At 38.6% G+C, this 140,222-nt stretch overlaps 1 protein-coding gene across 2 annotated transcripts; it reads right to left on the reverse strand.

Annotated features, from left to right (window-relative positions):
* Positions 1–20,075: 20,075 nt before the first annotated feature.
* LOC114655533 (hepatocyte nuclear factor 1-beta-like) lies at positions 20,076–70,276 on the reverse strand. 2 transcript variants are annotated; one of them, XM_028806605.2, is made up of 10 exons: positions 69,747–70,276; positions 65,645–65,844; positions 59,372–59,648; positions 56,221–56,459; positions 34,455–34,615; positions 30,977–31,109; positions 30,520–30,711; positions 30,193–30,311; positions 27,586–27,630; positions 20,076–22,527 (listed from the first exon to the last, which is right to left on the reverse strand). In XM_028806605.2, the coding sequence occupies exons 1-10, from the start codon at positions 70,106–70,108 to the stop codon at positions 22,507–22,509; spliced, it is 1,749 nt and encodes a 582-aa protein (XP_028662438.1). In that variant the 5' UTR covers positions 70,109–70,276; the 3' UTR covers positions 20,076–22,506. The 2 variants fall into 2 exon arrangements, with proteins under 2 accessions (XP_028662438.1, XP_028662439.1); XM_028806606.2 differs by lacking the exon at positions 27,586–27,630.
* Positions 70,277–140,222: the final 69,946 nt, after the last annotated feature.

A 140,222-nucleotide genomic window follows, 5' to 3' on the forward strand; every position in this document is an offset into this window, starting at 1 on the left:
TTAAGCAGCATAGGATGGTGGTCTGCAGGATGACATTGGAGATCATGAAGAGGAGGAGAGTGATAGCAGAGCCAAGGATCAAATGGTGGAAGTTGAAAAATGAAGACTGCAAGGTTGAGTTTAGGGAGGAGGTGAGACAGACACTGGGTGGGAGTGAAAAGTTACCAGACAGTTGGGAAACTGCAACAGATGTAGTAAGGGTGACATAAGGGTGACAGCAAGAAGGGTGCTTGGCATGACATCTGGACAAAGGAAGGAGGAAAAGGAAACCTGATGGTGGAATGGGGGGAGTACAGGAGAGCATACAGAGGAAGAAGATGGCAAAGAAGAAGTGGGATAGTCAGAGAGATGAAGAAAGTAGACAAGAGTACAAGGAGATAAGGCACAAGGTGAAGAGAGAGGTGGCGAAGGCTAAAGAAAAGGCATATGATGAGTTGTATGAGAGGTTGGACACTAAGGAGGGAGAAAAGGACCTGTACCAATTAGTTAGACAGAGGGACAGAGCTGGGAAATATGTGCTGCAGGTTAGGGTAATAAAGGATAAAGATGGAAACGTACTCACAAGTGAGGAGAGTGTGTTGAGCAGATGGAAAGACTACTTTGAGAGGCTGATGAATGAAGAGAACGAGCGAGAGAAGAGGTTGGATGATGTGGAGATAGTGAATCAGGAAGTGCAACGGATAAGCAAGGTGGAGTAAGGACAGCGAAGAAAAGGATGAAGAATGGAAAAGCCGTTGGTCCAGATGACATACCTATGGAAGCATGGAGGTGTTTAGGAGAGATGGCAATGGAGTTTTTAACCAGATTGTTTAATGGAATCTTGGAAAGTGAGAGGATGCCTGAGGAGTGAAGAAGAAGTGTACTGGTGCCGATATTTAAGAATAAGGGGGATGTGCAGGACTGCAGTAACTACAGGGGGATAAAATTGATGAGCCACAGCATGAAGTTATAGGAAAGAGTAGTGGAAGGTAGGTTAAGAACTGAGGTGATGATTAGTGAGCAGCAGTATGGTTTCATGCCAAGAAAGAGCACCAAAGATGCAATGTTTGCTCTGAGGGTTTTGATGGAGAATTATAGAGAAGGCCAGAAGGAGTTGCATTGTATCTTTGTGGACCTGCAGAAAGCATATGACAGGGTGCCTCAAGAGGAGTTGTGGTATTATATGAGGAAGTCGGGAGGGGCAGAGAAGTATGTAAAAGTTGTACAGGATATGTACGAGGGAAGTATGACAGTGGTGAGGTCTGCGGTAGGAGTGACGGATGCATTCAAAGTGGAGGTGGGATTATATCAGGGATCAGCTCTGAGCCCTTTCTTATTTGCAATGGTGATGGACAGGTTGACAGACGAGATTAAACAGGAGTCCCCGTGGACTATGATGTTTGCTGATGACATTGTGATCTGTAGCGATAGTAGATAGTAGATAGTAGATATGCTCTAGAGAGGAGAGGAATGAAGGTCAGTGGGAACAAGACAGAATACATGTGTGTAAATGAGAGGGAGGAAAGTGGAATGGTGAGGATGCAAGGAGTAGAGCTGGTGAAGGTGGATGAGTTTAAATACTTGGGATCAACAGCACAGAGTAATGGGGATTGTGGAAGAGAGGTGAAAAACAGAGTGCAGGCAGGGTGGAATGGGTGGAGAAAAGTGTCAGGAGTAATTTGTGACAGGCAGATATCAGCAAGAGTGAAAGGGAAAGTCTACAGGACAGTAGTGAGACCAGCTATGTTATATAGGTTGGAGACAGTGGCACTGACCAGAAAGCAGGAAACAGAGCTGGAGGTAGCAGAGTTAAAGATGCTAAGATTTGTATTGGGTGTGGCAAGGATGGATAGGATTAGAAATGAAAACATTAGAGGGTCAGCTCAAGTTGGATGGTTGGGAGGCAAAGTCAGAGAGGTGAAATTGTGTTGATTTGGACATGTGCAGAGGAGAGATGCTGAGTATATAGGGAGAAGGATGTTAAGGATAGAGCTGCCAGGCAAGAGAAAAAGAGGAAGGCCTAAAAGAAGGTTTACGGATGTGGTGAGAGAGGACATGCAGGTGACGGTTGTAACAGAACAAGATGCAGAGGACAGAAAGATATGGAAGAAGATGATCCGCTGTGGCGACCCCTAACAGGAGCAGCCAAAAGAAGAAGATTACACCAAACAGTTCCCCATTCATCCACTGACTTTTCAGTGCTTCCCAATAACTGAAGAATCAGAGACTGGAAATCTTGCAATTGACAAAATGTCACATAGTTTGAGCAAAACTATAATTCTTTGCATTTATATAGCGCTTTTCTCACTACTCAAAGCGCTCAGCAATTGCAGGTTAAGGGCCTTGCTTAAGGGCCCAACAGAGCAGAGTCCCTTTTGGCATTTACGGGATTCGAACCGGCAACCTTCCGATTGCCAGTGCAGATAACTATAAAGAATTTGATACAACAAAAATTCCCAAGTCAGTCACTGATGCTCAGTGTGGCCCATGTGGTAAAGTGTTTGACATAAGCAGTTCCTGGGTTAACCAATGAAACCAAGTACACCCTAAATTTAAAGGGTTTGAATCCCAATTCACTCCTTGGTTGCCACTTCTACCAGTAAAGGGTCTGTTATGAGCTGTCGTCACCCAGTATGGTCCAGAATAAGAAATATTTAACTCTCAGTTAGCTCTCTTTTGGTCCCCAGTGTGGCCCAGAGGGTATAGAGCTTGATGCCATAAGGTTCCTAGTTTAGCCACTGATTCCCAGTTTGACTAGTAGGGTAATGGGTTTGATGGTATAAATTTCTGATTTCAGCCATTGACTTTGAGAACTTTACAGCAAGTAAAGAATCTGATATTGCAGACTCCCATTTTGGCCATTGAGTTCCTGTATTGTTTGCTTCCTGTTGTCACGAGTCCTTGCAATATGATGCAGTATGATTCACCTAAAACTTTGTATTTTGAGGTGGTGGGCTGATTCTTTCATAGCTGAAAATTGTGTCTAAATTTGTGCCATCTCTCTGAGATACTTTCTTTCCACCTGTTCCCTTGCTTTTTTATTTACATCTTTTACTTTCTTGGCTCTCAGTATTTAGGATGGGACACATTCAGGATGATGGCTTTGGGTCATGACCCTAGTCTTTGATGCCAATTCATGAGAAATCTACTGCCAATGGTTTGCACACCTTTATTGGCCTTTCACTCTGAAACCTATGATTGCTTTTATTCTTATTCTTCCCTGAGACAATTTCTTTGAAGAATGAAATAAACATTTTTTTGGTGCAGTCCAAGCTCAAAATCACTTCTGCTACAGTCACAAATACAGTTTGCCAAGAGCTGACAGCCATGAATGCTGATAAAGTGCTGGCCTTGTCGCTTAAGCCACTTGAGCTTTATTCAGGTTTCGTTTATAATCCTGATGTATCAGTTCCAAAGTAATGGCACATGAGGGACACCTGAAGAACTTTAGAGTGCCAAAGCAAGTTATATGCCACACACAAAGAAATGCACAAATAATTGGAATAGAGGTGACCAGGAAATGAAATTTGTAGAAACTAGCCAGATATTTTTTTAACAGAAGGTCCCTCTTATCTTTCACCAACCCAAAACACAACCCAAAAATTGTATATATTTACCGGAAACCTGAAGTCTAATAAAGGGAAATAAATCCTAAATTCTATTCACAACTGAAAGCAGTTTTTCTTTGTTAATGTCTGCAAACTTAGATGACCAAAAAGTTCTCAACGCCAACCTTATATTCTGCCAATGACCTCAGTGCTGCACACCTCTGGAAGACATTGCATAGCAACATTGCGAAAACTGCTAAAATTTTGGCACCCTGGGAAAACAAAGATGGCATTGTAAAAAACGTAAAATATTTTGAAATTTAAGACAGAACGTTAGCTAAAAAGTAATAAAAGATATAACTTATGTGACCCCAAAAACTATAGCAAGATATACTCAGGGAAAATGTGTGAAAAATTAATGATAAACACAAGTCATAACATCAAAGAACTGAGAAAATGTTAGTCAAACTTGGTTGTCACAGGGAGTCTGGTCAGGAGTGTGCACATTAAAGACTGTGAAAGGGCCTTCTGAACTGTAAGGTAGATCCTTGAGATAATGAAAATGCTCCATTAAGTGAAGAGTTTCATTTCAAAATGCCATAAGCAGCATATTTTTTTTTTTAAAACCAATTTGACTCTATTGAGAATCCCATGCTGTGCTGGAATCATATTTTAAGAAAAAGTAACACATCTAATGCCCAGCATGTTATGAGTAAAGGTTTTATTTCAGAATTGAATAAATGGCACTTCCATTTTAGCACAAATCTTTATATATTCTGTTTCTGATATTCCAAATATCTAACATGACAGTGTGGGTTTTGAACATTGGTGACATAAGCGGAATGCTTCATTTACTTTTACTGAGATATTTATCTGTTGTTATTCTTTGTAATCTGCTGCTTCTTGCCTATTGCGTTCCTGTGTCATCAAGATGGTTCAGAATTATGCCTGCTGCTAGAGTTGGGTGTGGACCCCCTAAGCAGGGGTTGAGGTTTCAAATAAGGTTGGTTGAAGCAGGTAAAGGGTCAGCTTATATGAAGTACTGCTTTAAATTTCAATCATTCTTAATATTTTCTGTACTGAAACACATATACTCTGTACTGAAAGACTTACATTGTGTAACATAACACACACACTATATTCAAATGCATATGCTATTGCGAACTGTAGGGGTCACCAGTGAGCTCCCAAACCCCCATCCATCCATCCATTTTCTAACCCGCTGAATCCGAACACAGGGTCACGGGGGTCTGCTGGAGCCAATCCCAGCCAACACAGGGCACAAGGCAGGGAACCAATCCTGGGCAGGGTGCCAACCCACCGCAGGATACACACAAACAAACACCATTTTCATAAATATGTCATGGAATATACACAAATATCTCACAAGCACAATTCCTCTTATATGCTCTGTCTCTTATCCTTTTGTCCTCTTCTTTTACTTCTTCAGCCAAGTTTCGTTCACATCGACCCAACTCTGGCTCAAATGAATGAGGATGGACAGCTTCTTTTATGTTGGACACAGGAGTACTTCCGGTGTGATGCTGCCACAAGTAGGAGGTAATTCTGGGTCAGGCAGAGGTTCCTTTAAGGGGGAATGATTCGTCCCTGCAACTCCCCTTGGCGGCACCCATGAAACACTGCAGGGCTGCACTAGATGACTACATTTTCCAGCCTGGCCCCTATTGTGTCAATGGAGGAAATAGTCCATACAATTGGTCTCCAACTGTCCTTCCAAAAAAGCCGGGCATGGGACCTTAAACCATCCCGACCTGAACAGCAGCCCATGCCTGATGACCATCACACTATATAGTCAAATGCATACACTGTATGCTGAGATTTAGTCTCATGCACTGTATGCACATGCATTTAAAAGTGAACTTTTATTGAACTGCCTGCAAGAGATTTATGATGTGCTTAAATTATTTAATTTGACATGTATTGGCAATTAAGTAACAATTGAAAACTCAAAGATTTTATGATTTCATGTGTAATGTGTTGAAAGTTTTATGAGCATCTCAGTACAGAGTGTATTTACTGTTAAAAATGATTAAGGCCCTAAATGGTCTTTGTGACATTCTTTGCTGTGTGTTTCAGAAGGTATTTCTGCTCTTACTTGTGCTTCCTGCTTGTCTTTTGCTTTTAGTTAGAATTTGTGTTTGTTATAACTATGCCCTTCTTAGTCTTTTTATTATTAAATTTATTTTATTTACTTTTATTTTTTATTGTAACATAACACAGTGTTAATATTCTCAAACCAGATTAATCTATTTCAAGGTTAAAGGCTGGAAGGGAGGAAAACACCAAATCCATCTCAGAGACCACTCACCAACATGCCCATTTTCATATCATATGGAGCCAATTTGGAATTATCAGTAAGCTGTTTTTTGGGGGGGTGGATGGTGAAGGAAAACCAGCATATCTGGAGAAAAACCCATACAGAAATGGAAACAGTACCAGGCATATAATTCAAACTCTATGAGACAGCAGCGCTACCCATTGCACTCCATGACACCATTATGTGTTCATTGTATGCAGCATATAATATAAAAAACATAAAATAGATGAACTTTAAAAAATATTTTGATTTATTTTTGAAAAAAAGAATGTTTCAATAGAGGTTTATTAAACTTGTTAAACTCTGAACTGTCATTTTTCTATATTGTATTTATTCACCAAAGCTTTAGTTAATTTTCTCAGTAGGGCAGAAGCATTTTGTGATTCAACCCTTCAAGTATTCCAACCTGAATGATACTTGAATTTTCAAGAGGTGTAGGGTGAGTGTGGGATAATAACAGTATGCAGGTGTTTAGTGAATACAACCTTCTTCTTCACCATCTATTAGATTTGAGGTCTAAGTAAATTGTGTGACCTGCCGAAAGCAGCCCTTTGTAAGATTACAAACCAAGGCCACTAATGTACAAAATTTGACACCAACCCTTCATACAATTAACACACATGAGTGTTATACCAGTCGTGAGTATCCAAAGTGGCTTAACTAGATGCAGCATGAATTGTCGATAGGCATTGGAGTTAGTGAGCACTCACGAATATTGTGTTAAATGTACCAAGAGATGCACATGTATTCAAGAAACTGTCAATGAGAGCAAATATGTGAAACATTGAAATTCTATCGTCTAAAACCACATAGCAAAACTGTGAAGTTTAAATGAGAACTGTCAATAACCATTAGCTAAAGGATGAATTGTCATCAGATCCAAGGTGATAAAACCATAAACTGAGCTGAGAAATTACATACTATGAGTTGTTAACCAGATTTTTTTAAACATTATGATCATAAGACTAAGATTATTTGATGATTTAATCCTTAATTTCGAACATTTCACTGCGTGTTACTGAAGGTTATATCATGTCGTAGCACACAGTGCTTCTTGGAGGCTGTTCCTAGCAATAGTGTCACAAATCCTAACAACCCAATAACTAAATACTATTGTACTGCCAACAAATTGTAATGAAAATAGTCAAAGACAGAAACAAGCCATTAACCAGGATCTAAATCTTTTGCCAATGCCACAACACTCAACAAGAAGCATGGACAAGAGAGAATATTAATAATTTTAAAACCGATTGAACTAGAAGTAACACATACAAAAACACTTGGTCATTATCCAAATCATAGATAATGAGAGATCCATCACAGTGGTATTTAAAGTGAAGTATCAATGACATCAAATGCTGTGAGCACTGAAAATGCACCCCCTGACAACCAGGAGTTGCATTTTGACGATGGGATTCTAAAAATGGGTGAGCCCACAAATAAAACAGATTGTTTTATGGCTGATCTCCAAAAGGGGTATGCAAATAAGACAATTTCCTCTTAGGGATTAATAAAGTGTATTAAAAATTTAAAAAAAATTGCAGTAGTGCTAAATAATAATCATTAAAAATATACTTTATTCCAGGGGTAATTAAAAGCCAAAAAACCTAGCTATAAATATTCTTTGATATTCAAAGCACCATAGTCTGTGCAGGACTTATTAGAAAATTGTATTAGCACTATAATCATTCTTTAGTATCATCTGACTCATAACATACAGCTTATAAATTGTAAAACAGGGCATTTTTCAAATACAAGCACCCATAGACAAACTAAGAATAAAGAGCGAACTTTGAATGTAAGGCATAAAATCATTCACATAGCCATGAACTTGCTGGAATATTCAAGTTACAGTAAGAAATGAAAAGAGTAAAGGGACAAGTAAGGAATGTGTATTATTTATTGGACTAATTCTTGTAAACATTGTTTGAATAAGATGATAAGGAACTGCTCATGGACTGTCTGTCTATCAAAATGTTTTTTTGTTTTTTTTTAATCATTCAGCCATACACTACCTGACTGGAAAGACAAGACCCAAGCCACAGACGAGGACTTGTACAAGAGAGTCTTTTCTGATGTTAATGAAAGGCTGCCATCACAACTGTTTGATTCAAGAAGTTACTTCTTCTTCTTCTTCTTTCGACTGCTCCCATTAGGGGTTGTCACAGTGGATCATCTTCTTCCATATCTTCCTGTCCTCTACATCTAGCTCTGTGACACTCAGCACCTGCATGTCCTCTCTCACCACATCCATAAACCTTAACCCAGGACTCGACTGATCCGGTATGGAAATTTGTATTGTTGTCCACATATTGATTTGGCAAAATTTTACACCGGATGCCCTTCATGATGTATCCCTCCCCATTTATCCGGGCTTGGGACTGGCATGAAGAAACACACTGGTTTGTGCATCCCCTGTGGCTGGGTTTGATTCAAGAAGTTACATCAGCATTAAAAGTGAAGCCAGAGTGCATACCATTTATCTGTCTTTTCAGGTACAGTATGTGTGTGTGTTTTTGGGCTAGTATTAGGCTGCAACATAAAAGGACCTAATTTTTAAGAGGCATGCCTGTTTCTAATATATATTGTATACATCTATATACCCCCTGTTTTTTCAGGGGTTTTCCCAGGAATGTCTGTATTCTCTGAGGGTGCGATCAGCCACCCAGCTCACAATATATACGTATATATACAGACTTTCTTACAAATACACAGGCATTTGGTAATTTGATCATATTCACATACACACACACAGACATGTGTTTATTCATCCATAAAAACGCACACATACACAAATGCAAGAATATTTATCACTGTGAAAACATAGGGGTATCTCACACCTCAAACACAGATCTCTATTATGACAAACACAAATATGGTCCAAAAAACATTTATTTTCATGAATTACCTCCATGAATTACCTCCGAAACGCTGCCATTTTTCTTCAATTCAATTGAAGCCCATATGAGCTTTGTCCCTACTCCACTCCCGACTCCGACTTACCCAGCAAATATGAGAGAATTCTTTTAAAGCCACAGACTTACCACAGACATAACTCAGAAGCACTTCCAGGTCAAATGAATGAGGGCAAGAAAGATGATCCCCAGTGACTCTTGGGACTCAAGTCCCCAAAAATAGCTGGCCACAACAACTCCAATTTTCAGGCAGCCCTGTAGGAATGTACCACCAACTGTTCCAGCCTGGACGCCCATCTTTCCACTCCCTCCTTTACATAATACACATATCAACTCAAATAAATTGAATGATAAATACATAGACAAAAAATATTTATTTAGTCAAACACTCATACATTTATAGAAACACATTTATTAACACAAGCAAAAACACAACCTTTCATTCCTGCACACATACTGTATGTACACAAATGGAATCTTACATGTGCAATGGGCAGATATCTAATTTATTACCTTTAACCAAGGTTAGAGAGCAGACTAGGGCAAGCAGGAGGAACAGATGCTATTACAAATAGCTTAGAATTGAAGTGTATTTTATTTATGTTCATCATCTCATTCACAAGTTGATAAACCACTACAAGCCAGACACAAAATTCGGGTTAATATACCGAAAAAGGTGTAAGACTGTCATGAACAGGAACTATAAAAAAAGGGGTTGCAGCCTCCTAAAAGTGTCACAACAGCAAGCTATGGGCTCTAATGATCTATCCAAAATAACTTCATCCTAAGCCAGCCATTCCCCAACTACTAGCTTTAGGCTTCATCCTAAACAGGCCTCAAAATAGGGAAACTGGCCTTTTTATTTCAAAATGCCATAAATGTCCAAAATATCCTTAGATGCTTCTTAAGTGAGAGATGCTATGAAAACTCTGGCTTAATGAGTCATATCAAAATGAAGAATCTATATAAATCAAATATGTATTGAAAAAGAGAAAATAAAAAAAATAGCTCAAAAGGAAAAAAGGTTATGCCTTAAAATCATTCCAAAAAAGCACAATCCATAAGCAAAATCCAGAAAAAGAGCCGAAATAAACAGAAAATCAAGCAAACCGTCATGAACTAGGAGTCTCAAACCACCTATGTTCCAAAACCAATTCTGCAAATGCCCACTAGAGGAGTGTATATTGCTAAACCCTGGCTAGAATAAAGGCAAACACGGGCTTCGTATAAATCCATCCATCCATCCATCCATCCTCTTCCGCTTATCCAAGGTCGGGTCGAGGGGGCAGCAGCTTGAGCAGTGATGCCCAGACTTCCCTCTCCCCGACAACTTCTTCTAGCTCTTCCGGGGGAATCCCAAGGCATTCCCAGGCCAGCCGGGAGACATAGTCCCTCCAGCGTGTCCTGGGTCTTCCCTGGGGCCTCCTCCTGGTTGGATGTGCCCGGAACACCTCACCAGGGAGGCGTCCAGGAGGCATCCTGATCAGATGCCCGAGCCACCTCATCTGACTCCTCTCGATGCGGAGGAGCAGCGGCTCTACCCTGAGCCCCTCCCGGATGATTGAGCTTCTCACCCTATCTTTAAGGGAGAGCCCAGACACCCTGCGGAGAAAACTCATTTCAGCCGCTTGTATTCACGATCTCGTTCTTTCGGTCACTACCCATAGCTCATGACCATAGGTGAGGGTAGGAACATAGATCGACTGGTAAATTGAAAGCTTTGCCTTATGGCTCAGCTTCGTATAAATAAAAAGTTTTATTCTCACAAAAGTGTGTGTTATACTGTAAAGCTCCAAAAAAACCACAAAAGCCATAAAGTAGTTGCCAGCAAAGGCAATTCAAGGTGAAGAAAGTTCCAAAACAGAATCCATTCCAAAATATGTAAAAGGCACAAGCACAGCAAAATGCAAGTAAATTCGCTGATTCCAGATCACATTCACAGTGAACCCCAAGGAACTGTGGGAGACCCTCTGGGTATATATGGCAGAGGGCAGTTCCTTATGATGATTGGCAGCTGACCCCGCCTCTTGTGGTAACACCTATTGAGCACAAGAGACACAGCAAAACAAGAAATTATGCATAAATGCTAAATAAAACAAAAACATAGCAATATTGACAAAAATTAAATAAGCATATAGCAAATACTAAAAATAAGCTAAAAAAGACAAATAAAAGGAACATTAAACTAAGCCACAGAAAGAAAACCCTGGCTAGGACATAACAAAGACAAAATTTTTGTTCCAATTCAGTCAAAGATCAAAAACAGCTATGTACACAAAATACAAGAAACATAAAGGGAACAAGAGTCTTCATAGAGGCAGGATGCACAATTCTAGGACAAAAAGCTTTTCCCCAACTCCCTCTTTAATTTGCCTTGCCCATCCAATCACATAACTACTGCCTGATAAATGTTAGTTTGCAACAGACACAGGTAGGAGAAACTAGGTGAAAGACTCAGGCAAAAGGAGGGACTAAGAGTGAAGTCCAAGCCCATTCCTGGCACACACTAAATGGAAGAATCACCAAGTTTTTCCATCTTTGCTACTTTGAAGACAACCATCTATCTACAGCTGCAACATATTGAAGGAACTGACTAATTTTGCTTCAAAACATATACATGAATATGCAGAAGATCAGAAGTGGGACTAATACAACACACACTGTATACAGTAGGAGTTCAAGCATTAGGAAGTGTGTATGTGGTGCCTCTTTCAAAGTTATTCTTGAGAGGAGGCAGTTCCTTACTAAACTAAACATAAGTGGCCTAAATGAATACTTTAGGCAGCTTTAATAAGAAAATACAGACAGACAGATAGTCAAAAGCGTGACCTAATCAAGATGGCTAGCTATCAGGAGCCCTGGACGCAATCATTTTTAGCTTCCAGTCGGCCTGTCCAGGGTTCTCATATAAATTATATGCCATGCTCAGCCAAGGAGATCATGAAGAAAGGGTCTGTCAAGAGAATTTGGGGGGGTTCTGCTTTTGGGTCATCACTTCCCTCTGCTAAAGCACACATTTCTCAGGCTTAACGTTTTGAAGTTTAATTCCAATAACAGGCCCTGGCATGAAGCATTTCTTCGGTGATAGCATTCCAGGAATGAGACTTTTACTGTCCGGTTAACGTCCTCATATTTATTTTGCACAAGGTGAAATCAAGGACAATTAATAGTCCTAACATTGTGTTATGGGTAAACAGTGCTGTGTAGGAAGGGAAAAATATTTATCTTAAAATATCTTTGTCGGAATGACCAACTGAGACCAACATCAAGCTAGAACTGACATATGCTTACAAAAAAAAAAAAGCTGCCAAGATTTATTATATGAAAAACAGAATAAAAAATAAGCGCTTCTCCGTGATTTAACCATTGAATACCAGAAGTATTTATTTAAGGTCTCCTGTGTCATCCAACACATTATTTATGAAATAGCGCTGATTAGTTATCATTTCTCACAAGCTCCTTGGCATTCATGATTAGTTATCCATTTCCTTAAACTTAAATAACGATTTAATGGTATCACTTTACTTCAGAAAATAAGGACTGATTGACATCTCACTGAAATGTCCTGCCTTGTAACTCATGGGTTAAAATCCCCACCTGTCCACTGACTACATGAAGTTAGGATATTCTCTGCTAATCAGTGATTTCCTCCAGGATTCTCCGCAGTCTCCTCAACATCCCAGATTTATGCATTTTAGGTGAACTGGTGCCACTAAATTGGCTCTGTGCATGAATGTGGGTGACCATACTTTGTGACAGACTGGCACCCTGTCCAGGCTTGTACCTGTCTTGTGCCCAGTTAAACTATAATAAGCTTTTGTCCCCACCATTACCTTCTTATGAAATAACTAGGTTTGGAAAATGAATGACTAAATTATTACAAAATCCTTGAATCATTTGGCATACTGCCTCAGGAGTTCCCACACACTTTTCCGTTATGATTTATATTTGTTTAAAATTAATTACTTTCCTCTTGGAGCTCTGGTTATTACAATATATATCTGACATAGGTTTTTTGGGTTTTATAACTCAATTTTGACATGATTATTTGGACGAGACATTGTTCTTTTACAGTTTTAAAGTTTTTATATGCTTTCCCAGAGCCATCGTTGTTTTCCCAGATGGTGGCATTTTGAGCAATAATTGATATGACATTGCAAAGCAACAACATTCAGTGGTGCATGGTGTTGATGTTACCACTGTAATAGGATAGAAGTCAGCACCGTGCACTTCCTAGTTTTCCAAGTTTATGGATAAATGAAAGGAGATCTCTGGGTGTGGTTGTTAATGTTCATTATTAATGTTAAAAAATACTTTTTTGGTTTTGACTTTAATTTTGGGTTTAACATTTTGGTTTAGACTAAAGATAAGACTGATTCTTGGTATCAACTCTTTTCCTGGTTTCCTGATGTTCCCCACCCCAGTCACCTCCATTATTTCTATTTTGCCGTAATTTCTTTTACGCAAACATTGCATTTTCATTTTATGGCCCATACTTCATCTGCACTGCTCTCATTTTTATTTTTATTTTTTTGATCTAGACTGGTGGAAGTTCAACAATGAGTCCAGGCTTAGGGTGAAACTTACTGCTGGACCCCGTTACGCAAGAGTTATTTTGGCCTTCATTGAAAAATCTCAGTGATTGAATGTTAAGATTTTGCATTCTTTTATATTCACACAGTAACACTTTTAAGCCTGCTTGCCTGTACACAAACATCAAGGATCTGAACTTGATACGCACTACTACAGAAAGCCATTGTAGTGATCTGAAGAGAGGAATAACATGGGCCAATCTCGGCTGCTTGAACACCAGACGTGCCTCTACATTTTTAATCATGCATCATCGGGGTGACAAATGTTGATACTCCTGCCATTAGAGGGTTGCAAAAGTCCAGATATGACAAGACCAAAGGAGTTATGCTGCATATTCTGTTAGGTACAATATGATCTTGCGGATATTGTACAAAGTGAATCTGCAAAACCCAGAAATCGTAGCAACATGGTCCCTGAAGCACAGATGGTCATCACTCACCACCCCAAGGTTGCTTATCAACTTGGCAGATGTTAGTAATCATGAGCCAAACTGAACAGAGATTTGATGGTGAATAGACAGACAAGCTAGGATAACAACAGGTCTGTCTTTGTCATGTTGAGCTGGAGATGGTATTCCTTCATCCAGGTTGCAATATTATTGAGATATGCAGAGATTCTATCTGATGCCATGTGGTCCTCTAGGGGGAACAACTGGCACAGCTTCTTATTATCAGCATAGCATTGATAGAAAAAAGCATGGGACATGATAGTAGGGCAGAGTGAGGAGTTATAGAGAGACAGATTAGAGGGCCCAGCACTGATCCTTGGGACATCTCTGTGCTTGCCTGTAGCACCCTTGACATCTCTAAATTCTAGGAGACACAGTAAAATTGGCCCCCTGACTCAAACCCAAATCAGGGCTGTTCCAGTAATTCCAAAGTCAGAGAGGGTGGCAAGAAGGACCTCATGGTTGACCATGTCAAAGGCAGAGGAGAGATCTGGCAGGATGAACACAGATGACTTGTTGCTAGCTCTGGTCTGCCATAATGTGTTGGCAACCATAAGTGGAGATGTCTTGGTGGATTGGCTCCTCTTGAATCCTGACTACTAATACTTTGCTTCCCTGTTTTTATTCATTTCTACAACTCTTTTCTGTGTTTTCTTTTGCAAAGTCCAAGTTAGCTGCATGAATAATCACATCACTGACAGATTTTTTATATTTATGCCAACTAAACAAATTTTAATAGGTTTTGTTTTTAACTTAGGCTGTTTGTGTGTGTGTGTGACTAAGTTCTCAAATGGACTGGCACACCACCTAAAGTTGGTTCTGTGAATTAGATTAAACACATTTAAGAATATTATGCCACATCGCTTTGACTTAATAATAATAATAGTAATTCTTTACATTTATATAGCACTTTTTCTTGCTACTCAAAGCACTTTACACAATGAGTGGGAATTCACTTCAAGTGGGGTGATGCGACCACAGTCATTTTGCATTAGTGCACTCATCACACATTATCTGTTAGGTGGTGAAAGGGTGAGAAATAGTTAGCCAATCAGAGACAGGGCATGATTATGGGGCCAGAATGACCAGGCCATAGTGGGCAATTTAGCCTGGACATCGGGAATACATCCTGCTCTTTAAGAAGGATACCCATGGATCTCTAGTGACCATACAGAGTCAGGTCCTTGGTTTTACTTCTCATCTGACGGATGGTGCCATTTTTACAGTAGAGTGTCCCCATCATTGCACTGGGGCATTGGGATCCACATTCAGACCACAGGGTAAGCACCCCCTACTGGTCTCACCAACACCTCTTCCAGCAGCAACCCAAGCTTTTATCCTTGTTGTTCTCCCATCCATGTACTGGCCGGGCCCAAACAGATTTAGCTTTAGGTGGATGACCTGTTCTGAAGTGCTTGTGGTATAGCTACTGACATGATATTCTAAACTATCCCTTAAACTCTATAATTCTATACTCTTGCTTCCAATCTTTCAACCAGGAAGCAGTTTTCTGCTTTGACTTTACTGTTCTGTTTGTTTTATATATCTTTTTTTTTTGACAAATCCTTCTAATGACTGGTGATGCATTGATGAATTTTGGTATTGCTCTATGCTTGTCCAGTGGAGGGTTCCTCAACTATTGTTTAGTCTATACAAGTTCTGATGTGCGGATTTTTTTAAGGTATTCACATAACACATCTCCACAAATGTGATTTCTATTTTCTATTACTGTCTTTTATTGCTACTTCCAGAAGAGTGCCTACCAGGTGTTTCATCCATAAGCTCTAACTGTCTCATTCCACTTCTTGGGAACAGAACTGAAAAATATTGTTTGAGTTTTAAGATGTTTAGCAAAAAAAAGACTAAAATTCTTGTAGGGAAGTAGGGAGAGACCAGAGACCTGAGACCTGAGACGCTGAGGTGCCCCGCTGTGCACTGACCTGTAGGTCAATACAAGCATTTTGCTCTGAATATTTGGTGTGGTTAGAAATCAGTGAAGAATGTGAAGGAAAGGAATATTTTAGGTAAAATCATGAAAAGAATATAGTACTTGGACAGCAGCATTTGGGAAGAGTTGAAGAGATAGGATAGCCGTCACCAGGAGCTGTCTTCCAAAAAGCTGAATTAGTCTAGAAATTACAAGATCCTGAATAAAAGTTATTAAATAAAAAAATAACACTTCAAAAAGTCATATGAGAAGCCAGAACATTAAAAAGTATTATGACACTAAGCTAAAAATGAGGAGTGTAACAAGGATTTGTGTGGAAATCAGGAGTGAAGCCATGAGGAAACAAAACCTAGCAAACGTGTAAGAACAACACAGAAGAAGAGAATTCTAAAAAAGAAACTCAAATGATGTCTTTACTTCACATGTTACTTTAAGTGGTTACTCCACCTAGAAATGTGAAATAATGCTGTTGAGGTTGTTATGAATTTCTAGGTTTATGTTTGATTTATTTACTTGAATTTTGCCTTTATATTTCATTTATCTGGACTTTCTAATTGTTTGGAATGTTCTGAATTCAGTCCTATTCTTATTTTGTGGCTATTGATTCATTTTAATGTAGCTGACATTTTGCTTTTTGTGGAATGCTGCCTTTTTGAGAGATACATTGTATTAAAATCAGGCACTAGTATAAATTTTTTGCAGCTTGCTCTGCATCAATTGTTTCACTCTGTATGTCAATTTAAGGGTTTTGGGAGCCAAATATTTTTTAATGTCTTGCCACGACACCATCTTTATTTTCTGCTAGCACGATTATTTTGTGATCCTGTCGTCAGGATGCGGGTCCTGGTTGCAAAGGGAGTGGTCACAAGGGTCATGACCTCAGACATCAGTTACGTGAAGGAGTTTAAAGGTTGCCTCTGGGGGCTATTAGTTTTACAGAGAAAACCTTCCCTTTGCAATATACCAAACCCTTTTATTTCTTGAGTTCTAGGTAACAAATTTCTTGCTTTGGCGACTGGCTCTTGAATTTCGGTTTCCTTTTTGCACCTGATGTAACATTCGGCTTATTTAACTCGGCTTATTTCTTTAACTAGCACATATCTCCCAGTCCTATTCATTTTTCCCTACTCTCTTTCATGATTTAGTATATGTTGTTATTATGCGAGTGACCCCTAGAATTTCTATCATATGTTATCATCTTTCGGAAGATATTAAAGATGGTAGCACTCTGCCCTCAGTATCCGAAATAGTGGATAAAAACAAACAAACTTTATAGTGTTTAGTAGATAATTTGAAACAGAATTGTTAGACAGAATCTGGGGTCATGTTAATTTCTAGTTTTGTATTTTACAATCAGACTTTCTGGTTTTGACTTTAGACTTTTTAATGCATTGCTTTTATTTTGCTCTTTTTGCTCACATCTCCTGGTCCACCTGTCCTGCGGTGGGTTGGCACCCTGCCCGGGATTGGTTCCTGCCTTGTGCCCTGTGTTGGCTGGGATTGGCTCCAGCAGACCCCCGTGACCCTGTGTTTGGATTCAGCGGGTTGGAAAATGGATGGATGGATGGTCCACCTTGCTAAAACTGGCCCTTGGGAAATGATTTATCATATCAAATCACATTACAGGTGATACATGGGAATGAGAGCACCATGTCATTTCAGATGAAGAGTTGTTCAAACAACTTTTCTTTTATATGGCACCTTTCTTCAGTGAGCATCACCCAAGTATGGAGTTACAATACAATAATGACATATAGGTAAGTGAAATAATGCAAAGTCAAGTCAGAGGTGAAGACTGAACCCCAAAACCAAAAATGAAACACACCAAAATACACCACAACTGGAGCTGACCTGCTTGATCCGGTGTAGGCCTGTATGTTAATTATTTTGGTGTTCCATCTCATAGGGAAGACATTGTCATACATGATCAATGGCATGTAGATCTGTTGACTCCGAGGAAGGGGCTCAGAATAGCGACATGAGGTGATAAGCAGCAATCGCTAAGATCAACTGACAAGACCTTTCACAGCAAACATGAGTACTAGGGTGTTGTACCATGTTAGCCATTATGGATGTGGTTAGAAGTCAAGCAAAATGACACCTTTTATTGGCTAACTAAAAAGATTACAATATGCAAGCTTTTGGGGCAACTCAGGGCCCTTCTCTCCAAAGCAAACATGACAAAGCATACACAAGAAAGTCACTTATCTTGATCGTATAACTAATGTGATATCTTGCATGCTTCTTAAAAGACAGCAGAGTATCTTCTTCAAAAGATTGGCTGGGCAGTTTGTCCTAAATTGTCAATATATTTCAGTGTGCCTGGATGTATTCTCTGTGCTGTTGGTGCACTTTTCAATAGGCCAAGTCAGGTTAAAGGCAAGGAGACCTGCAGGAATCTGTTTGGTCATTGTGACACAGCAAGCTAAAACAAAGAAGCTTAACTAGACTCAGTGGTTTGGCTAGCCAACATGTTTCATACAACCTTCATCTGTCCATATGGCACAAATGATTCAAAAATATTAAAAGAGACTCCACCTGGGCAGAGGCAATGAAAAGGTGAATGGATGGCAAGGGTGTTGTAGTATACTTTCCTTGGGATACAGCACCCAAAGTTTGCCATTATTAAAGGTGTAAAGATGATTAAACATATCTAATGATATAGGGTGAGGTGAGGAGCATTATCTGTGGAACTTGTTATAACAGAGTATAATTCTGAGCAGCAGTCAGTCACACTTTTTCTGGTGACATCAGTGCAAAAACAGATCTTCCTTATTACATATTGGACCTGTCACCTCTGTGCATGCAGTCGGGATGAGAATGAGCAACTAAAAATCCAAGCTCATTGCCCTATCTTACTGTACTTCAAGTGAGCCACTACTCATTTTTTAATGGGGGACTCAAAGCTTGTAGCTTCATGGAGGAAACCCGTTCTTTAATTGACTGTCACTGTATGGGAATGTCCTGACACCTTATCACAAATCTTCATGGGAATACCTCCCCCCCATCCCATTCTATGATCTATTGTTGATATATCATGGTGCTCAAAGTGCTCAAAGCTTCACAGGGGACAGGGAATTCACCCCACCCACCCCTCCACATCTTTAATAGAATGTCACTGAATCGCCATAGAAACAGTCATTTGGTTTCACTTCAAGCACTGCTCTCCTGTAAGAACAGCTATCCTATGTGCAAGTGTTCATTTACCACAGGATCTTGAAGTAGAGATGATCATCAGCGTGAGCCATACATTGGTAGAGTGGATGCTATACCAGGCTATGACAGTGAAGGGACCATCATCCAGATGGTATTGCTCCTGAGAACAAGCAAATTGGCTGCAGGTAAACAACGTGTCTTGAAGAAACAACTGTAATATTGTTCTAGCAACAAGAGAAATTTCATCATATCACATCCACCAAAGAGAAAACAGGAGTGAAGTCTTCTTTATTTATCTGTGAGTCTACATCAGTAGTGTCACCTAGGGGTCACAAGCTCAGAGCAGTAATCAAAAAAATGACCAGAAGTAACATGACACAGCAGTACTAGCCACTGTGATGCTATGCCACCTGCGCCTGGATGAATTTGTGCAGCAACCAAATATAAATAAAATAAATAAATAACAACAGCCTCCCACGTGGCTGAAAGGTCCAGAACCCATTGCCCTCCCTTAGCAATGGTGGCCAGCTAGCCATTCTAAAATAATTATCCATTGAGCTCTCTTCAGTCATTGTACCACGATGGCCAATGTCAATTAGCAAATTACCTTAATAAAGCAAGATGGAACCAAGAAAGATGGCTTGCCTTAAAGGAACAGAGCAGCAGGTTGAGGTTTATGCCTAGTATTGTGCTCTTAAAAAAGCAGCTTTTTAGAAGAACAGATGAAATTATCAACATCTAACAAAATCACGAGGTCAGCTTGAAATGGCTTAGGAAGGAGGTCTGTTACTGGAGAGTTCAGGATTCACTCTTGCAATGCTCTCAGCATATGAAGAAGGTGTGATTTATAAACTGCCAAAAAACAAATTAAATGAAACAAATCAGTTTAAGGAGTAAAACTTAACAAATCACCAAAGGGCATAGGATAGGGCACAGAAGAAGAATATTAAAAATGAAGTTTTTTCATCTGCTTCAAAACAAATGCATTTAAATTCCATCCATCTTAGGAAATGAAAATCTGCTCAGCCCATTAATTTTATAAAAGCTGTCAGTCGATGGGAGGTGTGCTCTGCCAACTGTTTAAAAATGTTTTGGAAAAAAGAAACTCATTTTAAAAGGCTAAAATAAACACAAGTAGTCAGTTGCTGGTTCATTTTGCAAAAGGAAAAAAAACAGTGTTTACTAGCAATATTCACTTTACAACATGTATAAATATGATTTTTAAAGACTGATTTCCATTTTTCTATACAAAAATATTACACAGAAGTAAAATTATAAGTAGTGAGGTTTAGCCCTCTAATGATAGTCAATCACAAGTCTTTGTCTGGCAGTGGACGTGTCTCTTTACAATGGCGGAGGTAACACAAATTCTGCAGTTTCTGTGACCTTTTGATGTGTGACTTGCAAATCATGAAAAACATTATGTAGGCGATGAAATAAACAAATCATTTTTAAGAAGGACTTTGAATTATACATATACCATACAAAAAAAACTGTATTTACAAATCTTTTGAATATTTTGTACTATATTTTATTGAACAGCAAAAGGTAAATTAATACTGCCTGCAGAAAGAAATGATAAAAAGAATTGTGTTAACATTTTTTGCTGTTCAAAATAGCCAGTGATTATTTTATATATTAACATATATTTTTTCCCATCGAGAAGTTTGAAACCACAAAACACAAATATATGAAGGGCATAGCTTGAGAGCTATTTGGATGTTTTCCAAATTAAAATGTAATAATTCTAGTGCTTCACAAAAAAAAAGTTCTGTAAACCAGTGGTTAACCTTTTCCCACCATTTCTGTCTGATAATAAGTATTGAGGTGTTTCTGCAGGAAGATGCCATCTACAGAATTGTGGTGTTTTTACTTTTCTCGAGTATTTTTGAAGATCTGTTTCTGAAATTCAATAAATGGCTTCTCCAATATGCTTTATTAATAGCAAGTCACAAGAAGTGAATGTGAGAAAAGTATCTAAAGAGTATTTAGAAAGTCGTTCATTCTCTTTTCTCACTGCTTTGGTATATCTAGAATCATCTCTCTCAAAGCCCCACTGATGAATATAAAAAATACAACAGACTAGGATATATCTAGTCCTGAGGTGTGAATAATGTGCAGAAAAGTCTAGGGGCCTAATCATAAAGCATAATGCATAATGGTCAGAAAACAGGCCAAACCAAAGAACCTTTAGTCAAGTCACATCTGTTCATATACATGGAAGACATTTTGCAGGCTGTTCTGGACTGTTGGAAGATTATGAAAGATGAAAGACCTCAACTCTAATGATCAGGCCTTGACTATTACTTTATTTCTTCTCTAGGCAGCTTAAAAGAAAAATATTGCGATTGCTTTTCGGTTTTTAGTCTGCTGAATCCATCTCTCCATTAACTCATCTTTCATATCACATGATCGCTATGGATGACACCAGTCCATCAAAGGGCATGCTGACTCACATCAGACCAACTGAGAGTTGCTAATTCATATAAGATGCATGTTTTGGGTGAGCATAGGGAGGACATTCAAAATTCATGGTGACCATCCTATAAATCAACCTCACGTTCTTGGCACCCTGTTTTTAAGTCAAATATAACATGACTGCCTTAAGGTTGATGGAAATTACCTGAAAAGATAAACATGCAGGCAATATGGCATGACAGCCATAATATTATTTGTCTTTATATGAAAGTGATTTGGATTTTCTAAATTGTAAATATATGTCTATAGACTGTGTTTAGGTGTATGCAAACCAAGGTATACAAAGTGGATACAAAATGTCAGCCTGCAAAACAGTTGCCTACATACACACATAAATCATTTTACAAACTCAGATACAATGTGAACACATATACTCTTTATCTACAATATTTAAAATGTGCATGTCCTCATGTCCCAGACCGTTTATCATCACGCCTTCTAACTTGTCACTGTAGCCATCTTGTATGAAGCGATTTCCTGTGATTGTCATTCCCTTGGCAACTGACAAGAAACGGTTGGCTGAAGTCTTTGGCTCAGGTGTCGTATTTTACATTGGACGTGGACGTATTCAACAGCCAGCTTTTCCAATCCAAATCAGTCAAATGTGTTCCTTCCCATCCCAGCTAGCATACAGCAGAGCTTGGTGTCCTAGTGACAGAGTGGCACTTGCTCAGTAGCAGATGCTCCAGATTGTCTTCCAAAAATGGTTGGTTTAATCACAGATTTGTCCATCCTGATGTCCTATAAGATTTTGTTCTGTTGGAAAACGCAGGCATAGCACATAAAAGTCTGGGTGTATTCAACAAATATAAAATAGAAATACTGTTTTTGGAGTTCAGTACAAAACAGTCAGTCAGTTTATTGTTCACCCTCTGCTTATAGATACAAAGTTCTATGTGGTTTTAAAAAATAAAACCAGTAATTTCTCTCCTGCAACCCTCTTTATCCTTGTTGTCCCCGAAGCTATTTCATTTTTTTCAATGCGGACAAACACATTGCATATTCCTCTGATTTCATCAATGAAGGGCTGTCCTATATTCCAGCGTGACAAACTAAGGAGAGGAAGTTTTCATCTGAGAGTCCAGGAAGTAAGGCGTATAGCATCACCAAGCTTGTAAAGGACACTGTTGAAAAAATGAACAGGCACAGTTAGCATTTTGACACAAACAAAGTAGAACTTCTAAAAAATGAACCGGCTTTTATTGTCACAGAGTTCTGAATCCTATCCTGCCAGTATTAGCCATAGGGCGGGAACCAGCCCTGGATTGGATGTCAGTTTAGAGGCAAATCTACACACACATCCACACAAGGCTGACATACTGTAGAGAATGTGGTACCTATTAAACTAACACGGAAGTCTTTTGAAGAAAATCCACATTAATACAAGGAAAACATGCAACTTACATATGAGTACAATGGAGCTTTAGGATAAAGGTATTTACTATAGCATCAGCTGGTTCTTGGCTGACAATATATATATATATATATATATATATATATATATATATATATATATATATATATATATATATACAGTATATGCCTCCATTACTTTCCAACTTTCCAGCAAAATAGCTGTTGATTATTTGTCGGAATGCAATATGCAATAAAATAATACACACATATACTTGTATATATAAAATAAGTTAAAAAATTATTATGAAAAAATTGGCAAAATGATGATGGCTTTCCAACAAAACTGCACACTTGTGAGCATTATAGGAAAACCATGGAGTAAATGAATCACTTTTAGTTTTTTTAAAAAAATAAATGGCAAAACATCTAGAAAACCAACAAAGCTTCTGTTTAAAACTGGCTGTGTAATGTGCCTTCATATTTTGCTCTGCGTGCCGATTACAGATGCAGTGACCATGGCTGATTTTCTGCAAAAGTTCATTTGGGACCCACTGCAGGACTGCTGAACCTGTCATGACCTGGTGACTTTCAAACACAACTACCCCCCCAACCCCCCATCCCAATTAGATAAGCAGGACGCCAGAACTAAAGGGGATATCATTAGACACAGGTTGCCAAGATGAAGTGAAAGACTCAGCAAACACACTCGGGCAATAAAAGCAAGGTAGGGTCTGACAGGGAATAGCAAACAGCGCAGGTAGTGGGGCTTGCAGAAGATGAAACTTCAGGGAACATGTCTCAAGCAAATCCTAGGTATTAATAAAATAACTCCACATTGACTTTCCTCTAAACAAATACATTTACTGTTTGTCAGCTTTGACTTGTATGGATTACTGCTTAGATTATTGATTTGAACATCTCCGATAGTGATAAATACAGGAATATGCATTCACTCACGTCTATTAACCTGCAGTTACATAATCGGACAATGAATGAAAAGCATTCTGCAACAATCCAACCATTTTCTGAACTTGCTCATTCCATTGCAGGACCCCAGCGAGCTGGAGCCTATGCCAGCAGTATTGGGCACAAGTGTAATCAGTTGAAAGACGTATACTTTCAATGAGAGTGGATGACCCCGGATCCAGCTGCACATCCAAAGCATGAAGTTTGAATGTTCTCCCCATGACTGTATGGTTTTTCACATGATAATCGTTTCCTGTGCTACATCTCAAATACATCCATAAGAAGTTTAACTAAATTAGCCCCGTGTGAGTGGTGTGTACCCTGTAATGGAATGACATGGCATCCCATCCAAGGTGGGTTCTTGTCTTGCTCTCAGTTATTATTATATTAGTTAGTCACCTTTTGCCAAGTTAACTTACAAGATCAGGATACAATACAATTTGTTATGCATCATTTTTATTTTTTTAACAGGGGTGGCACAGTGGCAGACAGGTTAATGCTGCCACCTTATGGATAAGTATCCGCAGTTCAAACTACTGACTTGGTTGCTGTCTTTGTTATCTTTCAAGTTCTCTATGTGTCTGTTGAGTTCTTCCCCTGCCAAATTTAGTACCCCCAACTTCCCAAAGATATAGATGTTAGGCTAATTAGCAATTACAGCCGCCCACACACCATCCCCTCAATATGTGGGGATGGTTCCTGCCTTGCTCTCAGTGGTGCCTGCCTGCCAAGACCATGAATTGGATTAAGCAGTTTAAAAAATGTTATGTTTGCTTTTTTACAATTGCAACCCAGAAAAGCTGAGTGACTCCTTAAGGGTCACAAAGTGAGTCAGAGGTGACAACTGCATTGTCATCCTTATGGTTTAAAGTCCAACTCTCAAATCACAACCGTACACTGCCCAGGAGTCAGGACAATCCCTACAAAGTAACTTGAACACAACTGGGATGTGTGAGGCTATGTGGTAAATTACGTTTAGCAGAATAAATGCAAAATATCTGAGCATGTCGCAGTGTAAAATACACTTGTACTGCCATATCAGATGACAGCTTTCAACAACCCTAAACTGGATTAAACAAGTTCAGTACAGGGATGGCTGTCTTACTTTCTTTAGTAGCCACCAAAATGGACAGGACCCCAGTTATGGGTTCATTCCTGCCTTGTGCCTAGAGCTATTAGAATAGGCTCCAGCTCTCTGCAACGCTGTAATGGACGAAATGAATTCAAAAAAATGAATGGATAGATGCTTATTATTATGTAATTATTAAATTGATGTAAACAAATGATAAACACCCTTCTATTTTAAATAAATTGTCATTTCTGATGCACATAATGAATGAAGAGATTTAATCAAGTAGTAAAGACTTGACAGGAACTTTATAACATTAAACGTAATACATTGTAAAAATAAAACTGTAATTTGATTGTAGCATTCTATTTTGTTCAAAGCTAAAAATGCCTCTGCGCCACAGCTTAGCTACCATTGTAGAGTCAGAATAAAACATCACGTTAACATTCACTTTGTGTAGAGTGTTACCGTAACTAATTGCACATTGCCTAAATAGCACAAAGTTTGTTTAGAGAACAGATGAACACAACAGGGACAGAGGCTCAGCACTGTGGGAAATTGGGCGTGTGAAACAAGTCGGCGTGGCACGCTTTACTGATACTTCAAGCAAGAGCAGTCACAGAGGAGATCAGGGCAGAGAAAGGAACAGGCCTTAATTACTGGAGCCTCCTCACCTCCTCCGTTAAGCTCTGGGCGGCTGGCTTGAGCTGGCCCCAGCGCAATGGAGTACAGTATTTTGATTAAGTTGAAAGCGCATTTCCTGTGCTTCCAGGGGCCTGTCTCAGCAAGGAAAGTTATCTGAGCATGAGAGGGCAAAGTAAAAAAAGAAAAAAGGCACAATTAATCATGCTCTGTTCGGGCTGAGCAGGTAGCAGATTGATTGATAGAGATTTTCAAAGGAAATAAGATTTTGAGGAGTAGCGGTCTGCCTGTTTGGTCAACTGATTAAGATTTGCGGGCCCAAAGTCAGAGCTCCTCTTGAACAGTGGGCCGTTTTGGAATATGTCAAGATACCGTAGAGTAGCTACTGGCATTATTTTGGTTTTTTTTTTCAAGATGACTTTAAAGACATGTTTTATTTACTAAATAAAGTAAATGCAGTTTGTGCAGCAGGGAAACCAACAGAACAGGGGGAAATAAATTGAAAACTACATCAAAATAATTTCCTGTGATAGACTGGCATGCTATCCACTACTGGCTCTTAACCTGCACTTAATGCTGCTGGGTTTGGGAACTGCCGTCTAACTGGATAGAAAATGGAGACTGATGGACAACCCTGTTCGATTTCCACTGTTTGTGTGCAGAGTACTTTAGTTCCCTCTATAAATCCAAAGACACAAACAAGATTAAGTAGTGATTTTTAATTTTCAATTAAACTGAGTGTGTATATGCACCAGAGTTCGGAATTGCTCACTTCTCTTTGCTTGATTTGATGCTACCAGGATAGAAAAGGTGAAGATGTATATATATACTGTGTACATGTACAGTATATAGTCATGCATAGGATGGCATAGTGGCGCAGTGGTAGTGCTGCTACCTTGCAGTAAGGAGACCTGTGTTCGCTTCCCGGGTCCTCCCTACGTGGAGTTTGCATGTATACAACAACAACAACAACATTTATTTATATAGCACATTCTCCTCGTGTCTTCGTGGGTTTCCTCCCACAGTCCAAAGACATGCAGGTTAGGTGCATTGGTGATCCTAAATTGTCCCTCATGTGTGCTTGGTGTGTGTGTGTGTGTGTGTGTGTGTGTGTGTGTGTGCCCTGCCCGGGGTTTGTTCCTGCCTTGTGCCCTGTGTTGGCTGGGATTGGCTCCAGCATACCCCCGTGACCCTGTGAAAGGATATAGAGGGTTGGAAAATGACAGACATGACTGACTAGTCATGCATACGTGTCAGAGGATCACCTTCTGGACTCATCAGAGATGTGTAATACCACTCTGGGACTAGAGGGGGCACTGTCACTAACGATATTGTCTCCTTCTGCTTCCATAGTGCTGAGAACATGCCCAGTGAAGACAACAAACCCCGCCGGTATGAACCCTATAAAACCCAGACATCCCCAGAGGCAGGCATCTCATTTAGCAAGCCGTGAGATGGAGCTCTTCCCAAGATAGACCTGAACAACCTAGCTACTCAAATCAAAAAAGGAAGGCTATAACATCCATTTATTTTCTGTTCTCTGCGCCATTGTGCACCTGCTTTGTTTTTCCACTCAGCTTAAATTAACTTAAATGAGCTTGACTTGACCACGCCCACTCCCTCTCTCTCTCGCTGTCCCTCTCTCTCTCTCTCTCTCTCTCTATATATATATATATATATATATACTGTACATGTCTCTATCCATCCACCCACTGTAACTACCTGTGACTCCTTAACTGTATAAAGCAAGTTCAGGAAACGCATACACCAATAGACAAAAGATATACACCAATAGACAAATTCATAGGTTTTCTGCTCTTGAAGAAGGCAACATTCTGAAAACAAGAATATGGAAGCAATGGTTGTTATTTTTCTTATTAGCATACAGTCTGAGAAAGGAGGTCAGGTGTCCAATAATACAAAAAAAAAAAAGAATGTCATCATAAGGTTAGTATGATTGGATTAATTTGTTGGATATTCATATTGCATGAACAATATGAAGAATATCATATTAGCCACACAAAACTGTTAGGAAAGGAATTATTAGGAATCGGCAACATAGCAGCTTGTGGCTAATAAAGCAGGCAATTTGTGAAAGTTAGACAAATGTGCATCGCTATAAAGAGGGATGTAGAAATATAGTATTTACCCAGGAAAGACTCCCGAGTTGCATCATCTTGTTAACTGTGGCATCCTAAGTGTGACAGCAAATGGACAAACAAACAAAGTCAGCAAACAAGAAGAATCATATCATGAGAAGCACAACACAATTGCTGAGATTGCTCAATTGCTTCTGCACCAGTCAGTTTCTGAAAGGTTCTTTGTATTTAAAAATAAACTTATATTGGCAGAACAAATTTTTATTGAATATGAAGAAAAGAATGGATATCCAGCTATATTTGGTAAAGATACACCATATGAATGTCAAACTATCAAACTAAATAAAACTTATGAGAAATGTAGGAAAGAGCAGAGTGAAGATGTTCACCTGAAGTGAGTGAGAAGTAAAAGAGAACAGCAGATGGAGAAAGAAAACATTGGCACTAAACAAAAAGATCAAGCCCTATAATGAAGTAAATAAATATAAAAGAAATGGCAAAATCATATGAAAATAAATAACATTAAGTAAAACATGTTTTTGACTATGCTTATTTTACATATTAATGATTACAATTTAATTTTCCTGATGAATCAGATTTTCCAGACATTATCTTTCTCCATATGGAAAACTGATTAAGAAAAATATCTAATTCAACGTGGCAAAATGGCCTAAGGATCTGGTCTTAAAACTATGGGTTGGAAGTTCAGGGCTCCCAGTGACACATGGTGTGACCTTGAAAGAGTTTGTTAACCTGCCAGTACTTGACTTGCATTTGAGTTTTATTCTTTATAAAAAAGACCTTGTTAGACTTTTTTGATTAAAGGTCTATGTACATTATATATATATACTGTATGTTTAGATTATTAGATGTAAAATAACATTCTCGAATCCTTTTAATTCAATTCAGGGTTTGCATATATAAACACATACTGTGTAAATTATATGTGTCTATATCTATATCTATATTTATAGATAGATAAATAAACACACACATATATATATACAGTATATGTGTGTGTATATATGTATATGTGTACAGTATATATATATATATATATATATATATATATATATATATATATATATATATATATATATATATATACATACATTTATGCAGTACCTTCAGAAAGTATTCAGGCCCCTTCTCTTTTTTCACATTTTGTTATGTTGCAGTCTTGTGCTAAAAACATTTCAATTCATTTTTTTACCTCATCAAGCAACACTCGATGCCCCAGAATGAGAAAGCAGAAACAGGATTTTAGAAATCTTTGCACGTTTATTAAAAATGAAACACTGAAATATCCCATTGACACCAGCATTCAGGCCCTTTCTTCAGTACTTTGTTGAAGCTCCATTGGCAGCGATTGCAGCCCGGAATCTTCTTGGGTTTTACACCACAAGCTCTGCATTTCTGAATTTGGGGATTCTCTGCCATTCCCCTCTGTCAAGCTCTGTCAGGCTGGATGAAGACCGTCAGTGGACAGCTATTTTCAGGTCTCTCCACAGATGTTCCATCGGGTACAAGTCTGGGCTCTGGCTGGGCTACTAAAGGACAGTCCCAGAGTTGTCCCTAAGCCACTCCTGTGTTGTCTTTGCTTTGTGCTTGGGGTCATTGTCCTGTTGGAAGGTGAACCTTTAGCCCAGGCAGAAGTGCAGAGCACTCTAGAGCAAGTTTTCATTAAGGATATCCCTGTACTTTGATCCATTCAGCCTTCCCTCGACTCCGTCTACTTTCCCAATCCCTGATGCTGAAAAACAACCCCATAGCATGATGCTGCCACTACCTTTCTTCACCGCAGGAATGATATTGTGGAGGTGATAAGTAGTGCCTGGTTTCCTCCAGACATGATGCTTAAAACTAAGGCCAAACAGTTTAGCCTTGATTTCATCAGAAATTAGGGTGAGGCTTAGAGTTAGGGTTTACAGTGAAGAGTCTTCTGTCTGGACACTCCACCATAAAGCCCAGATTAGTGGAGTGTTGCAGTCGATGGATGTGCCTCTGGAAGTTTCTCCAATCTCCACCCAGGTTATCTTTCCTATCCATGTCTAATGAATTGAATTACCCACAGGTGGACTTTAAACAAGGTGTACAAACATCTCAATGATGATCAATAGAATCAGATGCACCTGAGCCAGATTTCAAGCAAGGTTTTTTGATATTATTTTAATGAATTTGGAAAAAAAAGTCCTAAAACCCTGTTTACACATTTAGCATTCTGGGGTATTAAGTGTTGTTTATTGCGGGTAAAAATGAATTTAAAAATTTTGTAGAATAAGGCTGCAACATACCAAAATGTGAAAAAAGTTAAGGGGTCTGGGGCTGAAGACGACCATGTCAGTTTTAGGCACAAGACAAGACACAACACTGGGTAGGATAACAGTTCACCACAGGACAGAAGACATGTTCACGCTTTCTTGTAAAGGGCCAATTTATAATTACCAATTTATCCCAAAGTGCATATCTTTGAGATGTGGGAGGAGTGTGCAAACATAGGAGGGATATGCAGACTTTACAAATATAGTGGTGATATACAGTATAAAGTATCTTTGTATTAACCATAGCCATCATCCAGTCTCATGAAATGGTCACTCCTTTTCTCTGCCATTATAAGGAATGTGAATTTCAGCATTCAAATATAATTCTGCACTCACCTGTTTACTGGAGGACAAACTGGTAAGCGGGCTGATGCTGCTTGCGTCTGTAACCACCATTGCAGATGGGAATCTGGAGGCGTGGGAGTACTGCGTGGGCTCCTGTTTATGTGAGTACACTAAAAAGACAGAAACCATTTGCATTATTCCACATTTACTTTACTTTTTTTTCAACCAAAGCTTATTTGGTTCCTTTTATTCAGATATGAGACTCCCTAAATTCATTTTTTTTACTAGTAATGATTAAGATCAATTTAAATCAAGAGTTTCATTTAAAATTCATAGTAGAACCGACCAAGGTCAGCTCAAAAAACGCTCAACACTTACTGTGTGAATTTTGCAGCTGAGCAACTGTGGCCATGAAGGGTTGCTGGGACATGTGACTAGGGGACTGTTGCATGATGGTCTGCTGGTGGGGACTGTGCAGCTGCTGTGGGAACTGGACAGGTTGGAGTGCTGTGAGACTGCCAGCAACACTGTTAATAACTGGGACACTCTGAGCCTGCGATGTGTTTAAACCTATAAAACAATAAGAGACAGAGAAAACCTTTTAATAATCTCCTTTTTCATTCTTAGAAGATATTTAGAAGCATTTCTGTAAGCATGTTAACAACAGGGCTGTGCAAAACAGCAGTTTAACACCTCTCAAGATAACATTAGCTCTATCTCCATTGTACAATAGGCTGTAAATGAGAATGTAAATGCTTTTTCTGCATTAGCAGATAAAGGTACAGGCACAAGATAGGTTATGAGCACATATGCATTTATATTCACAGTGACTTACTCTGTGCAATAGCCATTACTCCAGTCAAGGGTGCCATGATGAGGTTTTGTGTCTGCGGATTGTGGTGTGAGTTCTGAGACAAACCATGGATATTCGTCAGTGTGCTGACAGGAGGCAGACCTCCTCCAGAAACCTGCAATACAGCCATTTTAATTAAAAGCTTTATAGTGCATGTTTTTTCCACTACAAGGATTACAAGAACACAGAAAAAACTGAAAACACAACAATGTTACTTGCCCATCTCAACATCTGGATAAAGTTTATTAAGAAGGACAAAGTTGACAGAAGGATTTCCAGTGACCCCCAGACTCTTTAGTTTGTTTATATTCAACATTTCCATAGTGAAATCAATCACATCTTTAATAACCTGTGAACTGCCCTTCTCTAATTCTCTCTGCCACCCAAACTACACCCGAATTGGTCCATAATCTTTATATCAAGTCCTTTTTATTTACGTGAATTAAGGCAGCTTGAAAAAAAAATTAAAGAAATGTTAAAATCTTTAACTTTCAACTTATTGAACATTACAGTTGACTCTTTTTAAAAGCATCCCATTCATGATGATATTTTTAGAAGGAAATCAAATTCATTGAAAAAAATACAAAAACAGGAATGTGGTTTATCTTATAACTGAATGTGAGCCATGCTCACCAGTACCTAAAAGGGCAGTTGTTTTCATTAACCCTTCTTTATACATGGCATACTGTACAGCATTTGTGCATGAATGCAAACAATTAGAAAGATTCTTAAAGTTAATACCAAGGTTGCAGGCCTAGCAACACCTGACCATGACGCCAGTGACTAAAATGCCCCTTATTTTTGGTTATGTTATATGAATGAAAATCATTAAAAGTAACTGGACAATGGGGTATACACCATTCTCATTGGGAGAACCTATGACAAGTACACTGTGACCCAAGGTGTAGGGTCAGATGACCAATAGTCAAGGGCAGATATATGGGTTTTAGTTTTCTTCTTTTCTTTACTTGGTGGTCTTCACTTAACATGTTCAATTGAATTACTATCTAGATACTTTAAGGGTATAATTTATTATTTTTCTGTATATCGGTGTAGGGCTGTACAGTGGTGAATTAGATAGCACTGCTGCTTGACAACTCCAGGAGACCAGGGATGAATCTTGGTTCAGTCACTTTCTTCCCATGTCTGCATTGGGTTTTTACAAGTATGTCCAGGAACTTTATTTTGCCTCCCACATCCTAAAGACATGTAAGTCATGCTGATCAGTAACTGTAAACTGGCCTAGTGCAACCACGTGCATGAATGTGCAATGTGATGAATGGGTGAACCATCCAGGTTTGGCTCCTTCCTTATGTCTGGTGCTGCTGGTATTGGCTCCAGCTCACCACAACTCTCAATTAGAAGAAGTGGTACAGGAAATGGGTGGATGTATAAATCAGATGAATAAACAGAACACCACAAGTCTGAGTAGTTTCCATCAAAGCACATCTGCAACGAATCCTAAATATCAGTGTAGCATATTGTATGTGGCTAAAACAAGCCATCTAGATAACAAACACTTTGACGTTAGCCCAGTTCTTTTTCCATCCAGCGAGTTTTCTAATCACAAGACCTCAGATTGGTTAGATCTTGGGTCTGTTTTGAATAAGACTGGTGTGACTGGCGATTAAGTGTATCCAGGTTTCATGTATAACATTCTGCAAAGTACAGAAACTATAGAAGGTATTGCATTGAGAAATTAGTCCAATATAAAATGTGGGACAAATAAAGATTTCTAAAAAAAATATTAAGAGTATATAAACTGGGAAAGACTGTACTAGGAAAATTCTTTGCATTCATTGTCAAACTAGTTTAGAAACAAACGTGTTCATCGTGCTGAGAAGTTTTAGATTAAAGTCGATGCAACATCTAGTTTTTCTATTTGTCATACTTGCTGACTGGAGTTGCTGATCTTATCATCAGACCATGCCAATTTAAATGACTGAACATCAGTGCCCATTTACTGACTGAGTGGCGACCTTGAAGCATAGTTGCGCTTGCTCTTTTTGTGACAGCCAATAATAAGCATCCCGACAGAGTCAGCGATGTACTAAAGTATACCAGTTGTCACGGAAAGTAAAACATGAGACATCATACAGACAAACTTCTCTTCTGTTTGTGAGGTCCAAAATACCCACATTCTTTATTCTTCGTTGCTGCATTGTATGCATTGTGCTTCCAAATGAACATTCATTGGTTTGCTCTCATGCACACGGCGCCCACACTATGACTAAAGACAAAATCAAACCTGTTTGATTACCAGAGTGAGTCGCAGACTAGTTGGTGTGAGTCACTAGGTATGTCACACTAGGCGACAAGCTGTCACAGAAGTGCGATGTTGACTGCCTCTAGCTTGTTAAGACTATATAAATGAAGGCTATGACTGAAAATCGCTGGAAAAGTCACATAATTTGACATGGCCTTATCATGAAGAAAACTCTTCATATATACGTAAAATTTTCAATGAACAATCCTGAATGAGACTCCTGGTAACTAAAATTACTGAATAGCATACAATTAAAATCATTAGATGAATCAGCGTCAACAGGTTGATCTTATCCTGATCTCTGACTGAATGAATGCCACCAAACAACCCGATTGTTACATCTGCATTTAAAAACTCCTGATAACACATATGTTTTGATCCCATTTTGAAAATGTGGTACATGGACATATAATCAACACCTTGAAACTGTATTTTACAATAGTAGACTTGCTTCAGTAATAAAATATCGGATTCTATATTTTTTTTTTTACATTAAAATGTAAGGGTGGAAGAAAACATGCTGCTACTTGTATATAGAGAAGAGCAAAGTTAACAGAAGTGTTGGGGGGGGGGGGGGGGGGGGGGTGTAGGTGTAGGGGCAGGGGGGAGGAATGTTTTTATTTGGAATCCAAAAAAAAAAGTATTCCTGTTATCAAACTCAGTCGTCATTAGTACAGAAAAACAAACAGCGTTCCACCCTCTGCACCCTTTACAAGGTATTTAATCAATAAAATGAGAATGCTCCTTTGTCAGGTTTATTGGCTTATAACTAAATGCGCACCTTTAGAAGCTGGTGAAGGCTACAGGGAACAGCATTACGTTCCTCTCAAAAGGCCATTGCCTGGAGTCTGACTTTCAACTCACAGTACAATGTGGCCATTGTTTCTGGTTTAGGCCTCTCTCCATCGATAGGCATGCATGTATAAGGCTGAAACACTTTCTTTTATGACAGCGTGCATTAAATCACACTCTGCCATATGTCCAAATGAATTCTATCTATCTATCTATCTATCTATCTATCTATCTATCTATCTATCTATCTATCTATCTATCTATCTATCTATCTATCTATCTATCTATTTATCTATCTATCTATCTATCTATCTATCATTTACTGTATACAATATATATGTATATGTATATATCATACATATATGTTACTATTTCCAATTAACTTATCCTGACTGGACTCACCATCTTGGCATCAGGTGACAGTAAACTGTGGCTTGGGTCCAGACCACCCGGAGACACTTGTTGTAAAACTGACTGGCTGGTTGCCATGGCGTTGTTACCGTGGTGACTGATGGTCGTTGAGGAAGTGACCTCGCTGGCTCCCTGTTGACTGTACCTGACTCCTGCCGAAAAACAAATTTTTTTTAAAGGAGGTAAAAATAAAATCAATGAGAAGTGCCCTATGAATCAACCCCAACTCTTTATACATTGGGAACTTTCTTCTGGCTAAAGTATATATATATATATATATATATATATATATATATATATATATATATATATATATATATATATATATATATATATATGGTACCTCCAGTATGTATACTATATTTATACATGAAAAAATAAATGGAAGAACAGCTTTCAACTTCTTTATTCTAGATGGTAAATGTATCACCTTTCTATAGAGCGGATTCACACTTTCAGTAATACATCTCCCAATGCACTGATATTTTCTTGAAGGCTGTTTCAAACTTACAAATAACTAATTATTACAGATGTACAATTCATTAGCTTTTAGTAGTCAGAATTGAACTTTCTTTGTATCATTTAAGCTGTTGCTTTATTTTAATTACTGTAGTGTAAGAACCAATATTTTGTGGCCCTGAGATAGGTAAGCAGTTCAGAAAAATGGACATATGGATTTTTTACTGTCAGTTTGTTCTATTATTTTAAACTATTTAAGCCAGATTGACTTCTAGAGATTAAACAATACTCTTAAAAGTGAATATACATGTGAACAATGCAAAACAAGGTTAAACATTTGGAGAGATACTTTGTCAGTCTAAACAGTCTTTATGTAAATATCAATCAAAACTTTTCTATTCTTGTAGAGATAAATCTCTAAGTGACCCTCCTTGTGTACTCAAAAATCCAGTAATTGTGCTTTGTTTTGAAGGTAATATTTCCTTGTTGAACTAATAAGCAGCAAAACAAAATAACAGAGCTAAATTAAAGGAACCAAAGACCGTGTCACATTTACTCAAATAAATTCAGCATTTTCTTAGTCAAGCACTTTCTAGTTTTAGAAAAGTTTTGATCGCTCAGAAAGATCCCAGAGCCTCTGTAGCACCCACTTTATTGGTTTGGCATTTGGGCAAATATTCATATTTCTAATCACATTTCTGTAGCAAAACAAAATTGACATTACACATGCAAAATACTCAATATTTTTTTACTGGGTAATACTCTATCCACTCATATGCTAGACTTTATAATGATAATAATAAAACAATAGTATCATTACATTCCTGCGAGTCTGTTAGAACTTTATTATTCATAAACAGCAAATAAAATTGTTTTCCAAATAACAATTTCCTTTTAAATTGGATAGAGAAAATTGATTTATTGGACAACATCAAAGAAAGGAATTCATTATTTCCATGGGTTAGTGATACAGTGACCTTTAGCATCCATACTCGGAGGTGTTTATAATCAAGATGTGCTTTGCTACCCTGTTTCCTTTACTTTCAAATGAAAAAACTTGACACGAGCAGTATGACAGACAGATAGACATTCAAATAGATAGATAGATAGATAGATAGATAGATAGATAGATAGATAGATAGATAGATAGATAGATAGATAGATAGATAGATAGATAGATAGATAGATAGATAGATAGATAGATAACACGTTTAAATAATATTCAAAATATCTCATTCTAATGTTTTGCCTATAAAGACCAGTATATGTCAAATTTAAAACGTTCTTTCCCAATTACTTTTTAAAATTCGGGCTGGTATGGAGCCAGGATTGCATATATAACCCAGGCAATTGCAATAATACTAACAACATTGTTTTAGCATCTTTAAAGTTAAAAAATGTACAAACATACAAAGCAGAACAAGGAGGGGAAAGGCAGTTTATTTGTCGATATGGGGCTTTGAGAGAGTTGAGCGAACTGTCAGGCCAGCCCCAAACATCACTGGCATGTAAAGGCAGACAGCACGATAAAGCCGAGGGAATGTGGGATATGTACACAATGAGCAGTGACAGGTTGGCATACACAGAGAGTTCAAAGGCTGCATGCCTGTCACTGTCCTCAGTGTGTTTCAAACATGACAGAGGAAGCAAATACACACACCCAAAAGTCAGGAGCAGACGTCGGTCAAGGCCACTCTGACACTGTGGTAATAGTGCACCCCCTCACAGCAGGTTCATCTTACTTACTAATGTTAGCCAAAAGGAAGAAAATCACACATTTTCCAAAGTTTGCAGACTGCTGAAATCTCACTTGCTTTGCACAGTTTTATTTACAAAATGTATAAACTTTGAGAGGACAAGATCATACAACACACTGGGATAAATGAACAGCTTTTTTTTCAAATTAGACATGTTCTGTAGAACCTCCAGTGTTCTACTAAGTTAACTTGATTAAAAAGTAATTTGCGCCATTTGCTGTCATTTCAGTCTTTTTGAAATTTTATAATTTGCTAGAAAATCTGAACATCTTCATAGCAAGAACACAGAAAAGTTAAACATTTTCAAAATTCTGTATAAAAAGTGTTTGCAAAGTAAAATGCATACTAAGAAATAAATAAAACCTTTTCTGCCCTAAACAAATCTTCCTAAACATTATTTGAACCAAAATGTTTGTAGTTCAATGTTATGAACATAAACATAATCAAAGAAAAGTATGCATTTTGTTGGATCATTTCAATTCAATTCACTCACTATAGGGTCAGAGTGCCTAGACAGGTTTACAAATGTAATACAATAACATTAAGGTGCACACTCATTCCAAATTTACATCTTTAAATAAATATCTATTGATTTATTATTTGCTTTCTGAGCAAAATGTATTAATTTATTACCTGCACCGTTTAAAATAAATCCTACCAACAAAATTATTGTCTCTTTACAAAGAGCATATTATTTAGAAAGGAATCCTGAAATCACTAAAACAGATAAAAACTGTAGAGCAAACAAGTGTTCAAGGTTCAGATTTCCAACTTTCAATGTTTTTCAAATAGTCTTTAAATTTCTCCTTCGATGACTACTTAAATAAACTATTTAATGAGCTCAGCTGCTAAGTCACAAAAAAAAATCACATATAAATTAAAACCACATTTGTTGTATTTGTGTATGCCTCCTTTAATGAAGTGGATTCTTGCCAATCACAATCTACTCAGAAACAAGGAAAGCAGACATTACACAATTTAAACCAATGTTAAACACATTCTTATCCTTTAATCATAACCACATAAAAAAGGTTCTTCCCTAGCCATCCTGCCAACTATGAAGAAGTCAGAAGACCACAATGTTTGCATAAAGAGGGATATCATCCAAATATGACACAATGGGGAAGAGGCTTTGTGTAAGTCGAGCGCGAGTCTGAAATGCACCAAGACCAGGAGCTCCTGTGGATGGGGTGTCATTCCATCACAGGGTGCATTCACCCACACCTCCATACTCACTCACACAGGCTCAATTTATGGAAACTAACATGCATGTATTTCAAGTAAACCATGACAGCACATACAGTACATGTCTATCTATCTATCTATCTATCTATCTATCTATCTATCTATCTATCTATCTATCTATCTATCTATCTATCTATCTATCTATCTATCTATCTATCTATCTATCTATCTACAGTATAATACAGTTCCTTTCAATTCTATCTATCTATCTATCTATCTATCTATCTATCTATCTATCTATCTATCTATCTATCTATCTATCTATCTATCTATCTATCTACAGTATAATACAGTTCCTTTCAAATATCTATCTATCTATCTATCTATCTATCTATCTATCTATCTATCTATCTATCTATCTATCTATCTATCTATCTATCTATCTATCTATCTATCTTATAAACTGTATATACAAAAGAGAATATAAATCTCAAACACATCAGTACAAATTTGAAAAATTAAGCTAAGCCCATACAACCCAAAATGCAGTGTTTTCAAACATTTCTTTATACTGTACCTACTTAAATTTAAAACATTATTTGTGGGGACAGAAGCAATGAAACAAGAGCATAAAGCAAAGGGACAATATGAGAGGGGCTTTAAAGCTACAGGGAATGTCTGGTACAGAGCCAAGTCAGAATTTACTGAGACAGAGGAATGCAAGCATCATGATGTGCACTGTTAAGATTATGATATAGCTTTCTTCTGCTATAAATCTGTCTGTTGTTTATTTCCTCACTTTTGTCTCTACGTAGATTTGTAGTTCTGTTTTCTTGTCCATTCACTTGCTATTATTAGTGAGCTTATAATGCCCAAAACAGTAATACCATATTGTGTAAGGCTAGTTTACTGTATAACATAATATAACATACCATTGTCAAGACTGGTTAATCCAGTTAAGGGGTGTTAGTGGTTATCCAGTCCACTCAAACATAAATCCACTTTCATATTTCATATTACCAGTTATCTAGCATACTAACATAAAGTAAAGTGGTGCAAAGGGTAGCAATGCTGTTGCATAGAAGTGACACACACATTTTTGGGATATATGAGGAGAACCAGGGTTTCTGTAGAAAGATCCATATGTATGAGTGGGGACAAGTACAAAACTCCACACAGACAGGTGATTAAGTCCCATGTCCTGGAACTTTGTGGCAACGGTACTAGAAAGTGTACCACTTTTACTGTAAGTATTACTTATTTAGTGCTATTACATTACAGTTATAAGCACATACAGACAATGTATGCTTCAGAAAGTCAGTTAAATTAAACAACGGTAAGGTAAAAAATGTATGTAAGCAGAATGAGAAACACATAAATAGAAATTCTAACTGTTCTCTCGTCCAGTTTGAAACAATTAAATTTAACAGCAAAGGATAAAACATGTTAGTAAGGATCATAATAATGGGTTTGACTCCTACTTTACAATGCACAAAGCAGCAGAGTCTTTTGTACTGGCTGCATGTCTTAAAGCTGCTAACAACTTAATAAAGCTGTCAGAAGGGTCTATAGATGAAACAACAGGCTTCTCCATTCATTGCACTTTTAACTAAAGGATTTATTCAGTCTCTCCCTGCCTCCCCACAACACCTCCCCCTTGTAGCAAGTGAAAAAAATATCTTACCCGTTTGCCTATTAGCATGATCAGAGACATTAAGACTTCTTGCAAACCTATACAGACTTTGGATGACACTTCGGTATGCCTTGTAAACACCAGGAAAAACCCATAAAACACTCCACTGGTTCTGTGGCTTAGTAGCCAAACAAAGGCCGCAGGCTCATAAACAGACTTTTATTTTTACTGCTACCACCCCTTGTAAAAGTGTCACATTCAGTGGACTCTCGCCCTAATATAGATCTTGTCCTAAACCCTCAACTGAGCATGGAAAATGCATTTCTTCCATACAGTTGTACGTATGGTCAATATTATTGTATCATACAGTGCATTGCTAAAAGTGTTAAAATGGAGTATGGATTATTGTAGTTGTTCTTATACAGAAAAGAAAGCCTGTACATAAAAGATCACTCCATATATATGCATAATAAAAAGAATATGAATATGACATGCATGTCATTTTAAAATTGTTAAGCAGGCAAGCCCAACTGCTCCTTCTCCACTCCACCCTTCTCAAGTAACAAATTCCTCAGAAAATTCACGAAACATATCCTGAAGTGTTGGTCCCCTTTTGCTCCTGTTGTGTTTTGTCTTTTTTATGCTTTCTTATTATTGTTATTTCACCAGGTATGGAAAAATGAAAGAATACTAATGACATAGAAAAATAAAAAGTGTGGCAGGTTGATTACTGTATTTCTGATTTTTTTCACATCCTCGATAGTTTGCTGGCAATTTGTATGTGAAGCCCTAATATAATCTCAACATTAAAATGTGCTGTTGGCTCCTTTGCTGTGCATTAGTTGCAGGCTCTGCATTTAAACCAATTACGTATCACTGGTGTTAACACAAAGAGAAAAGAATGTGACCATCTGCATGTGTCGTCTTACCGCCAATCTGCAGTAATGACAAATGATCATCGATTTGTATTATCAGAAATGGTGTGCATCGATAATGCGACACAGCTTAACGTGTTCGGTTATGTTAGAATGTGTATTACAACAAATGTTAAATAAAAAGATTCATGACACTTTATAATAACTTCCATTGCTTTCATTAATAAACCTTTACAAACCTTAACAGAGAATGAATAATTTCAGTTTTAGATTAGGCAATCTACTATTAATGACTACATGATCTGTGAAAGCATAAAGAAGAATTATGTAATGTTTGTTAATGACTTATTAATAAAAGGTAAAATAAAATACAGCATATGAATTCTCATTTAATGGCATTTCTAACAATTGCTAGAACTAATAATCTGGTAAGCATTATGTATTACTTGTTATTGACTTATGAGTGAAAGTAATTGTAAAGTGTTAATAATAAAGCGTTGTAATAGTCGATTGCTTCATTTTTTTTTTTTCATTATTACTTTTTGAATTTCATGTAACACAAAAACAAATTCAGCCTGCATATGCTGCTTGTTTAGATGTATCACTGAATAAGCGATTTCAAGCTTTCATTCATGCATTTTGTATTCATTCCAGTTTTAGGGCTGCATGAAGCTGGAGGCTGTCCTGGTGCCATGTAAGGCAATGCCAGGGCACACTCACTCACACAGGCCTCGTTTCTGGGTGTGTGTTTCACCAGTACACCACAAGCATGGCATGTTCGCTTAGCTGATCGACTCTAAATTGACCCCCAGGCAGGGTTGGTTCCCAGCTTGTGCCAAGTGCTGCCAAGCTTGGCTCCAGTGCACCACAGTTCTAAATTCTATAAGCAAGTTAGAAAATGAATGGATGGATATTACTGGAAGTTAAAACTTACTGTAATCTTACGCTTCATTGACCAAAATCAAACTTTCTTGCAACGTTCTAACGGAATATTTGTACATACAATTATTTAAAAAGTTAACTGAAATGATTAATGTTATTTGTTATTCAGTTTAAAAGTTATTCTACCTAATAGCACTTTCATTGCTGTATTTATTTGGTGATACAGTATAATCAAAATGACAGCAATGCTATTTATATAAAAAGGTTTTACAATTTGTTTTAAAGTATGCCCCTGAAAAAATGAAGCAGAAAATTTTAAATATAAATTAATATTAGGAGCATGTTGTGAATACAACTATAGGGTCTTAAATCCTTTAGGCACCATTCACCCAACTGGTAAAGTGCCGTACATTGAATTACAGCAAGTGCAAAAGTCTCTCAGATTTATTCAGAAATGTGTAAGGATGGACTCTTCCTCATAAAGAGCTATGTTTTGACACCTGTTACCTACCTTTTAAAAAGTACTTGTGGCATAAAATATTTCTCTGAGAAGTTACACAACAGGCAGAGTGTGATGTTATCTGTATACTGTAGCCTTGTGATCAGACTGGTGCGATATGAGTAGACGCAGTCCTACAGCGTTTTACTTGATCAGTTCTCCATGAGTTAAATCAAACTGCAATACACCATTTGGGTTTGTACTGTCTTTGTGATTTTTTCATGTTCTTGACAGTTTGCTGGCTATTGGTTTGTGAAGCCCTAATATAATCTCACCATCTGAATGTGCTGTTACGAGTTTTGTTGTGTATTAGTTGTAGCCTATGTGTTTAAACCAAATGCTTATCATTGGTTTTAGCAAGAAGAGAAAAGAATGTGACCATCTACATTTGTTGTCTTACCACCCATCCATCATAACGACAAAAGCTTCATAAGTAATCACTGATTGTCTATTTGTATTATCAGAAATGTGTATGGAGAGCATGACGGAGCTTAACTCATTCTGTTCTGTTAGAATGATTAATACAGTATGGTCACATAAATACATGTTAATTAAATAAAATTGATAACGCTTTATAATAACTTTCATTGATTTCATTAATATCACCAGTATAGACTTGTTGTACGAATGTTAACCCAGTTTGCCTGTATTTAAAATCTACTCTCCATATATAAAATCCTAAGCCTAAAAGTGCAACATTTTTTATCTATAAGAACGTCAGTTAAAATGAATGGATCATTTATTTAGTCTCTTATAAATACTCATTGAGCATAGTGGACCTCAGTTTAATGGGAATACTCCAATCGGTAAGACAGTAAATATTTTATTCTCATTTCATGATTTTTACACCGTTAAATAATAATTCATTTTTCTTTTACATTAAATAATTAATTAATAATTAAAAATTAATTAAATAATAATTCATTTTTCTTTTACATATTTATAGAATTTCATGATTTTGGCAGAAAGTAGAGCGGCCTACCAGGCTGCAACTGGGAGTTGGGCACCAAAGGTGCCAGGGGGCTTGACCCCCCTAGTTCTATTAATATTATTAAAATTTGACAGCTTTAAAGTTTTAATCAGAAAAGCACACACACACACACACACAGTTTCTATGTCCTCCTGCACCTCTCATCTATCGCTTCCCCCCTTCTGCCAGAGGCAATTTAGGAGCCTGCCTTAATGTCACATAGCTTAGCATTTTCTACCTGCCTTGCATCTAATCTGAACCAACACTTCATTTATGTGTTTCCTGTTAAAGGTTAAATGCTTCTCTTGCTAAAGAAGGGGGGAATTCAAAGCTTCACATCTTTGTTAAAATGTCATTTAAAGAATACAGAAGGGTTAAGAAAAATGTCTCAAGGGCAGGAAATACACGTTTTCTATGCACTGCTTTTTATTATTTTTTTTCTACACAGACTGTACTGATAGCTTTTCCATTTTGTTTGTTTTCACACATTTTATGATTTCATTGCCTCGTACTAGAGGGCCAAGTTCAGCTCTTTTTTAAATGGCCGTTGGTGGCTTGGGATCACTTCTGTTACATTCAGGGTCACCTTTCAGACAGAAGCATGGCTCCTTAATAATATTTTCAGCCTAATACCCTGTGACATAACTATCAATTAATGGTGTGCCTGGACAGCTAGTAATATTAGTTGCATCCCTGCTGAACAGTAAAAATGAGATTAGGGACAAAAAAGGAAAAAATCAGCTTTCAGTCAGACTCCCCTCAATTCTATTTCTAGAACACCATCCACATAAATTCATACATTTGTTTTTCGTGGAAGGCAAATCTAGAAATATGATAAATGGGTTCAGATACTGAAAAGACATGCCTATCCACAGCAATTTAATTTAAAATTATATTATTTTTTGCAAGGGCAATATATTGCTTTGGTTGAATTAATATATGTCTATTGCTAAAATAGTTTAAAATGTTACTTTTTTAACGGGTCAAGGAAATGTAAGATAATTTAGTAGGTTGACTGTAGTGATTTTTGACCATTGGAAATGTATTAAACAACTTATGCAAAAAAATTGCAACAATTTTAATCAGGTTTTATGGTAATTGGCTCAACTTCCATTGCGTTAGAAAAAAGCGGCTGGCGTGGGCCCTGAGAAACAGGGAAGTGTTTTATTGCTTTTTGTGCAACACACAGTACTTGTGAAGTAATGTCGTCTTTTTCTCAACAGCACTCTTCTGTCTTGAACCCACGTGGACATGCCAACTGCAATTTTATTTCTTTTTGTGTATTTGTACCTGTTAATCTAGGCTCATCAGTAAGGTTAAACTATATTATAGCTGATCCAAAATCCTTTTACATTAAACTCTCTATATGTTTATTTAAACTGTAAACACTTTGGAGCTGAGTGCTTACATACCATTATGAACCTAAGGTTGCCCTAGTCACACCCATGATTCTCTTGCCTACTTACTATGTCGGGTGCTTTATATCCACCATAAAAATCTTTTACTGTGATTAATGCCTCCAAGCCCATCCCTCTTTGCTCTAGCAGTAAAATTTACAATTGCTTCAATAAAGCTGACAAAAATCCTGTCAGCTAAAAATTATGCTTTCTACATATTCCTCTGCAGCATTCATCTGACTGAAGCAGAACGAGAAATCTTAAAAGGTAGAAAACAGTTGCGTTTTGCCATTAATAACTAGATTCATCTACCTATATACCTGGCAGGGGGTCTCTCTCCATCTCGCTTTCTCTCTGACTTCCCTTTCAAGATTTCTTACATTTTTTTCCCTATAAGGGTGGGGGTTTTTTTGGGGGGGGGGGGGCTTCTTGTCTTCTTAGGGAGTCAAGGCTGACAAGCTGTCACTTGGGAACCAGTTAGTGGAGGAGACGCTAAGTTTGCATGGCATCCTTATGTACACACTGGGCCCACAAATGATCATCTGGTGACCTTGCATGCATCTTTTTGTGAATTCCACATACCTTCATGCCCTATTCAATGCAAAAATAAATACCAAGTGATTATATCACAATTCCATTTTTATCACTCACCCATTTTCGAATCCTCTTTATCTAGTTCAGGGTCAATGGGACTGAAGCCTATTTAAGCCACGTAAGATACAATGCAACTGAAAAATCCTGGCAGACGGGTCACTTGCCCATCCCAAGGCACACTGGTGAACCTACCTGCTCTACACACAGGGCTAACATATTCAATCAAACTTAAATGCACAATTCTGTAATGTGAGAAAAACAAACGTACCCACAGAAGCCCGACAAGTACATTGACCAGACTAGAAACTGAACTCCAAACTGCTGTTTCATACTAATATACCATCATGCTGCATCACTTCCAAAACAACACTAATGGCATAAGAATAATTCATTCAAAGAGACTTTTGAATACAGAATTCTATAACATATCAATATTTATAAATCAATCTATATTTTGTACAGCACTGTTAAAACCATGCACAATCTTCTAGCGAAATAATACAGCAAATAAATTTTCATACAGTGTGAAATATACTAACAAAATAACACATCTTAACAATCTCAAACTTTCATAGCTGAATTCAGGGTCATGAATGCCAGTTCTGGTTGGGTTGCAAGTCCTTTACAGGGAACATTGACCCATGGTAGCTTACTGTATCACTTGGACTTTTGCTAACTGAAAAAGAAATTATCAGATTGGATCATATCTAAAAAGAATATCTAATTAAAAAATTTATAAGCCACACATTTACTTTGCAAATGAGAAGATGTGGAGTGAAAAATTAATAGCAGCACTTTAGAACAAAAGTTTTATCTTCTTGCTATAGTACATTAATCACTTATAGGTATGTAATTCAGAAAAAGTCTTTATTAAGCCTGCGTTACATAGCTGTAAGTGACTAATAGATGCACTACAGGTATCGGCAAGTCTAAAGTGATGTCTTTGGTGCTTTGCAAGGTTCATTAAAAGCAAATCAATTGTTTATTAAGGTCTTCTTACACAGCAGTAAGTTACTAACAGATACACCTAGAGAGCTCCGATTTGAAAGTGTTAAATTAATTTTAGAAAAATAAGACCACCAGTGGGGCGGCACAGTGAGTAGTGCTGCTGCCTCGCAGTTGGGAGACCTGGGAACCTGGGTTCGCTTCCCGGGTCCTCCCTGCGTGGAGTTTGCATGTTCTCCCCGTGTCTGCACGGGTTTCCTCCGGGCGCTCCGGTTTCCTCCCACAGTCCAAAGACATGCAGGTTAGGTGGATTGGCGATTCTAAATTGGCCCTAGTGTGTGCTTGGTGTGTGGGTGTGTTTGTGTGTGTCCTGTGGTGGGTTGGCACCCTGCCCGGGATTGGTTCCTGCCTTGTGCCCTGTGTTGGCTGGGATTGGCTCCAGCAGACCCCCGTGACTCTGTGTTCAGAATCAGCGGGTTGGAAAATGGATGGATGGATGAATGGAAGACCACCAGTCTTCAGTCTTGCACTACCCACAGACATCAGAAATGAATATAACTCAGCTAACACTATAGTACAGTTGTAGAGCTGAATGCCCCATTACCATATAAGACAAATCAGAGAGCATAGCCTTTACCTAAGAAAAACATTAAAAAATACAAAATGTCAACAAAATTGTTTAGTCTTTACCTCACAGGTCTGACAGACATCAGTACTATATACATAATACAGAGTTGCCAAAAAAATACCCTGTAAGTAGAGACTCCAAGCTTCAAGTTAAGAAATTAAGTCATAAGCACAATCCAAACAGAAAAATGGCCAATGCCAACAGCATTAATTCAAAAGAAAGTTATGGCTGCCCTAGACAAAAAAAATCTATGTCACAGAAAGTGAGTTGCCCTGCCTTGTTTGTTCAATTCTGAAGTAGGAGGAAATAATTCACACTAAAGCATAATTTCTCAGGCAGGGCTTGTTTCAAAAGAAAACTCCGCCTGAAACTGATAAGCTGTTCTGAAGCACAGTTTACTCAGTTTACAGCAACTGGGAATCCATGCAACATACACAAAATGAAAGGCAAACAAAAACTCTCAATGGCTGCGATATTAGGAAGAAGTGAAACAACCCAATTAATGCAGGGCTTGGCCTCTCAGAGTCACAACACAACCCATAAACCTAGTCAGGTACAACACAGGCAATTTGTCCTCTGCAGGCTTTTAATTTTGGCCTGGTAGGATCCAGTCCTAACTGTCCTGGGGCTGTTCCAGCTTTTTGCAAGATTATGGGATATTTCTGCATTCTATATCAGCACAACATTCCAACTCTCTGACTCTAAACAGAGAATAATATTTTTGATATAAACAACAAATATCATTCAATAATTTGAGCATTCCTCCTACTACCAGCTGAAATGAGGTCAAACATGACGTGATCAATGGCACAGCTGCAAGGCGCTGTAAAGCAGGCGTACCAGCAGGTTTTTGTCTCAGCAGTTTTGGACAAGTGTAATTAAACTTGCTGCTATTCCCATGTTTATTCAAGTGCCAGTGCAGGAATACTTAATGAAAGGAACAGAACAAAGATCAAAGATTTTAAAGCTTACCTGCTAAAAGTCACAAAATTATTTATGTCAAAATGCGTATTTTCACAGTGACTATTATACCATAAGCATACAGGTGTGAATGAAGCTGAATTAGCATTTCCAGTTTAGGATACATTGTCACTTGAAATTATCCCAGCTAAATGACATTTTTGAATGATGTGATTGCGAAGCAATTAAGGAAGCAGTCTCTTAAAAAGGATGTGAATTGATAAAAAGAAAGAATGAATTATCCTGAGGCTAAAGGTTCTTGTAGTATATTTGACATATTTAAATCCAGTACGGTGACATATTTCTAGGCTTTTGGTAGTGAAGAAAGCAATTGAACTAAAGGAACTTTTATACAGACTAGTGGCTGATTAGTGCTTAGAGCTTTACATTGGAATGGATTCAAGACGAGGTGATACCCTTGCACTGTGCTAACAATGGCGGGCGCTCTGATAGGCAAACCTGGAAGCACTGTTACCACAAACGTAAAGTAGAATTGGGCAGTCAGGGCTCAGGCTGATATTTGTTCATACTGGCTCTGTCATGGCTCCCATCATTTGTGGATCCAAAGCATCAAATGTAACTGACCTAAAGAAACCATCCTCAGGCTCAAGTTGTTGCTAACATTTCCAGTATTGGTTTGGAGTGTGTGTCTCTACAGTTTTACACTATAAAGACATAATCCATGTATTCTTAATCAGATTTATTGCAGTCAGAGTGGTCGCACAAAGTTTTAGATTTCATTAAATGAAGTTCTTTGCACATTAAAATATATTGCTGGTTTCGCCGAGCAAGAGCAATGTGAAGAAAATGCTGGAACAAAGACATATAAAGACAGGACCTGCCATCTAATTAGGAATGTTATGATCTGAAACCTCTTTACTTTCTTCTCTGTGCCTACTCTACATGTTTTTGTCATTTTCTTCTGTCTGTTTGTGTCTTAAATTAGTTTTTTGAATTAAGGTCGTTTTCACAACTTGGTGGGTGCCACTTTATTTTTCTAATGGTCACCTCAATTTTTAGGTATTTTTTTATTCCATTACTAGCGAGTTTGCTGCCACGGGACAAATGGAAGTTGCAAAACATAATGACACTATTGCAATGATATGAAAGTCAACATTGCACACTTCCTTCTACCTTGCTCTTTGTGTGTTTAACAAATCTGCATGTATATGCATACCAGTTCTGTATTTAGCGATTAGTATAATCTATACTTGCATTTTAACTGAGAATTCTGCGCCTGCACTCAGTGAAGAGCACTACACACAAATAAGTTGTTATTGTTCCAGATTGTCCAGTATTCTGGATGCAATCAAAAATTGGCTTTAGGTTTAGAATCCTTGCGTATCTCTTCAAATATTTAATTTCTGGAATACTGGGATTCATTTTTGAATATTGTGATTCTTCATAGCAAACCCCCTTATATAAACAATGTCCTTCCTGCCAAGTTCTCTGTAACACAGAACATGCAGTTTGGTTGGAATCAGGGCACAATGGGCACTGGCCAGGGACCCCAGGAGCATAGGGGTCCATGATGTTTCTGATAGCTAAGTATGTTTCTGTTTTGCTATGAAAACAGGGGACCCAGCATATTGCTTTGCCCAGGGCCTATGATGCTGGGAAGACCGCCTTGGTTGGAATGGAAAGCACTTTTTATACTCTGGGTTTATGAACTCCTATAACACATTTTTGTGTATTTTGTTTGTACATTTTGTTTTTGAGATTAATTAAATAGCCATTTTGTTTCTTGTTGTGGTATGATCACTGCCATTTCTGTTATATTTTAGCCAGGGTTCAAAAGGCATTTTATGTCTTTTTGTTCATTTTTCTTCCTTTGTTCAGGTTACTATTGTGTATCTTTTTAGGGCTGAGGACAGGTGGCCTTGCCTCTTGGTGGACCACTTACAAAACAAATGGAACATAAAAGACAATACATAGATACATAAAAACTAAATGACTAACAATATTGACATAAACAACAGAATAAAAATGAGCAAAGAACACAGGGGAGGAACCTTGGCTGGAATCGAACAATTTTGGTTTGATTACTACATGGCCACAGCCATATTATTTACAATTGCTACGCAGAAGTTACTTGACACATTATTTTATTTAATTCTTTTGAGATCTGAGTATTGGATTTACTACAAAACATAAATGATTGCATTGTTAAACAGCTAGGGGCAGAACAAAGTAGTATCAACACCATTTGCTGGCCTTTTTGACCATGATTCTTTGGATTTTGAACTTGATCATTGACTTTTTGGTCTCTGTCTTCTTCCATTAGAGCTTTTTCATCTCCCAATTTCATAATTATGTCTTTGCCAGTTAGAAACCTTTTTAAGATCACTACTCCAAAAGTTTTGTGATGTTAGAATTTGAACCCACTTGAACACATCATGTTGGGCCATTTTACATTTATTTGTGTCTGGTTCGTCACATTATTTGTTTTCTTTAGTTCACTTCTTTGTACACTCATGATACACTTTCATTTAAAAACAGCATTTTTAAACAAAAACGATCTCCATTCACACTAACATTTTCTCATCATATGTGAAAATATCTCCATCCACACTAAAACACATATGATGTAGACCTTCACCTGTACTAGGCATGTGTATCAGCGGAAAGATTCTAGAAGAGACGATAACACTGCTGGGATTTATCGTAAAACTGTAAGGCACATGCATGCATCATTCAAACTGTACAAAACACAATTTACATGCATATGGGTAAACAACACAACATGCACTAAGGAAAGCAACTCTTCTGTGTCTGCTATGAATGACCAAAAAGAGAATGAGATGTTGTAAAAAGCAGAATCAATTTAGGGAAGGGCTGTGTAAAATCTATGTACCGGTAATAAGCACAAAAAAATCAGAGCCCAATTTAAGATCTGTGATTTTGAAAATCTGTGTTTTCACTCTTTTACATAACAACTCTGATGCTGCGTTTTCAGAAGTATACAACTCTGGAGAGCATTTTCAAAAGTCTCAGTTTTCAGGGGTTGAAAGCACCAGGGTAGTCTGGACAAAAGGTGAAAACAGAGACTAATGTCTACGTTTTTAAAGTAGTGTGGATATGGCCTTCATCAGTGACCAATAAGAAAAATTATTTTCATATTTCCTTGTGCTTGGTTTTGGCATTTTGTAAGAAAACTTGTTTGTCCAAATAAAGCAAAAAGAGTTGATCAAATTTGGAACCCCAGTTCGATTCTTTCTCATTACATGTTTAACAAGTATAGCTGGGCATCAGATTTCATTCACAACAAACCCACTTTTTTTCCAGGTCAGTCTATACAATCCACCTTGAGTGAGGGCATCAGGAGGCTGTCTCAGTAAACAAGTAATCAAAAGTAGCACATTGAGGAATAGAGGTGGGGCCAAAGCAGCCTGGATGCTTCTACAAAGAAAGGAGTCCAAAAGGGGATGGCAAAATATATAATTTTTACACGCATACAATAAGAAAGGAAATAGGTGAATTATCTACAATTGCTCTGCTTTAACTAAACAACCCACGTAACTTTTTCCACTATTAAGATATACAGTTCTGGATTGCGTTGCTCAGATATCAGTGGTACAACTTGCTATTATAGTCACTTTCACTTTTTCCTATGATAACAGATGAACAGAGCCCAGTAATATAATTATGAGAGCTGAATGTGAGATATGTAGAGGGTGAGAGTCCTGAGATAAACTAAAAGTTGATTTATGTTTCATAAGTAGAGCCTACATTTTTCATTATGAAATAAGCATCATTGTAATAATGAGATAATGTGGGGGCAATATTTGTTGTTCGTTCATCTACATGACAGCTTTTACGCAGGCAACATTGTACCTGAAAGACTGTAGATAATTAAGTTAGTTCTCCTACATATAACACATTGTTATTCAGTAGTGAAAAAATGGTTTGAGAGTTTCTATTGCATCAGTCTTTATTATGTAATCATATTTACACCAGTATTTTATATTGACTTAATTAAACAGCTATGACCGCTCTAATATAATTAAGAAAAGTTACACTGAATCTCTAAAAAATACAATTCTCTTTCTATGAAGACTACGGCCAAAACACAATGTAATATTTTCCCTTTCTGAATACAGTATCCTTTACTGAGTACGACCCTATAATGAACCCACTGCACTCCTTCTGGTGGGTCGTCTTTTTTCTTTTCTCCTTACATTTCAAGCTGTAGCCCTCATCAGTTCTGTCTGGCCAGAATAGGAGCTATATAGACAGGACAGCGCCTGCTGGTTGGGTCTGCTCTCCATTACAGGCTCTCTAATGAAACCAATAAAGGCTGAAGGCATCTCTACGCCTCTGGAGATAAATGAACCAGTGGGGGATACAGTTTTCTAATATGCTACAAACAATGGGGCCCCTTGGGGTGAATGAGTACACTATGAAAGAAAAGACAATGACCCTCTCAAAGGAAAGGGGGAATCGTAGTGAGGGTTTAATTGTCAATTAAGCATGCATAATGTAGACAATGTCATAGCGACACTGCAGAATGCCTGCTGGGACATTATGCTACATCTAGGGTCCAACATTGGAAAACAGCTGATTTTGCTAAAGGTACCATGGCAGGGAACCTTGTAAGCAAGCGATCCATGACCAAGTGAGACACCCCTCCCCATTCTTTTAATCTCACATATAGGGGTCACCATTTGGTCAGCTGGACCACTGAATATCCTGTAAGCAGTTATTGTGGCATTTGCAGACTGCTATGATTGATGTCTCTTTTTTTTAAGGGGAGACCTGGGAGAAAAAGGCACAATGTACTTTTCTGAGTTGACACAGGTCTAAGCAGTATGTGAAACAAGATCAACTCTGTTGGTGTCCGAGCAATAAAACATTTGATGGATCAAGACACGCAAGATGAACATCCACAGTTTATTTTAAGAAAAAATCTGACTTTGTTCTCCAACCCTTCCCTAGAGATCTACTGATAAAAGCTATTGTTTTGACTCTTAAATATCAAATAATTATTTTATGCATAACAGAATTAATAAAAGTTCAGTTTCTGGTATCAAAAAAGCAGACAATTACCATTACCTTTCTTTCAATATTAGATAAGCCTTATGGATGTATTTACTTAACCTTGACTTCTTTCACAATGAAAATCAATTCATAACAAGATTATAAGAGGTGGGATTCAGCTTTGTTACTTTAGTAATCTGGCATCAATGCTTTCTCAGCTGATTCCACTGCTTGTGGTCCATCAATAATTTCATCTGTATGGACCCGAGTGCTAGAACTTTGCTTAATACTTGACATGAGCAGTGGTTTGAAATTGTGTTTTGTGTGGCAAATACTCAAATGCTTTAAGACTTCAAACTACAAAGATAGCAATTCTTTTCCATCCTGTGACTCACTGTATGATCCTGAGCACGTTGCTTAACTATCCTGTGTTATATCTATATATCCATATCCAGTTCCAGATAACACAATTCAGGGTCAATGAGGTCCAGGGCCTATCTTGGGCATATTGGGTCACTCTGTTACAGCCACAACTGGTTATACCATCATCGAATAACCTAACACACACAGTTTTAGAAAACTGGAGTAAAACCTAAGTATAAAAGGACATGGCTCCAGTCAAAAAGTGGGGCATACGCACACATTGAGACATAAAAAGCTCATTTTGAATCACAAATCAACCTAACGGATAACACCTAGAGAGCAAAACACACAGACCAGGAAAAACTGAGCATACTTAATATAGACATGAGCAAGATTGAAACTCCTGAACCAGGAGATGTGAGGCAGCGGTGCTGACCAGGTCCCCCTCTCAGTCTGGAAGATGTAATATGAGGTATATGTGTTTTAGCACCTTTCTTAAAATCACTTGTCTTCTTCTTCCAGACCCAGTAACCACAGTGTTGAATGTTTATTTCTGGTAAGTGAGGACTTTCCTTGCACTCAGAGTATTCCCTTTGTGTTTTAATCCCTTATCTGTTACAAAGTTTAAAAAACATTTGCATAGAAGATTAACTGCCATTCACTTGCACTGCCTAATGCATCAAAGCCTGAGTTCTTGCAGCTCTTATAAACCCAATGTAATTTTACAAGTGTAATACATGCAGCAGATGTTTTCCAATGCACTTTAAAAACAACCAACCCTATCAGACACCTTTACATTCCCTATTTGTTTCAAATGCCTAACAATAATCGACTATATTTCATGTGTTGCTCCTTTGACATTCCTGAACATTTCCAATGCTCATTTAAATTAAACTCACTATAACAACTTGAAATATTTTGTGCTTTCACTACTGAGTTGGAAAAATATATTTTTAAAATAACAAATAGAAATATTTCTACAACCCAAAAATAGGAGACACATATTACATGGCTTTACTGTATTCTTTTAACATAGAAAAAAAAAAATAAATTTTATTAACTATCCCAGAGTACATCTTTAGCCACTTTAGCAAGCATAAATGTAATGTTAACTGAATTTTCCATTTGTGTTATACATTCATGATGTGCATTGATTTGTTTAAAATTGAAGATGATGTGAATTAGGATACTCTATGTGGGATAAAACGTATTTTAGTACACACGGCATACTTAAAAGAAAGTTAAATAAATGCAAGGCTTGTATTGAAATGGCTAGCGTCTACCAGTCTACCAATTTCAGCTTTGAAAAAATAATTTTATGCAATGCTAAATTACTTTTCAAGATCTTATTTGTTCTATGTTAATAGTTCCTGATTAAGCCTATTTGAACTTACTTTGTATCCTTTAACCCAAAAAGTTTACTATGCCCTATATACAGAAAAAATGATTGTGATTGTACGAATTTGCGGTTTTGTTTTGGTTGCTGCAAGGTATGATTTGCTCTACATATCAAACTGCATCCCTTTGCTTTCTTAGCGCTCTTCTCCAAATGGGCTAAAACCCTCCCTTATCCCTTGTCAGGGAGAGCCGTTGACCCCAAGGTGACCCTGGCCTGACCTCTGAGCTTGTGAATCTCTGTTTTTCCTTTGTTTAACTCAGCGGATGGCTGACTTTGGAGTGTAGATTGCAGGTATGGCAAGGACAATGTGGATTGTTTTCAATGTTTTTTCAAAGACCCCCTTAGTATTACAAAGACGCTTACAACTTACTCAACCTCTCTGACACTTTGTTCTTTCTAGCTGTTGCCCATTTTTATTTATTGCTTGTCAGACTCTATTACCTGGTCTTGAATGGTGTCTCAAAAGCACCTAATTTACCAACTTTTTGAGGAGAGTTACTTTAAAGCACAATATATTTGATTTCCTTTTCAAGAACGATGCTAATCATGTCCTGTTAAACACATGAAAGCAGATTTGTCATCTGCATCTCCTAGGTGTGTTACACCACACAACATGTCCTGCAAAGGTTTCGCAAAACCTTAGCTGTGGCAACCTTTAACCTGGGTATATTTCGTAACACTTTTTGTATGCATTCAAGCCATTTCACAAAGCAAAAACTGTCTGATTAACCTATACGTAGTAATCTGTGTAAATGGAATACCACGGTGTATACTTGACTTATAAAAGAGAAGCACTAGCCACACGTCCTTTCTAACATGGATCTTCATTTACAATTAAATTAGACATCGCTCTCTACCATACCATAACCAACCAACCAACCATTATCCATCCTGCTATATCCTAACTACAGGGTCACGGGGGTCTGCTGGAGCCAGTCCCAGCCAACACAGGGCACAAGGCAGGAAATAATCCCCGGGCAGGGCGCCAGCCCACCGCAAGGCACACACACACCAAGAACACACTAGGGACAAATTAGGATCACCAATACACCTAACCTGCATGTCTTTGGACTGTGGGAGGAAACCCACGCAGACACGGGGAGAACATGCAAACTCCAGGCAGGGAGGACCCGGGAAGCAAACCCAGGTCTCCTAACTGCGAGGCAGCAGAGCTACCGCCTTGCCACTGTGCTGCCCCCATACCATAACATAACATTTTAAACCCTGCCTAAGCCAAATAGGGGGTCACAGGTCAGCCAGGGCCTATCTCAGCAGCTGTGGGCATATGGCATAATAAATCCCTGGAGTGTGTGCCAGAGTATTGCAGGGCCTACTCACGTATGCACGCACACTCATACACACACACAGTCATACTCAAATCAGTCGTCAAGCCTGCTTAATCCAGTGCAGGACCACAGAGAACAGATATCCATCCATCCATTTTCCAACCCGCTGAATCAGAACACAGGGTCACGGGGGTCTGCTGGAGCCAATCCCAGCCAACACAGGGCACAAGGCAGGAACCAATCCTGGGCAGGGTGCCAACCCACCGCAGGACACACACAAACACACCCACACACCAAGCACACACTAGGGCCAATTTAGAATCGCCAATCCAGAGCCTATCCCAATTGAACTGGGCTCAAGGCAGGAACCAAACACGGATGAGGAGACATTCCATCACAGAGTGCCCTCATGCACACACTCATTTCAAAAATACAAAGACAATTTAGAAAGACCAACTACTCGAAAAAGCATATTTTTGGGAAGTGAAATATACAAAGAGAAGAATGCGCACATGTGCAAACTCCATACAAAAAATTACCAGACCTGACCTCCTGACCTGCAGAGCCGTGAGAAGGCATTGCTAACCCTTACACTCTTAAACAACATAATACAAGTGAAATATAACCATAATTTGGGTTTTTATTTTATTTTAATAACAACTGCATGCACCTTTACTTCTGTCACAGAATTATGAAAAGAACACAAAATACATGACAAACAAGGCGAGACCATTAAGATTATCAGCCTTGTTTAATCAGTTATTAGCTAAGTCGTCTCAGTGTCTCATACAGAAAAAAGCAAAACCTTACTTCATTTGAATAACCTTGTGCTTCATTTGCTTTTCAGTCCTTTTGATTAACATCGGTCACTCTTTATCATTTTGTAAATTAGCCCAGCAAAATGAAGTATGCTTAACACACAATACATAAAGCATAATCTGTGCTTACCGGATATCTTGCTAGTAGGAGAGGAGCTGGACTGTGCCTGATGTGGAGAGTTATGGGTCAACAAGGTGTTCATGCTGTGAGATGCCCCACCAGTATATGCATCCATTGCCAGTTTCTGTCTAAAGGCTTCCTCCTTTCTTCTGTTAGCAAACCAGTTGTAGACTCTAACTTCAGTCACTAGATTTGATCCCAGACCGTGAGCTTTTGATGGAGACACACCTCGCTGTAGACATTCAGCTCTGGTGAAGGACACAGAAAAATTAAGAAGGGATCAATTGAGAATGCATGCACAAAAGGAAAAAAATAATACTGAACACAAATTCAGTTCAAAGTTGCAAACACAGCATAATATGCACTGAATCTGTGGACAAATATAATGTTTCTAATTTTTTTTTTTTTGACAATACCAATTTAGAAAACATTCATAGTGTTATAATCAATATCCCAAGGACAACAAAAGCTGTTTTTAAGCTAATGTATGAACCGGTATACAGGTATAGAGGTTCATATGTCAAAATCCATCCACCCATTGTCCAGACCCTGCATAACTGTGGTCAAAACTTCAAGAATGTAATGCTTAAAAGTAACTTCTCTAATGGTTAGCGCCAGGAGATTTGGTTTGAAGCTCAGCTTTCTTGATGTCTGTGTGAGATTTGAATGTTCTACCCATGTCTGCATGTTGTTCCCTTTGGTAATCCAGTTTTCCTTCCACATCCCTTGAAATCTGTTTTATCTTAACTGAAGACCCCACATGAGTGAGTTTAGGTGAGTGTGCGTGAGGCTGTACCCTGACAAGAGCCGGTTCCATACTTGCTCTTAACAATGCCAGGATTAACTCAAGCCGCCCTGACCCTGAATCGAGCAGGTTCTAAGACTGGATGGACAGATGGATATATTTTAGAAACATTTGTTGAGATTTTTTTATTATTCATTAAAATAAGACCTTTTGCCAGATGAATGGATGTGATTACATATTTGCCCACTTTTTCCTGTTTTGAGTTATAACTCCTATTATTCTGACTAGGAATGCTCCACACAGTTCAACAAACTACATTTGAACAATTTTCTGCAAACAGAGGGGTTAGCTTATAATACACTTCTAATTCCATTCATGATATTTAATGTAATATTCTATGAAGCCTGAATTACAATAAATATGTAATTACCAAATAAATACAGAGCTTTAGGGCGGCACAGTGGCACAGTGGGTAGTGCTGTTGCCTCACAGTTGGGAGACCTGGGGACCTGGGTTCGCTTCCCGGGTCCTCCCTGCGTGGAGTTTGCATGTTCTCTGCGTGGGTTTCCTCCGGGCGCTCCGGTTTCCTCCCACAGTCCAAAGACTGCTGGTTAGGTGGATTGGCAATTCTAAATTGGCCCTAGTGTGTGTTTGTGTGTGTCCTGTGGCGGGTTGGCACCCTGCCTGGGATTGGTTCCTGCCTTGTGCCCTGTGTTGGCTGGGATTGGCTCCAGCAGACCCCTGTGTTTCTGATTCAGCGGGTTGGAAAATGGATGGATGGATAAAGAGCTTTATTGGGCTACTTGTCCAATATATTCTCTAGCTTCTGCCCTTTGATACAGGCATTGCTACACTCCCTGCCACTTTATAACCCCATCTGTGGATGGCTTCGTGTATGAGTGTCAATAGACTGGGTGAATGTAAACTTGATGTAGAGCCATACCACACAATTACTAGCATCTTAAAAGCAATTAATTAAAAGTATGAGCTATTTTTAATGGACAGCAAGAAAGGAATTTAGCCAACTCTGTGGCATATAAAATAGTGCAAAATGGGCAATACTGCGCTTAGCAGAATTTGATCTTATGACACACTTTTCCATTTTAGGACTAGCATCTCCTAGTTTTACATTTTCCTCAGTTACATTTTCCTGCAGCTATCACCATACAAAGCCATGTCCTACTGTGGAAGATCCTTACTAAGAGTTATTTGGTCTGTAGCCAAACAATAACATTTTCAGTAGGACATTTCGTCCATTGGCTTAACAAATTCAGTGAACTTTAGGGAACTGAAAATTCTGGATGAACACAATGGATCAGAATGGCCTCAGCAGAAAGTCTCAAAATTATAAATCTTACTGTTACTAACACCTTATCATGATTTCATCAACACTCAACACTTTAGATCAGGGGTTTTCAAACTCGGTCCTGGGGACCCACTGCGGCTGCAGGCTTTTCTTCCTGCCAGATTCACAATCAGTGACAACACCTAATACCACTGATCTCATTTAATTAGCTGGTATTTTTCTCTTCTCTTATTCTACATTCAGAAATGCCCAGCAGCATGATTTTTACATCTATAAGACATTTAGAAGTGCTATTTTTGCTCTAGCTTCAAATGCTTAACTCTCTTTTGTTGATTTCATTATATTTTGCCCTTTCTCTGTGCAGTTTGCTCCCTTCATTGTATCCAATGATAACAATTAAAAACTAACAGAGCAGACATGCTAGCAAACACTGAATAATCAAAGGCTGCAACTACTTTAGCATCAGACCCACTAATTAGTAAATAATGGATTAATTAAACAATTACAACACCTGGAAAAGTAGAATGAAAATAAAGATGAAAATATCGTTAAAAATGCATTTTCCCATATACCAACTTAGTACATTTTAATATGTATATATATTTTTTTTTTTACTAAACTTATTTTTTTAATTCCTGTATTGTTCCCAAAACACAGAATCTGGGAAATAACATTTCACTTAATTAGCCCAGGAGTCCAGTTAAAAACAGAAGTTGGTCGGAACAAACACCTGCAGCCACAGGGGTTCCCCAGGCCCGAGTTTGAAAACCCCTGCTTTATATTATTTCAGGATCTTTCTCCTAGTTTGCTTCTTTCACTATCAGAAAATCAGAAAAAAAGTTAATTCAGTTGTCACAAACTGTCAACTTCACTTTTCCAGGCCTCTTTACATTGGGAATTGAGGACTGTTCATCAACACATAGCCTTGCTGGATCTCATTTGAAACCCACTGCACTGTATAAAAATATGCAGTTATTAAAAAGGTTCCAAGAAAAGCATTATACGTTTTATCATTTTCAAACAAGGTGCCATTTCCTTCATAAGACACATAATTTCTGCAAAGCGGAGCTCAAGATGGCAGCAGAGCCCAAATCCATTCGCCCGCTCACCTGTTGCATTCCTCCACTAAGGTCTCCCTCTCCTCCTTGCTCGGGTTTTTTTGCCTTTCATAGGCTTGGTACAGTATTTGCTGAGATGCAGGCCCCCATTTAAATCGATTGCGCCGCATTTTCTTGTTAGAAGGTTCTGTTCCAGCCTCGTCGCTGGCCCCAGGCTGGCCCAGACCTTGGCCCTGTTGACTGAACTCTGGAAAGAAAAACATCATCTGATCCGGATTGCCTTTGTCTGCCATATTGCTCCCAGGACCATGCACTGTTTGGTTGAATTCTGAAAAAATAAAATTGGTTTGTGTAAATGCTTTATAAATATTACTGCTGTTATCATATTTTGTAAATGGATGTTATAATGGTATGTTTCTTTACACATCTTGTTCACTCTGCGCTTTTCCTAACAGTGTTTTTTTATTCTACTTACACTAAACTTACTATTTATAACAGAAGCAAACTAGTAATATCAAAAGAATAACTATATTACAAATAAATAAACTCCCATTATTTGATGCATCACCTTTTTCCACTGATCCCCTTCCCAATGAGTCTAACACACGCAGGGTTTTAAGTCCAGTGGCTTGCTGAGGGTCACACAGTAAGGAGACGTTTTCACCAGTGACCGACCTCGTGGATGGCCACATCCTAAACGTTACATATTAATGATCTTGCTTTATCCTCAGGGAGACTCTGAATGGACAGAACCAAAATTGTTTTCTACTTATTTATTTTGGTTTAAATGAGACCGAACACACATGGGTTACGTATCACACACATTCACAATTTACTCTTTTAATGTCTGTCACCTGTTCTCGTCTCTCATTTTTCTAACTTATCTTTTACAACTCTATTCAATGTATTCAGCAGTTGTAACCCCTTGAAATGACAGTTGACTCTGCACTTCCTATTTACTCTAACTTGCCTTTTGTATTGCTAGCTGTCATTTTAGCAGATATTTAAACTTGAATTTGGGGTTAGATATATGTAATCTTTGTTTACAAATTGTGTTATTTAAGAAGATTTAATTTTTGAATATTTGCCTTACTGAAACAGAAACTGGTAAAAACTTCTCTTACTGGTTTTATAGTTTCATTGTCTAAATAAAAGAAACCACTCTTACATTTTTACCTCATTCTTGTGTATTATTTTTAACCAGTAAGTCAATTAAGAGCCATTTCCATTTCAGAATATTAACAGTAAGAACCTGTGCAGGAAAAACAAACATTTTAATTCAGTATACACTCTCTCAATTTATTGCCACTTTAAATACTTGACCATATTATTTTCTTGCCAGTCCATATAATTTTAAAAACTTTTCTCCTGTTCAGACTAACAGTTATTATCACAGAAGCAGGTACCCTATAAAAGCCAGCCCAGAATGAAATACTAGCCCACTAAGAGACTTTTTCCCAGTCCATGACAGGCTTGTCTTTGGGCCTTAGGAAGAAATAAGAATAAAGGGAGAAATTCTAAAAACTACAGTGAAAACATTCAAATGCCACACTATAAGCACCCAGCTAAGATAGTGTTCATAAATTGCACTTAAATGAAGCTGTGATTAATGAGGAATATCTTGCTAATATCTTTTCTTTTGCTTTTTTTTACTGTACATTAACCATTAAAAGATATTGTCAATCAAACAACCAGACTGTAGACTATTATATATGCAATATTTCCCCCTGTAATTTTTTGTTAACATGCTCTACAAAACCAATAGCTGAATACAAGTAACTGAACAATGTATATCACACACAAACACTGGGAGGAATATAACATTGTGCAAAAATGAGAAGAGTGTGGAAAACCTGAAAATACAAAGCATCTTAAGACACTAAAAACAATATGTTTAACTTAAAATAGTTACTAACAGCTGAGAGTATAACATACAAACCTGGCATGAAGAGGAGCCTGGAAAGTCACTTCTAACTGTTTCCATATTCTTACTGCATAAAGTGCCCAGTGGTCTAAATCATTCACAACACAGCTTGGTTTTACACACTACTAAAAGGATGGTACCATTTATTTGTCTTTGAGCTGTCTATATACATTGAAATGTATTTTTAGTATTGCTATAGTATGACAATAACTTCCTTACTAATTTGGACCACAACACCTTGAGTTTGCTTGCTTGTACTTAGATGTCTTCAGATGGTCCTCAGGCTGCACCCCAAGATATTTATTTTGTTTGCAGTCAACTAAACTTGTTTTACAAAAAACTAAAAAATAAGAAAAGTATATGTTTACATATACCGATAGATAGATAGATAGATAGATAGATAGATAGATAGATAGATAGATAGATAGATAGATAGATAGATAGATAGATAGATAGATAGATAGATAGATAGATAGATAGATAGATAGATAGATAGATAGATAGATAGATAGATAGATAGATAGATAGATAGATAGATATGAAATGCTCTTGGCAGAGAGAAACAAAGATAGGTCATGACATTCAGCAGATACATGTATCTCTGAATTATTCATAAATATTATTGGATGGCTGCTCCACTTATAAAGAGTTGAGTGAGCAATATTCATACCATAAAATAAATCGCCATAAAATGTCAAACACCACATGCAAGTCCTTGAGTAGAAGGGAGCCACGAGTATTTTTCCCATCTGCCCAGCCTACGTTATACTCAGTGAGCGGGGGCAGCGTGGTTTCCAAAATGCATGATTTGGTACCCTGATTACAGGAATTTTTGTGTACGTGTCTAGCTTGCATGCTTTAAGCATTTTAACATTTTCTAGCCCATTTCTACGGTGTGCACCGAAGTGCCACCTCTGTAGTTTCGAGGCCTCTGATTGAGCAGCCGTGTCGGTGCCTTGCAGTAAACGAAGAGATGGTATATAACACTTTATGGATTAACTTCCAGTACGTTCTGTCTATCCATAGTGTTGATTTCTTAATTATTATTTTTAAACTAATCCTAACAGGATTTTATACTTTTGTTTCTCCTTAAAGCAAAGTTTCGAGTTTTGATTCTTCTATTTTCCGCTTCCTGGATGAACTTCATTTCATGAACACGCTTGCTCATTTACTTGGCAACCCCAAATAGGCCCAGAACAAGTGACGGGTGTTTCGAGTGTTCCCTGAAATTGACTTAGTACCTGAATCAATTGATGGGATGCTAAAACACAAAACGCCAAATTATATCAAATGGCTTTCATGTCTGCTCTTAAGTGATTAATTTCATGTAGGACCTGCTATTTAGGCGGGTACACTCTGCCACTCAACTAGCAGTCTCTGAAGGGAGTCATCCTCAATGCCTCACTCTTGTTTCCCTTAAACAGTTTTTTCCGTTATGCTAATCTAATCTGGGGAAAAAAAATCCTAATGACAGTAATATATGCTTTACGTATGTCGACAAGAGTGTACTTTAAGATTTTTTACAGCTATTTTATAGGATTTTTGGTAACATTCACCAGAGCAATGCGCCATCATTGATACAATCAGTGTCGAAACAGACACCTTCAAATCCAAATATTTTTTTACTAAATGCCTGGCTCTGTATCCTGAGGTTTGCGCTTTTCGCCTTTGTTAGATTATTTCCCGTTACTCCGCTTTCTAACCTCGTCATCACGCTCATGTTCGGGAATGGCCGTAGCCCATCCCAGCAGCACTGGGCCGAAACCGAGCGCTTTGGGTACATTAGAAAGCAATAGATAAATATAATTAATTAACTAGTGTATTTATTATTATTATTATTATTATTATTATTATTATTATTATTATTATTATTATTATTATTAACAATAACCCTGGACGGGGCACCAGTTGTTTATCACTGTGGTCGTATGAAGTCTTCATAATTTCCGGTCACTGAAGGGGCAATAAAACGGAGGGCTAAGCTTTTACTGCGCAGACTTTATAATTTACACGCAGTCCGAAATAACATCTCCATCGTTTACAGGAATATTAGAGGTATAAGCGTTGTCAGAAAACATAATCTGAGCCCGTGATGTCTGGAGGATCTCGACTAAAGGATTTATATGTGAAGTAGACTAAAAAAACATCTCAAAAGTAAAACGAAAGGAGAAAATAGTCTGTGTATAACAATTCGGGATATATACAAATTTATTGTTGGACTCAAAGCCTTTAATCTGAGTTGTTTCAAGTTCAGTAAGTGCATTATAAGGTTTCTCATAAAATTAACTTGAATGGTTAATGCTATGGATAGAACGCGGAAGAAATAATAAAGCACCGGAGCTTCGGCCAGATATCTGGCTTTGCTATTGGTTATTAGTATGTCAGTGCCTTGGGTAGCGATCGGTAAAAGTTTATTAATAATTTGAATGTTTTTGACTCAGCCACAGTGGCATTGTTAAGAGGGAACACAATGATGATAACTTCGACATTGTAAAGTTTAAATCATACATGTTGAAGAGAAATACAAAAAGAAACCGAGGAATGCGCGATTAGTTGTTATCATCGATTTGTTGACATGATTGCATTATTTGACTGATAGATGATTACGATGATCAAGCAAAATGCGGACCTTGCAAAGGGGGACTCCGGTGACTTTGTTTCTCTGTAGAAGATCAAACACCAAACTGTCTGGCACCTACAGTATTTATTTAAATTAAATACATCAGATGAAAACAGACCACTTTCTTTGGCTCGTGTCTTTTCTTCTGTCTTTGACTTTTGTTTTAAAACTGCTGTAGATACAACCTTGAAAAGCTCCGACAAATTTCATCAAGCTTTATAAGTACTATACAGTAATTTGATCTTCTCAACGAGACGCTCTTTCGCAATTGCAATGGCGCACTATAGGGGCAGATACCGCGTCTGTTTTCTGATAATCTCAGTTCGATTCATTCGATGCGGCCAACGCTCTCTTTGTTAAAGTTTGCTTATTTATTCTACATTTAAGGGCGCTGTGTGTCATACAACAACTAACTAAATGTCAGTGACCTTTCCTTTGCTTTCATTATTTGTGTTACTTTTAAAGGTTAGATCAGTTTAAAAAAATAGAAGTACGCTTTATATGAAAGTAACGTGAAATACTAATTAATAATTTCTGCAAATGTTTTTACATTCTAATTTATGATATAATTTATTATAGTTAAATTACAAACTGTTTGGATAGGTCATTGCTTTCCTAATTCTGCTTTTAAATTATTAAAATAACAGGCTTATTCCATACATCCATGTTTTTGTGATCCTGGCACTTATTTACTGTGCAATAAATGTGTTTAATTTGGATGAGCTCATTTGAAGTATACGATGCTGGTCATGAATCTGCTATTTCAGCAATTTTTTTTAACTTTAAATTCTTCTGCACAGCACACTTGACACCAGTTATAATGGTAATTTATTTTTTGCAAGGAGTGATATAAATTACAACATTTTAAATGTCCTCACGAAACAACAGTTTACTCCATGGCATACATTCTGTAGGAAGCATACATATAAATGACCAGAGAAACTGACTGAAGATCCATCCGGCGATCGTAACCGTAAATTTGTGACTGCGCTTCTAATGTTCATTACAGTGGAAAAGTATTTAAATAACACAAAACGAAATAATTTAGGAAACACTGGTTTACCGATGAGAAGTTGAGTTGAGTAAAAAATTGAACAGAATCCATCTACTGGTATTTATATGTATAAAAGTCGGCTTCACACAATATTTCTACATTTTTAGAATATTTGCCAAGATTTGTAAGGAAATTGTCATAATAAATATAAATACTTGGTGTGACATGTAAATATACTCATTTGAAAAAAAAAAACCTAATATGCACATATCTGGGGATAGAATCCGAAAAATAATTCTGTAAAAATATGTAGTATCTGACTATGATTTAGTTCCAAAAGAAAAATGATATTTTAGGGCAATGTATGTTTGCTGTTTATAAACTAATTAAACGATGTTTTAATTACATCTAAACATTACATTATTACGTTTTTTTAACAAGTGCCACTGTACTGGATCACTTCGAATGGATTGTGCCAATTTTCATTTGTGTTTCTTTCCCCATTTGGTTTATTGGGAAGCAGTCATTATTTCGGCTTCCTAGGAATGCTTAGCGGTCACCCTGTTTGCACACCTGCATAACTGGAAGTGGTCACATGCGTACATTACATTTGAGACTTAAGAGAACTTTAACAGACAAAACCTAAACATCAGGCATACACAGGTGAAAATTAAACTATATACGTGAAAAGACGTGATGATAAAAAGCAAACGTTTTCTCACACACAATTGGTTATTAAAGACCATTCATACATCATTTCATAAAGGAGGTGAAACAGGTACTTACGTCTTAAAATCTCCCGCTGCTTCCTCACGTACCAGGTGTACAACGCCGCGCGCTTCTGCGTCTTCATCGGGGTTCCTTTGTTGAGATGCTGCGACAGGTGTGACTGATTGAGCCCGGTTACGTCGACCACCTCACGCTGCGGGATGTTGTGCTGTTGCATGTATCCTTTAATCATGCGGGCCGCACGCCAAGGATCCTCGCTGTAGTACACAAAGAAAGGCTATACATCAGTGCACGGATTGCTGCTTTTTTCTGGACATAACCCTGTTTTTCAAATTTTAGGGACCTTACGCACCACAATATTTGTATTCTGAATACAACCTGTCCGATATATTCACCTTATCTTTTTACATAAGGCTCGTTCACCTATAATGAGAGAAAACGGTCATGTCTCGTTTCTGTCAACAGGGCGCGTGCAGAATACACTTTCAGGAGGATATTTGCGGACACAGGTCACCTGAAAAATGTCCACTCATTGTTGTTCTGGCCCTGTCTTTTTCAGCACAAGGCAATGGAGATAATAGGATCGTAGGCAAGGCAGAAACTAAAATTGAACAGAACGCCAATTCCACTGGGTTTTGAATTATTGAGGTAATCCGCGAACGAAACCCGCGTGCACACGAGAATAAGTGAAAGAAGCAGAAGGAAGCAGAATCCGCGATAAGCGGCGCGAAATACTGCGCCACAATGCCTCCTGGCACCCACTTTTGTAGCCATTTTTCATTATTATTATTATTATTACAATAATATTCAGAAAAAAACAGAAATTAAATTAAATTATACCGTGTAAGAGCCTTTGGTGTAGTATCTTAAGCGAGTGCTGCGGGACTATGCATTAAAAAGATCAGGAAATTCATTCTCCAGAAGTTACTTTTATATTTTGTGTTGTTATACAACGTTATATATGTCAATTATATTTTAACAGATTTTATCGATTTTTTTTTACTAATGCACTAATGCATAATGTTACAAAATGTTTGCTGTCATAACTGACCGAATTGTTTTAGCTACAATTTGCCTTCCACATCGTCTGTCCAGTGTTAGAATTGAACGTTTTTGCTAGAATTTCCACGGTTATCGCATTTATTTAACATTGTTATTATCCGTTTCACTTGTAAACTGGTTTAGATGTTCTTATATTTTAAGCATCATTTCTTTACGTAACACGAATTATACTAACTGTAACGTGAGTGAACATCTCAGTAACAGAGAACAACGTGGTTCAGGAGCTATACATCATTCTATTAACTGGCCGAATTATCGGAATCAGCGTTCATTGGCTTGGTTAAACGGCGGCTCTCACGTTAAACTTTTAATTAACCTGCAAAACACGAAACAAATAATGCTCTAAAGAAACAAAGTAAACAAATGTGTACATATGCAAACAAATAAGCATGCACTTAACATTCGGGACAACGGCGACAACAACGTGTTAAACTGGGAGGAAAAAAATCCATTTCAGCACTGAAGAAATTAACTTCAAAAACCTAAAGTTTCAGCCATTAGGCCTCCCAGGTCTTTTCCTCGTATCGTAAAAAAAAAAAGAAAACAGCGTATTTCTAACTTTTTGTTCGGGGTTTAGTTTGAGTGTACATGTAATTTCTTTTTGAAGGTGCACGTGACAGAAAATATCGTGTCATATCCATGCACACTGAAATAGTTACGGAGAAAAACAGTAAGAGTTTTAAAGACGCGTCTGGCAGTGTGTAGAAAGCGAACGAGCACTATTTTCAAGTACGGCATTGCGCAAAAATGTAGAAACCTAAATCATTTTCTATCATAATAATTTATCTTCGACTATTTCTAAAGCAATTTCTTAAATTACTTAATTTGCATTTGTTACATATTTTTAAAAAGAAATATCAACTGATCTTTAATAGGTGTTTTAAAATGTTTTGAAATTTACTAACAAAAAATTATTCTCTTTCACGAAATTGTCTTTAATTAAATTAAATGTAACGTTAAAGTAATGACATTGCAATGTTTCATTAATACCTATATTGAAATGCATATCAAAAACAGAATAATTTATTAATGCAACAGATAAAAAGCATCAATGAATTATACTTAAATAAAGTGCACAGCGGTTAGCTGCTTAAAGTCTGCCGGGGGATCTCCTCAGTCCCAACGTCAGATCCGCCGAGGGGCTGCAGGTTGTTTAAATCCTTTCGGTTCAGGCTGATTGCAAACCCAAACAGGGCTGTTTGTTCAGGAGAATGGCAACATTTGAGACTTGAAGCATAGATGTTGGTTTATAACTTTTGACAATGAATAACCAAGCTCTCTATTCACTCTAATCATACGCCATTGTGTAACTTTCTGTTGATGATTTATAGAATTAAATTAATAACAACTTAGCTCCACGTGCTCGAGCTGTCGCTTTCCATCGTGTTTTCCAACCGAATGAAATTCCGCCGTTTCAAACGTCTAAGCTGTCCTGGCAGCTGATTTTAACGTTTTCACATTACGTGCAATAAACAGAAAATGACCGCGACAAGGAACTCCGGCATGTGTGTGAACCTAACAACTGTAATCGAGCATCTAACAATCACACTGCACCAGGAAAGTTCAACGCTTTTAACTATCAAAAATCTGCCTTTATTGTAACATAGAATTCCTATTAAGGTGTTTTTGTCGCAATATAAATATAGGAAATGAGAATTATTAAGCAAGAATTTGCAAGTTTCATAATTGTTTCAGATGTCTAAAACATGCTTAAATAGCTCTTAACAATCTAAGAAAAAATACTAATCTTTTTATATTTTGTGGGAAATGTTTTACATTTTAATAAGATACAGTGCTTATCCTTAAATCGAACTGAGTTTGATGCTGAAGATATCGGCGTTTTAAACGGTATGATTTTCGATTGTTCTTTCCAGTGTTAGAATCCAAATTATCCACTTTGACAATATTTTAAAATGTATTGTTAAATTCTTTTATTACTATTCGTAAAAAAAAACTTAATTTCGTTGTTATATTTTGTGCTGTTCTTGATGTTGTTTCTGATGGTAACTACATTTAAAATTAGTGTGCTTTATTATTATTATTTTAATTATTGTTGTTATTGCTGCTGCTGCTGTTCTTGTGGTGTTTGCATGAAAATGAATTTTAAATGGGTACAATAATGTATTATTAGATCAATAGCTATAACAATAACTTAACAGTTATTAGGTGTATCGTTTGTAGATCTTGTCGAACAGCCCTGGATTCAAATAGGCTTCCCTCGGCAAAAAGTGCCATACGTCAGTTAATAATAAATGAACTTTCACTATTTAGTTGATATTTTGCTAGGAAGAGACACAATAATACTTTTGGATAATTAGTAACCAGCACGTGAAAGTAAATCACTGGCGGGTGGCTTTAAAAGTGCAAACCAAACTGTAAATCGCACGAGTTAATTATGATGGGCAACACATTTTCTAATTCGCTTTTATTTTCTCCCAAACAGCCCACCGAGTTTTTATTTCGGGGGTTCAAATGTAGAAGCGGTAATATGCGTTAGAGATCAAACAGGTGTAGAGCCCAGTTTTAAATACTATTTCTTGACAGGTGTTATTATTATTGAATATTATATCAATATTATTCCTGCACTAACTATTCAGTCCATCAAAGCGATGAGTATATTTTACAGTAATTTTAAACTGGGCGATACTTAATAATAAATTGTAAACAGGTGTTGTTCTAATATAAAGGAACTTTGAACATAAAAACTCACTATGAATGCCAACAAGCCTGGCTCACTATTTTCTTTTAATTTCTCACGCTTATTTCTTCATTTACATTGAAAGAAATAGGATAATAAATCATGACGAAATCCGGAAGAGTCAGGGTTTGATAGATCTGTTTACGAAATATAGCGAGTGTTTTTGTTATTTTTCAGCGTTTCGGGACTTCTCGTGCATTCACCTTGGCATTATATTATACAGTGCCACCTATTTAGCTTGAGTTAAACATTTTTTTAAATGATACATTTGATAAATAATATGACATGTTCTTATTTTAACATAGCCGTTTCCCTGTACTACTCGTCAAAGTTAAATATTGACGCTTAATAATAGTGGGTCTATTTTTTTTTTCTTTCCCACGTCTCTACAAGCCTTACTTGAGCATCTTGTCCACTTCGGCTCTCTGCTCCGCCGCTTCTTCTGTATTCAGTGATTGTAACTCCTTGAGAATCGGTGGCGTATCAAAGTCGTCGCCATCCTCTGAGCCTTCGTCCCCGGACTGCTTGCTGTTTTTGCCGTGTCCGTTGGTTAACGTGTGAAATACAGGCTTGGCATCCGACTCACCACTCAGTTTAGGGGACCCCTGTAGATTCTCCATTTTGACCCCAAACGACAGCGGGCTAGGGTCCATATCTTCCAATGCCTGTAGAAGGACGTCTCTGGTAACTCCCGAGTCGAGGAGAGCGCTCAGAAGTTCCTGTTGAAGAGATGTCAACTTGGACACCATCTTTAAAATCATTAATACAAAAAGAGAAAGTTTTTAAAGTTGCCCAAAAAAGTGCAAATTAAAATGAGATAATCCCTGTTATTGTTATCCCGTGAGCATCCCAAGACTTTCCTGCCAGAGAAAGACTTCTGTCACAAAAGCTCTGTAAACTCTACTTTGCCATCATCTGCCTGTCTGGCCCTATAAAACATTCTAATTTGGGGGACGGTCAGTATATGCAAATAGTGCGCAAGAAACGGCTGTTATTGACTCGACTGGGAAGCAGGTTGGACTCGGCTCTCCGTGTTTACTCTAGGAGGAAAGACACTTTTTTATTGGCTGGTATTATCTGCCAAACTTTTGTTGAACTTTGGACTTATGTTCGTAAAGGCAAGGGGGTGGGGGTAATTCTCGAGCTTTTTAATCATATTGGGAACAACTGAGGTAGGAGAAGTTGTGAAAAATACGAACATCTCATAATCAGGATGTTGAAAGGGAATTATGGATGCCCTTTTGCCGTTTAAAGGCTAACATAGGAAAAGAAATATCGCACTTTTGTTTCAGTGTATTCGTTTTAGATGTTAGACAGGGCTGCTAATATGCTTTCATAAAAGCAGATTTTTGTTTATAAAGTTAACGGTGCACTGCCACTCAAAAAGGTCAGAAAAGAGGAAGAATGTAAGTTTAATAAGGGCATTAATAATAAACCAGAAGAGTTCTATAGATAGATATGAATGACATTATATGATAGATAGATAGATAGATAGATAGATAGATAGATAGATAGATAGATAGATAGATAGATAGATAGATAGATATGAAAGGCACTATATGATAGATAGATATGAATGACATTATATGATAGATAGATAGATAGATAGATAGATAGATAGATAGATAGATAGATAGATAGATAGATAGATAGATAGATAGATATGAAAGGCACTATATGATAGATAGATATGAATGACATTATATGATAGATAGATAGATAGATAGATAGATAGATAGATAGATAGATAGATAGATAGATAACTTATTGTAGTACAGTAAATCATCCATACAACAGTGCGTATCGTGATTACTTGCTGCAGAAGATTCAAATTATGCAGTTTGTTATTAAAAGACAGGACTCTGACCCTAAATGAACGTCAAAGAGTATTTTGAAAAAATGTCAACTTTTTTTATTATCGATGTGATTACATTATATCAGCATATTTTTAGTTTTAAAATTATTACACATTATTTTCGATACTAATTCGGACAATAAAATCCTATAGGTTCGATTCACAGTAGCTAGACTTTCCTTTACTGATGATAAATAAATACATAAAAAGTGTTCTTATATAAATCAGATAGATAGATAGATAGATAGATAGATAGATAGATAGATAGATAGATAGATAGATAGATAGATAGATAGATAGATGTCACATGTTGGAATATACGTTACAGTGCTTTGCATTTTGCTTCATTTTCAAATAAGTCTTGTCGCACTGTATCGCGTTTAACAGGAAACGTTCCATGTAATAAAAAACTGAATCTAATGGGGCAAATATCATGTAGGTTAGGACTTTTTCATTGATAAACCCACATTATTTAATTCATTTTAATCCAATTTAGCGTTGATTGTATTATCCTCTTCCTTTTTAATCATCATACACATGTAATGAAATTTAAGATTAGTCACTTTTTAATCAATTAAAGAAAGCAGCTCCACATAGTCGTCACTTTTTAATTGTTTAAGACCATATTTTAATCAATAAAGTATTTAGTTTTTCTAAATCCAGATTGGTACACGTAATATTATATCCCAAACGCACAAATACAAAAAATAGGTTTTACAGTTAAGAATAAAATTCGACAATATTTAGACGAGCGCCCCTTGAAAAATTTAAAATCAGTTTTGATAAGAACAGATCATTGTGGGTAAATCTTACATTTCACTGGTTGATTGTCACAGTTTACACTGGTTTGAGTATGACAACTGGTAAACGACGTTTCGAAGTAAAGGTAGTACAAAATTGCCAGCTTTTAATCTGGATAAACTCTTTGTTTATTTGGGAATACGCCGATAACTTCACCAAATTAGACCAAAGATCGACTGTAACAGTAATAACTTTAATAGCAGTGGTATACGGGTGGAAGCATTAAACTGTGCAAGTAATAAAAAAAATGAGCGAACCTTTAATGGTTCTTTAAACTGTATACCAAAATGAGAAATTATTTTAAAATAAAAAGAAAATCAACTACACAGAATAGTGTCACGGTTGTAACTCAAGTAAGGCTATATACCATGAAATAATAATAATAATAATTATTATTATTATTAAAACTGAACAACTAGACAGTGGCGAAGTGGTCAGGGCGATTAAGGCTTTTTAAAGTTGAAAGTTTTTTCCATTTCAAATTCCTAAGACTAACATTTAAACATGATAATAATAATTGTGTATACTGTTTTACGTGAAAGAAGTATAAGTGATGACTGTTATTAATATAATTAATATATCAGTGGTTTCTGACAATATGTCCTATAACAAATATCTAAATGAATTCAGTAGACACTGAGGCTCATATATAAAATGTTAGAATATCTCAAACTTAATGGATACCTTTATTATGTATCAACCTGATACATGCATACACATAATCTCTGTTTCTAATTCAGACTGTTGTAAGACTGAAACAATAATAAGACAGAGAAAAAAAAGACAGCGACATGTTCTAATTAAAGGGCTTTCTTCTTTTTTTCAGAACTTATCACTACAGCCAGGTTCTGTTGTGGATTTCTCTTCAATTTGCTTTCAGCAGATACACGAAAGTCGATTCAATCAGCATGAGTCACAGCGCTGCAAACTCCTGGCCGCCGTATCGAACAATAAGAGGCGCCAAAAGGGATTAAAAGCGCACGATACGCGGTTGTTTTAAAAGCGTCCACTGTATAAATTGCGTCTTCAGGACTACAAGTCAGTGCAAGCACGGGCTAGCCGATGTACCTGATGGCTCCCTTTTCCAATCTGTGGTGCGCCCCATAGTCTTACACCTGTAAATGAAGAGCTTTGCCTCGACTGAAGGTTTAGATTAGAAGCATCTCTCCTCTGAATAAACAAGTGCGTGGGGGAGAGAAAACAGTTATCTTAAGACTGATACATTCTGTGATCAGAGCAAGTTCAAAAGGTTTGACAACACAATGGTCACTCAATCGGCTGTAAAGGGAAGGTGGTGGTGGTGGTGGTGGATATGTGGTGGGGGAGGATGTGTGGTATATGAGGGCGGGGTGGGGTGTGGGGGCGTGGCGCTCTTCCCTGATCATGTACCTCACTGAAGGTCCCAAATGACATTTGGATTATCCGTCTCTGAAGTTCCATATACGCTACCCTAAATCTCACCTTTTCCCCCAATGTATACACTTTATATTCCATAGCCAACTGAAGAAAACGAGCCTATAAACGAAAGAACGAATTATGGCAGTGCATGGATAGAAATTTGGAATTATTGAATCAAATGAACAGGTGATCAATGTCGGGCATTGGAACATTTCCTCAAATTCCTACATCGTTCTACTTTAATGTAGATAAATGAGCACATTTTAATATATTTTAAAGGTAGTCTGTTTTTCTTTTAAATATTTGATTTCATTTTGCGTGTGCAATAACATTATTAAAGAAACTGAGTTCATTACACTAAAATGGAATGTGCATTTTTAGCATTGTGTAAGAATCAGGAAATGCAACCGAATTAGCCTACGTTAAGACTTAAATTAACGGTCTGGAAAAACTGGCCATATGTGCCAAACAGATCTCAGTCTCCATATAATAAAGGATGATACATTTTTGTGCTTGTAATAGTTAAAAGTAATTATCAACGGTAACACAGTAATGAGAAGCATATGAGCGTTTAGATTAGAAAGGAAACGTCGACTGTCAAATATTTTTGTAATATAAGGTGCTCATCTCATGAATTTAAAGTTAATATTTGTAATGCGATGGAGCTGAATTCAGTGCCCCATCTTCTTACGTCTCAGACATCGCAGCGGCCTGCCGTCGAGTATCCCGCACTCTGCAGTCCGACTGAACTGGAGGCTAAACGAAGACGGGTTTGCGTGATTTCATTTGTCTGGCGGCACTTCGTGGTCGTTGATTTTATCGTGTAAAGGGCTGAAAGCCAACTGGACCTTTAGCTCCAAGACATAGGGTAACTATTCCGTCTCATGTTGGGTGCCTAAAATGCGTATACTGTATTCCAAAACACGATCATGAGTTTACGTTTTAAATTAATATGCCACATTCAGTTTAACTTTCACAAAAATTTTCTTTAAAACTGTGTATCACCTTTTATGTTGCAATGTTTTTTATTGAAAGGCATAGATGGAAAGCATTCATAAAGAGAAGACGAAAAAATGCGAGCAACACTTGGGAAAGCACCGAAGCCCTTCTTCAATCAAAGACTGTGAGTTAGGTTGTTTTCATTGGAAATATTCCTGTATCCCTCCATCCATTATCGTTTACTGAACCCACTTAATCTGATTTAGGGTCACAGAAAAACGGGATCTGTCCTGGAAACATATCTGGACTGGGTGAAAAACTGGAAAAAAAATCTTAATTTCTGAATTAAACGCCAATTAAGTTAAACGTTTACAATGTCTTTCTAATTTCCCTAATTTTTACATCAAGTATCCTCTTTGCAATGGATATGGTACATGCTACTGCAAAAATTCATGTATGGTTTATAGTTTTTTCACTGTCTTTTTTCAGCCAACATAGTTCTCTATCTATCTATCTATCTATCTATCTATCTATCTATCTATCTATCTATCTATCTATCTATCTATCTATCTATCTATCTATCTATCTATCTATCTATCTATCTATCGAGATGTGAGAATTACATCGACACTCTTGAGGTTTTCAGGTTGTCTACTGAAATTCGCCCATCTTCAAATTTCTTTTTCCAAGTTAGCACCAAGCGGAGCTCCAAATATTCACTCTTAAAAATAAAGCCAACAAAGTGGTCTTCAGAGCGATGCCACGCAGGACCAATTTTTGGTTCCCAAAAGATCCATCCACTTAAAGGTTTTAGAAAGAACTTTTAATTGTTAAGTTCCGTAAGAGGTTTGATAAATAACCATGAATAGGTAGTAAGATTTGTGAAATACCAACGGGTTTCAATTTTAAAAGAACTCGTTGCTGTATTTATTACATTAAGGTCTTTCCAATTGTCTAAAAGATTGAAACACATATTTGGAACCTTTTCAAAGCCCAAAGAGCAAATTTCATATACAAAGATTTGTCAAGCAATGGTGCTACAAGAAACCCCACCAGCCAGTTAAGTGCCATTTTGGGAGCTGGTGAATCCTAACTCTGGTCCAGTCCAACACAGTGCAGAGCCACGCGTATACCCACATTCAGTTGAACATTTGTTTATTATACATTTACGGTTGTTTCTACCGACCACTTACTCTGAATTAGGTTGAGTCTGTAAATTAATAAATGGGTAGGGTGATGGATATTTCCAAAGACACCCCCAAGAATATGCTAAATTCTAACGATCTTCTGAACCAGAATAAACCGAACGTACTCTTTAAAAAGCAGTACAACATTTTGGAAGTTTGTTCGATTTTGTTTTAAACTGCCATTTTATTCTCTTTTTTTGCAAATCAGCTTAATTCAAATCAGGGCCGCAGGTAACCGGAGCTGATCGCCGCAGCACTGGGCGGCAGGCAGGAGACGGCATTGGACGGGAAGTCAGGCAAGCGCAGCACTGACAATTATTTTGATAAAGCGATTAAGATGTTTTTATGCAGAATATGGAAGGGGAAAGATAATCGTACCAATACAAATATAAGAGAAATTGTCCAATTTAATGCATCACACACTGATATGATTAAACGGGATCGGCAAAATGTGTCGAGAATTGTAAAAGGAGTCAGTCTGAAGGTCTCTGAAAATACACATAATATTACAATCGTTAGTGCTGCCTCACAGTTTGAGGGACTTACAGGACAGTTCAATTAGTGTGAATCAGCATGACATGTACAGCGTGAGTGAGCCTGATGATGGGCTGGTGTCCCCGCACACCCCACCAAAAAAGGCTTCTTAAATGCGATGTGCCTGCTCTTAAAATAACATATCTTAATAGGTGTGTATCATTAATATGTGCGGTGTGAGTATTTTGTTTTCATATACTGTTTTGAAGACACTAGTCATTAGTGTGTTTGTTACGAGCTAACAGCGAAACCGGATCAAAATTACTATATTTATATATAATAAAATCGAGGATCAGTCGTGATGGTGACAAGTACTGAACAATAACTCAAGTTAGAATTTCCTTGCATTAACATGACAATAAACTTGACTTGTATTGATCATATTCTTGAAAAACAAGCTGAAAACGGACGGATTCTGCAGACGATACTCTATAGAAGTCCATCCATCCATCCATCCATTTTCCAACCCGCTGAATCCGAACACGGGGTCACGGGGGTCTGCTGGAGCCAATCCCAGCCAACACAGGGCACAAGGCAGGAACCAATCCCGGGCAGGGCGCCAACCCACCGCAGTCTAACAACACTGTAAAAAATGTTTTGTTGGATCAACCTAAATAAATTATTTCACAAGGTAACAAGCAATTTAATTGATTTCTTTCAAATTTTAAAAAGTATTTGAGTAAACTTAATTCATTTGAGTTTGTTTTAACCTTTTCAAAAACTTCAATAAAAGCAAAAAAATGTATTTACCTCAAACCAAATTTCTTTAAAAACTCAAATTAACTGCGGTGGGCTGGCGCCCTGCCCGGGGTTTGTTTCCTGCCTTGTGCCCTGTGTTGGCTGGGATTGGCTCCAGCAGACCCGTCACCCCGTAGTTAGGATATAGCGGGTTGGATAATGGATGGATGTTCAAATTAAAATTTTGTCCATTATTGTATTCACTGTAATGCCAACTTAAATTCTTAATTGGACTCAACTAAATATGTTCTTTATATGGTGTTGAATTCACTGTTTGTTAGGGTGAAATTGTTTTCAATAAAACAAACCACAACAATGTTTTGCTTTAAACAATGGAAGCAAATTTATTTTAAAATTAGTGCTACATTTTGTACAGTGCCTTCAAACATGAAACATGTTTTTAAACTGATCTAATGTTGGTGAATGTTACTGAACCAGTCTATAGCAAAACTCTTTTAGATTTATTACTGAATATTTGCAACACAAAAATAAATTTTTGGTCATTCCTTGAACATGTTTTTTCTGTAAATATTCAGAACAAACATCCATCCATCCATTTTCCAACCCGCTGAATCCGAACACAGGGTCACGGGGGTCTGCTGGAGCCAATCCCAGCCAACACAGGGCCCAAGGCAGGAATCAATCCCAGGCAGGGTGCCAACCCACCGCAGGACACACACAAACACACCCACACACCAAGCACACACTATATATTTTATATACTGTATATATATATATATATATATATATATATACTGTATATATATATATATATATATATATATATATATACTGCGGTGGGTTGGCACCTTGCCCAGGATTGGTTCCTGCCTTGTGCCCTGTGTTGGCTGGGATTGGCTCCAGCAGACCCCCATGACCCTGTGTTCAGATTCAGCGGGTTGGAACATGGATGGATGGATGGATATATATATATACATATATATTTGCAGTTGGAGATCCACAAAGGGAGAAAAAACGAATCACGTATCATAAAATAGTTTTATTCCTGAGCTTTCAACCCCTATCAGGGGTCTTCATCAGAGGATTATCCTCTGATGAAGACCCCTTATAGGGGTTGAAAGCTCAGGAATAAAACTATTTTATGATACGTGATTCGTTTTTTCTCCCTTTGTGGATCTCCAACGGCAAATATGCAAACCGTATCACATACCTTCTCTTCCATTCATATATATATATATATATATATATATATATATATATATATATATATATATATATATATATAGTCACAAACTCGAGACAGAGTCATATAAAGGTTTGGGGCAGCCACCCGTATAATTTGGTTTCCTGGCTGCAAAGTTGCTTTTCAAAATTATATAGCACTGATGTGCACAAAACCGAGTCCAAACAGAACTTAGGGAATAGGGAAAAGGTGGAGGCTTTTAAAGGGGGAGACAGGAAGTGAAGTCAAAGGGGTCGAGCTCATGTAGGTCTTCTGCCATTGGTGCGAGCCCGGACGTGACATCACAGGGGCCGGAGCCAGCAAGGTCTCCAAAGCGATTTTTTGCTTTAGACTAAATAGAAGAAGTTACATTAAGCGACAGCAAGGTTTTTAAATTTGAAGTAATGCAAAAAATTACGTTAGGTGAACAAACATATTAATATAGTTCATTACAACTACTAAAATTACCTTAAATCAAAAAGAGCCCTTTTTCTCTTTTTAGAGTGAATATCAATGGTCACAATTCTGATTGTTCAGCATAAAAGACCGCAATAGTACAAGAGCACATCAATCAGTAGGAACATCATACTCCTACATAAATAGAGAAATTGTCTTCCGGTGGTGCCGACTTTCTGCTCTCACTCCTTTATAATTAGCTGTGCCTTCATTAAGTTAAAATTGAAATTGCTTGCCGCGTCCGTACATCCTTCTAAATGGATATTTATTTTAAGTTAAACGCTAGCTTTTTACATTTCTAGTTTAAAAACGTGCTGTTGTTTATTATAAACAGAGTGACTTTGAGAAAAATAACTGGCTGGATCTACTTAATAAAATTGTGACACATATTTCCATTTAATTGAAATGTGAATATCCACATAATCCATTTAAGTTGTTGTCGTTGTTTCTATATGTGACACCCAAGAAATATGATTAAGTTCTGCTAGAAAATGATTTGTAAACCCTTAAAATGCACTTTTCAAATTAGTCGTCCATCGCAGGGCACACCACAGCCTACTGGTCAGTTAAACCAAAACGCAAGCAGTTAGGATGAAAATCCAGAGCTGTCTACTCTGAGAAAGACCCACACCAAGACAGAATTTGCCAATTCCATGGAGACAGTGACCTTGCAATGATGGAAGACCATAGCACTAATCTGTGAGCTACTGTGTAAAACAAATACTGTATATTCCTAAATATACTAACCACTATGTTGTCACTATTAGGTGCCATAAGTTCCCAATAAACATAATACCTTTAGCTTTGTGCTTATTTTTTGTTAATGTATAGTTTTGGCAGGAAAAAAAACAACCCCTACAGAAAAAACTCAGAGAGATCCTAACCAGAAAAGCAAAAATTAGTTCAGTCACTTCACCAATTTGAAATCACCCCGGCAAGAATGTAGAATGAAACAGTGGCATTAACTTCAAATTCGTCTTCAAATCTGTGCCATCAATTTGTGTTGCATTCCACAGTGTGTTGTTCAATGACATGGCAGGCAATGTGGCCTTTTGGCAAATGGCAATGCACTTTAAACCACCGGGCTGTCAGTTCCATTTCCACCTCTGTCTCACTGTGTGACCCTTGGCACTTCACTTAAGCTGCCTTTTCTCCAAATTTAATGTATTTAGCTCTCCTTGATAATGTAATGTGATCTTGTAAGTCACAATGGATAAGGTTGTCAGTTAAATATTTAATAATAGTAAGTATAGTAAATATTAACCAGAAATCTCTCACTTTGCAAACCCTGGTTGGAGAGTAAGTGCCTTATGGGGGTGAGCAATATTTGAAATGACCATTTGTAAATCATAAGTGAGGGAGTATGGCGTGGTAGTGAAACAATCCATTTTTAATTTACAATACACCTTTTGCATTAAATATTACCCCAAGGCACTTTGTATGATCAGGACCATAAAATATACAAGAAGTATGCTTTACACATTGTAAGAACAGTTAAGTAACCTATCTTTACTTTAGGAGCTTGAATCTACAGCCTTGTGGGTCAAGTTCCATTCCTTCACCAGTGCCGCTCTTGAGCAGTTTCTATGCAAAAGCCTCTGATTTCCAAATAACCAGAAGTATTTTAGTGAATTGTCAATCCTAGTAATAAATTCACACATTTGCACAGCCCTTGTCTTTGACTCAAAGTGTATTTTTGCTTTTTTTACTCTGGATTGTGGCCAAAGAAAACTTCATGCTAGGGTAAAGTCTGAAAGAAAAAAAAATACTACTTTTAGTGATTTTCTTTTTTTATAAAAAGATGCCCATTTGAAGATGTTAAACATTATTCACTTCTTAACTACACAAAAGGCTGAGCATGGAAATGTTCATACATTTTAAAGAATAAACAATTTATTCTGAGTTACTTTTTACAGCACTCTAGCGAGTGACTACAGACACATACTCTTCATAAACGCGTATTTGTTTTCAAAAATAATCACAGTTCAAGAAGATTACTATACCTATCCGAGTTGGCCTTATTTTAATTATGTTATAACTTTAAGGTATGAGGTGGCACATTCACTAGCGTTGCTGTCTCTCAGTGACCCAGTGGTCTGCATTCAGTTTAAAGTCTGGCAGCCAAATGTCTCACCTTGTTTTTCTTGTTTTCTTTAGGTTATTTACATCTCAAATACTTACACGTCAGGTTTTCTGACAACCCAGAACTGGACTGATGTAAGGGCTTGAGTGTGGCATTCGATGAATTGGCCTTCCATTGATGACTGTTTTGTGCTTTGAAGCCTAAAGCTGCCAGGATGTTAGGCTCTACTGCTCTCTGCCACCCATTAATGGAAGAAAAATAAACGGATATAATTACAGTATATAAGCATTACACATTCTTAATTGTTTTTTGTATTATTTAACAAATATGCATTTACACGTCTAACACAACATTTTCAAAACCAATCCAAAAAGGTGTTAAATGCAGTGAAATAAATAATAAATAAATAATTTTCATTTTGCTGATGATACACCATCATTAGCTGAAAATGAGGAGGATTTAAAACATTTGATAAGAAAGCTTAAAGAGTGGAGCCTCAGAATGAGCTGAATGTAAAGAAAGATCCTGGTTATCTGGAGATATCCATAATTTCGTCTCTGATGGAGAAGAACTTGAAGCTGTTGATAGTTTTAACCTGCTTGGATCAACCAAGCTCAAGTCAAGTCAAATGTATTTATAAAAGCATTGGGGAGCTTTGCCCCCTGCTTGCTTCGTTTGCCAATCCCCCACCTGGGTTATGTTCCTACTGACCCCAAGGAGACGCGCTTGCTCCTCCGAAGCCCATCTTAAACGCTGATACAATGGAAAACAAATAGCAGGGTTTTTTTACCACCAGTTTGCTCGATCAGCTGCTGGCTTGCTGCTTCTGCCGATCTGCATCTCGTGTGGCACTTCGATTGTTTAAACGCCTGCACAGCAGCTGTCCTTTGGTCTCACTGCCTTGTCTCTTTTCTCCCCCAGACATCCTCAAACACTATTCGATCTCTTTTCACTGTTCTGTTATTTCACTGAGTAATATTTTCCATTTGTTTGTGCTCATGCAATCTTTACTATCATTTTTTTGAGATTTTTGAATTTTCCTACTTCCATTATCTCTACTGCGGTGGGCTGGCACCCTACCCAGGGTTTGTTTCCTGCCTTGCGCCCTGTGTTGGCTGGGATTGACTCCAGCAGACCCCCATGACCCTGTAGTTAGGATATAGTGGGTTGGATAATGGATGGATGGATTATCTCTAACCTGCTCTGCATGTGCATTGCGCCAACATTTTTGAATTCTTTACGACGTTCTGCTTTGTCTTTTTCCGGGCCCGGGCCTTCTTTTTTGCATTCTTTTCTCTCCAACGCTTTTGGGTCTCTTTTCAACGCACTGCTCTTTCTTCTTCCCTTAGTCATTGACATGTCATCTAGAACGTATAAAATTTTTAAGAGTTGAGAGCACAGGAAGGGTGTCTGCCAAAAGAAGTCCAACAACTGAGAGGTTAGATGACCATGGTCTTGTTTGAAAATGGTTGTAAGTAGGGTGTGACTTGCAAAAGTCACCGTCTCACGGGACTTGCTTCCAAAGGTTGTAAGTATGACATGACTTGACCGTTTTATGGGACGTGAAAGTGTCTCTCTGTCTCTCTTCAAATGATCTCTCTTCAAAAGACCATGTCTCGTCACTGGAAAAACTTGCTTCCAAAGGTTGTAAGTATGACATGACTTGACCTTTTATGGGACGTGAAAGTGTCTCTCTGTCTCTCTTCAAATGATCTCTCTTCAAAAGACCATCTCTCGTCACTGGAAAAAAAGTCTCGTCTTGTCCCAAGATTTTTTTTATAATAGAATACAGAAGTTGTACCAAAGTGCTATACAAAAGAACATACAAGAGTAATGTAAAGCAAATGATTATGTAAAACAGTTTGTTAATGACTATTTCATTTCCATCCTCTGTCTCCCGACGAACTTACCACACAGTGTAAGGCGGATAAAAAAAAGTGTTAAAAACCTCAATAGAAGGAGAAGATCTGATGTGAAATGGCAGAGTGTTCCAAAGCCTAGAAGCAACAACTGAAAAAGCCCTGTCACCTCTAGACTTCAGTCGTGATCTTGCAATTGCAAGGAGTAGTTGAGCAGATGACCTCAAAGCCCTCATTCCTGAGTAGGAGATGAAGGAGATTGCAGATATATTTTGGGGTGAAACCATGCAAGGTCTTAAAAACAAACAATAACATTTTAAAACCAATCTGAAATCTCACCAGTAGCCAGAGGAGAGAGGCCAGTGCAGGTGAAATATGTTCTCTTTTCCTAGTGCTGGTTAGAAATCTAGCTGCTGCATTTTGGACCAGTTGAAGGTGCAACAGGGCAGATTTGAGCAATCCCACACATAGAGAATTGAAATAATTTCGCCGAGATGTAATAAAAACATGAATCACTATTTCCAAATCTTTTTGTGAAAGAAAGGATTTTAATTTGGAGATTTCCCTCAGTTGGTAAAAGCTGGACTTTACCACCATGGGGATTTGTTTGCCAAAACTTGGTGACGACTCAAAGATGACACCCAGGTTCCTGACATCATTATGATTTTTTGCTGTAGGCCGAGTGCCAATTTCATTAAGAAAAGAAGTAGGGCCAAAGTTAATTCTGTAGTCAAGAGTTGCTTTTTCCAGCTTCGTCTATTACGTAAGATCAAGTCTTTTATATCTTCTAGGGATCTTGATAAAGGTACTCCTGCTTTTATCTTTTCTCACCTTGATTACTGCATCTCGCTGTATTCTGGGATTAGCAAATCCCTGATACACAGGTTACAGTTGGTCAGAATGCTGCCGCTCGCTTTCTGGTTGGGGCAAGAAAGTATGACTCTGTTTCTCCAATATTAGCTTCTTTACACTGGCTGCCTGTCAGTTTTCGAATTGATTTTAAAATCTTGTTGCTAGTTTTAAAATCTTCTTGCTTCTGCCTATTTATCTGAATTGTGTGTTTTACACCAGCCATCTAGAGTGCTTAGATCTTCTGGTCAGTTGTCTCTTGTTGTCCCTCGTACCAAGTGTAAAACTAAGGGGGACAGACAGGGCTTTTGCAGCTGCTTCTCCTCGCCTGTGGAACTCTTTACCTCATCACATAAAGGAGTCGTCTACAATTGAACTGTTTAAAACAAGATTAAAGACTCATTTCTATTCACTTCCATTCCGTGACCTTCAGTAATACTGATGGTTTCCTCATTGTGATTATGTAACATTACTTCTATTTATTATTTATTTTATTTATGTTGTCTATTTATGTTATTCATGTTAATTGTATGTTTTTCTTTAATTCTATTATTGTAAAGCACTTTGGCCACAACATTCCAATGTTGTTTTAAATGTGCTATATAAATAAAGTTGACATTGACATTGACATTGACCTTTGCTTTATTTTCATTCAGCTGGACGAAATTTTGCACCATTTAAAGTTTATTGTCATCAATAAACTCTGTCATCTTTTTCACAGATGAAGCAATGTCAGATAAAGCTGTGTATTATCTGTATAACAATGGTAAATGACACCATTTTTTAGAAATATGGACCCCAAAGGGAGCAGATATAAGGCAAATAATAAGGAGGCCAGAACAGAGCTTTGAGGTACACCTTGTATGAGCAGAGCATGGCTCAGAGAAATCATCACCTGTGTTAACCAACATAGGTCTGCCTTTTAAGTAACCATTAGTAATGAAGTGACCAGCAGCAAAAAAAAAAATAACATTAAAATAAAACAGAGACACTTGACAAGACAGGATTGAAAAGCATTTTTTTTCAGAGTGTCCTTGCACACAGAAGTGTAACTCATTCAAGCAATGGTAATTTAGTTACATCATGTAGATGTGAGAGTCGGACAGTGCGAAAGCAGGACAGGAGAAGAACTGATGCTTTTGAGCTGTGGTTTTGGGAAAGAGTGTTACACATACCATGGACTGCACAAAGAACAAACCGATCGGTTTTAGTGGAGATCTAACCAAAGAATGCTTGGAAACTCAAATGGCCAGACTTTGACTCTCATACTTTGTGCATATCATGCAAAAAGAAAGCCTTCTAGAAAATGATATTGTGCTTGGGAAGGTTGAAGGTCAGTGGAAAAGAAGAAGACCAATATTGATATGGATTGATACAATAACAGAAGATCTGGAAATTACATTATCCTTGGCCAGCTGTTTGACAGAAGACCAAACATTGATCAGAAGAGCTGTCCAAAAGGTCATTATGAGTCAACATCCATTTGATGGTGCTTAACTCAACTAAAGTTTTTAGGCCATACAAACTGACTTAATGTGTATACACATAACAACTGGTGATCACAAATATAAAGGCGTTTGACAAATGTTGCCCCCACTCACTTTCAGAATCCTGGGTTCAAATTCTGATTTGGGCATTGACTGTGAAGAGTCTGCATGTAAGCCTCAAATCCTGATGCTCAAGTATCCTTTGAATATCCCAATGGCAGGTTTGTTAGTTTGACTGGAGATTCGAAATTGGCCCATTATGGGCAAATAAGAGAGAGTGCCCTCTGACGGAGTGGCCTGCTTAGGAATTTTCTCTATCATGTGTCCAACATCCCTGAAATTGGACAAATCATGAATGCACCTCTTAAGTCACGTGGCTCTTTATAGAGTTTAATGTGTCAGAAACTATAAATGCAGCACTCACCTATGGGGGGTGGGGGTGGGTGGGACTGTGCTCACAAATTTCCACCCATTTCCAACCATTAATTCCTATTAAATCGCAGTTCTGAGTTGTGGGGCCTGGAGATAACATGTTGCAGGATCAGGAGCAAAGTAGGAGTCAACACTGGACAGAGTGCCATTTGAGGTAACAGTGATTTCTTTATCATAAGGACTGCAAAGATTAAATTGTTGCTGAGGAGATTTGTACTTGTGAGAGACACTAAATTACTAAACAATTCATAAGTGTGAAGCGTCTTATCCACAGGTGTCAAACTCCAGGCCTGGAGGGCCGCAGTGGCTGCAGGATTTCATTCTTCAAACTCCAATCAATTTCACTCCAACCAGTTTCTTAATGAGATGCTGATTCTTGTTGTTAATTGAACCCGTCATTTAATTCCATGGCTTGTTGCTGCTCTCGTTCTGCCACAGCAGACGTTTCCAAAACTGTTGATTGTCTGTTTTACTGAGATCTTCACCCTTCTTTATTTTCAGCTATTGTGTGATGGGCACAGGGGAGCTGGTCATGTGGCTGCTTGTTTTGTGTCTCATTATTGTTTGGTTGCTAATTAAGGACAAAGAAACAACTAAGGGGTCTGAGTCACGTCAATTAAAACAAAGACTTAAGAAGTTAATTAGCAGCAAAAACTGATCACTAATTAAGGAGATGGTTAGAATGAAAGCCTGCCCCCACTGCGGCCCTCCAGGACCGGAGTTCAACACCCCTGATCTTATCTGTCACAGTCCTTACTTCTACCGACTGCTCCTCAGCTTATTTTTTATTTTTTTGAAAACGGAGGCTTCAGTTCTCTTTTCTGTTTCACTTCCTCCCTTCTGGTTCCACTCAGTATGAAGTTCTGCATATGCACCATTGCCCACATCATATTTTAAATACAGAAGATAAGCCTCAGTAGGTCTGAAGCCATACTTTGATTACTTCATGGAAGTGTGGAACTGCGTCCATTGTTTTGGCCTTAACTTGCTCTGTTACTTGCTCATACCTACAATTAAATTACATAAAAGTCACAGAAAAAAAAAATAGACGGCTTGCTACCATCTTAGCATTCCATTGACTTTGATTCATTTGCATATCTTCATTCTTTTATTCCTTCATTTTTTAGAGTGACTTGATTGAAAATGTTACTATCGATCTGTCTATGTGTATAATAGGAGGCTCACTCTTTCATGCCTAATAAGCCTCCCTTCCTACCTTTTCATTCCTCCCAATAATTCACTGTGGCTCTTCCTCTTTCTCCTTTCAATTCTTCCTTAACAATTCTCTTTATTTGTTAATGTTTTTTTTTTGTCTCTTTACAGTTCTCTTTTTTTGCTCCCTTGTTTTTATTTCTTTCTCCATCTTTTTTTTTACGGAGATGACTCAGCGTTGTTTTCTCATCTCTGGCCGACTTGGCTCATTAATCTCAGACTTGCGTCCAGCAATAGGACCTGCCCAATCGGGACATTTGGTAGGGTCCTGGGGTTGGCACTTTCCCAGAAGCTCAGAATAAGGAAAGGTTTTGTGATTACTGCAAGGCCATGGCACCCAGTCAAAGAGATAGATGTGTCTCCTTTATCTTTCATCACTTGTTTCAACTAAATACACTCCCTTTTATTTACTAAAGGACACATTTATACTAACCTTCTCATAGTACCTTTGAGGGCAACTGTCTGAATTTAGGATTTAAGTTTTTTTTTTTTTTGCATTTTTTTTACTGTTATGACCAGCCTCACGAACATATTAACAATGAATTAAAGATCATTAACGACATGTAATTTTACTGCAGCTATGTTCACACTACTAAAAATTCATAAAAAAGTTGCATCTTTAAATTAAAAAAATCTCTGTCCATATGATCATATTCACATTGTTTATGAAAGTATGTCCATTCTTACTAAAATGACAGAAAACACACATGACATAGACTTCCACCTACACTTGGCATGTCGGTCAGCAGAAAAAACTGGGTTTGCTCATTTTTTTTTGTATCAAAGAAAAAGGTTACATATGTTACATTCAGATAACTTTAATTATCATCATTGTCACCCTAATTTTCATGGTACCTTTCTAATATTCAGGTTATCTGAGTATATTGTTGGGTACAACACTAAAGTAGATGCTGCCTTTCAGCATTCAGCATCATTTACCTTGGAATCTATTCAGCTTGTCATGAATTGTCATTATTAGAGTATGACTAAGGGAGAAAGCACAAGAGACAAAGGAAAATTAATAGGAAAATGACCAAAGAAAAACATGCACATAAGGAAATGGCAAAAAAAAAAAAATTGGAATATTTTTATAAATGCAAATATTTCATTGCTGTATATTCTGAATGCAGAATAATAAGGAAAAACACCACAGCAAATTAAACAGTGAGATCAGTTAGAGATAAAATGACTCACTGATTGTAAAACCGATTGGTCTCAAGGAGTAAACTTGACAACCACTGCTGCAAAGGAGATGAAAGTTTACAGCCTGCTGTGTTACAGAACAGCCAAAAGAATGGAGAGGCTTTCTCCATTTGGACTGAAGGAGTGGTTGATTCTTTATAAAGATGACAGCCAGCAACACTGTGACCAGGAACTAGAGGTTGTTTGTAAAGTGGAAAACACAGAAAATAAGTATGAACTGAGAAAGTAAGAGAACTCAGATTCCATATTAAATGTATGATGCTGGGTATGAGGAGTCTGCATGGAAACATAGTTGACTATTATAGTAATTGTTGACATCATAAAAATAAAAGTCAGTGCTAATAAGTAGTTTAGTGAATATAGGGGCCTACAGATTTTGAAGTTGGCATTAAGGAAGTCTTTTGCTTTTTTAAATACTATTATGAATCTGTGTGATGAGAATGGCAGACATCTTGAAAAGGAATCACCACATTTGGGAAAAAGCGTTGGTCATGAAATGATGGAAAAGACAATCCCTGTGTCATACATTTTAGAAGTCCTTGTTATCTGCAGGGGACGCTGGTTCATTTTCCAGGAAGGCACAGTAACAGAACTCCTTGACATCTTACAGTATATATAAATGTCTATGTGTGGAAGCGTGTGTGTCTGTCCAGCCCGGAAGTGAGAGGTGGAGTCGGGGTAAGGGCTTCACCTCCGAGGACACACAAGTGAGATCATCACGTCGGCAAACCAAAACATCCAAAGGAAGAGTTACTCGCTTGGCCGCTAATACAGAAGTGAGGCGAGCACATCGGCAAAACGGTGTCCCTTTTACTTTTCCTCCTATCGCTAATACACAAGCGAGGTGAGCACGCCGGCAAAAGGAAACCTCCGAAGAAAGAGTCACTCACTTAGCCGCTAATGCACAAACGATGTGAGCATGTCGGCAAAACGAATCCTACTAGGAGAGAGATGCCCAGAGTAGATAGATAGATAGATAGATAGATAGATAGATAGATAGATAGATAGATAGATAGATAGATAGATAGATAGATAGATAGATAGATAGATAGATAGATAGATAGATAGATAGATAGATAGATAGATAGATAGATAGATAGATAGATAGATACTTTATTAATCCCAAGGGGTATCCCAAGGACAGAGTAGTTCCTTTCAATTACCTGACATCTCTACATTTCAATTTTTTTCTGACGATTTCAATAGTTTCTAGGACCCTGTGCTTTTTACAGCACGGGCTTACATAGCTAGTATGATATAATATACTCAGTAATATTTGTGTAAAATGTATGGAAAAGTCAGTTCTTATAAGCAAGTTTTTATGTTGCAGCTTTACTGTTATAACAAGTGTATGGATGATGCTCTACCTCAGGAAACTCCAATAGCGAGAAACAAACTTATATAGGTAAAGCACAAAAGTAAGCCTTCATCTCACACACATCTAGCTAAATAGAAGAGCTCAAAATATCTTTCTGTGCCTGCTTTTATGTAAAATAAATACAGCAGTGTGCTGCTTCATCAGTATTACTCATGGGCACCAAGGGTTCTGAATATATTTGATGGCAAGACGTTTGACATCATCCTGTAAGAGGCTTGCACTGAGCCCTTCTACACTGGCACAGTGCATTAATAGTATAAATAACTGCAATTGAATTGATCATAAATGTAAAGACATATAAAATAGATTATAGGTGACTTGGTAGGCACAGTGAGCAGATCAGCTTCTTCACAGCTCAAGGAGGCAGCTTTCATAACTCGGCCTAGTTACAATACTTTCTATGTGGGGATTGCACTTTCTCACATTTTTCCATAGTTGTTCCTCTTACATCCTAAAGATGTGCATGCAACTTCAATTAGTGACTCTAGATTTGTTGTATATTAGTGTAAGTGTGTCCTACAACACTGGTCAACAAGCATTTTGCTACTGGGATTCTTTCACCTGTACTTTAACAAATTTCACTTGCTGACTCCAAATCTGAAGACCGTTTTTGTCCAGCGTGTCCCGTTTTTTAGTTATGATGTTCCAGGTCTTGGGCAGCTAGGGTGACTGGACAGTAAAGGCGATGCGTTTCAGCATTTAAGAAATAAGTTCGGTCTCGAGAAAAGTGAAAGCCAAAAATAAGGAAGGTGTTTTTGTTGGCCCTGAAATCCGTGAACTGATGCTTGATGATGAGAGCAAAAGAAAACTGAAGCCCACTGAATCAGCACCCTCATTTGTGCAGGTTGTCCAGAATTTTCTTGACAGTCACAAAGCAGAGAATTATACTGAGCTTGTGAAGAATATGCTGAAAGTATATTAGCTTACGGGAGCCAGAATGTCACTGAAGATGCATTTTTTACATTCTTATCTCGACTTTTTTCTACCAAATCTGGGCGATGTCAGAAATGAGCATGGGGAAAGATTTCATCAAGATATAAAGGTGATGGAAAACCGATGTCAGGGAAAATTTTCTTCAAGCATGATGGGTGACTACTGTTGGTTTATGCAAAGAGAGACGGATATGCAGTACAAGCACAAAAGCGAGTGCCTCAGACAACTTTGAGCACACTGATCTCGCTTTTATATCGAGGTAAATTGACATAAACATGTTATAAAGATTCTCTGGTATCGTCTTCTGGTTTGTTTTCTGATAAACACATTCTAACAATTTTGGTAGGACAGAGTTCAAACTCTAGATATCGTGTTCATATATTATATTGATATTCAAAAGTGTCAAAACGTCAGTGATGTGTATTTCAAAAACCTGATGTGCTAGCTTATATGAAATCGGTGTAAAAAACTTAATAGAAAGCTGCTCTGAAGTTCCCAGTAGCAAACAAAAAATATTTTTTTGTAGACCAGTGTAATCGTCCATTGCCCAATTCATTACTTTCGGATGGGCTCTGACTCCCCTCAGTCCTAAACTGAAATTGACAGGTTTTTAAAATAGATGACAATATAACAGAATGATATGAATTTACCTGTCATATGGGGGTCTCTTTATATTAAACAGGTTTTCTAACACCCTCTTAGGTAAACCATACTGAAATCACTTTAATAACATTATTTTTATCGTTATTCACTGTGCATTTCACGGTTTGATAAGTCAGAAGTTATTATGAAAAGGTCATTCACAGTTACAGCTAGAAGAATGGTAAATAAGGTAATTAAGAAAGACAATTTTCTTTCCACACTAAAAAAAAAAAGGATTTCAGAGCAGCAAATGGGGCAATATTTCTAACTCACAGAATTTGGATTGAAATGAGATTTCGGTTTTGGGTGCCATTTTCATGCATCCATACAACACGCTCTATGAATGTTTAATTGGGTTTGTGGTTGTGTTTTAATTTCCTGCCACAATTCAGCTGATGTCACAATACATGACTTCTACCCGGAGGGGGTGTCAAACATGATGACTGAATTTCTGATCTGATTACACAACAGCATGTCTTAGGGAATGTCAAGTTAGACAACCGCATGATGACTTTTCAACAGTTTCCTATTTCCAAAGTATCACCAGCTCGCCCCTTTTTCTGACAGTCAATAACCTGCTGCCTGGCGGTGGTGGTGCTGTAAGAAGGCTTTACAGGTATGCCAAGTTTAGCCACCATTTTGACCCTTTTTACATTTTTTTTTTCCAGTCAGTCATGCCAAGAAAAAAATGCAACATCAGACAAAGGAGTCCTTCTTCCTCATTCCTTCTCACTACATTATATGAATTGTAGTTTCTGGTGAGCACTCATTTGTCGTCACCATTCAAACATACACACAAACCCACCCCTACAACTTAACACAAAATCAAACCTGTTTTATGTGCTTGGGGTGAGTCACAGACAGATCTGAATGAGTCGCTGGGGATATCGGACTACATGACCGGCAGTCACAGAAACACAGTGTCGAATGCCTCCAACTCTAAGATTATTTAAATAAAGTCTGCAGCTGAACAAGTTGTGTAATGTGACATGGCCCTTATTTAGTACAGTGGGTACAGCCACTACTTTATAGATGTAGTAAAAAAAAAAACACATGAAAAATAATAATTCAAAAACAATAAAAGTAAAACAGAAAGAAAACATGCCAGTGGACAACATAACAGTGCAGACATTGTCACCCAGTTCTAATGACATTGTAGCTGCGTTTGTCCCAAATTACCAAAGTTCTGCAGCTTTTAGCTTGCTTCATAGGACAGTTCAGGCAATAGTATGACATATTTTCAAATAATTCCACAATCCAAATGTCTTACTTTTAAATGTTTTAGTACAATTCAAAGCACACTATTCACACCAAAATACAGAAAAAAAATGATATTACAAAGAAAAGAAACATTCAGTTTAAGGCTTACTTATCTTCTTTCATTTCTCTGTAAGTTTGGTCATATTACGTGTAGAATGGTCAGCACAGTCAGAAAACTGTATGCCAATGCTCTATTTGTAAACTAATCTAACAGTTCATGCTAGTAGTGATTCTATTCTATTCTAACTAACTTAATTAACGCTTAACTTAAAATATAGCAAAGAAAGTTCTATTTCAAGCTAACTTACAGGGGGTAAAAGACTATACCATAATTGGAGCAACTATGAGCAACTGATATTCTGTTGCAATATTCAGACACTTATGTGAATTTAACATTAACATTGGCTCTTTCCAGTACACTTTTAATTGCTTTTTCATAATTGATATTCACATTCCTTTTTCTGATATTATCCACTACTGAGTGGCAGGCCTATTAAAATTGCTGTCTCGCAGTTCCAGGAGACTTGGTTCACATACGAGTCCTGTTATTGTCTTTGTAGAGTCTGTACCGTTTCCTCATGTCCGTGTGTGGCTTTTGCCAACTGAATGTCTGCAGTTTGGCCGTCTTTGAGTAACCGAGGGTGAGCGTGAACACATCACGTGATGGACTGGACTCCTGCCTTGTGCTTGACCCTCCTGAGATAGGCTCTGGCTCCCTGAAACACTGAAATGTAATATGCATAGATGAAGGCTTATGGTGTTAAATCAACATTAAAATTGCAAGTGAAAGGTTTATGTAATTCTTTGCATTTTTGACTTCTAATATAACTGAAAAAGATGGTAGACTGCATTTTCAACTGTTAAAACAAAAGTATTTTATAGTAAAAGTTGTGTTTTCACTGTACATCACCTTTAAGCATATCAATTTATAAAGCTGTCTATTGTCTGAGAATGTATTTGTAAAGAATACTGATGTGACTGTGGCATGGCACAGAACCTGTGAGAGCAGCGTGTATCAGCACAAAGGTAGACCATTTATAGTTACACTGTTGAAAATGTAACAGTTAGAGAGGCTGAACTCTTTCCTAACTATTGAGTTAACGTCTTTATGAGATACTGGTAACAATACATTTAATTTGGCTGTGAAGAAAAATATTCAAACGTTAAGTTAAACACATTTTATTTTTCAATATAATATCCTTGAACACTAACACACGTCAGGATTTTTCGCTAAATCAACACTAAATAACAGGAAATATAAGATATAACCCACCCTATCTCACCCACTGATACACGTTTTATAACCTTTTCTGTAGCCCTCAGAAAACACATTTGGACTTGTAACCATTCTTACCTCTTTTCTTGTGTCCATAGTCCTTAAGACTGGGAACAAATTATAGTCAAAGAAGGCCAAGTCTGGAGGATAAGTGGTGGGTGGCATACAATCCAGAGTTTTACAAAACGGGGACATTGTCATGAAATAGTAGGGGCTAATCAAAGGCTTTCTTCTCCATGTTGTTCTGATTAACTGCTGCAGACACCACAGCAATATTGACCTGTTATTTTGGGCCTTTTGAGCCATGGGTGGACAAGCTTGATGGGCTGAATGGTCTGTTCTAGTCACAACTGTTATAGTGTACTACATAATCAAAACAGACTACAGCCTCAGCATCATTGAAAGGTACACACTTTACTTTGATGACAATGATGTGTACCTTGAATTTATTCAGTGCATCACCATGATTCCATTGTTTTAATTGTTTCTTTGGACCCAGGCCATAGCAATGTATCCAAGATTCATCCCTAGTTAAAAATCGCTTTTTAAATTACTCCTGACCTGACGTTATTAGCTTGGAAATATTGGATGTAGTAATGTTTCATCTGAGGACTCAACATTCTGTGTAGCCAATGGATTTTGACTCCTAACAGACTTAGCTCCTGTTTAATTGTCCATGAAGAATGGATTCAACTGACCCAAATCTCATCTCTATAGTGTCTGTCCTCTCATTCACAAACACTCCTTGATTCTCCATTCTGATTTGCTCCACACAAGCAGCATTTGCTCCAGTCATCAGTACTGAGGGTTATCCAGACCTTGGGTGAATATTGAGGGGCAGCCCTGTAGGATATATCTTTCAGGTCCAAGTTCAAAACTTTTTGATAACTCTATGGATGTTTCTGACTGCACATTGTTAGATGATTTTGTGAGTTTTGACTTTGATGCCTGTGTTTTAGGCTTTGTTGCCAGCTCCCGAAATTTTGAAACCTTTACAATAAAACGAATGACATTTTTCCATTTTTCATTATGTCATTTACACTGTAAATATGAATGTATTTTCCAAGAATGATCCTAGCAGTTCTTGCCCTTTTAAACACTACTGAGTTTTCAGTGCTTGTGAAAAGCTTTGCTAATAAGAGGGCTGGAGTGGTTCTCACATCAAAGGTGCATTTTCAGCAAGACTGAGCATGCAAAGACGTGACAACAACATGAATACATTGGCTATTGTGATTAAAATATGTTGAATCATTTTTGTGTTTAAACAAGAATCAAAGAGATATTTCTGCCAATATTTTTGGCTGTTACTAAAATAATGTGGTTGAAGTTCTTGATAATCAAGAAAATTAGAAAGAAATTTAAGTTCAATGATTTTTATGGGATGCAATAATTGTTTTTATTATGAGAATTAATTCCAGAGCAGATATACTTGCATATCACACAATACGTTTTGTCTCAAATGATAAATTCAGATTGTTGTAAAGTCATTATCAGGCACCACTAGTTATATAATGCTTCATTTCTCGTAATACAATAGGAGTATTAAACAAGTCATTCAGCCTCCACAATCAACTCCTGAGTACCAAGCACCACAAGTGATTTCTGTTTGCGACTTAGCTCCCAATAATCTTCTCTGTTTGATACTTCATCATGTCCGTTGTCAGTTATTTAACCTAACGCTTATAGGAGCATGGAAAACGAAACAGGTGGTCACAGAACTGCTTCCTTTCTTCAAATGTGTATATTTATAGTATTGACTGATATGCTAAGAAGATCAAAAGTGAACACTACAGGCCAGTCTGACACTGCATGTTTTGTCATTTTGTATGCCAGTTGATACTCTGCAGCAAATTCCACTTCTGACAGTCATTCCAGACCCACAGCTGGTAAGCCTTTGTTTTAATTTCATGGTTATATGTGCTTGTCTTACACTCTATTCTTGATCCACAATCTATAAAGTATTGTTATTTTTCCTGTTTAATGCATTGAACAGTCCAACAGTCTGTTTCAAGCTAGGCTTCTTTAAACCCTTCCAATTAAGAGTATCATAATAGAATGTGAGAAATTTGTAGTGGGTGATAATATTGATGGTGTAGTAAAACGGAATACAGTAGTCCATAGACAGAATATCTATCTATTAGCCCTGATTATTATTTTCCTATATACTCTTAGTTGTAATCTGAATCATGATATACTGTAAAACTAAAGTTCCATCTTGGTACAAATATCTATCTATCTATCTATCTATCTATCTATCTATCTATCTATCTATCTATCTATCTATCTATCTGTCTGTCTGTCTGTCTGTCTGTCTGTCTGTCTGTCTGTCTGTCTGTACCAGACAATGGAAGAGTGGAGTAGAATGAGACCCAACATAATGAAATAAGCTTAGAGGGTTATTCTGAAGCTGAGGTAAATGTACAAATCCAGCAATTATGATAATAATAAAATCCCAGTTGATACTACCACACGAGAATCCCTAATATAGTCTTAGAATTATAAAGGTTTTAACATGTGTTTTTTATTCAAACAGTTAGGGTACTGTACAGTGTACAACTATCTTTTATAGGCATGGCTTAGCATGTGATGCCAATATCATTCAGGTAACAGCAACCTGCACAGCAACAAGGTGACTCCTTCCATAGAAAACTAAACAAAATTGTGTTTTTAGCTCAACATAATAATCAAAATGATGATAAATGTGGGTGAAATTAAACGAAATACTAGAAAACCTGGTTTTTCTAAACAGAACCTCACATTGAATGACCAAACATTGGCCAATGGTCCCCACTGTCCATCCATCCATCCATCCATTATCCAACCTGCTATATCCTAACTACAGGGTCACGGGGGTCTGCTGGAGCCAATCCCAGCCAACACAGGGTGCAAGGCAGGAAACAAACCCTGGGCAGGGCGCCAGCCCACCACAGGTCGCACACACACACACACACCAAGCACACACTAGAGATCGCCAATGCACCTAACCTGCATGTCTTTGGACTGTGGGAGGAAACCGTAGTATCCGGGGGAAATGCACACAGACGCAGGGAGATCATGCAAACTCCACGTAGTGAACCCGGGTCTTCTAACTGCAAGGCAGCAGTGCTACCCACTGCGCCACCGTGCTTCCCTCCCAACTGTCCATTTAGAAAAAGTCTTACTAGGCACAATCAACTGGGCTACATATCTTCTACATATTTTTTGTTCCTGTTTTGACAATGTGCTGAAAATAAATTATCATAATAATCTGATAAAAAAATTTTCTTGAACAATTTTTTGAAATATATAAAGCAATTTATTGTAATTCCCATTTACATGTTTAAAATGTGGGTTAAAAGAATTATCTTTTCTCAGAGAATATAATGTTAACGCCAAAGTTAATCCTACTAGTAATGATTTTTGACTATTAAAGCTACCGTAGTTGGATTTGAGCATCTCTTTGTCTCTGAAAACACCTTTTAATTAAAACTGTAATTTTTAAGATGTCCTCTCCTTTGACGTGGCAACTAAGTTTTTAAATAAATTGACTATTAAAGAGAGAAGGTGGCATCAGAGTCTTGGTAAATTCATAGAGGCAAAGGATTGTGACGGGATCCAAATATTGGCTTTAGGTTTTCAATGGATTTATAGTGTATCTATTAGGGGTCTCTGGAGAAAACGTGATTATTTTCAGAGTGTGACCTGTCTGTATCAGCCTGTCTCTCTCTTATTGTGTCAGGAAGTGAATCTCTAGACACAGTAACTTAAACACAATTCCACTATTAGCACTGTAAAATACTGGAAGACTACTGACTTTGAGGAAAATCACTTCAGCAGATTTTCCTTTACACAGGTATTGACTTTGCAGTGTTTGTGCACATTAGCCTGTAATTTTTGTTACTGGTACAAGCACAGCTTTATATTGGGAACTGTCACATGCTGGACCAATCACCAGTGGCAGACTTACATTTTTGGGGTCTTGATGCTTGAACTGTTATGGGGGCCTCATCACAACCAGAAAGGAGGTTGGGTAACCACTATACAAAATAATGATTGTGTATGTTCCACTTCTTGTAAAATGTTATCTTGTTCCATGACAGATCACCAAAAATTATATTTTTTTTGATACTTTAATAACCTTTAAATTTTTATTTTAACTATGATTTTGTATTTAATTACACTATTTAATTAATATTTTAAAAACCCTTCTCATACAGTAGACACCCAAATGTTTTAAGCAATGTGGACTAAAGTTAATTCTTGGGCCCCTCCTGGATTAGGGGCCCTGAAGCTTAAGCTTCATTGTCTCATAGTAGAGCTGCCCCTGCCAATCACCCTTTATTTGACAGAGTTCTCCTTACAGAGCAAATCTGAGGGTCAAGCAGCATAAGAAAGGAGGGTCTGATTAGTGCCCACATTGCTATATGTCTAGCTCTTTAGCTCCTAGGCTTCCTAGCTTCTTTTTCTTTTAACCTAAAATATTAATTAGATTAGACTGACACACTACTGCAGTGGATAGCATTTTTGCCTCATCCCCTTTACTTCCAAGTTTAATTGTTGGATCTTGTGACGTCTGCGCAGAGTCTGCATGTCCCTTGTAAATTTGCATGGGTTCTGAAGTCTACATCTGCGGTGGGTTGGCACCCTGCCCAGGATTGGTTCCTGCCTTGTGCCCTGTGTTGGCTGGGATTGGCTCCAGCAGACCCCCGTGACCCTGTGTTCGGATTCAGCGGGTTGGGAACTGGATGGATGGATGAAGTCTACATGGACTGTGAATGTCTTGTGCTGTTGGAGAAAGGTTTCTTTAATAAAAACGTCACTCATCCTTTACCACTCTGAACAGTATATGAGAGTTAACTATGATTCTCAAGCAGTCATCCAAACAACCAATCCTGAATTTATATAGTGTCATTCACAAAGTACATCACACCCTGTTATATTCCAAACAAACTAAATAGTAAATACAAAACCTTTTTCTCAGCAACAGTTAGTTTTCCTAGTGAATAATTATAGCCCTTTGTAAACCTTTAGTAGAATTCCTGGAAAAGAAAAGCACTTGTTTTTGGCAGGCTAGAGAAGATGGTTAATTGGAGAAGCAGAGTGGCCAATTGACTAAAAAGCTGGAGTTAAATCCCACCAGTAACTCACTCGGAGAATCTGATATATGTTGGTAGCAGTAATATGCATTTATGTATCAGGTTGTATTGTCACGTACACAAAAACAATTAGAACATTAAGAAAAAATTTAGGCGAGAACAGGCCATTCAGCCCAACAAAGTTCACCAGTCCTATCTACTTAATTCCTCCAAAATAACATTAAGTTGAGTGTTGAAGGTCCCTCAAGTCTTACTGTCTAACACACTTCTTGGTAGCTCATTCCAAGTGTCTATGGTTGTCATTGTGAAGAAAATCTTCCTAATCTTTGTTCAAAATTTACCCTTAAGTTTCCAACTGTGTCCCTGTATTCTTGATGAACTCATTTTAAAGTGACTCTCAATCCACTGTACTAAGTCTCTTCATGATTTTAAACACTACAGTCACGTCACCTCTTAATCTCCTTTTTTCTTAAACTGAAAAGTCTTACCTCATTCCTCAAGTGAAGTTCACCGTGAAAGGAGCTATATAAAATAATAATTGTTTGTGTTCCACTTCCTGTAAGATGCATGCATCTTACTCACACCTGCAAGTGAGAGCAGCCAGACTTAATAGGAAGCTGACGTGACAAACTGTTTTATGAAGGTTTCCACACCTTGCTTAAACATGACCAGCAGGCAATCCCGGGCCAAGCTGAAAAGGGAAACTTCAGCACTTGACAGCCCGGGACTTGAAAGCAGCCTCCACCAAATCAGTGTTGGCTCTGTCAACAGACACTCTGACGGGTGGTTTACTTTTGGCTAGAGACTTAAACACAAGCGGCCGTCAGAGTGACTGGTGTTCATACAGACAACTCCTAGAGCCGACTGTTGGATTAGACAAAGAAAGAAAGAAAGAAAGAAAGAAAGAAAGAAAGAAAGAAAGAAAGAAAGAAAGAAAGAAAGAAAGAATTTTGAATTGAACTTTATTAATCAACGATCAACAAATCATTTACATTATCGTAAGTAAATAAAGAAAAAGCCAGCTCACCCCAAAAAAAAACCAATATCTAATTCCTATTTCAAATAAGAAAAATCAACTCATTATCCTCAGCTCTACAAATTGTATCATGAACACACCATCTTCCTACAAAAGAATTTGCATTTGTAGTCATTTTGCAGAGTTTAGAGTATACTCTTGCTTTCACAAGACTCTGAAATATTCTTATCATATCACATTACCTATTTGACTTGACTTTCTCTTTTCTCTGCATATAGACAGCCATCTTGGCCTGTACAAAGAGGATATTCTCAATTCGACATTCCTCCTTATTCTTATTTCCGGTTTGGTGCTGAGGCGTCACCCGCTGCACAGCAGCACTCGGGTCTCAATTTGAGGCGGCCCATACAGGTGGGTGCATGGAACGTCTTGTCTCTCTGGAAAGATGATCATCTTCCTTTGCTGTCGGAAGAGCTGCATAAACTCCACATTTCAGTGGCGGTACTCTCTGAGGTATGCAGACCGGGGAATGGCCAGATCTCTGTAAGTGGATACACCTTTAATTGGTCTGGTCGGTCTGATGGCTGTCATACTCGGGGAGTAGCTGTTGCTGCAGTGGATTGGCTTCTTCCGATGGTGTCCGATGTCACTCCTTTCAACGAGCGTATTATGAGACAGATTACGACACTCCCTGGGTGCCTTGTTTGTTGTCTCAGTGGATGCTCCGATCACGGTGAGTGATGTCTCGGCGAGGGAGACATTTTATTCACAGCTTCGCTCGGTGGTTGATGGGTGCCCATAAGGCGACACTCCTCTGATCATGGGTGACTTCAATGCAACAATTGGCACTGAAAGGGCTGGCTATGAGGATTGTCTCAGTCCCCATGGGTCTGGTGACTGTGGTGAAAGTGGCTCCATGTTCCTTGACTTTGCAAAAGGTCAGGGGCTACGAATCACTGGATCCTGGTTCTAGCGACCTGAGCCGCATCGTTGGACTTGGTACTCCAATACTGGTGGTGCGGTGAAGGAGATCGATCACATCCTCGTGGGCAGACTCTGGAGGCTCTTGCAAAACTGCAGGGTCTACAGAAGGGCCCAGTTTGTGAATTCTGACTACAGACTTGTTATTGCTACTCTTAGGATCCAGCTTAGGTCCAGTAGGTTACCACCTACTAGGAAAATGAGCCTAGACTTGGCCAGACTCCAAGACCTGGCTGTTTCTAATAAGTCTGCACGCAGTTTGTGTGAGGAACTTGCAGATTTGGGTACGACTGCCGATCCTAATGTGATATGGGAGACCTTCCGTAATAAGATCCTACAGGGCAGCCTGGATATCATCGAGAGGAGTCGCAGCGCATGGCTCAATGGCAACTCTGGTCTGTACCGGGAACTGAGAAGGACGGCTGCGAGGGTTCTGAGGGCAGATAAAGAGGTGTTTGTTAGAGGAATCTGTGAGCAAGTGACACACCATCTGTGGTCTAACGACCCACGTCCTGCTTACAGAGGAATCGAAGCATTACGCACATCTGAATCTGTTCCTCTGAGAGTTGCAGTCAGGGCGGCTGATGGAATGGTCCTTACGGATGACACTGCAGTTGTGACCCACTGGGCTGACTACTTTGAGCAGTTGTTTAAAGCTGATCCTCCGGCTAGGACGTTGGATATCTCTGGGTCCACGGTTCTTGAGGCTGATCCTCCAATTAACTGTGAACCACACAATCTCACTGAGATTGCACAAGTGGTGAACCAGCTGAGGCAGGGGGGGAGGCTGCAGGTATCTGTGGTATCTGGGGTGAACTTCTCCGGGCTGGTGGTAAGGATGTCCTCCTGGCATTGCAAGCAATCTTTGCTTCCATTTGGGAGATTGGCATCATCCCAACTGACTGGAAAACGGGACTTGTTGTCCCTATCTGGAAACGGAAGGGTGATCGCCTGGATTGCAGCAACTACAGGGGGATAACACTGCTGTCGTTGCCGGGTAAGGTCCCTGCTAGGGTCGTCCTCAATAGGATCCGTGATCACTTGCTCACCTACCAGCGACCAGAACAGTCTGGTTTTACGCCTAAGAAGTCTACCGTCGACCACATCCTAGCACTGAGGGTTCTCATGGAGCGCAAACACGAATATTGGCAGAGTTTCTTTGCAGCCTTTGTCGATTTTCGCAAAGTGTTCGACTCAGTTGATCGAGCAGCCCTGTGGGACATCCTGAGGGTTCGTGGGATCCCCTCGAGGTTGCTGGATATCTTGGCTGGCTTGTACACTGGTACTGTGAGTGCTGTGCAGAGTGGAGGCAGGACCTCGGTGTTTTTCCCAGTTGATGCTAGGGTTTGTCAGGGGTGTGTTCTTGCTCCTACTCTGTTCAATGCTTGTATGGACTGGGTGTTGGGCAAGGTCGCGGGGTCCAGCGGCTATGGAGCATCTGTTGGTGAAGAAAGATTCACGGATCTTGGCTTTGCTGACTGATGTTGTGATCTTTGCAGAGTCAATGGAAGCTCTTATCAGGGTGCTCGAGAGACTAAGTGAGGAGTCTGAGTGTCTGGGCTTGCCAGTGTCCTGGATAAAAACCAAGATCCAGGCCTTTAATGACCTCTTGGGCACAGCCATCAGCAGTGTGTCTGTTTGCGAAGAGAGTGTTGACCTTATTGAGAGGTTTACTTACCTTGGCAGTGACATTCATGTCTCTTGTGACTCTTACTATGAAGTCAGTAGACGGATTGGGAGAGCATGGGGGGTCATGGGGTCACTGGAAAGGGGTGGGTGGCGCTCCCAATATCTATGCAAAAGGACGAAGGTTCAAGTCTTTAGAGTCCTGGTGCTTCCTGTCTTGCTATATGGTTGCGAGACATGGACGCTGTCCAGTGACCTGAGACGAAGACTAGACTCCTTCAGTACTGTGTCTCTCCTGAAAATCCTTGGGTACCGTTGGTTTGACTTTGTGTTGAATGAGTGGTTGCTCATGGAGTCCCGAATGAGGCATATTACCTGCATTGTGAGGGAGGGTCAGTTACGGCACTATGGCCATGTGGCGCGTTTCCGTCACCCTCGGCTCGTACGATCCTCATTGTTGGGGACCTGAGTGGCTGGACCAGGCCAAGGGGTCGCCCACGTAACACCTGGCTGCGGCAGACAGAGGGTCATTTCCGGAGGGTGGGACTGGACCGCGTGTTTGCCTGGGGGGTTGCCAACTGGGATCCCGAGTTGTTTCATCGTGTAGTTGGTGCAGCAACACACTGTATCAGTGCATGCTCCCCAGCTTGACTTGACTTGGTTAATAAAAATAAATAAAATGTGTAAGATTGCCCTGTTTGCTGTAAGTTGGCGGTTTTATCCAGCAAGGGCTGTCGTATTTGATCAGTTTCATAACTAGAGTTGTTCCCCAAGATACAAGGATTGAAGTTACGATTTTCTCCTTTCCAAAAGGTTTCACTTGATAAAATTTTTCAGATGACTTCTTAGCAGTCATGGGAATCAAAGAGGCACATCCTATTGAGTGATTCAGACAGATATGGCATGGAAAAATATGTGAAACCAAGCAGACCACCATCCTCCTGTTCTTTCATGCAGTTAATCGTCCTGCCTTTGCTGGTGCTGCTGCTGCTGCTGCATCTAGGCCCTTGCCTTCAACTTGTGGCCTCTCTTGTCCTGTCATTGCAATGGAAGTCAAAGAGGGAGAAGATATGGATGAACCAGAAGAGTGTAAGCATCTCTTCCTCTTCTTGTTCTCGTTCTTCATTTCCAGCAGCCCCTCACTCACTGCCATAATCAGCAGTCAACAGCAATGATGCTACCGTCATCTCCTCCTCTTCTCTCCATTCCCAATTTGTTTGGCATTTTTGACAGTATTTTTTTGTCTTTACAATTTTCTTGTTGCTTGCTTTAAATTAAAGGTTGAATACCCTGAACATAACTAATGACTATCATACTCTGTGTTTGGCTGCAAATGTAAAGCTAATACTGTAGTTACAAACATGCTTTCAGGGAGCTAGAAAACAGCCATATTATTGAGTAATTATGAAAAGTAACCCTTTGTAATATGTGGTTTGGTAACTACTTTAAACTATTGAAGGAATTGTGTTCATTTTACTGGAATTTAGTGCTCCTTTAGAAATAATGGCTGTCAATTTTGCGACTTGGGAATGCATACCCTTTTAGTGATTGTGTTTTTCAATTTCAACAGAGTCCTTTATGATGGATTCTTCAAAAACAAATTATACTCATAGAAAGGGGTTAGGCTATATAACACAGCATTACTGCTCTCTGATGCACTAGTTTCACATCCTGAGCTGGTTCCCGTCTTGTGCTTTATGCTGCAGAGGTAGGCTCCTAAGCCCTCTTTATTATAGACATAACTGATCAACTCATGCACACACCAGCACTGACTCAGATGGGAGTCACCAAGCAGTCGAACAAGCATGGCTTCAAAAACGGTGATTGACTTTGCCGAAAGCCAAACCCTGCACTAACTCACCAACCCAACACGCAGCATGTAGGTGAGTGGTCTAGTACTTTACTGGGTGCACAGATTTTTACACATGGGTCATCTCATTTTTAGTTGAATGCATTTGAAGCAATATAAGGGCAAATCCTAAAAATGTAAGGAAATGCTAACACAGCAAAAAAATATGACAAAGGAGGGAATCCATGTATTCCCATCAGTTAACTAAGGACAACAATTCCCACAGTCTTAAATTTGCTAAAAAAGCTTTGTCTCCCACAAGTGTACAATATAACATAACTAGTTTATGTGGATAAACAAGTGGTTAAGTAAAATAAATAGTTTTTTCAAGAAAAAATGTAACAATCTAAAGCTCAATGAAGTTCATAGGACATAATCTTTTAGGACTGCCTGTGAGGGGACAAATGAGGCAGAGTATGGCAATATTATGGCAATATCCCGATTTCAATTATCCCCACAATGAATCTCAGAACAAGTCCTATTTCCTTTATAGTTCAACTTGATAATTCCCTCTGATTCATTTACCACAGGTTGAATCACATAAAATAGTGTGCACTGCCTCCCCAGGATAACATAATTTACAAAAAGCTTATTTGCTCTTTTCTTTTCTTTAAATTAATATTTGAGGCCAGTTTATGGTGTCATTCAAAAAGGACTTCAGTCAGACAGCAGTTGTCACTGAACCATTGTAGCTGGGCTACATTCTGCTGTATCCATAGCAGTTCATGTCAGCAGGAGTCTGGCTTGAAAACATTGTTTTGGCAAATGTTTCCCAAATTCCCAGCCTTAACGCTGATATAAACATTTTTGTAAAGCTATAAGCCCATCTTGGGCTTTGCGAGTACTTGGATGGGAGACCATCTGGATTACTACTAGAAGAGGTGTTGGTGAAGCTATATACCCTGTGTCTGTGGTTTGAGGCATAAAATCGAGGTCCTGACTCTCTGAGGTCATTAAAGATCCCTGGGCATCCTTCATAAAGAGTAAGGTGTATCTCGATGTCCTGGATAAACTGTCCACCACAGCCTGGTCATTCTGGCCTCCTAATCATCCCCTGTCTCTGATTGGCTAACCATTTCTCACCACTTCACCACCTAACAGCTAAGGTGTTGTGAGTGTAATGGCACAAAATGGTTGTCGTCACATCACCCAGATGGATGCTACACATTAGTGGTGGTTGAAATGGCTCCCCGATCACTGTATAAAACAATTTCAGTACCTTGAAAATCGCTATATAAATGTTATGAATTATTATTATTATTTGTCTATTTGTGGATCCCAGTGTACCAGGATAATAATATTAATAATAACAAAAAACAACTACAACAACAACAACAAGAATTACTATTATTGTTATTATTACTATTATTATTATTCAAGTATGACATGATCACAGAATTAAGGAAAAAACTCCTGATTAGAATGATTTAAAACAAACATGGAAAGATGAACCCAACATTTGATTTTAAGGTAGGATTTTCTTCTGCTTGGTTTGCTGTGCCATTTTTGTTTAAATCTTCTGTTGCCTGCATTGAGAGAAAAGTTCACCTTTCATTCATATCTGCTGACTTGATGAGAGAGAAATCATTTAGGGCATCGCATCCAGTAGAGGCAAGAACAGGTGCTGTTTATCTTTCAGGATATCTGGCTGGTGCCTGGGGAACTTGACACATTAATTTTATGATGTAGTGTCTCAAATATTAAGGAACGACCTTCTCATTTGTCTTTCATGGGATACAACCTCATCTAATGGAGACAAGAAAAGCTTGGAATTGGTGCCCACCAAATAAGAATACTTCCAGCTGATTTGGACACTGCATGCAAATGAGGGTGACTGGCACCTTTTTCCAAGTGAGCTACAGCTGAATAAGTGCCCCTTGATGGCTGCCCGAGAGGTAAATATTGACAGAAGGATTTCAGTTGGCTGTGTCTTATATTTCTTGCATGTTATGTTGGCCCTTCCAGGTGTACAACTGCCAGTGCCAGGTGAGCCTTGAATGGAGGATTGAGTGTTGAGCTTCATCAAAGGCTGCCTGCCCTCTAAACTACCCCAACTGACTCAGCACTGCACACAGCATGTAGAAGGAAGCCAAAAGAAGTGATTTCTGCATGGGATTAAGAGTGTCTTTGCTGAAGACGTCATAGAGAAATGGCAACGACAACTCTTTAGCATGCCAAACTACTTAGAAACACATGTATGCCTTGAGGCCTCTGGACCTGTACCTGCCATATTTAAGCATAGTATTAATTTTGTGTAATAAAAAGTGTGTGAAATACAAACAATAGAGGACAAGTTGGACATTCCTGAACAATATATGCAGTGACAGGGCTCATTATCCTGCTGAAAGAGGCCACTGCCATCAGGGAATACATTTGCCATGAAGGGATGTACAGTACATGGTCAGCAACAATCTTTAGGTAGGTGGTATGTGTCAAAGTAACATCCACATGAATGCCAGGACCCAAGGCTTCCCAGGAGAACATTGCCCAGAGCATCCCACTGCCCCCACCAGCTTACCTTCCTCTCAAAGTATATTCTGCCTTATTCTTTTCCCCAGGTAAATGATGCACACTAACCTAGGTGTCCACAAGATCTAAAAGACAACATGATTTGTCAGACCAGGCCACCTTATTCTGTTGCTCAACGGTCCAGTTCTGTTGCTCACATGCTCATTGTAGGCACTTTTGGTGGTGGACTGGGGTCAGCAATGGCACTCTGACTGGTCTGCAGCACTGCAGTCCTATACACAGCAAGTGGCGATGTGTGTTCTGACACCTTTCTCTCATGGCCAGCATCAAGTCTTTCAGCAATTTGTGCTACAGTAGCTCTTCTGTGGGATTGGACCAGGCAGGCTAGCCTTCGCTCCCCATGTGCATCAATGAACCTTGGGTGCCAATGAACCTGTCACTGATTCATCGGTTGTCCTTCCTTGGACCACTTTGGCAGGTACTAACCACTGCATTCCAGGAACACTACATAAGACCTGTTGCTTTGAAGGCACTCTGACCCAGTCATCTAGACATCACAATTTGGCCCCTGTTAAAGTCACGTAGATCCTTACTCTTACCCATTTTTTTTCTGCTCCAACAGATCACCTTCAAGAACTGACTGTCCACTTGCTGTCTAATGTATCCCACCCCAAAACAGGTGCCATTGTAACAAGATAATCAATGTTGCTCACTTCACCTGTCAGTGGTTCTAATGTTTTGGTTGAACAGTGTATAAAAATATTTAGTTATTGTAAAATAAGGGATAATAAATATAAAAAAAGTTGTGATCCCAACTGAGGAGGTTCCATATAATCTTTAACTGGATTGGAAGGATAAACAAGTAAGGCAAAATGCCATCATTACTTACAACACAATAAACTAAGATCCCCTCATTAGGTAGGCTGCCAGTCAAACGACAATGATCTCCTGCCGCCATTCTCTTTTATATCTTAGGGAGTTGAAGAGGAAGAGTCTGGGGAGACCAGAGGTGAAATCAGTTGTTTTAGGGAGGGACTTCCTCTGTTCTGAGAATGGAAACTGGGAAGTAGTTATTTTAAATAGTGTTACTCTCTCTCCATTCCTCCTGGTGTTGTGATAAATCGATGCCTGTAAGACACTTATGAAGCTCTTGTACATGTGTACTGTACATCTACATTTCTATATTTGGCGGACATCTTTATTCTAGATGTGAGGTTCAGGATACATTACAACAGTTTACAGATATTTCTAAACTTGCAGTACAGGCAGGTTAAATTACAGCATACTGTCTGATATCAAAAAATGCTTAGCCTGCCATCTTTGGCAATTTTTTCTGCACTTGCCAGCAACTAATCCAGGTAGGCTGCTTTGAAATGATTGCACTGACTTCTGTTGCGGATGGACGTTTGTTTTGGGTTTTTTTGGTTCTCAGCACTGTGCACTTTATTTCCTCCTTATTCACTATTAATCCCCATTAAATAATACAGCTTGACTTGATAAATACTAAACACTTACCCCAATTCTTCTCAGAAAATGCAACATGAATCTTCTGACCCAATGAAGAAGTTTCTGTGCTCGGAGAATGCAGCTTTAACAGAAGTCGGAGCAGGAGTAATGGATGCCCTGTTTGAAAACATATAGTCCTTCATTTACTGAGCAGCTCACCACAACAAGGGACTCAGTTCAATGGAGCTACTTCACAGACACTTGGTAGTTATGAAGATGAGCTCAACAAACTCTCACGTGTCTTCAGTAAACTGACATATTCCTTGGGGCACTCTCTAGAGAGCCATGTTGGAAAATTCAAAACTAACTGAACTGGAAGACAGAAACCGGAGCAATAATGCATGTATTATCATGATTATAGAAAATTTCGAGGGCTGCAGTACATCTGAATTTTTGAAAAAGTTGTGCTCAACAGTATTCTTCTCATTATAAGGGGCCAGTCTTTCCATTGAGAGACATAATAGGATGTACTCTCCCTGTAAAAACCTTCCTCACCAAGGCAATTAATAGTAAAACTCCCAGGTCAACTGCATGGAAGGTGGTCTTATTCTATACCAAATTCTGTAAATTCAGCTTTGTAATTAAAAAATGTCATCTCAAATAATGAAATGGGAGTGGTGGTGTTGTGTTAAGGTTTGATTCCATTTAAATGTTCAGATTGACCCCTTTGTTATGTTTAATTCTCTTGGAGATGGAGTCTTCTTCTTTTAAGGGAGTCACACAGGAGGATATCTCTTTTTAAATATTCATGTTGCCCAAAAAACATTATTATTCTCTTTTAAGGAAGTGTCAACTCACTAACAACTTTGTCTAGTGGTGAGAAGGACATTTTATTAAAACAGTACATTTTTAACACCAATCCCAGATGAATGATTTTTGCTCTATCTCCCATTACATTTATTAGCAGTTCCATTAAGTGGATGGGGCTTCTTACAGAAAGTGCATATAAATCCATTCCATCCTTATATCCATTTCTTTAAGTATAATCCTGTCTGTAGTGTCATATTTAAACACCTACCACCAGCATGAAAACCTGGAGCCTTCAGATTACTAACCAGCCATCACATCAAGCTGAGCTAAAGGGCACTGCTCCCCTCACTTAGTGAGACAGCTCCTAAGGTATGTGACCATCCTTGTATGAAGCTTTCTCTCGTATTGTTACACTCTCTCCCTTCCTCCATCTAGCCACCATCTAGCCATCTATCCTTACATTTACTGAACTCATACATTTATCCAGTTTTTTTTACCCATCCATTTACATGCCTACTCCAGTTGGAGTGTCACTAGGAACACATTGAACATACAAGCAGCGAACAATCCTGGATATTTTTAAGTTGAGCAGTAAGATGTTTCCTAACGCACATTTTTCAAGGTAGGATGGTTTTACTGTTTTTTTTCTGGATGTTTAAATGTTTGTAAACACGTAATGCTGGGAGGGTTGGGTGTTAATCCCTTGTTCCACTTTAATCTTTAGTAGGTAGATGTTCAAAGTTAAAGACCTTCTAACATTTTTACATAATCAGTAAGTCCCACTTACCATTTTATGTGGCTTAATCTCATCTCAATTAAATTCCTTTTATAATGAGATTCATAAATGATGTGTGTCAAGCTAATTAATGGTTCCTGCCTTGCACCAGATGCTACTGGGATAGGATCTGGCACATTGGGACCCTGAACTGAAGGAGCAGGATAGAAAGTAGATAGATGCACAATTCAGGTTCATGGTGAAAAAAAAAAAACCCAGCCAAAGATTTGACCCTACATGTTTAACCTCAAAGCCGATCAGCTTGAATAAATTTTATTTTTCTGAAGTTGCATTCCATAGTGTGATTTATCAGTTGCCTGTAATGGCAAAGAAATTGCAACCAAGCAAATTCTGCGGGGGTTGGGGTGTGACACTTGTCCCAAAGAGCGTGTTTCAGAATGAAAAATAAATTCCTTGAAGTCGATGAGCTAAAAAGAAGTCATTACCAGCCTCTGACAAACTCAGCGGGCAATTCCTGCAACTCCTCCTGCGGTCACATTACGGACACCTTCAGCAGGTGCTTTCCCTGACTGTTTTCCAAAACTCTTTCTGTTCCACCCATTTCTTTCATACACTGGCTTCCAGTTAAGTTTAGGACTGATTTCAAAATCCTTCTACTCACATATAAAACTTTAAATGGCCCACATTGGCCTGGCATAACTATCTGAACTCATCATTTCATACAAATCTCAGCATGCATTACAATCTCAAGATGTGAGTTTATTAATAATTCCAAGGATTAATAAAACAACACTGGGCAGTTGAGTCTTTAGCTACAGGACCCCAAAGCTGTGCAGTGATCTGCCTGCTAATTTAACAGATGCCCCTCAGCTTTTAAATCCTGACTGAAAACTCACTACTTTAGCCCAGCATACCCTGACTAGAGCTGTTGATTAGCTGCGCAAACTGCATTTCTGTTTGTTAGTCATTTGCACAAAAGTATAAGTACTACAGTGTATATAAACTGTTACTGAACATTTCCTCTTCTGTTACTTTTCTTGGTATCCTGCTGTGGCACTTGGTGAAACTACTGTACTGCCAGCAATGATGAAAGGATTTTGTTATCTTAACAGACTGTGCAGCACAACGTTATTTAATATTGTAAAGTTCTCAGGAATCTAGCTGGCCTGTTGGCCGAACTTTGTCTATAACTTTGTGTCATAACTCAAAAGGGATTTACTTTATCCGGGAATGCTGACAGGAGATTTTGTCTCCACTGGTCATTTCTCAATACTATTATAACTAGATACAGTATGTATTGTTAGGATCCATTTTTGCTAATCAGTTTGAAATTGCTTTGTTTTACTGTGCGCTTAAACTAATCTGTTGTTCTATGTGTGTGCATTATGCATTTTGTTAAATTTGTAATTAGTATTTTACCTGTACATTTGTTTCAGTCTCGGTGCCTGTACGCTGTGAACAGTACTATACAAAAATAAACTGAAATGAAATTAGCTATTTACAAATCACATACTTTAAATTAATCAAATTAAAAAAACAAACCTGGAAACCACACACAAAAAAAAGGACTGCATATTGAGTATTACACCGTCCCAACTATTAGACTGTGACAGACTCATTTTGAGGAAAAAGAAATAAAATACAAGCCTTCCATTCAGTAGCTGCCCTCCACCGGAGGCTGAGCACCTTGCTGGAGGCCACAGCCATTTCAAGCTGGCAAGTGAGCTCACTCGTAAAACTTGTGCAGTCTCCATGCCAGCAATCCCAGGGTCACAGTGTTTCTCAACAAAGCATCTCTGAAATCTATTTGAATAACTACGTCACTTCTGTATCAGATTTGCAAAGATAACAAAACACAGGTGATACTTTCTTTCTCAAGATTATAATCAAATAAAAAAAAAAGTTAAATGATTTGTTTTGTTTTTTAATATTAAGCTGTGTGTCTGCCCTGCATGTTACTGATTTTAAAAATATGTGAGGCTTGTCTGTTTCTTCAAGACTGCCTTTTGTTCTGTGCAATGTGGTGATATAGCAGTTAGCATGGCTGTAGAGTAAAGCTTCAAACCGTGTTCGATAAATGCCTAGAGCATCTTCTGCATGGAGTTTGTTTATTCTCCCCATGTTCACATTAGCTTTTCCAGGGGGAAATCCACTTGCCTTTCACTGCATGTCCAAACACTTTCTTATAGATCTTTCGGTGACTCTGAAATGACCAACAGCGGCAGCAGGCATGAAGTGCCCCATAGTGAACTGGTGTACCGTCCAGGATTGGTTTTTATTATGCAGCCATAACAGCAATAGGTATTGGCTTCAGAAAACTACATCATGGAAAAAAGTATACAAAATCTATGAATTGTGTTTTTGCAATTATTGGTGGACCCATCATAAGTTTATAGGACTAGCTCATTGAGAGTGGAACCTGCTCCTTGCTCTAAGGTGAACACAATGAACACCCAGAGATTTTAAATGGCCATCACTCATCACAAACCCGTATGTGGTAGAAACACAGGTGTGTACAAGATCAGTTGATCAATGTGATTCCTGTAAGGGGATCCCAAAAAATTTTATTTGATTTAGAATATAGTGTTAAGTCTGAGTTCTTTGAAAAGCTATTTTATTATTTTATAATACTAGGGGGCTTAGCAACTGCTCGCTTCGCTTGCCAACCCCTCTGGTCTGTGCCACGCACCAGCCACTTCGCCTCTCTGCCGCTCGTGTTGTTGAACACACCCCAAGGAGACACAGTCGCTCCCCTGAAACCCCCTTAAACGGTGATAGAAGGAAGACAAATAGTTTTTTTTTTACCTCCTCTTTGCTCGAACTGCATCTCACGCAGTGCATCGAACACTTAAAAGCCTGTACAGCAGCTGTCTTTGTCATCTACTCTTTGTCTTTTATTTCTAGCCATGGGTGTGGTTAAATCTCTTGGCACAAAGTCTTGTCTCTTGATATTTTACTTTATAATTTAAAAATGGAATAAGAATCTGAAAATCTAACAACATCACATTAAAGTTCGATAAATTCTAAAAAGAATGATACTAAACATATATATGTAGGTTTTAAAAAAAGCCCGATTTAAAGCGTGACAAAAAACAGGACCTAAAATCGTTGCACGACATCGTTGTACTTTTAGGCTTAGGATTTTATATATATAGAGTAGATATTATTATATTATATTATATTATATTATATTATATTATATTATATTATATTATATTATTAGTCCCGTGTGCTCACTGCATGGAGTTTACATGTTGTCTTTATGTCCGGTGGTCCAGTTTAGTTTAATTGGATTGTGGATGTTAAATTGGCCATAGTGTGCGCATGTGGGTGTGTGTGTGCGTGTGTGTGCGTGGGTGTGTGTGTGTGTGTGTGTGTGTGCGTGGGTGTGTGTGTGCATTCACCCTACAATGAGCTGGCCTCCCATCCAGAGACTGCTCCTGCCTTGCACCCAATATTTGCTGGGATAGACATCCATTCCCTCTGCACCATTTGCTCCAGACAGGTGGGTTTAGAAAATGGATGGATGAATACATTACACTAGCAAAGTTAAATGTCAAAAACACGTAATAGAATAGATTTAAAAAATATTTGGCATCTCTTGCCCTATGTGTACCTTCAGTTGCTTCCCTCAGTAATCTCCTGTGTCCGAGTATCTCTTGACCAGCACTCCCTCTCTCAAGCATGTTCCCATAAAGCCTGCTTCTCTGACTCTATCATTTCAAGCTGCTTTTCTCACTTCTGGTTCACTTTTATACTCGCCATCTTTGTACTTGAGAGTTAGAAGGTGACTCGCTCTGCGTGGCTCCTACACCTTTACTCCTCCTCATGTGTCTCACACTCACACTTCATCTTTCAAGTGTGTTACCAGATCCCAAATGACCAATTAGATTGCTCTAAGGGACTGGACACACACATAGACATTAGCATTTTATTATATGGTAAATTATGATCCAGCGTCCTGTGTTGGAATTCGGTAACTGTATAAAATTGGTACAATCTGCTTATGTCTATTCAGATTTCCTCCCACATCCTGAAGAGATGCTGCTTAGGTTAATTGGTCATTCCAAACTTGTGTGGATCCTGTGATGAACTGACACCCTGTCAGTGCTGTTTTCATGCCTGAGAATGTTGTATCTATTGCCAGGAAAAAAATAAAACAAGCCAATACAAGAAGGGGGTAAGGACAGTAGGTAGGGCATCTCTGTCTTAGGACCATGGGTTACGTGAACATAATTTAGTAGCCTCTGCATTCTGGAAAAATAATGCAGTTGGTCCACCAGATATTAATGCAATCCAGCTTAATAGTGAGATGTTCTGGCCCTCTTCAGGGGGTCTTCTGTAGACGCTCTTTTTTTTCAGAGTTTTGTTCTGAGCACTGGCCACAATGTGACTGGGTTTCCTCTCCAACCAGAAGGTAGGGAGGTTCACATGTTGATTTATTGTTATCTTTACAAAGTGCCCCATATGAACTAAATATTTGCACTTTTTAGTTTTATTTGCAGTGATATTTGTCATAAAATATATTAATCATATATCAACATGTATCAGGTCACCCCCTTGAGCTCCATTTGAAAAGATTCTGTGGCTTGTCAGGAGTTCGCTGTGAAAGGTGCTGTAAGGAACTCAGCAAAATGAAAGGCAGGCAATGAATTTTTAAAAGTCAGTTTGTAACCGCACTTATGGTTTATAGGTAAGCAAGAAGAAACCATTGCTTCAAGGAAATGGGCCTGAGCTGGCGGGCATTTTACACCATGCATGACACGGCCACGCCGAGTGAGTCTGCCCGACTCATTGCCATTCTGATGGAATTGTTCTTTCCTGGAGCTGATTTGTGTGACCTGCCATCTCTTGAAATCCGGGAAGCACTGAATAATACAAAATGGCACTTCAAGGTCATTGAAATTATAAGGAGCCTTATCCAGTGATGGCCAGTGTTTTAGCCTGTATTAACAAATGTTAAACTTTCCTGATTACTTCAGGCTTGCCTCTTATGTGCCTACACAGCTTTTTTTGTGAAAGGTAAAGGCAATGTGGCCCATTTGGGAAGGCGGTAGATTATCCACCCCAAGACTGTTTCTTTAGTTCCCAGCAGGATCTCTGAAAATGTCACACACACACCACCAGTGCTTCACTTCAAGTACAGAGAAGTATATGTCACTTTGATTAAGACATCAAATAAATAAATAAAGACAGATAAAGTGAATGCTGCGGCCAATCACCTCAGCACAAGGGGTTTCAATAAATAAAGTGCACTAATCACATATCCTATTAAGGCTACAGAGTGTTCAAGAGAAATCCCAGTGTGCCAAACTCTCTAAATAATGGGCTTCTCCATTCAGGCACTCAAGTTCAGCAAAGAGAAAAATAAGGTTTAATATGGATTTAAAAGCATTCTCAAAGTTATAAAACTTCAGACAACTAGAAATCAAAGATTCTTGTAATCGCTGCCCCTTCTTTCCCAACACCCTCTCCCAAAACAAGTACCCGGACGTAAAAAGAATGCACCGCAGAAGACCAAGGACAGATTAAATCTACAAAACACAAAAACGGACATTTACAGCCTGACTGGACACGTGCAGTATGAGGAAGGTGCACTCACCCTGCAAACAGAGGACCCTGTCACAGTTCTGTTAGTCATTAATACCATCACGAAACTTAACGAATTTTGTTACAAGCATTTGCATAGGTGACACAGGGTCTTCCTGTGCCGAAGAAAGGCACAATACAAAGTTTTGGGAAGTTGGGGAGAGGCTGTCAAAAGTCTTTGACTCACCTGAAGCTGTTGTGTCTGTAGTACGAGCCATTAGAATTTAGTGCTGTCCTCATATGGCTCTCTCATCTACCCAAGGGAAGGGGCAGCAGAGCAGTTGTCATCTATGTGTAAAGTACCAGGATAGCCATTAAATTTACTGCCCGGCTCAATCTCATTTAGGGTCTGAGGAGTCGGAGATCATCTTGGAAGCAACACAGCACAAAGCAGGAACAAAACATGGACAGGACAACAATCTTCCACGGGTCATACTGAGCAAATTTAGATGAACAAATTAGTCTAACCTGCATGTCTTTGAATGTGGGAAGGAAAATGAATACCCGGAGAAAAGAACACACAACTCTAGACAACTCTATGATAAGGAACCCAAGACTCATTACACGTGTTGCCACTGTGCCACCATTAGCAGCTCTTAATCAATCTTTGATCTATGATAAACCCTAAACAACATTCACTATCTCACTTTGTCTCTGTGTCTCTGGATATGCTGGATGAGTCTAATAAGGCTTTTCCCAATAGACTGCTCAAAATATGAGAATGTTAGGACAGTGTTTGGCAAGAAAAGGCCATTCAGCCCAATAAGCTCACCAATCCTTCTCCAAATATCTTCAAAAAAAACCTTGAGTCGAGTTTTGAAGGCTCCATAAAGTACCACCTTTCACCTCACCCACTGGCAACTTATTCTATGCATCTACAGTTCTCTGTGTGAAGAGTTGTGCTTGGAATGAAACGTGATGATTGGTTAGCATGTGGCCATAAAACTACCAGTTAAACCTCTGGAAGACTTTGCTAAGAAATACGGAAAACAAACTAAGCCACCAGTTAGCCTGGCTAGAGAACATCCATCCATCTGTCCATCCATCCATCCCATGCATCCATCCATCCATACCATCCATCCATCTGTTTCCTGAGTCCACTTTTCCATGATCACAGGGAGCTGAATCCAAATTCGGCAACAGAAGGCATAAGGGAGGAATCTATCAAGTTATACAAAGCACACTCACTAATAGTGAGGCCATTTGGAGTCACTAATCAGCTAAACTTTAAACTGGAGGAGGAAATTCATGTGAACCTGATTAGAAAACAAAAATCTGGCATAGAAGGCACACCATCAGAGTATCAAATTGCAGTCCAAGTGTTGTGATTATCCCCTTCTCCATTACCAAGCTGAAGAAACAACTTAAAGAGAGGTTGAACCTTAGATTGGAGTGGGGGTACAAGCAAAGCTTTTTTTTAGCCATTGCACTAATTGTCTTTGTTCAGTCCTAAACCTGGCAGGAGGTTTTGTCCTGTTTGTCCATCTGACAAACTGAAATCTTTTACAATATCTAAATTACTCAGACAATCTCCCTTTTATGTACCAGACATTATTAACAAGCTCCTTTGCTGCACTGACTTCCTCTATTAATACACTAATATGGACATTTTGAATCTCAAGAAACTCTAATATTATAAAAACAGGAATGTATTTTTCATTGAAAATGAAAAAAATCAAAGCTGTTGACCACATTGCCTTACTGAAGTAAGTCATGACATTTTCTGAGACGTTTTTGGAATAGAAAGTCTACTGCAAATTTCCACTTAAAAGGAAAACATGGGCACATCAAGTTATTAAAATGAACTCCATAATTGCAGGAGGGAGCATGACAGTATAACTAGCTTGGTCTCCTCCAGCCAGAATAAAAACTGTCATTTATTAGGGAAAAGTAAAAAGAGGTGGCATGGTGGTTCAGTGATTAGTTCCATCTCCACAGTCCTGTGTTGAGACTCTGTTCTGGTCACTATCTATATGGACTTCATATGTTTTCTTTAAGCATTCCAGTGTTCTTTCTATATCTTTGAAGTTCATGTACAAGACTGTGCCCTGTGACGGTCTGTCCACCTGTCCAGAGTGGGTTTCTTTTACCCAAAACTTCAGAAATTCTGTCAGGACTGGCTCTTCCTAATTCAACTATGAAATGAAATGAATAAGTTTAGAAATATGGCTGAGTAAATAAATGAATAAAAAGAAGTAAACATGAGATAAGCCTTAATGAGGCTATCCCTCTGGACAGTGGCCACCATGGCATAATCCCCAGAGTGTAATCAGGTCTAGTCACATGTCAGGCTTGTGGAGAGCTAAATGACTGCTCTGTAATTTACACGGAACACAGGAGGAAAAAAGGAAGGAGGGTAAGAAATCAAACTCGTCATCACGAGCCGGCAATCAATCCATCAGGTGTTCATACAGTAAGTAAAAGAGAGAGAGAGAGAGGTTATGAGCACACACTGATACAGCGTATTGCCGCACCCACCACACGACAAACCAACTCAGGATACCAGATTAGGATGTGAGTTCAGCCATGCAACGGGTGACACCTCAGCACCACTAGTTCAGATGGAGTGGAACAGTGTGAGTTTTTTTATGGAGGCCGGAGTGCCAGTTCCGCCACCAACCTCCAGGAGTTTCCCAGCAGGTTGGAGGGACTACATGCAGGGCTGGATGCAGATTAACGTCCTACCCTGGACGGAGCAATTGCATGTTTAAGGGCCTTGCTCAAGGGCCCAAAACAGAGCAGAGTCCCTTTTGGTATTTATGGGATTCGAACCGGCAGCCTTCTGATTACCAGTGCAGATCCCTAGCCTCAGAGCCACCACTCCGCCCAAGTAAAAGAGAAAAAGAAAAAAAAGAGAGAAGTGTGGAAAAATGAAGCTAGTCCCAGCCATCACAGCATAAAGATGAGCCTGTGTGTGTGCCGTGAAGGAGGAAGCCATCATCTAAAGTGGTCCGTCCCTTTAGCAGGTTTAAGAATGAAAGAGAAGGCAGAAATTGGCCTCACTGTCACAGACTTGCCTTGCAAGAGTAGTCCATGTTTTTGATCCTCCACCTAGGAAGGATTCATGCATCAGATCTGATTATAGGAGAAAACTTTGTGCCTGATCATTAGGAGATGACACTGCAAGGGAGATGAGTGTTACCTATAAAAGGAATCCAAGAGAGGATGCAAAAAACATATTTACCTTGACTGAACAGTTGATAAGGAGGCTCTAATGAATAACATAGTAGTGCTGGAATCAGAAACAGGAAAGAAAGAAGCAGACTTGAGAATAAAATGACCATAAGGCGGCAATCAGTTTAAATATGTGTGCTTACACTATGGTAGCAATTCATTGAGCTTGGCACAGCTCATCAATTACTATACTCCAAATGTTTCAAAAACCATATTTAGTCTTAATGTAACTGTATCCAAGGTGCTAACCATACAGCTAGGTATCTGGTGCCATGCATTTATGTAATTTTTTGATAATACCCAGAGCCGTGCCCCCTGCTAAAACTGCTTGGCAGACAGTCATTCTGCTGTCTACTGAGCCCTCTAACTGTTTTGGTTGTTCACATATTTAAGCAGGTTTATTACACTCAGTAATTGTCTGATCATTGTTAGCCAACTTATTTTTGCGGCTTACTTTACAGATTGTGTTTTTGATTTGATTTGTTTTTTCAGGAACCGTTTTGTTGTGGTTGCTGTGTTTAGTGCCTTAACTTTTTCTGACTATGCCATATTGTTCTTATAGTATTCTGATCGGCATACAGTGACAACTCAGTAAAACTAGAAGTACTCTTTGGCCAGTCTGCATTAAGACTGAAACGCAACATGTCATCAGATGAGAGTGGATTGCCCAACTGTTTGCTTGCTGGTGATTTCAAAGACACCAATTAATTCTTTCATTAAAATGTGCACTGAGCAACTAAGTATTAAACACAACCCAGTCGAAGAAATTGTTACGACCCTGATCTGCCTTCCTAAACTCCAATTAAACATAACATAACATTTTAAAACCTGCTTAATCTAGTTTAGTGAGGCATCAGATTCATCTCAAGACCCCCTTTCCCCACATCCACTTGGATTTAACAAAACACTTAGCAGGCAGTTCTTTACGAAGTCGTAAAATAATCAGAATACAGACATGAGCGAAAATCTCATGTCATTATGGCCCTTCAGGAGATGAATCTGAGATGCCTACTTTAGACCGTGGTCATTCCTGGTCCTGGAGGGTCACAGTGACCACAAGTCCTTAGTCCTGCCAATTGCTTCCTTTAACTGGACTTTTATTTCAGGGTGATGCAGTGGTAGCGTTGCTGGTTCGCAGTAAGGACGAGGGTTCGTGTCACTGGTCCTCCCTGCATGGAGTTTGCATGTTCTCCCCATGAAGCTCCGGTGTTCCTCTCACAGTCCAAAGAAATGCAGATCAGGTGAATTGGCAATCCTAAATTGGCTCTACTGTGTGTGTTTGGGGCTGATGTGTGAGTGTGTTTGCCCTGTGATGGACTTTATTCAGTTTTTAGGAATTCATCAAGTATGACAAAGTTTTCCTGATTTTAGCTTGTTTAAGATTTTTCCCCTTTCTTATTTTCTCTTGAATGTCTAAATGCTAACGCTCTTGAATGCTAAAATCACATAAATGGAAATGAAACTCAAAAAGCTTCTGCTCATGAGCTTTCATTGTCATTTGCACCCATGTCTACTTGTGGTTAATTGTTGGCATTTGCAATTAATTAAAGATTACTAATTCTAATTAAACCTTCCATTTAATTAAATGGTCCCATTCTGCAGCCACAAAGACTCCGTGTTTCCAACTGTCTGGTGTCTCTTTCATTTTCACCTTTATCACACCTTCTTTTGTAATATACATTTTGCTCCCTTCCTTTGTAATTCATAAAGTGCGCATGTTAATGACTACTAAAGGGAAGCCAACATTTCAGTGCTATTCCCACTTTTTTAATCATTGGCAACTAACCCCTTCATTAACTTAAGCATTTCTAAATTTACAAGAGAGCAATATCTGTACTGTAATTCCTGTAAAAAAGCAAATATAATTGAATACACATTTTTAGATTAATAAGCTAAAGGTATTAACTAAGAAATAACTGCATGTTTAATTAAAACAATAGTCCAGATAAAAAGAGGAATTGGCTGGAATGGAAACTGAACTGGGCTGAATGAGGTGGGACAGAGTTTGAGATCGGAGTTCATGACCTCCAAACGTCACACAAAAAGACAGTGTACCAAATACCAACATCTCTGCTGGGCATCTTAAAGATCAGTGCATTTCTTTGAGAGGAGAGTGTAAACTTTTCCTATTTGTACAGTATAGGTATATTCCAGCATTATACACTTATTTATTTAGTTGATGCTCTTGTCTAAAGAAGTGGGTAAGGGGTTCTACCTCATGGATCCAGTCTATTGGTTTCCAAACTAATGCTCAGTGATTCTTCATGTGGAGTTTGCATGTTCTCCCTGTGTGTGTGTGGACTTTCCTTCAGATATTCCTGTTTTCTTCACCAGGTTAACTGGCAATCCCAAAACTGACCCTGTGTGTGTGTGTGTGTGTGTGTGTGTGTGTGTGTGTGTGTGTGTGTGTGTGTGTGTGTGTGTGTGTGTGTGTGAGTGTGTGTGTGAGTGGCCCTTGCAATCCATCCAAGGCAGTTCTGTCCTCTGGCCTTCCTAACTTGGCTAAAACAAGTATTCAATTATATTTGCTTTTTTACAGGAATTACAGTACAGATATTGCTCTCTTGTAAATTTAGAAATGCTTAAGTTAATGAAGGGGTTAGTTGCCAATGATTAAAAAAGTGGGAATAGCATTGAAATGTTGGCTTCCCTTTAGTAGTCATTAACATGCGCACTTTATGAATTACAAAGGAAGGGAGCAAAATGTCAGGTTACAGTTTGTCCAAAGTGTCTTACAAATTCATGCCTAGTGTCTTCACACCCTTCTACACGTTAGTAGTATGACAAGTGGCAGCATTTGACTAACTAACTGGAGAATCTGGAGCTAGATTTTTCCTACTTTGGTTAGGTTTAGGGAGGAGTCAGTATTCTCTTGTCCATCTACATGGAGGTAGCATGAGATTGTCCCTTCAAGAGCTTGGGCCAGACGGCTACTTAAGAGACCCAATGCTTTGAGGACAATGGCAAGGCCAAGGGTTCAGAGATACTAGGAAAAGAATGTTCTAGCCAAGCAGCATAATAACCCTGCTTCTAACCTTAGGACCCGTCCACATTACTATGCTTTCATTTCAAAATGCTGACAATTGTCTGCATTTTTCTCCGTTCACCCAGACTACATCAATGTTTTCAACTCAAGGAAATCAATACCTCTGAAAACACTCTTCAGAGATGGATGCTTTAAAAAAACACAGACATGACGTTTCTTTGTGGATGGACAAAAAAAAAGATTTCTGAAAATGCAGAGCATCACACTCTGGTGGGTTCACGCTTATTACATGACTCCTTTGGATCTCAAGTTGGTTATGCGGCAGGAGACAAAGAGTACAAATAAGAGGAGAATGCTCCGTGTGGAGCGAGGTTATCAGTGGAGGCCCTCAGGCGTCTGTCCTTGGACTGTTACTTTTTTTGATTTTCAGTAATGACGTTGATTCCTCCACCTAGGAAACTTGTGAAATTCACAGATGACACTAAAACCGGACAAATTGCAGTCACTAAGGTGGCAGCAGAAACACCTCAGAAAGACTTGGACAAGCTTTGGAGGTGGACAAACAGTTGGATAATGCAGTACAATGCAGAAAGTGCAAAGTGCTGCACATAAGCAACAGGTACAGTATGTCTATTGTAAATACAAGATGGGAGACACAGTCCTACAGGAAGCAACCTCTGAAAAGGAGTTAGTTGTTTATGTCGAATCAACATTCTCATCATCTAAGCAACATGCAGAAGCGACTTATTAAGGTGAATAAAATGTTAGGTTAAATCATAAAAACTGTTGAATGAATTAAGGGATGTTATGCTCAGACTATATAATGGACTAGAGAGACCACATCTGGAGTGTTGCATGCAGTTCTGGACACCAAGCTGCAAAAAAGACATAGCAGCACTTGAAGCTGTGCAGAGGAGAGCAACCAGGTGCATCCCATGTTTTATGTTCTGTCCTGCTCAGACAGACTCAGAGAATGAAATATGTTTAGTCTCAAGCAGAGGAGACGGCAGGAGGGTCTAATCCAGATGTTCAAAATTCTTAGAGGCATGGATAGAGTAGACCCAGAAGAATTCTTTCAACTGAACAGAGAATCACTGAGTGGGTTTTCAGCTCATCCATTACAGTGTGGTTTGGGTCAGCAACTAAACATGACAAGTACCGACTACTAAGAATAGCCAGGTCTGCTGCTAAGATCATTGCCACCAGTCTTCCCACCTGACAGGACTTGTACTATTCCAGAGTCATGAAGCTGGCGAGGAAAATCATCACCAGCCCCTCACATCCAGGCTACAACCTTTTTAAACTTCTCTTCTTATAGACTAAACTACACCAAAACAAGCAGATACAAGAACAATTTCTTTCCCCAGGCCTTTAAAGTCACAAATAGTTAATTTGGCTGTTTTTGCTCAATCTGGACGCACCAACCTAATATCTTGCGATATTCTTACATTTGGTAATGCCTAATTCAGTATTTCAGTGTTTCTGGTAATGCCTTGTGCTTTGTATGCATGTGTTCACATCCTTTGTCTTGTGTGTGTACAATACAATACAATACAATACAATACAATTTATTTTTCTATAGCTCAAAATCACACAAGAAGTGCCGCAATGGGCTTTAACAGGCCCTGCCTCTTGACAGCCCCCCAGCCTTGACTCTCTAAGAAGACAAAAAAAAAACTTTAAAAAAAAAACCCTTGTAGGGAAAAAATGGAGGAAACCTCGGGAAAGGCAGTTCAAAGACAGAGCCCTATCCAGGTAGGCTGGGCGTGCAGTGGGTAGTCAATACAATAGAATACACAGAACAGAACATAACAGAAGTAGTCCTTATGTGTACTTGTGTGTGTGCTTATCAGTCGTATATTTGTCCGTCATGTAACAATGCTTGGAAAGTCATTACATCGAAATGGAGTCAAATTCCTTGTATGCAAGATTAATTGGCCAACACATTTGATTTTAATTCTGAAATATTCTGTAAGAAATGACATTTTCTGGGAGCCACTGTTCTGGGTCTGCACTCACCCCTCTTTCTTTAAAAAGTACCTGACTGGTTGCTATCCATTCTTTCTACAACAAATATCTTGTTTCTCTAACTCTAGCTTATATGTCATCTCAGCTCCTTAACTACTTTTCCTGGTGAGGGTTTCAGTATTATATTATATTATTCTGAAAACTATAATCCTCCATGAGATGATTACAATTGTGGTACCGGGAGCTTCAATATCTTTACTAATTTCTAATTTGATGATGTAAATTTTTAATTTTTGACGTTAAGACAACTTTTTAAAAATTTCAATGTGCCATTTTACACCTGTCCTCTTCTTCTCCTCTCTCTGTTACTTTCCTTCTTTTTGCTTTGCTTATGCGAGGTTGCTGCCCTGGGCGCCCATGTTCGGTCACTGCTATTTACTTAAGGAAATGTCAAAGCAGCCATACTCGGCCCCCGAGAGGGACTGATCTGTGACCACATGACAGTGACGTGGGGAAATGAGTTAAAGGGTACACTGTTTGTTTCTAAGTAAATTTCCTGTTGTCACTAATTTGCATGATGAAGTTGTTCAGGGCTGAGATGAAGATGCACTCTCCCAGAACGTCCCATCAAACAGGTACTGACCCCACCCCTCCCTTCTCCTCTCCTTGGCCATCTCTTGCCTTCAGCTTGCCGCCACCGCCGCCACTGCCTCTGAAAGTGACGGATGGGGGGAAGCGAGTCCCAAGCAGGCCGCTGAGGCGCGCACGCCCTTGTGGACACAGACGCGAGCTCACACACGAAAAAAAGGAAGGAATCAAAGTGAAATTGAAAAAGTTCAATGAGGCGTGCACAAGGGCCCACTCCGCACCCAGCAGGCTGAGCGACACTGTGTGTGACTTTGATTCCCCTATCATAGTCCCCTGAATTAAAAATTCAAAGTCAATTATCTGCATGGCTTGCTCCTGATTAGGGCTGACACGGTGAGCTCATTAATGCACGGCCACAGAGAAAAGCCATTAAGGGCGTTGAGATGGAATGTTTCTGTGAGAATGTGCTTCAGAAAATAGAAGGTGAGCAAGCAGGCCTCGAATCTTGGTGCAGTCGGTTTGGGCATTCACAAAGGAAAAGAAAGAAAGAAAGAAAGAAAGAAAGAAAGAAAGAAAGAAAGAAAGAAAGAAAGAAAGAAAGAAAGAAAGAAAGAAAGAATTTCTATTGAAAGAATGTTTTCATCCATATAGTATAATAAAGACTTAATATAATACAAATACAAATAGTAACAGTGGTGTAGGGAAGGGTGGACACATCCTGATTGCCCAACAGGCCCAGCAAATCAGTTCACTGTATATGAAATTTTCTGTTAAATTTTGTAACTGACTGGGTATTTCTTATTTTATCTTATATTTAAGTGGTATGTCAAATCCCGTTATTGAATTTTCAGTAAATAAATGGAGCAGTGTTACGGTGTATGTGTAACCTGATTGGTAGTAATCATCAGACAGTTAACAGAACCTTAAGTTGCTTAAATGACTATTTTCAACGAACACCAAAAGACAGTTTCTTATTTCTTTCATGAGAAAATAATGAGGGATTATTTCTGACACGCAAAACAAATAGAAATATTGAGGTTTATCCAAAGCCTCATTTAGATGAAGATAAACACTCAGCCACAAACACACACAATATATAACAGTGTGCGGCTTAGAAAATGACTGGAGGAAACATTTCAATCGCGTCTTCATCTGAGCAGACTCTGGCTTTAGCGACCCCAATAGACAAGTATACTATGACAGAACCAGCAAAGGATTTGTCAGCCATTGACGAAACCAGTCACTCAACCTAATTTGTAATCATTTCCAACAACTACGATAACGGGAATGGCGCAATGTTTCTCTGCAAAATGGTATGAACAATTCAAATGGATCAAATACAGGACAGGTAGGGACTGATATTGTGTGTGTCCACCATGCCACAACAACGTCTGATTGCCTTGATGATTTTTGCTCAACTTTTGCATGGTCCTAAAAATTCAGTTGTGAGAATTTACGACAGTATGAATAGATGTATTTTTCCGGAAAAGTGTCCTTATATATCCTACTAAAAACTATAACACCCATTTTCACACAGGCCCACCCTAAACTCTACTCCTGAATACTAAACATCAGAAGTAAAAAGAAAACTGAACTTATAAAAAAATAACATACATTTAATTCAATGCACCAAATTGAAGACCCACCAAGAGATTAAATGTTTTCTCGGTTTCATGAAGTACAGATTTATGCACAATACAATCTTATTTTAAAAACATGAAACACTTTGTTTCTCTTATTCTCTCTTCTATGTTTTCATCTTGACTAGACCCATTTAGAAATTTACCAGTTAGCCCCTCATATTGGAGGTGTCACCAGGTCCTCCATTTTTGACAGCTTCAAGACAAAGACAGTTTTCAAAATAAACAGCAACATATCTTGTTACAATGGATTCAGAAAGTATTCAGACCCCTTCATTCTCTCTACACTTTGTTGTGCTGTAGATTTCATTTCAAATGGATACATTTGCCATTTTTACCCATCAATCTACACTCAATAACTTCTCATGGAAAAGTGAAAACATGTTTTCAGAAAGGCTTATAAATGTATTAAAATATATAAAAAGTATTCAAATTCAGATGCTGGGGCACTCTACATTGTGCAACCCATTTGCTTTAATTATCCTTGAGATGTTTCTAGAACTTGATTGGAGTCCACCGGTGGCAAATTGATTTGTTTGGACATCATTTGGAAAGGCTCACACTTGTGTATAGAAGGCCCAACAATTCACACTGCATGTCAGGACACAAACCAAGCCATGAAGTCCAAAGAACTCTCAGTGGACATCCACGATCAAGTTGTGGTGAGGCATACTGTAGATCAGGGTAAAGAGTATAAAACCATCTCTAAAGCTTTCAGTGTGTTCCCAGGAGCACAGTGGCCTCAGTAATTGTGAAATGGAAGAAGTTGGGAACCACAAAGACTCTTTCTACACATGGCCGTAAGGCCAGGCAAGAAGAATGTTGGTCCGGGAGGTGAGACAGGAGAACCACCTGTCAGGATCATGGCCATCTCGGGTGCATTCCATAAATCAGGCATTTATGGTAAAATGGAAGCCACTCTTGAGTTAAAGGCATATGATGGTCCAATTGGACTCTGAGAGCACGAGGAAAAAGATTCTGGTCTAATGAGACAATGTCTTTGGACAGAAACCTAAGCTCTGTATGTGTGGAAGACCATCCACTGCTCATCACCAACTTAATACCATCCCTACAGTGGAGCAGGGTGATGGCAGCATTATGCTATCACTGGTAGGGACAAAGAGGCTGGTCAGAAATGAGTGAAGGATGAATGCAGCGAAACTTCAGACTGGGGTGACAGTTCACCTTTCAGGAGGACAATGACCTCAGGCATACAGCCAAGACAATACTGGAATGACTTCAGGACAAGTCTTTCATTGTTCTTGAGTGGCCCAGCCAAAGCTCAGACTTGAATCCCAATAGAACATCTGTGGAGAAACCCGAAGATGGCAGTTCACAAACTCTGATTGAGCAAAAGAGGATCTGCCAAAAAGAATAGGATAAACTGCTAAAATCCAGCTGTGCCAAGCTTGTAGAGACTTACCCAAGAAGACTCAAAAGTTACAACTGCTGCCAAAGGGGCTTCTACAAAGTACTGACTTATAAGAATGAAAGAAATGAAAATTTGTAAACCTTTGATGTGCCATGCACAACTTAAATGACAGACAAAAATGGCAAATGTTATCTTTTTAAAATTAAATCTACAACACAATGAAGTGTGCAGAAAGTGAAAGGGTCTGAATACTTTCTGAGTAATCTGTATCTATACATTCAGCCATATAGTACCTCCATTATTTAATGGGCTTGATGCAGTTCAAATCAGCTCTATAAGGGACACCAGTCCATCTCCAGACACACAATGCAGACACACATCACACTCACACCCAGATGTTAGAGGCCTCACTAGTAACAAGCCTTTATACTGTAAGAGAAAATCAAAGCTCTAGAGGAAGCCATTGTGAATACAAGTAGAACCTGCTGACTCCACAAAGGATATACAATTGTTAAAATTATTGGGCCCTTGTATGATGAAGCTATGTTGAAGTTGAAAATAAAACATCCATCCACACATCTTTCAATCCACACCTCAGTCCATTTTCTGTGCTTATTTTATCTTAGTCGGGCTTACATGGAGCTGATGACTATCCTAGTAGCAATGGACACAAGTCAGAAACCATTCCTGGATGGAATGCCAGCCAGTTACAGGGCACATTGCAATGTACAAACTCATCATCTCCTGTTCAGATTGAGCCAGCTAAATGCCAGATGATTCTGATGAATCCAAAGGTATACAGCAGCTTTTTGACTAATAGTTCAGCTTCTGCTTTAAAAACCTAAGCATTAACAAAGCAAGTATTAGTCCATTTTCTGATCTCAGCAGCATTTAGCAATATCAAACCCAGGACTAGATGCCTCATTAAAAGGTAAAGGAAAGTTTCTGACAATTGTGAATCCACCAAAAGGGACAGTCAGCTGCTGTTGGTCTTAACAATGGTCAGTAATGATGCCACATGCCCCTCATTTAGATTTCCTATAAAAATTAAAACTGGTCTATTATTAGTTTAAGTATAACTTTACCCGAGTCGGTAATCGCATAAGATGGCAAGGCAATAAGACTGTTATGCACTTAGCATTTAGGGAGAAGCCACTCCAAATTTTACAAAGAGTGCAAATGGTAACCACCAAGTTGTGAACCTTGGCCTCCTTTCTTTTATGGGCTGCCTAAAAACTGTAGTAGCTTCTTGATTAATACTTTTTTTTTGCCAAAGTAATGAAACTGATAAGGATCTAAAAAAGATTTTAATTTAAAACTTTTTAACTTTTCAGGTACTGACATCAGTTCTCAGCTCTCATGGCCTACTGTAACTGCTGCTTTCTGAGCACAGCTCCAGACCAAACAAAGGGGTTCCTACAGACACATTTTGGATACATTGCCTAATGGTGGAAGTCTTCCTCTAGAGATTAATTTTCTGAACCCACTTTATCGCATACAGTGTGACTGGAAGCTGGTGGCTACACCAAAAGCATCAGGCTCGAGGCTGCAATCATTTCAGGATAGTGTGCTCTAACTCAAGTTGGACCAAATTAAGCCAAAGTGCAGATGGAAACCAGACCAGCCAGAAATAAATGGCATGTACATGGGGAGCACATGCAAGCTGGCAGTGGCCAGGCTGGGAAATGAACCTGGGCCTCTGGTGCTTAAAGTAGCGCAGACCACTAAAGCTTATGAGAAAATTCTCCAGCATTACAAATAAGAGGTGACCATAGTTATGATGTCTATGTGTTGAACAGGTCAGACACCAGTTACATATTTGATTACAATTAGATGAAATCAGGCAATAGTGAAATAATCCCAATAGAATCCTAATTTCAGATGTTATCAGGTGCTCATGTAGTAATCCTGTACAGTTTAAAGAATGTGACTGGACTGAGAAGAGTGATGTTACCCTACTAGAATCAGCCACCTGTGTAGAAAAGCACAGACGTTTGGGGTAAACAGGCGACATATCACACATCAAACCTACAGATTTTAAGATCTTCATCTATCAGCCAGAAGTAAGTGCTCCAGACCTTTGAGACCTGTCTGGATTTGTCATAAAATAACCCTACAGATCAGACCTCTAATGTCAAACATGAGTGGAAGAGGTAGAAAAACAAGTTGTCCTCTGAGGTTAGCATAAAAAAAAATCAAAAATCTTGCAAGATTTAACTGTATTCAGTGAGCGGTGAATTGAAAAACGGAGACTCCTGAGAGGAAAGTGAAATGCAATGTGAAGAGCAAATCTGACCAATCTTGCAGCGTGAGACTGCAAGAAGTCACTGAAACCCGCCAAGATCAAAGCTGCACACCTCTGAGATCAGAAAGGATCAAACTCTGAAGAAGAACTGCTTTTTACAGCAGCCCAAAGGTCAGACGAGGGAGTAGCAGCAATTTACCAGTATCCTGTGGCATGACTAAGGCTCATAATAAGGGCTAATAAGATGGTGTAATTCTAATGGCTGTTGACATGCCTTGCTGTGTGATCCTTCTTTGAGATTACAAGATTGAAATGTTCATAATCCACTGGCATTCCTCTGTATAATATCCTCAGGATTGCAAAAAGCAACCGGTAGTAATGAATACAAATATGTAAAGGCTCTGAGCCTCATTGACTTCAGAGGGTAATTTTATTGGAACACAATAACATAAACTTGGATGATTGGGCCACCATCACCGGTAACACAGTGCAGTTACCTCAGTCAGGATTTTATGGCCATGCATAAGTACCAGCATTTTTTTCACAAAACTAGTGGATATTAAAAGAGTGCACCCACAGGTTCTCTATGGGATTATCCATCCATCCATTATCCAACCCGCTATATCCTAACTACAGGGTCACGGGGGTCTGCTGGAGCCAATCCCAGCCAACACAGGGCGCAAGGCAGGAAACAAACCCTGGGAAGGGCGCCAGCCCACCGCAGGGTCTATGGGATTATAAGAAATAAAAATTTCCTAATCTTTTGTGATGGTGAACTCTGGTGCTATGTAAAACAAACCGTGACAGTCTGAATTCACTAATAGGAATTCACCAACTGTGTACTCCATAAGTATGAAGGAGACCTATTGCTTATTAAATTTGCACTACTTGTACTCACTTACTGCGAGACAGATCTTTCTTTTTAAGTCTGGTATCGTATGCGTGATTGCTTTGGGCACCTTTGAGATCAACTTGCTGATAGCCTGATCCAGACTAGGCACTTGACCTGCAACTATGTAAGAACAAAAAAAAAAAAAGTCTTATCATTAACAGGCTATGGATTCACTTGCATGACTCATTTTTAGGGTTGCAGGGAGCCAGAGTCTACCCCAACAACATTATGCACAAGGCAAGTACTAGACCCATTACCTGTTGATAATTGATAGTCTGATAAAGTATCTTTATAACTCGTATTCTGATCACATCTGTCTTATAAAGCCTGTAACTTCACATGCCCTCTTTTTATTGATAGGCTGCTTTCTTAAGCACCATGACTAAGACAAGATTTTAAGACTTGTGCTGCCTTAATAACCAGCAGTATTATCCATCCATTAAATAATAATAATAATACATTTTATTTATATAGCGCCTTTCCCATGCTCAAGGCACTTACAGAATATAATAAAGAACGGCAGAATATACAGTATATAGCATTGTACAAACCAGATAAATAAACAAAGAAGATTAAGACAGTAAATTCTGAAAAAAAAAAAAACAGACAACATAATTGATGGTCTAGCACACACACACACATACAGGTTACATGAGCATCTTGACAGAGAAGTAAACTGAGAGAAAGGTAATAAAGTCAAGTAGAGCTAAAAGCCTTCCTGAACAGATGAGTTTTGAGTTGTTTTTTAAAAGAAGTCATGGATTCAGCTGACCTGATTAATTTCGGTAGGTCATTCCAGAGTCTGGGCGCTATACAGCTGAAGGCCCTGTCACCCATGGAGTGTAGATTAGTGAGGGGCACAACAAGATTACCAGAATCAGAGGACCTTAGTGGGCGGGCAGGCACATAGTGATGGAGAAGGTCACTGATGTAGTTTGGTGCGAGGTTATTTAAAGCTTTGTAGGTTATTAGTAGGATTTTATATTCGATTCTGTAGGACACAGGGAGCCAGTGAAGACGGAGCAGGATGGGTGTGATGTGCTCGCTGCTGCTGGTTCGAGTAAGGACTCTTGCAGCTGAGTTTTGAATAAGCTGGAGCTGTGATAGAAGATTAGAAGGGGCACCTGCCAGTAGGGAATTACAATAATCGATGCGGGATGTGATAAAAGCATGGACAAGTTTCTCAGTATTAGAGAAGGAGAGGAAGGAGCGAACACAGGATATGTTACGGAGGTGAAAGTAAGAAAGCTTCTTAATGTGATTTATGTGGGCGGAATAAGTGAGGGAGGAATCAAAAATGACACCAAGATTTTTTACAGTAGAGGCAGGTCTGATGAGATCACCGCCAAGATGGACTGGGAAGGAGCTCATTTTATTAAGTTGCATTTTAGTCCCAATTTGCAGGAGTTCAGTTTTATTGCAATTTAATTTTAAAGAGTTCTGCTCCATCCAGATTTTAATTTCACTAAGGCAGGTTGTGAGCTGAGAAAGCTCTGATGAAGTTCCACTTTTAACACTGAAGTAGAGCTGAGTATCATCTGCATAAAAATGATAACCCAATCCATAACTACGGATAATATGGCCAAGGGGAAGCATATAAATACAGAAAAGCAGAGGACCAAGGACAGAGCCCTGAGGGACTCCTTGTGTGACTGGCACGGAGTTGGATCTGCTGTTGCCAAGACTAACAAACTCTTGCCTATCAGTCAGATAGGACTTGAACCACTGGAGGGCAGTGCCAGAGATACCCAGCATGTTCTCCATTCTGAACAGTAGGATGTCATGTCTGACTGTGTCAAATGCTGCACTGAGGTCTAACAGAATTAATATGCTGGTTTGTCCAGAGTCTGCTGCCATAAGCAAATCATTGGTTACCCGTAGCAGAGCAGTTTCACAGCTGTGCCGCGCCCTGAAACCAGACTGAAAGGGTTCCATCAAATTATTAGAGGTTAGGTAATTGGTGAGTTGGGAGGCTACAACACGCTCAAGAACTTTTGACAGGAAAGGTAAGTGGGAAATAGGCCGGAAATTGTTAAGATTGTCAGCATCAAGGCCAGACTTTTTTAACATCGGGGTTACAGAAGCAATTTTAAAAGTGAGCGGCACAGAGCCAGTGTCAAGGGATGAGTTTATTATTGTTGTAACAGTCGGGATTATGGCATGAAGGCAGGATTTAAGTAGTGTGGTGGGGATGGGGTCCAGTACACAAGTAGTCGGCCTCATCTTACAAAGCAGGTTATTAACAAACGCAGATGTGACTGGTGAGAACTTAGAGAAGGAGCTGGATGGAGTGGGAAAACAGGGAGAGATATAAACAGATGATGTATTTATGTTAGTTGAATTATTTAGATCTTTAATTTTGTTACGGAAAAAGTGGAGGAATTCCTCACAGACTTCAGTAGAAGAGGTAGTTGGACCAGATGCGGGTTCGAGTAGTTTATTAACTACAGAGAACAAAACCCCTGGGGTATCATGGCCACTTTCTATTATTCTGCCATAATGGGTGTTCTTGGCTACAGTTAGTGCATCCCTGTAAGCTCTTTGGTGGTCAGAGAAAGCCTGGATGTGCACGGTGAGGCCAGTCTTACGTGACATTCTCTCAAGGCGTCGGCCAGCTGCTTTCATAGATCGCAATTCTGAGTTATACCAAGGAGCTGAGCGTTTAAAGGAAACCTCCTTATGTTTTAAAGGAGCTGTTTTATCTAATGCTGAGTGAAGGGCTGAGTTATAGTGGTCAACAAAACTATCTAGTGTTGATGGAATAGGTGCAGACAGTAAAAGATCAGAAATGGATCCAGAAAGGATAGAGGGACAGATATTTTTAAGGTTTCTGTAAGAAATTTGTCGTTTACAGGTAAGTGGTGGGAGAGGTAATGAGACAGTGAAAAATACTGCTTTATGGTCAGAGAGTCCCAAATCAGTGCTGTAAATGTTGGCAACAGATAGTCCAGAAGTGCAGATCAGGTCCAATATATGACCACCAGAATGGGTTGGAAAATCAACATGTTGTGTCAAGTCAAAACAGTCCAGTAAGGACAGGAATTCATTTCTCAGTTTAGATGTGGGGGTGTCAATATGGATGTTGAAATCACCAAGAAGGATAATTCTCTGAGAGTAAGAGCTTAGGTGGGTCAAAAGTTCAATCAGAGTGAGGAGTCTAATTCAGTCTCGTCTACATGGCCTTTAACTTGTGCTTTATTATGACAGTCAGCGTGGTTAATGAGGTCTACATCAATTTCTTTATATAGCTGAAAGTGGGAACTATTGTGATCTGCAAACCATGCCCCTTTGCCCGCTATACACTGGAAATCCTTGGGGCTTGCTCGTGGGTTAACAATCTAAACCCAATATTTTTCCAGACCCCGACAGCAATTCAGGTTTGTCACTAACAGAGTCTTTATTAAACAGAATATCTAATATTTTCCCATTTGTCCCACTAAAACCAGGTTAGGACGATGCTATCTTAAGATTGCTCAAGGGCTGGTGCCCCACTAGCCCCTCCTTACCACTCTGCTACCTTTTGCAGTAGAAATCCAAGATCTCCTTTTTGAAGCATTCGATTGCGATCAAAGGTCTTCTAGCCAGGTTCAGAACATGCTCTGCATTTTCACAGCTTTATTGTTTTTTCTTGCTGTCAGCAAATTAGGCTTATGAAAGCAGCCAATCTGCACCCAACTTTTTTATGAGACCTTTGTCAGTTAATGTGTAACTGAGACTTTAAGGCTAAGAAATGATCATTTGGCCCAGACTGGGCCAAAGGATGAACCATGAAAGTCGTTTCCATGGGGTAGGGCAGAGGGTCATGTTATCTGATGACCTGAAAAAAAAATTCATACTATCAGCAGCAGCAAAAATATTTCCACCACTTGCTATAGGTTTCCGTTACTACTTTATATTAAAGCAGTAACAGGCTTTTAACCCTTTTAACCTCTACCTCCAGGTGTATTAAACAGGTGGAATCTGCTTAGCAGCAGCCGAAGCCCCGTGGCCGATAATTCAGCAGAGCCTGATGCACATCGTGAAGCACAGAGTCCACTTTGAGAAATGTGTCATGTTGAAAACTGGCTCCTTTAAAAAAATAAAACAATTAAAATTAAATTAATAGATTCACCTTTTTATCAAATTAAATATCAGACAATTTAATAATTTCGAAAATAAGCTCCTAACTGATTTGTATCCTACCAAGGCTTTTTGTTGTCTTCCTGTAACACATGTGTAGGACTGGAAGTCGCCACCCGTGAGTCAGACATACTGTAGACTTGCTACTGTTTGCCTTCTATTAATAGAGTCTCTCTTATCTGTGCTGCAGGAGTCAGAGACCTCGCCTGATATGTCCAGGCAGATCGCTGTGCTGGCCTACTTCACCAGCATGTTCACTGTTTTTCATGATATGTGACAATAAAAGACTAGGAAAGAGTGTCCTTCTGTTGCTAATGGACCAGAGAAATGTGAACATAGTGTGGAGGGAAGTTATAATGGATTCTGCCAGAGGATAACAGGCAATGTATACAAACAAGTTACATTAATAGATGAATTTTCTATTACGAAAAAGAGATTCCCAGTTTAGATTCTTATGTTACTTTTCTCCCAGCATCGTGAAAACCATTAGGTTTTCTTAAAGTTCCTTACTGCAAAGTTTCATAGATTAGTTAGCTTATGATCCATATTTTTGCTTCACAAGGAAATCTATCTGGAAGCAGGCTATTAATCACATTCTGGTTTCAAGCAGATGCTAAAGTTAATAGAAAAGCACTGTGTTACACTCTGCTAATGGTAAGGTTAGTAAGTACAGGATGGAGCTCAGGTTCACTTAACAACAGCATCAATATATTACATGGTTGTAGTCACTGGGCTGGTCTGTAAGCCTCAGACTATACAGCATCTTTCATGTTTTAGCCAGTATGTGTTCCCTGGCTTATACAGGGTGAGTCAAAATTATGTTAACACTAATGGATTATTTTACTTCTGCAGAAAGATGTACACCATGGGTGACAGATAAACACTAGAGAAAGAGTGGTTACAAGCTTGATGGAAGTGTATCGTTCACCAACTGTAGTTTGTCAAAAGTTTGCAGAATGATTTGCAGAATACGGACTGTGGTATCATCTATTCCCCATGAAATGTGTGCCCAGGCTTTAAATGGTACTGTTGCTTGTTGTTTATTTTGTGTTGAATATGATGGAGAACAGGTTGAGATATTCTTGTAAATCATCTTGCACATATGAAGAATTGTTTCCACCATTCAAATGTTACCCTAATTTTGACTCACCCTGTATTTAATTTTCTGTCAGACGTCTTCCTTGTTCAATATTATGTGTCAGGGGATGCACAAACCAGTGTGTTTCTTTGTGCCAGTCGCAAGCCATGACAAATGAGGAGGGTTACATCAGGAACGGGATCCAGTGTAAAATTTTGCTAGAACAATATACGGATAACAATACTAGATCAGTCGAGGCCCAGGTTAACAACGGCCACCACCAGTGCTCTTAGCCAGCAGGGTGCTGGTGGAAATTGGGCTACTGTTGGCCGAAGAAGAAGAAGAAGAGGGGGAAGGCATGTTCGGAGATGGGGAGAAGAGGAAGGTAAAAAAAGTGGAAGTGAGGGTAGGAAATTTGAATGCTGGCAGTATGCCTGGTAAGGGGAGAGAGTTAGCTGATATGAATGAGAGAAGGAATGTTGATATATTGTGCATGCAACAGACCAGATGGAAGGGCAGTAAGGCCAAGTGTATCGGAGGTAGTTTCAAATTGTTCTACCATAGTATAGATAGGAGGAGAAATGCTGTATGGGTTATCCTGGAGGAATAGTATGTCAAGAGTGTTTTGGAGGTGAAAAGAGTATTGGACAGAGTAATGATTATGAAACTGGAAATCGGAGATGTGATGATGGATGTTGTTAGTGCATATGCCCCGCAAGTTGGGTGTGCGATGAATGAGAAAGAAGATTTCTGGAGTGAGTTGGATGAAATGTTGGAGAGTGTACTTAAGTGAGAGAGAGAGTGGTGATTGGAGCGGATTTCATTGAACGTGCTGGTGAAGAGAACAGAGGGGATAAGGAGGTGATGGGTAGGTATTGAGTCAAGGAGAGGAATGAAGAAGGTCAGATGATAAGTGGATTTTGCGAAAAGGATGGACATGACTGTGGTGAATACATATTTTAAGAGGGAGGAACACAGGGTGACATACAAGAGTGGAGGAAGATGCACACAGATAGATTATATCCTATGCAGGAGGGTCAGTCTGAAGGAGATTGGAGACTGCAAAGTGATGGCAGGGGAAAGCGTTGTAAGGCAGCAAGAAGAGGAGAAGAGTGAGGGAAGAGCCAAGGATCAAATGGTGAAAGTTGAAAAAGGAAGACTGCAAGGTTGAGTTCAGGGAGGAGGTAAGAGAGGCACTGGGTGGCAGTGAAATGCAGGAAATCAGGAAATGCAATGGATTAGCAAGGACAAAGTAAGGACAGCTATGAAGAGGATGAAGAATGGGAAGGCTGTTGGTCCAGATGACATACCTGTGGAAGCATGGAAGGTGTTTAGAGAGATAGCAGTGGAGTTTTTAACCAGATTGTTTAATGTAATCTTGGAAAGTGAGAAGATGCCTGAGGAGTGAAGAAGAAGTCTACTGGTACAGATTTTTAAGATTAAGGGGGATGTGCAGAGCTACAGTAACTAAAGAGGGATAAATTCATGAGCCACAGCATGAAGTTAAGGGAAAGAGTAGTGAAAGCTAGGTTAAGAAGGGAGGTGATGATTAGTGAGCAGCAGTATGGTTTCATGCTGGTAAAGAGTACCACAGATGCGATGTTTGCTCTCAGAGTGTTGATGGAGAAGTATAGTGAAGGGCAGGAGGAGCTGCATTGCGTCTTTGTGGAATTAGAGAAAGCATATGACAGAGTGCCTAGAGAGGAGTTGTGGTATTGCATGAGGAAGTCGGGAGTGGCAGAGAAGTATGTAAGAGTTGTACAGGATATATACGAGGAAAGTGAGACAGTGGTGAGGTCTGTGGTACGAGTGACGGATGCATTCAAGGTGGAGGTGGGATTACATCATGGATCGGCTCTAAGCCCTTTCTTATTTGCAATGGTGATGGGCAGGTTGACAGACAAGTTTAGACAGGAGTTTCCATGGACTATGATGTTTGCAGATGACATTGTGATCTGAAGCAAAAGTAGGGAGCAGGTCAAAGAGACCCTGGAGAGGTGGAGATATTCCATAGACAGGATAGGAATAAAGGTCAATAGGACCAAGACAGAATACATGTGTGTAAATGAGAGGGAGGTCAGTGGAATGGTGAGGATGCAGGGAGTAGAGTTGGTGAAGGTGGATGAGTTTAAATACTTGGGATCAACAGTACAGAGTAACAGGGAGTGTGGAAGAGAGGTGAAAAAGAGAGAGCAGGCAGGGTGGAATGGGTGGAGAAGAGTGTCAGGAGTAATTTGTGACAGACGGGTATCAGCAAGAGTGAAAGGGAAGGTCTACAGGACGGTAGTGAGACCAGCTATGTTATATGGGTTGGAGACGGTGGCACTGACCAGAAAGCAGGAGACAGAGCTGGAGGTAGCAGAGTTAAAGATGCTAAGATTTGCACTGGGTGTGACGAGGATGGATAGGATTAGAAATGAGTACATTAGTGGGTCAGCTCAAGTTGGACGGTTGGGAGACAAAGTCAGAGAGGTGAGATTGCGTTGGTTTGGACATGTGCAGAGGAGAGATGCTGGGTATATTGGGAGAAGGATGCTAAGGATAGAGTTGCCAGGGAAGAGGAAAAGAGGAAGGCCAAAGCAAAGGTTTATGGATGTGGTGAGAGAGGACATGCAAGTGATGTGTGTAACAGAGCAAGATGCAGAGGACAAAAAGATATGGAAGAAGATGATCCGCTGTGGCAACCCCTAATGGGAGCAGCTGAAAGAAGAAGAAGAATGATGTCACAACTGTGCACCTCCAACCATTTGAGCATATCAATATTGTACTTAATAAAAGAAAATGGCGGTCACTCATTGAAAACAACATGGAATCATCGTCAAGCATTGTCTTCCAATACATTTTTTTATGCCAAAACACCTGTGTATTTTGAATTCTACTTATTTCAAAATCCCAAATGGTAAAGAAACTTAAAAAAAATATATAAGCAGCAGCAGAAAAAAATTTTAAATTAAACAAAATCATGATCTTATCTACAATAGAAAATGGCCTCAGTTCCTCAAATATCTGTGCATTAGCGGAAACAAGAAGAAGAATTGTCCTCCTTGAAGAGATGGCTCCACCACTGGCCACAGCATTTATTGCTCACTCTAGCGACCAATAAATGATTCGCCTTTTGCACAAACTGCATAAAACACAATTTAGATGCATGCAGGTAAGCAACAACAAGCACCACAGAAAGCAACTATTCTACGTCCACTGTGCTGGAATATGGTATTCTTCTGTGAAGACTGTCCAGTCGTGGAATGAAACATTGTAATAAGTACAAACCAATCAGGGTACAATTAGAGCTTGTGGTTTCTGTTTTCACCCATCCACCAGCATTGTCAGAGGTATACAGTTCTGGAAAGCGTTTTCCAAAGTCTTCTTTTTCAGGACTTTAAAACGCCAGGGTAGTATGAACAAGTCATCCACTCCTGAAATTCTCAAGATGATTTGAAATCTCTGACACCCGTTGAACCCTGACAGATTTATTGCAGGTGAGAGCTGAGCTCGACATAAACAGAAGTGTTCGCCAAGCATTCTTGTTTGGGTCTGTGGCGTCTGTCCCAACAATATTCCAACCATCCTCTAAGTGATGATAAGCTACCATTTTTTTTTTACATTCTTACAAATGCTTTGTTGGGCTTGACCAAAGTCTACAAAATATACAATAAGTATTTTTATTCTAATAGATAAGCCAAATAAGCACTCTCCAAAATGGATGAATGAAATTTCCAATGAATGGATTGTTCAGTCAATGTCAGTAAAATACATTTAGTGATGCCATCAAGTAGTGTTGGATTATTTTGGATTTTTGTTTAGGGTTGTATATTTTGATTTTATAAAATTATAGTGTGGATAAGAAATACACAGAATCCCCTTTTTTTTCAAACATTTTACAGACTCACAGGCATGCAAGGAGTAAGAGAGATGTTTATCTTCTCAAATAGTGAGGACCTCAGAAACCTGAGATTGATGTAAACTTGTAGAACATGCACAAGGATATAAAACTGCTCTTTGAGAATTTTAAACTTAACCAACAAGAATACTGGTAGAGTGCAGTGCAAGACTAAGATGACAAAGCTAGTCCAACCCCAATCTGTGGTCACATTGTGTGATAGGGGAGGGTATGCACAGGGTAGCCCTCGACACCCCAGGAAGTTGAACATATCACAAATAAAAATGTCAGCATCAGGTGAACAGAAGCCAAAAACCCTGCTCTCCTAATTACAGTATCTATAAAAAGTATTCACCCTTTTGAAAGCTTTCACATTTTATTGTTATACAACAATGAATTACAGTGGATTGAATTTGGCTTTTGATACTGAGTAACTGTAAAGGACACCTTAATGTTAAAGTGAAATCAGATCTTTGTAAAGTGGTCTAAATTAATTACAAATATAAAACACAAAGTAATCACCTCCTTCAATGCAACATATCTACCATATATACTCGCGGATAAGTTCTCCCACAGATAAGTCAGGACTTGATTTTATCATATAATTTCTGGTATTTTATATTGTCGGTCATATAAGTCAAATGAGGAAAACTTACGTTATTGGTCCAAGAGATTACAATATGCTAATGCCCACCTGAGAGAGTAACCACGGAGCACACTGCCTTTTTTTTCTAAGTATTGTGCCTACGTGACCCCACGGTAATAGCCGAACTATTCCAAAGCAACATTTGCAGTATTTTGTGTTTTTTTTATCTCACCCCCTCATACTTCTTTATCATAAGTGCAACCCTTATCTGCGATGAAGTGTTCAATCAGAAGAAAATATGAAGCTGGTTTTAAATTAAACATCATTGAAGTAGTGAAAGAAATTGGCAACTGCACTGCTGAAACAAAATTCAATGCGTCTGAGAAACTGATGCGAGATTGGAGGAGGCAAGAAGATGTAAAAAAAAAAATTTAAGTGTCACATTTTTGAACTGACATAAAAGTTGGGGTCTGATTTTAGGATCAATTTTTCAGGTGTCAAGACCTGACTTATATGTGAGTATATACTGTAAATCATCACTGATGCAACCAATTGGTTTTAGAAGTCACATCATTAGCTAAAGGGACATCACCTAGCTGTAGTCAAGGGGATTCAGTTGATTGTAGTATAAATGCTCCTGCATCTAGAAGGCCCAAGTTGTAGTGAGTCAGTATGGTGGCCTGGCCTACACAATGAAGACAAAAGAACATTCTGAACAACTCTGTGAAAAGGGTGGTGGAAAAGAACAAGCCAGGGGGTGGAAACAAGAAGATATCCAAGTCACTAAATAGCCCTTGGAATCAAGTTAAATCAATCATTAAGACATGGAGAGAGTATGGCAGAGATGTAAATCTGCCAAGAGCAGGCTGTCCACAAAACTCAGTGATCATGCGAGAAGAAGACTAGAGAGGGAGGCCAACAAGAGACCTACGAGGGAACTGGGAGAAGATACGAGCTACAGTGGCTGAGACTGGAGAGACTGTGTAGACAACGGCTGCCGACGAGTACTTCACCAGTCCCAGCTTTATGGGAGAGTGGCAAAGATAAAGCCACTGTTAAAACAAAACAATCCAGACAAGAGCGTC

The sequence above is a fragment of the Erpetoichthys calabaricus genome, chromosome 8, assembly GCF_900747795.2.
Source record: "Erpetoichthys calabaricus chromosome 8, fErpCal1.3, whole genome shotgun sequence".
Classification (NCBI taxonomy): Eukaryota; Metazoa; Chordata; class Cladistia; order Polypteriformes; family Polypteridae; genus Erpetoichthys; species Erpetoichthys calabaricus.

Bases quoted from the DNA above. Each gene is read 5' to 3' on its own strand.
- LOC114655533 (XM_028806605.2), bottom strand. From the start codon at position 70,108: ATGATTTTAAAGATGGTGTCCAAGTTGACATCTCTTCAACAGGAACTT. The intron at 31,110-34,454 runs GTGAGTCCAGTC...GCTGTATTGCAG, and splicing joins TGTCACCTGATGCCAAGATG to GTTTCTGGAGGAGGTCTGCC. The intron at 22,528-27,585 runs GTAAATACTATA...TTTTTTCAACAG, and splicing joins AACTCGGGAGTCTTTCCTGG to TGTCCTTTACAAGCTTGGTG.